This window comes from Mustelus asterias, chromosome 26, assembly GCF_964213995.1.
Source record: "Mustelus asterias chromosome 26, sMusAst1.hap1.1, whole genome shotgun sequence".
NCBI classification, from domain to species: Eukaryota; Metazoa; Chordata; class Chondrichthyes; order Carcharhiniformes; family Triakidae; genus Mustelus; species Mustelus asterias.
The window spans coordinates 27,598,659-27,720,554 of NC_135826.1; the positions used below are offsets into that span (position 1 = coordinate 27,598,659).

At 45.0% G+C, this 121,896-nt stretch overlaps 1 protein-coding gene and 1 pseudogene across 1 annotated transcript; both read left to right on the forward strand.

Moving 5' to 3' along the window:
• Nucleotides 1–27,650: 27,650 nt before the first annotated feature.
• On the forward strand, nt 27,651–119,455 carry LOC144479736 (nuclear receptor ROR-beta-like). The gene is made up of 10 exons (XM_078198767.1): nt 27,651–27,829; nt 86,764–86,849; nt 94,506–94,647; nt 97,585–97,998; nt 100,951–101,072; nt 103,176–103,308; nt 107,674–107,781; nt 108,558–108,668; nt 112,367–112,479; nt 119,188–119,455. Exons 1-10 carry the CDS (start codon nt 27,823–27,825, stop codon nt 119,347–119,349), a joined length of 1,398 nt encoding a protein of 465 aa, XP_078054893.1. The 5' UTR covers nt 27,651–27,822; the 3' UTR covers nt 119,350–119,455.
• Nucleotides 81,951–82,355, forward strand: LOC144479735 (large ribosomal subunit protein eL28 pseudogene; annotated as a pseudogene).
• Nucleotides 119,456–121,896: the final 2,441 nt, after the last annotated feature.

Genomic DNA, 121,896 nt, shown 5'->3' on the forward strand with positions numbered 1-121,896 from the left:
CCCCTAAAGACATGAATGACTCCCTGTGGGCTCCACAAACCAAATTCAAAGAGAGTTATACAAAGGCCATCTACATTTCAGAACCCAGGCTGATCAACAGCATTCTGACCAACTGCTGAGACAAAGGGTCCCATAACCAACCCTTCAATTCTTAATGGTTGAAACATTTAACAATCTCAGGGACCCAGACAAGGGATAGAATCATTTGTCAAAGACAGTGTGAAGAAGTGGGTATCACGTGGGCATCATGTGACATGTGTCTCTGGCTTTTGGAACCAGTAATAATGCCTTGCTGAACTGCAAAGTCTCAGTCTGCTTTTTTAATCACAGCGCCAGGGACCCGGGTTCAATTTCCGGCTTGGGTCACTGTCTGTGCGGAGTCTGCACGTTCTCCCCGTGTCTGCGTGGGTTTTCTTCAGGTACTCCGATTTCCTCCCAAAGTCTGAAAGACATGCTGGTTAGATGCTGGCCATGCTAAATTCTCCCTCAGTGTAGCCCAACAGGCTCCGGAGTGTGGTGATGAGGGGATTTTCACAGTAACTTCATTGCAGTGTTAATGTAAGCCTTACTTGTGACACTAATAAATAAACAGACATGTTACAGTGGGAATTGTCCCTGAACTACGGGTAGCAGAATTGATTTCCTCCTTGGAAATGATTTGGCTGGCAACAATATATGCCATGTTTGTGAACAGAATTCCCACTCACCTGAGGAAGGAGCTTAAGGCTCCGAAAGCTTGTGTGGCTTTTGCTACCAAATAAACCTGTTGGACTTTAACCTGGTGTTGTTAAACTTCTTACTGTGTTTACCCCAGTCCAACGCCGGCATCTCCACATCATAACAAAGCGTGAGCCAGCAAAAGAAAAGAGGCCAACATCAGAAATCTGCAGGAGAACAGGAGGCTGAGGAAGGTCCAGAGGCCCAAAAGGGTGAAAGGGCACCCCTAAATGCTGAGTGAGGGCAGCTCACAGGTAGCAAGGCCAAAGCCAGGCCAGGCAAGTTAAAAGAGGGCACAGTCTTCCAGAATATCCCCCAATTAAACAGGGGCTTGAGGACTCCTGGAGCAGGGAATGAGACAGTGAGGGAGTTGCCCCATGTAGTTGAAGAGACTGGAGGAAGGCGCATTGTTAGACCAATAAAGACAAATGTTAAGGAATTGCCGGATGTATGGCTGGCAGAAACGTTCTTTCTGATATTAAATAGGAACAAAGGGAGTTCCCAAACCAATGAGCAGATGCTTCCCCCAGTCAAAAAGCCAGAAGGAAGTGTAGTTGGACCAGCACCTCTACTTGAGGCAGATGGTGTTCCAGGGGAGGCGGCACAAGTTAGGAGAGCACTCCCTCCAATCCAAAGGCACCAGCTGAGATGCCATCGTTTGGTCTGGCCAATAGCTTCATGGCAAATTTAAATGGCGACCAGGAAGGTGGTCTAAAAAGCGCGAGGGTAATGCCAGACTGAGTTGAAAAACCACCAGGAGGTACAGCGAAACTGAGTATCCGCCAGGGGGCAGTAGAGAGTTTCCATTCATATTGGACCCCGTACGCAGCCACCTTAAAGCAGAATTGGGCAGCAACCTGGCAGGGGCTGCCCACACTTGAATGAACTGTAACAAGCCACCAAGCTGCAGCACTGTAGCCCCAGATGGTAGGGATACAAGAGAGGTCCATTCCAAAGTGCAATCTTCCTTTCATCCGGGCCCAGGCCGGCTGGCCCAAGTTCCAGAACAGACTGCTTGCCTGTTGCCGTGCCAGTCTAAAGCACCTAGCAACAGGAACAGGAACACCCCAGTTGTGGGCTACTGCCCAAACCGGTCACTGAATCAGAATTCCCTGAAGAAGCCAAAGTCCCATTAAAACACCTCAATCTCCTGAAAATCAGACTGACCAAAGTCCCTGGGTTTGAAGCTGAAGCCACAGGTTACCAGGGGGAAGAGAGAGGAGCCTAGCTGGGCAAGAGCAGCTGAGCCCAATGGTCAAAGGTCCTGGCACTCAGTGAGTGAGATGCCCAGCCTCCCCCTACAGATAGCCCACGAACAGTTTGACCATTACTCACCCGCTGTGTGCTACCCACCCTGCAAAACTCCCAGACCCTTCAGAAGATATTTAATCACGAATTGGACAGGCAGAGTTCTGAAACCAGTGCCTTTTTTCCTGCTTCATTCCCGACAGAGTAAAATACAGAAATCTACCCCCGAGTCGACATACCCATAAGAGCAGATCTGAACGTTCCCGTGTCAGCGTGCACACTCCACACCCCAGGAAAGGACCAAAGCCAGAATCCCACGGCTGTTCACACCGGTGGGATTTTCCCACCCCGCTGCAGTGAATGGGGATTTGGCTGGATGGCAAATGCTCCCACCTCATTGCAGTGGGAGCGTGGTGTAAGATCACACCCCATGCCTTTATTGATGCACTAATAAAGATTTAAATCTCCAAACACAATGCAGCAGGGAACCACCTTCGCTCCGGCTAGCTGTATGTCTGACGGGCCATTATGAATGAGAGAATTAATGCAAACTTCTTTACTTCCTATTCTTCCTTCATAAGACCAGATATATACAAGAAACTGAAAGATAATTCATTTTTCCTCGAGACTGCAAGGACTATGGGGCTGAAGACCTCACCCTGCATCTTTCTTTTATAAATATATAGAGATATGCTCATTGCTATCTCTAAAAACTTCAAAACTAGACAAAGACCTAAAGTGGCTGAATCTATATCTATCTGTGACTCTGAACAAAATAAACTACTTGGCAGAATCAAGGATTGTTATCCTTGAAGAGCCACTAATGACTCCCTGTGGGCTCCACAGACCAAACTCAAAGAGAGCTATACAAAGGCCATCTGCATGTCATAACCCAGGCTGGCCAACAGGAGTCTGCCCATCTGCTAAGGCAAACCATCCTTTCAATTCTTAATGGTTGAAACATTTAACAATCTCGGGGATCCAGACAAGGGATACAATCCTTTGTCAAAGGCAGTGTGGGGAAGTGGGAGACATGGGACATGGGCCTCTGGCTTTGGAACCAGTCATATTGCCTTGCTGAACTGCAAAGTCTCAGTCTGCTTTTTTACCATCTAAGTAGCCACCTGACAGACAAGGAGCTCCGGCCCAGGTTGGACACCTGGTCCCATTTACACTGCCTCTGTTAGAAATTCTGTCCCCTCGCCAAGAAGACTGGCCCATCTCATTGTGTGAAGTTAACACCAGCAGTTAAGTGAATTATCCAGCATTGGTTTTCAGCTCACTGACCTCCAGAAATTCGACTTTTGATCCTGGCCTCTGGAACCTACGTGAAACAATGGGGGTGATTCTCCCATTGGTGGGAAAACTGTTCTAGATCACGACTGTTTTTTCAGTGCAACTTCAGATCCGCATCTCCGCACTCCGTGCAATGCAGAGGTCACAATCGGGAATCTCATTAAATGCTGTTCGCGCCAAAGAGCCTGAAATCGGCGGGGTGAGCAGGAACCCGCACATGCGCACATCACTGGGAGATCGCTGAAAAGACCTCCCAGCATTCACATCACTGCCCACAACCCCCCACAGAAACCACTGGCCTCATCGCTGTCACCCCCCCCCCTCCCACGGCACCCCCCCTCTCCCCCCACACAGATATCGCCGGCCTCATTGCTGCCACCCCCATATAGACATCACTGCCCTCCCATAGAGACATTGTGTGCCCCCCATAGAGACATCGCTGCTCCCCCCCATAGAGACATCACTACCCCCCCCATACAGACATCGCTGCCCCCCCCCCCCCCCCGCCCCCAATAGAGACATCACTGGGCACTCCCCCTCCCCCACACATCCCGAAACTGCCAGCACAATGCCCGAGACACAGGCACGCATTGCACACCATGCACTTCAATATATTAATGCTTGCATCCACCTTATGTTCCCACAGGAGAAAAACATACAGAACATGCGGGAAACTGCGCAGACTGGCGGGTGTGTGCCTGACCTGCGGCAGCTAACCAGCATGCCATGGAGCTATGGAGCTGGCAAGGGGTGATGGGGCATCCAGAATGGTCACCGACAGCCACGTCGGCGTCCAGCATGCAAGTGAGCAGAAGCGTATCCTCAACCTAGGTCCTCCTCGAAGTAAGTGCGATGTTGCGTAGAATGTTTTGCCTCCTTCCCCCTCGTGTGCTCTTTATTGCAGCTTTGGACCCAGAGGAACCCGGTCCTTCAGGTGTTGGCGCCCCCTCTGCTGCTCTGGAGCAAACTGCCCACGACCCTCCGGATGACACCTCGGAGGGAGACACTGAGGAATCCTCCGAGGGCAGCACCACTGAAGTGGCACCATCATGTACCACACAACCCACCAACACAGAGACGATCACCACGGTGGGCACCTTTAGTGTTGAGGTCTCTGAGTCGCTAACTGGTGAGCACATCACGGACACTGATGCACATCGGGTGGAGGTGGGCACATCCGAGGGCTCGGGCACACGGAGGTCTGCCGGAGGCCAGGGTTCAGCTGTCCCCAAGCCAGCTGCTGGGCCTCGGGGTTCATTCATCCCAAAGCTGGTGGAGATGCATCAGGAAACCCGGGGAGTTGTGGAAGGGTTGTCAGCAACCAGGCTGCAACTGCAAGGCTGTTTCGGGGAGTCCAGCAGAGTGCTGTCGCAGGAGGTGGTGCCGACACAGCGTGAGACCCAGGCCAACACTGCAAGGGTGACGACCGCAGTGGAAAGTCTGGCTCAGGGGTCTGTCCTCACGGGTGACAGGGTCCAGGCCATCCTGAAGACACAACGGGCCACGGGCGAGTGTGTTTCCGGCATCCAGGAGGCACAGCGTTCGATGGCCATGGATATCGGGGGCATGTGGGAGACACAGTAGGACGCGGCTGGGACTCTCGCTGGCATTCTGGAGACACAGCAGGCCGTGGCTGTGAGCCTCGACAACTTAGCTCAGGCTCAGAGGGCTACTGCTGAGGGGCTCCAGAACCTGACTGACTCACAGAATGCTGTAGCAGACGGATGCCAGAGCTTGGCTGAGTTTCAGAGGGCTAGGGCTGAGGGATCACAGATCATGGGGCAGATGCATCCAGGCCTCCAGGACTGGCAGAGCCAGGTCATGCCAGAGCTTCTGGAGCTCAGTCCAGCTACCTTGGCATCCCATGGAGTGCCCCCGGGGCCTCTGGGCACCCCAAGGTTGGAGGAAGGGCTTGAGCCCATGCCAGGGTCTTTCACCCAGGAGATCCCGGACATCCAGAGACCTTCCGATTCCTCTCTTCCTCACACCGGGGCATCTCAGGGCCAGCCGCAAGTCAGCCGAGGCCCTCCAGGTCCCGGCCACCCAGGGAACATCTGCCAAAGGCATCACAGGCAACGGGACGTGCATCACAGCTGGACACCTCCACCTCTGATGTGCATCTTGGGGTAGCACCTAGAAGAAGCAGTACACTGCACAAAGTTAGAAAGCTGTAGTTCACTGAGAGGGCACGGGTGAAGGTCACCAGTAGTCACGGATTATTCACCATTAATGTTAAGAACACAATAAACTTTTAATTGCACCTCACAGCTGTGAACAATGGGTCCCTGATTCCACTCTCCCTCTCCCCCCCCAACCCCCCACAGAGCTGAGTGGTCTCCATTTCCATGCGTAGAGGTGCTGTCTGTTGTGCATTGCGAGACTCAGGCACATGTTACAGAATGCTTGCCCTACCTTCCCCAACATCCACCAGACCCGTGGTGTAAGTGCACCCCCACCCCCAGCCCCACCCCGCCCCCGATTGGCCAAAAAACATGTGTCCCCAATCCTTACAGCTATGTGGGCCAGGGTGGCAGTGTGCATTCGGAGTAGAGGTAGGTGTCAAACTTGAGTGGCACCAGGGGCAGGATGCCAGTGTGCACAACAGCGAGTCATCATCATCCACCAGCCTTCAAACAAGACTCGCAACCATTGCCAGCCCAGGCACATTAATAGGGTCAGGTGTTTCTGGGGGATATGATGGTGGGATGACAGGAGCTGGGGAAGGGTGATGTGGTGCTTTGAGGGCCCAGGTCGGTTTGGAGGGGGTATAGAGGCTGCACTTGCTCCTGGGGTGTGGTGGATGTGTGGTGATTACAGCCCCCGCTCTGCACAGCACCAGCTGGGTGAAGTGGGCTGCAATCAAGGCGTCGCTCGCTGCTCTTCCCTGCCGGACACCTGCCATCGCTGCCCGCCCTCTTTCCTCCAGCTCTTCATGTGGTGGGGTGCCCACCTCGCCCTCTCGCCGCTCCTCTTCCTCCTCCTCCTGCTCCAGCTGGTCTCCCCGCTGCTGGGCGATGTTATGAAGAGCACAGCGAACGACGATGATGCGTGAAGCACAGGGTCATACTGGAGGGCCCCCCCCCAGAGCGGTCCAGGCAGCAGAACTGCATCTTCACCAGGCCGATGCACCGCTCTATGATGGACCGAGCAGCTGCATGGACCACGTTATAGCGGGTCTCCGCCTCGGTCTGGGGCCTCCGCACAAGCGTCATCAACCATGACCTTAGCGGGTATCCTTTGTCACCCAGTAGCCATCCCGGGAGCCTGGGCTGGTCTTCAAAGAGGCCAGAGATGTCTGACTGCCTGAGCACAAAGCTGTCATGGACACTCCCTGGATGGCGCACATCGATCTGCATGATCTTCATTAGATGGTCACAGACAATTTGAACGTTCAGGGAGTGGAACGCCTTCCTGTTCACAAATTGCTGCGGCCCTGCATGTGGGACCCGCAAGGCGATGTGCGTCCCGTCCACTGCTCCCTCAACATTGGGCATCCCAGCAATGGCAGCGAAGCCTAGAACCCAGGCCTCCTGCTATGCACGGCCCACATCAAAGTTTATGTAGTGCCCTGCCCGGGCATATAGGACATCTGTGACCTGCCGCACACACCTGTGCACGGAGACCTGGGAGATCTCACTGAGGTCGCCACTGGGTGCCTGAAATGATCCAGATGCAAAAACGTTCAGCCAGCCGTCACTTTCACATCAACAGGGAGCAGGTGCCAGCTGTGCGAGCACCTCACAAAGGTGCCGTACCGTGTTGTTGGAGTGCCGCAACCGGCGACGGCACATCCCCTCCGAGAGGGCCTCGGGTGAATGGCGGGGCCTGTACCTCCTTGCCCTCAGCACCCTCTGCCTTCTGTACCCCCTCTCGGGAGGCTGCTCATCCACCTCCTGGCCCTCAGCGGCAGCCCCTTGCCCTCCTTCCTGGGATCTGGTAGCGGCTGTTCCTGCGGTGGTCTCTCCATGCCCACCACCTCCTGAGCCGCCGCCGCCTCCTCCTCCTCTGCCTTTACCATAATGGCCAGCTCCAGATCGAGCAAACCGAGACCCATCTGCACAGTGGGGTTTGGAAGGAGAATAGAATGATGGATTATTATCATTGGCTGCATAGACCCAGCACCACCCCAATCCCTCACTTGGGCCAGAATCCCCATTTGTGGGAGTTGGCAACCCCACACAATCCATGATGCTTTGTGTGACCCAATTAGGTTGTGTGAGATTCCCATCATGACAAATGCTGGCTCAGATTATGCAGGTTGGAGTGCAGATGTGAGCAATGCGCACCCTTGAGCCATTGCTATGTGCGCAACTGCAGCATCTGTTACAGGCATGTGTTGCTGGTCCATGTCACAGGGCAGGGACAGACCGCAAATCAGCACCAGATGTGTGCCCAGTGACAGCAGATTCCATGCAGTCCATGTCTGAACCTCTGCACCCCGACCTGGAGCAGCAGCTGCTTCATCTGGTTAGGCCTCAGTCAGCACATGGTGCACTCCTCCCCCACCGCAGAACACCAGCACTTAGTTGAGTCCCTGACCACAGACAATGCCACTGCACAGTGCCCTCGAGGGGAAGGCTGAGCAGGATTCCTTGAGGGTGCCTCCCACACTGAGCTACAGCGCTGCCCTGGAGGGGAGGGCTGAGCAGGATTCCTTCATGGAACCTCACCCAGAGAACTCTGAGAAAACAGAAGCCCCCCTCCCCCCTCCACCCCAGATATCACTGATCCACGGGCCAGCACCTGAAGACAGTAGGAGGAAGCAGACCTGCCAGCAACATCCTCCGCGCTCCGCTAACAGCACTTACCTCCTCACGCCAGTTCAAGGCTGCCACGCCAGGTTGAGACTTTTATATACCTACCCTGAAAGTGACATCACGCCAAAGAAGTGGGAGACGCAAACGTGGACGAGATTGCTATGTTGATCCCGATAATGGCATGCTAAAGTATGGTAAATAATGCAAATCAGTGGCACGCCGGTTTTCAGCATGGTTCCAGTTGGGAGTAACGCGCAGGTCATAGATGCTCATGGGCAACCCACAAAATGGCCGACATGAGCATCTCCTGACCCGACCCACCAGAAAATGTGCGTGTCGCGATGGGAGAATCGCCCCCAATATTTCTTTTCTCTGTGGTTTCTGTACTGGAAATCTTTCTCTTCTATATCCCTTTCCTTACTGTTGGACTCTGAAGGCAACATTGCAACCCTCCTCCTGCATTTTGAGTGTGTGAACTTAAACCAACCCTTTAAGTTCATCCTATCTCGAGTTTACTGTGGGGTTATTGACAGAAAACTGGATCGCACCAAAACCAAGGTTTGGGAAATTCACCACCACTTGTAAAAGGGAAAACAAATCAAAACACTTTCATGTTTACAGGTAGACGATGAGAGGCGAAAGTAGGGTTGTTTAAGTTAACTCCCCTGCTCCTCCCTCCTGTCCGTAACATCATCCTGACTTGGCACTATGTCACTGTCACTGTGTCAAAAGTCTGGAACCCGCCTGGAACCTAACAGCTCTGTGAGTATACCTGCAACCGATGGATCTCAGTGGATCAAGAGTGTAGATCACCACTACCTTCTCAAGGACAATTACCACCTTCACAAGGACAAAGCGGCATGGTGGCACGGTGGTTAGCACTGCTGCCTCACAGCAGTTCAACTCCTGGCTTGGGTTTGATTCCTACTTTGGATCGCTGTCTGTGCGGAGTCTGCACATTCTCCTCGTGTCTGTGTGGGTTTCCTCCGGGTACTCCAGTTTCCTCCCACAGTCCGAAAGATGTGCTGGTTAGATGCATCGGCCGTGCTAAATTCCCCCTCAGTGTACCCGAACAGGCGCTGGAGTCTGGCGACTAGGGGATTTTCACAGTAACTTCATTGCTGTGTTAATGTAAGCCTACTTGTGATGCTAATAAATAAACATTAAAACTCTAATTAGCAGTAATTAATAGCTTTGCCAGCAACACTCAAATCGCGTGGAAGAATTTTTAAAAATCAATCTTGAAGTACAAATTAGCATATTATCTAACAAAATCAATTCACACATTCAAAAAAAAACTGATCGCTAATACTGAGAAAATCAAAATTTGTTCTAAAAGCATATCACAATAAACTCATTTTAAGATATTTATTTGAGCAGCCAGGTTACAGAATTAGGCAATGCACCCATACCTTTCAGTGACTGGGAAAAGGCCGCTGGAAAAATATAAAGGATAGAATTTTCCAGCCATTCACTCTGGCGGGATTTTCAGGTCCCGCTGCAGTGAACGGAGATTTGGCCGGGCGCCAGATTCTCCATCCTCACTGGCAGCGGCAGCGGGGCGTGAGCGGCCGGTAAGATCGCACCCAAAATCTAGTGAGGAGTCACTGCGACGGTTTTCAAGCCTCTAATGAGATGTGATCAGGCCACAATGCAACTTCCACCGCAATCCCGAAAGTCTTCAAATTCTGGAACTATTTACCCCAGCGAATGGATTAATTCAGCCTCATGCAACCTCCCTGCTGGAAACAAAGTTGCAGCAGATTTATCCTTCTCCCTCATCTTCCACTAAAACACACTCTGAAGTTTCTTTTTTCAATTTTTTCATAGGATGTTGGGTAGGATTTGTTGTCCATCCCTAATTTCCCTTGAGAAGTCAGTGGTGAGCAGCCTTCTTGAACCGCTGCAGTCCATGTGGCGTAGGCACACCCACAGTGCTGAGTTCCAGCATTATGACCCAGTGGATGTGGTCAACAAGTCCCCTGGTGTTGGGACTCGGATCCTGAGCTTCTGGTCCAGAAGTAGGTCCACTACCACTGCGCCACAAGGCCTCCTCATTTAGCATATAGTGCCAGACAACACAATGGAGGATGTCCTCAATGTTAAGTGATGAAACTTCAACTTTAATCACATATAGTAATTGAATTGGAGCCTCATAAGGCCCAGAGGCTGTACTTGCAACCTGTTCTTTGTGCTGATTACCAGTTTACAATGATATTCGGTTTGAAAGGACATGGAGACCAATTAACATACGCACCAACTCTCCACCCAGTACAGCGAATTCTCTCAGCAATGGGAAATACTTGCTCAACTTGCTATTAGATGCCAAAAAGCATTCCTGAAAGATTATTCATATCAGCAATGGGTGTAGTTCATTGGTGACACAAGGCTTTTTAATCATGGAAAAATATGAATATTTTAAGAACGTCAATGCTCAGCTCCATTGTGTAGGGGTCTTAAATTGGAGTAATTGAGTAACTTCAGATATCACAGCAGGAGAGAATAAGACAGGCAAGTGGCACCCAGCATGGGGGGTGGCTTCTTATTATCTGTACCCAAAGAACAAAGAAAATTACAGCACAGGAACAGGCCCTTCAGCCCTCCAAGCCTGCACCAACCATGCTGCCTCACTGAACTAAAACCCCCTACCCTTCCGGGGATCATATCCCTCCATTCCCATCCTATTCATGTATTTGTCAAGACGCCCCTTAAAAGTCACTATCGTATCTGCTTCCACTACCTCCCCCGGCAGCGAGTTCCAGGCACCCACCACCCTCTGTCTAAAAACCTGCCTCGTACATCTCCTTTAAACTTTGCCCCTCGCACCTTAAACCTATGCTCCCTAGTAATTGACTCTTCCACCCTGGGAAAAAGCTTCTGACTATCCACTCTGTCCATGCCCCTCATAATCTTGTAGACTTCTATCAACCTCCATCGTTACAATGAGGACAAAGCAAGTTTCTCCAATCTCTCCTCATAGCTAATGCCCTCCATACCAGGCAACATCCTGGTACATCTTTTCTGTACCCTCTCCAAGGCCTCCTTCTGGTAGTGTGGCGACCAGAATTGAACACTATATTCCAAGCACGGCCTAACTAAGGTTCTATAAAGCTGCAACATGACTTGCCAATTTTTAAACTCAATGCCCCGGTCGATGAAGGCAAGCATGCCGTATGCCTTCTTGACTACCTTCTCCACCTGCATTGCCACTTTCAGTGACCTGTGTACCTGTACACCCAGATCCCTCTGCCTATCAATACTCTTAAAGGTTCTGCCATTTACTGTATATTTCCGATCTGTATTAGACCTTCCAAAATGCATTATCTCACATTTGTCCGGATTAAACGCCAGCTCTCCACCCAAGTCTCCAACTGATCTATACCCTTTAATGTTTAAAAAGCAATTGCACCTTTACCAATTTCAAAAACTTAAAGAAGTCATGTGTTTTTGTCCAGCTTCTCATTGCTATCCTAACTCTTGTCCTTTTCCTCTAGGCCTTGCTCAACATCAAGAATATTCTAAAGAAGGCAACTCAAAGGAGAGTAACCCTCCTGAAGAATCGGTGATAAGCATTCAATCCCTCCAAACAGCAGGGCAGGCGGGAGGGGGAAGCGTGGGGGTCAGGACCGGCACTCGGAAGGCCGGCATCAGGAGGCTGGCGATTGACAGTCAAATTGTGTCGAAAACAAGTTAGAGGAGAATTCAGTTCATAAAGCTCACAGCACGAATGAGCAGGAGGAGGGAGTGATGGCATAGACAACCCAAGAGTTTACTGGAGCACCAGTACCAGGGCATCCCCCGACCTGGTGGCATGGTGCACAGTGGTTAGCACTGCTGCCTCACAGCAAGGTGGGCTGTGTCCCTTGGGCAGTGTCTGCCTGGCACTGCCAGCCTGGCCCCCTGGCACTGCCAGCCTGGTACCTTGACACTGCCCTCTGAGTACCCTGGCACAGCCCACTGGGTATCCAGGCACTGCCAGCCTGGCACCCTAGCACTGCCCACTGGGCACTCTGACACTGTTCACCAGGCATCCTGGCACTGCCAGCCTGGTACCCTGGCACTGCCCAATGGGTACCCTGACACTGCCCACTAGGCACCCTGGCACTGTCAGCATGGCACACTGGCAGTGCCTGCCGGGCACCAGGCAGTGACAGGGGGTGGGGCCTGGCAATCGAGAGGCCAGTGGGTCGGGGAGGGGCGTGAGGGTCGGGACCAGCAATTGGGAGGCTGGCAATTGGGGGAGGGGGGGGCATGTCAACCGAACTCCCAATGGCCCTGAGCACTCTGCTGCCGGCCTCTCCAACGGGATTCAACCCCCCTCCCCCCCCACCCCCCTCACCAGTGTAGCTCTCCTGACAGCCTCTGTATTGCATAGATTGCCATAAATTATCAAACGTCAGTTCGTCCAAAAAACGGGGAGTGGGGAAAACTTCCCGTTTTCTCGCCCATTGAGCATTTGGATTTATTTTGGGAGAATCGCGCCCTCAGTCTGATCCTGGAGAAAGGCACTCGTAATAAGCTTTGACTGCCTTTTCAGGATGAATGAGGGAAAGAGTGCATCAGAAACCAGCAATATCTAACGTTAAACAAGAAGCTCTCTCTTATATAGGTGCCAATAATCTGAGTACCTGCAGCTGAATGCTTACTGATATACTGCACCCTGCCAGCTGAGGAGCCAACCCACCAAATGTCATCCTGCGTTTTAGGCAATGGGTGAGAGATCTGCTTGTAGTTGTTATTATTGAGTTTGGCTCCTAATCCCATTATAGAATCCAATCCACTCATGAGGGTGTCACCTACCTTTGGTGAGGATTGTTGCTGACTAGTAGTTCAGTAGACAAAATGGTGGAAGAAAATAAATGGCGACTAGGCAGCTAGTACGTCAATGTAATTTTTACTGCCTCACAGCCCCTCCATGTCCAACTATGGGTGGGGGAGGTGTTAAGATCCCCTTGGCAAAGGAATTAAACACAAAACTTATTTTTAATAGCTATTCTATTTGTCTTTCTAGTCCCTGGCTGACTCTTCATTAACTGTCCTACAAAAGTCCAATGTCAGTTGCTTGCAACCCAATCCCAATTTTTCATTGTAACCAATCATCATATACCTGGGGTTTAGCATTCATTTTAAAATTAGACACCTCCTTACCAAAAGCATATCATAGAATCATAGTGCTGAAAGAGGCCATTCGGCCCATTGAGCTGCACCAACAACAATCCCACACAAGCCCTATCCCCGCAACCGTACATATTTACAATGTTAGTCCCCCTGACACTAAGGGGCAATTTAGCATGGCCAATCAACCTAGCCTTCACATCTTTGGCCTGTGGAAGGAAACCGGAGCACCCGGAGGAAACCCACGCAGACACGGGGAGAACGTGCAAACTCCAAACAGAGAGTCACCCAAGGTCGGAATTGAACCTGAGTCCCTGGCGCTGTGAGGCAGCAGTGCTAACCACTGTGCTGCCACCACCTCCTTAACATAAGCATATCATATCATTTTTCTCAAAATCATTCAGGTAAAATATTTAACATGTAAAATAATAATTAGATGGCTTCAAAAATGTTTTAATCACAAAGAGATAGAGAATGGGAAATAGATTTGTTTAAAATAACTTGGTGCATTATTTTAGTATTGTCACAAATTGTAAGTTAAACTGGAGAGGAGTTATATCCCCATGTGCTTATATTTCAAAGCCTTTAAAGAGTCAGGGAAAAATATATTGGCAAAGCCATTTCCATTAGGTCTATTCACTGAGATTGTCAATTCTCACTTGCTTCAAATAGGATTCACATATTTTGGTTTTAAGCTGTGACGTTAAAGTGAAGTGATGGAAGGGATCATCTACAGTGCCACTTGCTTAGCAATAAACTGCTCACTGACACCCTGTTTGGGTCCCACCAGGGTCACTCAGCTCCTGGACTCATTACAACCTTGGTTCAAATGTGGACAAAAAAATCTGAAGTCCAGAAGTGAGGTGAGGGTGACTGCCCTTGGCATCAAGGGAGCATTTGATAGAGTGTGGCATGAAGAAACCCAAGCAAAGCTGGAGTCAATGGGAATCAGGGTAAATATTCTCAACTTTTTGGAGTCATACCTAGCAAAAAGGAAGATGGTTGTGGTTGTTGGAGGTCAATCATCTCAATTCCAGGACATCACTGTAAGAGTTGCTCAGGGTCGTATCCTGGGCCTAACCGTCTTCAGCTGCTTCATCAATGACCTTCTGTCCATCATAAGGTCAGAAGAGGGGATGTTCGCTGGTGACTGCACAATGTTCAGAACTATTTGTGACTCCTCAGATACTGAAGCAGTCGTTGCCCACATGCAGAAAGACCTAGATAATATTCAGGCTTGGGCTGATAAGTAGCAAATAACACTCATAACACACGAGAGAGAAAACAATCATTTTCCCTTGACATTCAAATGGCATTATCATCGCTAAATCTTCCACTTTCAATTCCCCGGGGGTTACCACTGACCAGAAACTGAACTGGGCCAGTCATATAACTACTGTGACCACAAGAGCTGATCAGAAGCTGGAATCCTGCAGTGAGCAACTCACCTCCTGACTCTCCAAGGCTTGATCACAATCTACAAGACATGAATCAGGAATGTGATGGAAAACGCTCCACCTGTCTGGATGGGTGCAGTTCTACTAATGCTCAAGAAGGTTTTCACCATCCAGGACAAAGCACCCCACTTGATTCGCACCCCATCCACAAACATTCACTCCCTCTACCATCAATGAACCATGGCAACAGTGTGTACCATCTGCAACTGTAGCAACTCATCGAGGCTCCTTTAACAGCACCTTCCAAACCCGCCACCTCCACCACCCCAAGGGCAACAGATGTATGGAAATACCTCCAGCTGCAAGTTTCCTACAAGCCACACACCACCCTGATATGGAAATATATCACTGTACCTTCACCGATGCTGGGTCAAAATCCTGGAAGTTCCTCCCCTAACAGCGCTGTTGTGTCTCTAACACGACATGGACTGAAACAGCCCTAACATTGATCTCTGCTTCGAGATGAGTGCAGCTCACAACCACGGCTGTTCGGGAAGGGCAATAAATGCGGACCTAGAAAATGATAACCACATCCCCGAAAAGAAGTTTAAAAATTGGGTATTTGCACAAATCTCTTATAGGCTAATAAATCTTAATCAATTTACAATTTGGCTCTTTTTCATATCATAAATATTACCCTCAACATTTCTTTGATGTTATCAACTCTGTCTGACAAGAATCTTGTCATAACCAACACCCTGTTCTGCCAATGAGTCAAACACAAGAACGAGAGAGCAAAGGTTTAAGGTAATCAGCAAAAGAAGCAATGGGGACACGAGGAGAGATTTTTTTTCACACAGCGAGTGTTTAGAATCTGGAATGCACAGTCTGAGGATGTGGTGGAGGCAGGTTTAATCAAGGGGGAATTGAATTATTATCTGAAAAGGAAGAATATACAGGGTTACAAGGTCAAGGCAAGAGAATGGCACTAGGTGAATCGCTCGTTTGTAGAACTGGCACAGGCACGATGGGCTGAATGACCTCTTTCTGTGCTGTGATTCAGAAAATAATCCGCGCCTGCTTCTACCTGCTCACCCATTGTTCCACCAATCAATTGTTGGTTCCTTCCTCCATCACAGTACACAGGCTTCAATATGCTTATTTACATTATCAACATATGATATGTTTTGCATGCTCTGCCCAAAGACAGGTCCTTGGCACATTGTTTGCTGATGCTCCATCCTAAGTCATTTTCTTGGCAGGTTTTGTCAGTGGTGTTTTGCCGTTTCCCTCCATCCTCAGGGGTAGCGACAGGAGGCAGGTTCCAAGCCCACCTCAGCTGGAATGAGAATCAAACCCGCAATGTTGACATTACTCTTAGCCATGCACTTGCAATCCAGTCAACTGAGCTAACCAGTCCCATATATATATGTATAAATTTATATATATAAATGAATATATTAAAGGTTGTACACTGTGGTATCATGCAGTGGCAAATATTTTTAAAATCATTAAATCTTTGGGGGATTACATATTAATAAAATAACAGCGAATAGTGGCAATTTATTAACATACACATCTCCAGGCATACTTTTCATCTATTCCTGTCTCGCTCACATGATTTGTATTTCTAAGATGTATAATTGTGCCAAAAGAGTTTTAGTATCAAGCGCTATGTTTCAATTTATTTTGTGTCACCCAAAATATTTATCCACATTTGCATGCTGAGTAGGAGGGTATTACATGACAATTTACTTGAGCAGTGTTGATGCAATTCAAAATGTTAATTGGAGTGATTTCAGAAAGCCAGTGAACTACTTTGGAAGTGTAGATACATTTGTGCTGTAGGAAACATCACGTTATGTCTTAGATCTGAGAGAAATCAGTCTCTGTCTCTTCACTGACATTGATTTGATTTGATTTATTATTGTCACATGTATTAGTATACAGTATTGTTTCTTGCGCGCTATACAGACAAAGCATACCATTCATAGAGAAGGAAACAAGAGAGTGCAGAATGCAGTGTTATAGTCATAGCTAGGGTGTAGAGAAAGGTCAACTTAATTTTTTATTTTATTTTATTTAGTAGTTAGTGTCACAAGTAGGCTTACATTAACACCGCAATGAAGTTACTGTGAAAATCCCTAGTCGCCACACTCCGGCGCCTGTTCGGTACTCTGAGGGAGAATTTAGCATGGCCAATGCCATGGCCACAGTCTTTTGGACTGTGGGAGGAAACTGGAACACCCGGAGAAAACCCATGCAGACACGGGGAGAACATGCAGACTCCGCACAGACAGTGACCCAAGCTGGGAAGCGAACCCGGGTCCCTGGCACTGTGAGGCAGCAATGCTAACCACTGTGCCACCCTAATGCCCTACCATAATGCAAGATAGGTCCATTCAAAAGTCTGACAGCAGCAGAGAAGAAGCTGTTCTTGAGTCGGTTGGTATGTAACCTCAGACTTTTGTATCTTTTTCCTGAAGGAAAAGGTGGAAGAGAGAATGTGCGTGGGGTCCTTAATTATGCTGGCTGCTTTGCCGAGGCAGCGGGAAGTGTAGACAGAGTCAATGGATGGGAGGCTGGTTTGCGTGATGGATTGGGCTACATTCACGACCTTTTGTAGTTCCTTGCGGTCTTGGGCAGAGCAGGAGCCATACCAAGCTGTGATACAACAAGAATACTTTCTGTAGTGCAGCTGTAAATGTTGGCGAGAGTCGTAGCTGACATGCCAAATTTCCTTAGTCTTCTAAGAAAGTAGAGGCATTGATGGGCTTTCTTAACTACATGGGGGGACCAGGATAGGCTGTTGGTGATCTGGACACTTAAAAACTTGAAGCCCTCGACCCTTTCTACTTCATCCCCGTTGATGTAGACAGGGGCATGTTCTCCTTTATGCTTCCTGAAGTCGATGACAATCTCCTTCATTTTGTTGACATTGAAGGAGAGATTATTGTTGCTGCACCAGTTCACCAGTTTCTTTATCTCATTCCTGTACCCTGTCTCGTCATTGTTTGAGATCTATCCCACTATGGTAGTGTCGTCAACAAAATCGAATTGGAGGGGAATTTGACCACACAATCATAAGTATATAAGGATATAATTTTTCTCTTTCCTTCAATACTAGACTGGTTTAGAATAATACAGTGGACTTTTGTCCAGTTTTAAGCCAGGACAGTTCAGTTTTCAGCTAGTCTGTCCCTTCTCTGGTCCCTTCATGTCTGGTATTTTTACTTTGAAACCTTTCATTTTCCGTTTTCTGTCTATTCCCTATTCTAGGTGCACCCAGCACCAAAACACACCTTTACCCAAGGACACACGGGTCAGGCAGGTTCATTATCTACTGTTGTCAAGGTTTGATAGAGGTGTTTGAAGTCATGAGTGGGCTGGACAGAGTAGATAGGGAGAAATTGTTCCCGCTCGTAAAAGGATCAAGAACGAGAGAGCACAGATTTTAAGTGATTTGCGAAAGAAGCGAATGTGATGTGAGAAAAAAAAAGTCTTTTTCACACGGCGAGTGGTTCGGGTCTGGGAATGCACTGCCTGGAAGTGCGATGGAGGCAAGTCCCATTGAGGCATCTAAGAGGACATTAGAGATTATTTGAATACAAGCAATGTGCAGGGGTACGGGCAAAAGGCAGGAGAGTGGCACTAACATAGAACATAGAACATTACAGCGCAGTACAGGCCCTTTGGCCCTCGATGTTGCGCCGACCAGTGAAACCAATCTAAAGCCCATCTAACCTACACTATTCCAATATCATCCATATGCTTATCCAATGACCATTTAAATGCCCTTAATGTTGGTGAGTCCACTACTGCTGCAGGCAGGGCATTCCATGCCCTTACCATTCTCTGAGTGAAGAACCTACCTCTGACATCTGTCCTATATCTATCATCCCTCAATTTAAAGCTATGTCCCCTCATGCTAGCCATCACCATCCGAGGAAAAAGGCTCCCACTATCCACCCTATCTAATCCTCTGATCATCTTGTATGCCTCTATTAAGTCACCTCTTAACCTTCTTCTCTCTAACGAAAACAACCTTAAGTCCCTCAGCCTTTCCTCAGAAGACCTTCCCACCATACCAGGCAACATCCTAGTAAATCTCCTCTGCACCCTTTCCAATGCATCCACATCCTTCCTATAATGCGGTATACTAAGTCATTTGGGGAGCTGGTACAGACACACGATGAGTCAAATGTCAATCTGAGTTGGTGCTGGTGACTCAATCCTCAGTCCAGGGAGCGGCCTGGCCTTCCAGCAGGGTGGAGATGAGTTCACTGCGTTGCGGGACTCGTTCCAGACACAGGATTTGCCTGCCACCTTCCAGCCGCCAGGCAGATTGACGTTTATTGTCAGGTAGTCATCTCAATGTGGAAAAGTCTTAAGTGATGAGCAACCCATGTCTGTGTAAAATTGCAGCTACAGTCCTCAAATGGAGAGTCGGTGTGTTTGCCCTGCTGTCGGGGGAACTTGTGGGGAGCGGACATAGTTTTCTCATCTCGAAGCAGAGATTAACGTTAGGTCTGTCTAATGGTGCCTGTCTCTGAGAGAGAGTCTGAAGCATAGTGTCCAGCATTCTCGAGCTCCCTATACAGCTTTGGAATTTTTCTGACATGGTGCGGCAGCTAATTTATGCGAGTGGGCATCTGGAAGCATCCAAATCAACTCCAATATAGGAAGATGTCATCGGCTGTGATCACAAGATGGTTGAAATTTGGATGAAATCAGACTTCAGTGTAACGTCACAATTCATGCACTAAAATGGCCATCTAGTTTCACATTTCTCCATCAGCGCCCCCGTTTTATGATTTCACAATAGATTAGGGGTTATTTTGGTAAAAGGGTGAAAATTTGCAAAGATGTGAGGGTTAGGTGGATTGGCCATGTTAAACTGACCCTAGTGTCAGGGGGATTAGCAGGGTAAATACATGGGGTTATGGGAATAGGGCCTGGGTGGGATTGTGGTCGGCGCAGACTTGATGGGCCAAATGGCCTCCTTCTAGGAGATTTGCACAGTAACTTCGTTGCAGTGTGAATATAAGCCTACTTGTGACTAATAAATAAACTTTACTTTTTCTGCACAGTCGGGATTCCATGTGCTGAATGCCTGCTGCGCCATTAAGTCACAAATGGTTCCAAGTTTTGTTTTAGCACACAATTTTCATTCTAAATAATGATTACCATAACTTGACCTTGCCTAGAGGTGGTAAAACAATCAAAATCAACACACTAGCACTGATAAGACATATTTTTCATGAGGCAATATATGTGGCTTCCATTCAACCACCTTCACTGAAGATGTGGAGATGCCAGCGTTGGTCTGGGGTGACCATGAGGTAGAGATATCTGGTGTTGTGAGACTTCTTACTGTACCTCATTGAAAGTGTAGTGTCCTGACCTGATCAATATGTTTTGGCATGGCCCAGAGACTGAGTGAGAGGGCGCACAGGCTCTCCGAAATGGTCCCAGTGAAGGAGGTTCAGAGGAGGAAAGACATTCCAACCTGCAGGGTCGGGGTGGGGGAAGGCGGGCAGTGGAAGGAGTCCATCTCACCCACCTGTCCTTCTCTTCCGCAGCAGCTGTTGCTGCTTTGCCTGGCCTTGTGTCCTTCTTCCATTCCTCCTGGAGGCTAAGTGGATCCTGAGAAAAATGTCCATGATCAGGCATTCCTTTTTCCAGGTGAATCTTACACCAATTCCAATACGGGGAAGAAGCACGACACTGCTCTTGTCTCAGGTGAGTTCCCAGAATAAAAGACTTGTCAGAGTGTCCCAGAAACTGATGTATTTCAGGAATCCTCTTCAGTTTTTTCATAGAAAGAAATCTTCTCTCTAACGAAGTTTTCCAGCAGCAAGTGAACTGTAAAAGGTGATAAACCTTTCATAGCACTAAGAATTCTCAGCAATGATTTGGTTATTCTCAATCCGCTAATCGCTGTTAGGAGAGCACATGAGGTCAAGCACTATCCGCCACAAATGCCATTCAGCCTCTTTAATGAGTGCTAACAGGCAATTTAAGTGTCAATCGTCCCTTTAACAATCCTCTGGATGACTGCTTTGAGCACAACCCCTTTGCCAAGATGGTGTCTTGCACGAAATGCAGGCGAAATCAGTCGTTCAGCCAAGACCCCCATCTTGCCCACCTTGGAGAGTCTTTGATACCAAAAGTATCCGGGTTAATTGTGCCAATGAACTTCGAAACAACTTTCGGCAAGTTGATGTAAGGAGCAAAAATGTAACAGTGGCTTGGATATAGATGTACCTCTTTATTCTCTTGAGACCATAACACCATAAGACATAGGAGCAGAATTAGGCCACTCGGCCCATTGAGTCCGCTCCGCCATTCAATCATGGCTGATATTTTTCTCATCCCCATTCTCCTGCCTTTTCCCCATAACCCCGGATCCCCTTATTAATCAAGAACCTATCTATCTCTGTCTTAAAGACACTCAATGACCTGGCCTCCATAACCTTCTGCGGCAAAGAGCTCCACAGATTCACTACTCTCGGGCTGAAGAAATTCCTCCTCATCTCTGTTTTAAAGGAACGTCCTTTTAGCCTGAGGTTGTGCCCTCTGGTTCTAGTGGTTGGACTCTTGGCAGAGTACAACCACTAGGCTATTGGTAAATCCAAGCTTTAATCTAATGACATTTTTGCAAGTCAAGTAATTTCACTGCTGGGGCAAAAAAACCAGTGTCAGCATTAAACACTCCCACTCAAGTCCAGTGCTGGTTAGAGATTAGGTAGGGTTAATTCCCTTCATCATCATGCTAATCATGTGCCCCTACTCACGTCTCAATGGAATATGATCCGAGTAATGTGATACAAATAACACAACCTCTATTTATATAGCACCTTCAATGACACATCCCAAGGTACTTCACAAGACCATTATCAAACAGAATTTGACACCAAGCCACTCACATAAAGTGATTTTAGGGCAAAAGCACAGCCATTGTTGTAGGTCTTAAGGAGCGTCTTAAAGGAGGAATGAGAGGTAGAGGTGCAATGTTTCGGAAGAGAACTCCAAAACTTAAAGCCTTGGCAGCTGAAGAGAAGACTGGAAATGATGAAGTGATCAAAATCAGGGATGCTCAAGAGGCCTGAACTGGAAGAGCACGGATCTCAAAGCGCTGTAGGAATGGAAGAGATTGCTGAGTTAGGGAAGAGCAAGGCCATGGAGGGATTTACAAACAAGATTTCTTAAAATAAAGCTGTTGCTTAACTGAGAGCCAGCCAGGGAGATTCTCTGGCCTCCCTGCGCGTGCTTCTCTGTGGCGGGAGGCGGCGTGCCTTTGGCTGACACTGGGATCTTCTAGTCCCACTGCCATCAATTGGATTTCCCATTGAGTCCACCCAACGCCACTGGGAAACCCACGGCAGGCCTGCGTCGTTGTCAGGACCAGAAGATCCTGCCAGTGTGAAGAGCCTGAAGATTTCACCCAACATCTTTCTACTCCTCACACCAATCATCCTAGCGGCAGGTGTAAATGACACCAAGCCACCCTGACAGCACAGTGGATGTACCTACACTTCAGAGACTGCAGCGGTTAAAGGAGGCAGCTCACCACCACCTTCTCAAGGGCAACAAAGGATGGACCATAAATGCTGGCCTAGCCAGCGACACCCATGTCCTATGAATGCATTAAAAAATTTGGTTTCATATTACTGAATCATTTGCAATTTTGCAGTGTGGGCTTGAACCCAATGGGAGTTATAAATATGCTACCTAAATCTTCTTAGGATCCCTCCTGTCCATCCAAACTTACAAAGTGAGAAGGTTCATATCCCAGGAATTTGAGCTGGATTCAAATCCAATTTCAATGAGATGAGAGGTCAGCCTTCATGGGATATAATTTTAAAATGGCTATCAAATTTTCATTTCTGGTAAACAGAGTCATCTAATGGGAATACACATTGGAAATTGGCACATGGAGGTTAATGGGTGGAAGGTGCTCGAAGGTTACTGACCACTTGGTAAATTTCCAAATGTGTTCCCAGCACTCAAACCGCTGGAGAAATTCATTCTCCAGATAATCATAGAATCATAGAACCCTACAGTGCAGAAAGAGGCCATTCGGCCCATCGAGTCTGCACCGACCTAGTGCGAGAATAGTGCTATCTCAGATAGAGCGTCAACTTAGATTCCTGGTTAGGTGTGTTTGCTATGCTTAATTCTGGGGATATTTAACAGGTGTCTGTTTGTTTGAGAAGGCTGTTCACCATTAATTTCACCTTCACTACACTAATCTTGAACTGTGTAAAACATTTCCAAACTCATTGCACACAAGACGTGAGGTAAGGCAGAATTATATTCCTCATTTACGATAGGTTTTGGAAACAACTGACACTCAGGAGAAGTTTAACTGTCATCTGTGTTGAAGCTTTCTTTTTCCTTCAACATAGTCATTGCATCTCAGAAGTGATTAGCGAAGAAGCCTGCCAAGATACTTCAATAATGTCATAAGGCACCATATAAATGTGACACTGCCCTGGTAGACATGGCATTAACTTTTGAATGCTTCCAAATGTAAACTTTTGTTTATAGTCATTCGGTAGAACAGAACTTGACAATTGCTGAAGAAAGAGACATGCTATCAAAGTTTTTTATCATGCACTCATCAGGACAGTCACAAGAAATTACCAACAGTAAAGGGGAACAACAATTTACAGTTCATGAGAAGACCTACTGATTGGTTGCCAAGTGGAGTCTGATTGGTGGAGGCATTGGCAGAGAGCACTCAGCACAGAACAGTTAACTGCCCAGCTTTGCTCAAATTCAAACCGAGCAGCTCCAATTTGATTGGTCAGGGCTTTGCTGTAGGGAATGAACCTGGGAATGTCTGTTCCCCAAACTTTTGTTCAGTTGAAAAGGACGCAAAGGCCATCTGGCTTCTAGCATGCATAAGTGAGCCATACCGCAAGCCCAACTGATACGCTTAAATTGGCTTTCAGTGTAATTCTTAGCTCAATCAGGATTGGTTAGCAAGTGCTGTCCAATCACGTTATCACATCTAGCGTTGGACACCAGGGGTGGGATTTTCCAGCCGTGCTTGCCCCAAGACCGTAAAATCCCGGTGAGGTCAATGGATCTTTGCATGGTCTGTGTCCCGCCTACTATGATTCCCATGGCAGGCGGGGCAGGAAGGTTTCGCCCATATTTTGGGTTTTGCAAGCACAGGCTGGTTGGGTACAGTCAGTACCTTCCTGTTGTGAACAGTTGAAGGGGCGTGATTTTTTGTCTGAATTTGAATAAAGCTGGTCGGTTAATTGTTCCATGCTGCATTCCTCATTCTCATACACCCTTTACTGTTAGCTGTCCTGATGATTACAAGATGAAAAGCTTTTCTCGCATGTCCCTTTTTTCAACAGCAAATGCTTATTTCTACATTTATAATACTTTAACCCTCAGGGCAGAAGTAAATACCAAATATGAATGCTATACTGATCATAATTTCTGGTGATCATTGCTGATTGCTACATGATCAAGAGCAGTGATCAAAAATCATTATTGTGTGCTTTGCATGTTGTCCTGCAGTTAGTGGCTCCTCATTCACTGACAATCAGCATTCACTGGGATGGGAATCAGAATCTACTGTTTAAATAAGCTCTATCTCAGCAAATTCACATTGCTGCACAGATAAAAAGCTGTGCTACCCAAAAGTGAATGTATATCACCTGTGTTTGCCTGATGGTTATAAATCAAACCTTGTAGTCGATAGCATTATCTAAAACTCTCTATGGGAGTACATTGTAATCACTGCTGTGCACTAGTAATTCGCTTACCTTTGATCTCTGTATTGGGAAACAATGGGCATATGCTCTCAGTGCTGCCAAAAAAATTTAGGCACTGGTTCATCTTTAACAGTATGATTGTCAAAGACCTCGGCTTCAGCTTCAGACTTGCTGTTTAACTATCACTGGCGAAATATGAATGTGCATTACACAAAGAAATGACTGGAGGAAAAGATGTTGTGACACCTGGTTTGCGCTCACTTTATACTGTGCCAGATGGCTAAGTGATTGTGCAGTTTTGTTTTATTTTCTCCAATGTATTACTTGTGGGCGGCATTGTGGCACAGTGATCAGCACTGCTGCTTCACAGCGCCAGGGACCCGGGTTCGATTCCCGTTTTGGGTCACTGTCTGTGCGGAGTCTGCACGTTCTCCCCGTGTCTGCGTGGGTTTCCCTCTGGGTGCTCCGGTTTCCTCCCACAGTCCGAAAGGCGTGCTGGTTAGGTGCAGTGGCCATGCTAAATTCTCCCTCAGTGTACCCGAACAGGCGCCAAAGTGTGGCAACTAGGGGATTTTCACAGTAGCTTCATTGCAGTGTTAATGTAAGCTGACTTGTGACACTAATAAATAAACTTTAACTTTTGTTAAATCTCAAAAGGTGAATTCCTGTTGGGCCAATTAGAAGAGTGTGCTCTCTTCACCTCCAGTTCCAGTTTTGGTCGCAATGTTATTGAAAGTAAAGCCTCGATATAAATATTCACGTGATTTAAAAAAGCTTCTCCCAAATCGCCTTTCAGAATGGAAATCACACAACTTGCAATGACTCTAAACAATAAAACTCGCTTTGATTACTGCCTTTGAGGTAAATATTGTATTAAGTCTTCTACAATACAAAAATAAGTGCAACCGTCACTTACCTTAGGTCCTTGTGAAAAGGAAATTACATGTATTTCACACGTAACATTTTAGATCCCAGCTTGCATCAAAAAAGTTGCTACTATGGTAACAAGTTTTTTTTTATATAAAATATTTTTTTCCGAGTGTATTTTCCCTAAACTTCTTGTCTAGAAATAATTGAACACACAACAGCGTTAATACTGAAGACAGAGAGAGAGGGGAGGAGGACAAAAGGAGAGAGCGAGGACAAGAGGGGGAGGGAAAGAAGGGTAGTGAGGGCAGGAGCAGGAGGGCAAGAGCGGGAGGAAGGACAGGAGGGGGAGCAAGGGCAAAAGAGGGAGGGAAGGTAAGAGAAGGTGAGAGAGGGCAGGAAGGGAGAGAGAGCAAGAGGGAGAGCAAGGACAGGAGGGGGAGGTGAGTGGGGGGAATGAATCATAAGAGGAAGAAGGAAGCAAGAGTGCAGAGTGGGGTGGGGGGCAGATGGGGAGTGAAGGTTTGGGATGCAAGGTTGCGGGGGGGGGGGAAGGAGGGCAGGAATGGGGGGGGGAAGAGCAAGCAGGGAGAGTGGATGAGGGGGAGGGAGGACACAGGAAAGGACACAGGGCAAGAGAGGAGCAGGGGGAGGGGGATTGAGGGCAAGGCAGGGGTAGAGAGAGAGGGGGTGGGCAGCGAGGGCAGGGGAGTTGGAGTCAGGGTGAGGGAGGGAGAGTGAGGGTAAGGGAGAGGGAGTGAGGGAAAGGGAGAGGGAGTGAGGGAAAGGGGGGGTTGAGAGAGGCAAGTGAAGGGGAGCAAGGGCAAGGGAGGGGAGCAAGGGTGTGGGAAGGGGAGTGAGGGCAAGAGAGGGGGAGGACGAGCAAGGGAGGAGTGAGAGCAAAGGAAAATAAATGGTGATGAGGACTTGAGCTCAGAAAAGGAAAGATAGGTTAAATGAGTGTGCAAAAATCTGGCAAATAGAGCATCACATGGGCAATGTGAAATTGTCCATTCTGGCAGGAAGAATAAAAAAGATACTATTTAAATGGTGAGTAATTACAGAGCTCTGAGTTGCAGAGGGATGTAGGTGTTCTGATGCATGCATCACAAGTATAGCAAGTAATAAGAAAATAAATAGCACTTCACTGTTTGTTGTAACAAGAATTGATTATGCCTCAGTTGTACAGGGCATTGGTGAGACCACATCTAGTGTATTGTGTACAGTGTTGGTCTCCGTGCTTAAGGAAAGGTGTAAATATATTGGAAGCAATTCAGAGAAAATTTAGAATCATAGTCACAAGGGGTGGTCTTACCTAAGTGCTGAATGAGCGTAAAAACGGGAGAGAATTACACCCATTTTTTGGGCAAACTCTTAAACAGTATCTTATGCCACTTAGTGCAATAAAAGAGACAAAGTGTGATTCACACCAGGAGGGGGAGTGGACAGAGTCTATTCTCGCCAGGAAGCCGGCTGCTGACTGCAAGGGGCGCTATTGCGCATGTCTTTTGATCTCTCGGTCTTCTGTTGTACAAATGTGCACAGAACACTGAGAGATCTGTCACCCCCCACCCCCCTCAGACATTGCCCTCCCCTGATTGCTGGCCTGCCTGGCTAATCGATGACTGCCCCTATAAACCCCCCCCCCCCCCCCCCGCCCCATGCCCGTCCCTGTCTCAATCACCCAGGGGACCTCCAGTCCCACCAGCGAGGCCATCACGACAGGCCCCCGCTGCTGGGATTATATGTAATCCTCACTGGTGAGGACCTCCACTCGTATGATGGGCCGGCAGGAGGAAAGAAGGGAGGGATTTGGGAAGGTGAAGAAATGGGAGGAAGGGAGAAAAGTGAAGGTGAAGATACAGTGGCCACCGGCCTGAATGTGGAGGGAGGACGGGAGGGTGGAGAGGGTGTAGAGGGAGGGAGCGAGAGGAAGGGAGGGGAGGAGTGGAGAGAGCGAGGGTACGGAGGGAGGGACGGTGAGGGTGTTGAGGGAGAGAGTGTAGAGAGAGTGAGAATGTAGAGGGAGGGAGAGGGTGCAGAGGAAGGAGAGGGTGCAGAGGGAGGGAGAGGTGTGGAGAGGAAAGGGTGTGGAGGGAGCGAGTGAGGAAAGGGAGTGGAGAGAGGGAAGGAGGAAAGGTGGTGCTGAGGGAGAGAGTGAGGAGAGGGAGTGCAGAGAGGGGAGGGAGGGAGTGGAGAGAGGGAAGGAGGGAAGGAGGAAGGGAGGTGCTGAGGGAGGGAGGGAGGAGAGGGAGTGGAGAGAGTGAGGAGAGGGAGTGCAGAGAGGGGAGGGAGGGAGTGGAGAGAGGGAAGGAGGAAGGGAGGTACTGAGAGAGGGGGGGGACAGTGTGGAGGGAGTGCCTTAATTGGGCGGTGATTGGTCAATGGGAGAGGAGTGGGCGGGGCTGCTGGCGGAGAAGGCGGGGCCAGTGCAGAGGGAGCAACCAATCAGGCGGAGGCTGCACTTTCCCCCCGCCGCCGCTGAAAAGTGGCGAGAATTTGTGTTTGGATTTGGAGAGGAGCGGGAGCGAGAGACAGAGTGGCAGCCCCGCGGTACCCAGCCCCGCTCAGAGCCCAGCCTCACTCAGCACAGCCCCGGCAACTCCAGCCGCGCCGCGACACTGGCTCAGCTCCGAGTGATTATTGCTCTCGATACAAGAGACCAGCCTGTAAATAAACTCCAGGATGAGGGGTAAGTCAGTGACTGCGGGGCGAGGAAATGAGGGCGGTTTAAATCAATAGAAACTTTTTCCATTCTGTGTGTTGGAGGCGAGTTTGTGGTTTATTATTGCTCTTCCCAAAGTGCAGAGAATGTTTCAAACCTTTGGGTGGAATCCTGTAATCTCGGTGATAAATAATGAGGATTAAGTTTGAAGTCCCGACCTTTAGTCCACGGCTCCTCCGCTCTGAGTGAGGCTGAATTTGTTGAAATGTTCTCACTCTCAGTCTGGGTTCTGGAATGAGCTGTGTGCTGTCAGCCTTTGATCTCTTAGCTAAATTGCCCCTTTTCTAACCCGTTTGTATTTCAGTCAGTCCTGATCCAGTCTCATTTCTTCCCCATGTGTATATAATCCGAATCCAGTCTATATATTCCATTTCCATGTGTATATAATCCGGATCCAGTCTATACATTCCATTTGTATGTGTATATAACCCTGATCCAGTCTATATATTCCATTTGTATGTGTATATAATCCTGATCCAGTCTATATATTCCATTTGTATGTGTATATAATCCTGATCCAGCCTATATATGTATTTCCATCTGTATATAATCCTGATCCAGTCTATATATTTATTTCCATGTGTATATAATCCTGATCCAGTCTATATATTCCATTTCCATGTGTATATAATCTGAATCCAGTCTATACATTCCATTTGTATGTGTATATAACCCTGATCCAGTCTATATATTCCATTTGTATGTGTATATCATCCGGATCCAGTCTATATATTCCATTTCCATGTGTATATAATCCTGATCCAGTCTATACATTCCATTTGTATGTGTATATAACCCTGATCCAGTCTATATATTTATTTCCATGTGTATAGGGTCCTGATCCAGTCTATACATTCCATTTGCATGTGTATATAATCCGGATCCAGTCTATATATTTATTTCCATGTGTATAGGGTCCTGATCCAGTCTATATATTTATTTCCATGTGTATAGGGTCCTGATCCAGTCTATATATTTATTTCCATGTGTATAGGGTCCTGATCCAGTCTACATATTCCATTTGTTAATGTGTGTATAATCCTTCTGTTACTCTTCGCATTAAAGTGGTTCTTGCTGATTTAATATTGCATTGCCTTGCATCCTGCACCCCAGTTTGTTGAGCGCTGATTTCCAGCGTTGCTCCTATTTGAACGGCGTGGGCTACAAACTTGGTGTGTAACATTGTATGTAAAACCTGCTGGTTACAACTTTGCCTCCTCTGCAAGCACATTGCTATTTACCGATCTGCTTTTGATCTGGAACTTTTGTTTATGTGCCTGTAGGTGTGTGCTCATCCCGCGCAGCTCTCTTATTGTGTGTGTGTAAATCCGATGTTGCTCTGATCTCTGCGCACTTTGTGCAATGGTGTACTTTTTGATCGGGTTTATTTAAAATGATTATTTCAGCGTGTGCACTGCATCGAGGCATGCGGTGTGCTGATCAGCTGCCAGACTGCCAGAGCGTCCCAGTGACCTAGATCTGTCAGAGGGGATCAGTCCGAGCGAGGGTGGGGGATGAGGGGCTGGGGGTCGCTAAGTGCTTCTGTGCCTCTCAGTCCTTGTGTACATCATTGTTCAGTACACAATCAGGGCACAGACAAAGAAAAACATGCACTTGCACACTGCAAGTAATGTGTGTACTGCAGCTTTTAATACAGAGTGGAGCAAATGTCGACTTTTTTTGTAAGAAATCAAAGTTCAAGGAGATTCCACCCTCCATTCCCCCGGCTGGATATTCAAAATAATATTGATTAGCGCTGAACTTTAATAAGTAAACTACTGGTTTGAGGGGAGTCCAGTAAATTCAATCACCATACGTCGGATTCGAGTGTACAGTCGAACTTCATTTTTTGTTCATACCCAGGGAAGGTCGTTCACAAATATCATTTATTTATGTTTTATATGTATTGTACTTCTCAAAAAAGGTAGAGATTTAACCAGGCTTGATATCTCCTTGTTACAGTGTAAGAAATTAATTTTAAAACAAAACCAGAGTTTGACTTTTAGAAATAACAATCAGAATATATATATAAAAAAGAAAGCTTTACTGGATCCTGGGACATTACCTTGGTTCCTATTCTAGGAATCTTGGTCTCCTATTCTAGGTACAGACTGACCTGCCCTGTGTTTTCTTTCCTTAATGATGGTAAATGTTCAATGTAATTTATGTGGACACTTTTTTTTTGGGGGAGAAATAAGAATTTTGGGGAAATTCCTCACTTAATGTATTGTGCTATTTGTACTGTAGCTACGAGCTTTAAGCTCACAAGCGTCCACTATAAAATGGAGGGTAGGAAGAATGAAGGAGGCAGAGGACTTTGTAGGTATTGGTACACTGCCTGGGCACCTTGTGAATTTTCCCATCAGCCAGGCGGTTCTAATTATTGTCTTGACTATAGCAGTAGCATCAGGATATTGGGACGGTGTAAAATACAGGGTGCTGCCTGGTTGGCGATTTAAGCGAGTGGCTGTTATAATCCTCTGTTGGGGAGGCAGATGGAGCCCTGTTGGTTTTGACTCCATCTGACGTGCAATAGGTGTGAATAAAATTGAAATGTTAGCGAAGGAAAGGCTCTAATTAGATTTCCGGGAGTGAAAGCATTAAGCCACTTAGATAGCCATGTTATTTCAATGCTGGATTTAGTGCATTTTGATTTTTTCCATTCGATGTTTCACTCAGGGTAACAAATGATAAGCACTTTCAAAAGTGAACTGCACGTTCAAAATGTACATGTTCCATTTTATACTAGCTTCGAGACGTAGGTAAGATGGTGCAGGAGCAGAATCCTAGATTGCTGAAATTTTTATACTAGGATTTTTATCCCCTTATCCCCACCGCCCCTCCTTTACTAGTCTTTTTCTACCCGTCAGATCTTGTTCGATTGGGGAATGAATGAATCTGCTTTAGACTTCTCCACGTTAACCCTCCCCTTCCCCAAATATAAATATTACATCATTTGCAAAGTCCTTCACCTCCTGGCCTGAAAGACACCTGGCAGCGCGAAACTTATAACTTCATCAATGCCATTACCATCTCTGCCATCCCTTTGTGGTCACTAAAATCTAAATATGCCACACAATGTTGAAATTTCCCTTCCCACCTGAACAGACATGAGGAAAAAAAACTTGTATTACATTAATTGAAAAATTAATTGACCTCAAAAAAGAAATGTCTTCACATCTGATTTGAAGTGCCTCATTAAACTGAAGCCTCTTCAGTAGTATATAGCTACTCGCCTGTACAAAGTAGCACAATAGATGTCAGAATGCAGCAGTCATGTTTTTAAGATAAAATTCAAGTTGCAGAATTTGATGATTTGCGCATCAGATTTGAGGACAAATTGTCTTGATCAGAATGTCATTCCTTTCTCGACTAACATTTTCTAAAAATCTCAATGCCAGGGTTTAATCACACACAGTATTTGCTCTTCAAGTCTGTTCCATTGTGAAACTGTTCCGATTTCAAAGTTCATTGCATCAAATGCAACTGATTGACAGCTTGTAGAACCAAACATATTAAAACAAAACATCAGCGCCTTCTATAGAACCGGTCAGTACATAGCCAGGGTGGAGTCAGATTCTGTGTGAGCACCAGAATTGCACAGATGGTTAAGAGAAAAATGGAGCATTGCCATTTCATTGGTTATATAACCATACAGTCAGAATCCAGCCAAGGTTGGTCTGTTACTGATAAATTTATTGTGGAGATATTTAGCATTACACAGATGATTCCATTGGGATGATGCACTGTATTTTTCCAGTTTTCCTTTAACGGTCGGTCTACTTACAGCTTGAACCTTTTAAAAAAAAAAATCCCAACTTCTTCTGTTTTCTCGTGCTAATTAATTTCACTTTTGAATATTGAATTTAACTTGTTGACCGCGTCAGGATAAAAATAATTACCTTTTCAACGAAGGTATCAATTGCTAATGTACACTGTACCAGTGCTAACACTCAGCCTTTGGAGTTTATTTTTCTTAATTGACTATTTTTACCATAGTACAAGAACGAATACTAACTCTTGGTCCTCTGAACAAAATTTTACACCATGATAGGCTTGCTAGTGACATTGGGAGATTGTGTAGATGGACACATTATGGTAGCTTGTATTACTAAGGACTGGGAACAAGATCTGTTCCCTGACTAAAGTGAACCCTTCACTTAGTTGGGGCCCCTCTTTGACCATAACTTAGAAAAATAGCTCACTCCTGCCACAGCTGCAGCCACGAAACTAGGGTTTGGGATTTTGTCAAGATTGTTGGAAAGATATTCTTTGGAGCATGGTCAATTATCAAAAACAATGGATGCAGAGAGCTCAGCAATTGTGCTTTTTCTTGTTAAAGAGGGTTGTAAATTTGGCGGCACGGTAGCACAGTGGTTAGCACTGCTGCCTCAGAGCACTAGGGACCAGGGTTCAATTCCGGACCTGGGTGACTGACTGTCTGTCTGTGTGGAGTTTGCACGTTCTCCCGGTGTCTGCATGGGTTTCCTCTGGGTGCTCCGGTTTCCTCCCACAGTCCAAAGATGTGCGGGTTAGGTAGGTTGGCCATGTGACATTGACCGTAGTGCGTGAGGGAATTAGCAGGGTAAATATGTGGGGTTATGGGGATAGGGGTTGGGTGGGATTGTGGTCGGTGCAGACTCGATGGACCGAATGGCCTCCTTCTGCACTGTAGGATTCTATGATTCTAAATGGATGCTCGATAAGCTGAGGGGAAAATTACAGAAGCAGGTCTTTGTGATGGAACTTTGATTTGTTTGCTTATGAAATGAATCAAACTGAAGACAGTTTGACCCTCTCATAAAGCACTCAGTATGGCAGAAGAGAAAGAATGTTCTCCGTGAAAAAAGACATTTGCAAAAGTACTGTACCAAGAGTAGTAGCATTGGCCGTGAGGAGTTATTTCTTTTGGGATATTTTCCCATCAATGTTTCGGTTCCGTACAAGCTGCAAGACATCTTGCGCAGGAATGAGTGATATCAATACCAGGATGAATTCTTCAGATGCAGCTGGCTTTGTTCTATTGCATTTGATATTCATATTAGTGTAATACCCATTTAATAAGCTTTAGGTCAGGGAAGATTGTTTTGAACAGAAATTTCTGATGTCAGATGATAAAAAGATAAGTAAACGTAGGGATCAAACATTCTTAACAGCATTTGGAAGGCCCGTGAAGGAGCTAGCACAGCATAAAAGAGATACTCTTGCATTGATGAGAAGCAAGCATCTGTCTTTGTGAATGGGAACCAAAATCTAATCTGTTCTGGCATGGACTTGCAATGTTTTTGCCGGCGATGGGAACTGTCACTCACCACTCATCCAGCCGATTCGGTAGATCATTAGCACACGAGTCATTCACGAATGGCTGACGACCCAAATCAATCTCTGGAAGGTGTTTACTAATTTATATATATTCAAAAACATGTTTTGACAGACTTGTTTATTCCAGCATCACCCTATTGAGAATGAAATCTAGATGCGGTCTGTTTTTAAATGTATTTTGAAATCTTTCTAATATTTGAGTTCAGTGCTTTTTTAAAAAAAAATCAAAACACGGCACATTGCTCAATGAATTTGCATTGGTGATTCGCGTAAGAATGAAGCCAAGCAATAATTGTGATTTACATTCCTCAAGCAGGTCTAGTTTCAGTTCTTTATATTGTGACTTCCTGTTTACAAATTATTAATTTGCATATATTAGAACTGAAATCCATTCCAGGAGTATTTTGTTGAGTATGTGTCGGTCAACATTGAAAAAGAACTGATTTATTTTGAACGTTTCTTGGGGCTTTTTCTCCTCTAACTCAGTGGGCGGAATTTGACAGTCTCGCTCATCCCGAAACCATGAAATCCTGCCAGGGGTCAACAGACCTTCCCATTGTCCGCCCCTCGCCCGCTCCCATTCCCGCGGGGCGGTAAAATTCCAGCCAGTATGTCATTCGACGCTCAGCTAATTTTAATTCTATAGGTCTAATCGCTTTAGCGGCATTAATCTCTCGCACTTGTACTGAAAAGATCAACACAAAATGTTTTAAATTTAATAAACAGCGTGCCACGAAATTCAATAAATTCTGCTCCTTTTATCATCAAAGTGTATATTTTGTATTACCAAAACGTTTTGGGTAATTCATTGTAATCAGAATGTATAGTTCTCACCGTAAAGTTACCATGTGTTTAATAGCTGGTGCCTAATTAGCAAAATAAATGGTTTTTCTGGAAAGACGTCTTATTTGGAAGGTACAGTTCCTGCATTCTGCATGAAAGCAAGTAATAAAGAAGTTATTTGTAATAGCACATGGGATTCAATTACAGGGTACAGAATATAAAACTGGATAGTTGAAAGAAAGACTTGGATTTATTTAGCATTCAACATAACCTCAGGACATCCCAAAGCGCTTTACAACTAATTAAGTACTTTAAAAGCTTAGTCATTGTTGCCATGTATTCAGTAAAAGATGTTAAATGTTAGCGCTTTTTAAAAAAAAATACACTATCCTGATGGGAGGCGTTTTACCTCAGTTTATTCCATGAAAGAGTTGGGGCCTGAAATTTGAACCCCCCCCCCCCGTCCAAACCCATCTATGTGTGGGAGGGAATCAGTGAGATTAAAAGTGGGAGCGTGTGTGTGTCCCCCCCCCCCCCCCCCGTCCAACCTGCCAAAAGAAACGTTGGCTCTTGTATGTATGCTAAAGCCAGTGGGTTTACAAGATGTTGCTACAATGTCTTCACTGCCCTTTGTAGAAACTTCCATTAGAGCTACTACCAGAATCTACCAGATCTTTCTGTCAGAAAAGCAGCCAGCTGAATTAAAGACAGCTGAACCGTAAAGAAACTAAAGAAACAATTGTGAAGAAGAGCCATACGGACTCGAAACGTCCACTCTATTTCTCGCTCCACAGACGCTGCCAGGCCTGCTGAGTTTCTCCAGCACTCTCTCTGTTTTTAGTTCATAAAGGATCTGCTTTGCTTTTCACAGAATAAGCGAATCTCGGCTTAATTATTTTTTTAACACAGATTTGAGACATATATTTCTAAATTTGATAAGAAAACGGCACTGTGGGCACTAATGATTGTTTCACTGCAAATCCTCTGGGGCTGAAATAAATTGTCTCATCCTGAACTGCACAATGGCCTGTTCATTTGCCAGCGAAACCAAACTGTTTTGCTGCACCTTTTTGATATTACGGCAAAATGTCTCGTTTAGTTGCTGTGTCATGTGGATTTTGGAGTCATACTTTGGATTGCCAAAGATGCGGTCAAACTCCCCAAGCTTCTCATTGAGGCTGGGTTACAGGTAAACCACCAGTTTGCCCTATGCCCGCCTGTCAGTTCCGAAAAGACATACAAATTGTGAACGTCAGCCCTGTCTTCATCTTAGAGACTTACCGTCATCACCATGACCTTATTTTCAAAAAGCACATAGGGCTGGATTTTACAGGCCCCCGCCTGGCATGTTTTTGCCAGGTGAGCAGTGGGCATGTAAAATAGGGTGAGCGCCAACCCCATCACCTGCCCACTCACCCCCAAATAATCAAGGGTCCATTGAGCTTGTTGATAAGCCAATTGACTCTCATGATATGCTGCCCACGCCACACCATGGTTGGCAGGAGCAGTCGGGCGGGAATGGTCTTTTTAAACAAGAAACTTTTTGGATGGCCTGGAATGCGCTGCCTGGGAGGGTGGGTAGAAGCGGGTTGCCTCACATCCTTTTAAAAAGTACCTGGATGAGCACTTGGCACATCATAACATTCAGGGCTATGGGCCAACTGCTGACCGATGGGATTAGGTGGGAGTTCAGGTGTTTCTAATGTTTTAGTGCAGACTCGATGGGCTGAAGGGCCTCTTCTGTGCTCTATGATTCTATGAAGGAGAGTGCACATTTGTGCACAGGAGGGTCAGGGGGGTAGCCACCCCCCCCCCCCACGATAGTACCCGTCCTCCCTGTCTGCCCTATAAAACAGACCACCCCACCCTAGGACCCAGACTTCCCTGACTCTGGGATCCCTGGGCTACCTTCCTGGGCCTGCTCTCCATCCTGGCAGCATCCACGAATGTACACTGGGATTGCTAGAACTGCCAAGTGGCCAGGAGCTCCCGAGGGCAGGACTTCCTCCCTAGTGAGGGACGCAAGTCCCCCAGGCAGCCAATTTAGCCTACCCCACAGTGAATGCGGGGCAACTGACCTGGAGCAATTTGGCTCCACACCAAGTTTGCTTCCTGGAGTGGAGGGTGAAACCTCCCCCTCCCATTAGTATAATGCCACCCGTTGTCCTTTTATAAGGGAAAATTATGGAACAGATGCAAGCCAATTGATCATAGAATCCCTACAGTGCAGAAAGAGGCCATTCGGTCCATTGAGTCTACACCAACAACAATCCCACCCAGGCCCTATCCCCGTAACCCCACCTATTTACCCTGCTAATCCCCCTGACACTAAGGGGCAAATTAGCATGGCCAAACCACCTAATCCGCACATCTTTGGACTGTGGGAGGAAACTGGAGCACCCAGAGGAAACCCACGCAGACACTGGGAGAACGTGGCAACTCTACACAGACAGACAGTCACCCAAGACCAGAATTGAACCCTGGTCCCTGGCGCTGTGAGGCAGCAGTGCTAACCACTGTGTCACCGTGCCATACAGATGCAAATGTTTTAAGTTGTTGAGTGATGATACGTGCAAGTAGTGACCTATTGACACTTACGCAGATAATTTGTTGATGGGACTAAGAACATAATAAAATGTCAGGCAGGAAATAACTTGACCATGATCATGATATCTATCAGGAGCCATAGCAACTGCTGGGAGGGGTGAAAAAGTAGATAAAAATCCAAGGGCAGTTTTGGTGAAGTGAGTGAATGGATGGGGGGGAAGATGGAAATTTTATTTCCTCTCCAACCCTATCCCTGGCAATCAAAATAAGTCCCAACAGATCACATTTATTGCAAGTTAGATTAGTTGGCACTTGCCTCTTGTATCACAAGGCCTTTGCCTCAACCTCAGACTAGTTTTCTCCAGAACGGAAACTGTGCTTGATCCAAAAGTCAGTGATTCTCTAAGAAGAGAATAACCACCTATCTGACCTAGTTCTGCCCTTGTAACCTGTCCAATCTGTCTCATTGAAATGATTTTGTCATTTATGGATGCAATCTAGTCCCTTCATTATTTTATAGACCTCAATCATACAGCCTTTGAGGAAATGCTGCCCTAAAGACCAAGCTATCTGGGTTAATAATATGTTTTAAAGTAGGAATCAATCTTATGGCCCTCTTCTGAAACGTTTCCAAAACCTGAATATCCTCCAGTATGTGCGGGTTAGGTGGTTTGGCCATACTAAATTGCCCCTTAATGTCAGGGGGATTAGCAGGGTAAATAGGTGGGGTTACAGGGGTAGGGCTTGGGTGGGATTGTTGTTGTTGGTGCAGGCTCGATGGGCCGAAAGGCCTCTCTCTGCACTGTAGGGATTCTATGATCAATTGGTTTGCATTTGTTCCATAATTGTCCCTTATAAAGGACAATGGACGGCATAATACCCATGGGAGATGGATGTTTCATCCTCTACTCCTGGAAGCAAACACACTCCAGTATGCATGTGGATGCAAAGGGTTAGAACTTCATCTTGGGCAGTATTGTATTGCAAAAGGGGAAATGTCACATCAGGTACCTGTTACATTTCTCTCCGCTCTTCTGAGTGTCAGAAAGAGGACCCCTCCTCTCCACACCCCTGGGAACCTATAAGCAACCCAGCAGGAGTTTGCTTGATGTGCTCCCCACACAGCCAGCCCCTGCCTGCTTCTGGTTTAATGGCAGTGGTGACAAGTTGAGGCTCCTCAGTGGACATTAATTACCCACTTAAGGGCCTCAGTTGGCAGCAGGGTGGGAAACCAGTCCATGGGCCTTCCCGTCACGGACCTAAGGGAGGCGGGAAGGTGGCAGGGCACCCACACGCCAACCTCCTGGCTGATTAAATGCCTCCCACCATCAAACTCACTATGGGGCAGGGAGCGAGATTCCAGCTACTGTGTCAACCTCTTTATATGTGCTCAAGTAACCATCCAATCAGTGCCTTCCATTTGCCTAACTCAACCTCAATTGATAGTTAGATTTTGCAACAAGATACTACGTGCGCCTTACTGCACATGCAGCACTCAACACAAGTGTAGATAAATCTGTTAATCAGAAATGGAATATACTGTGGTGCAATGTAACTTCTTTTAAATATTCATACCCAACAATGGCATTTACAGAACGTCTCGTCCCCCCCACCCCCAACCCCCACAACCCCAAGTAGTGAATTTCAGAACTTCCCCTGCGTTTCCCAAAAGAAACACTGAGGTGATTTGCAATTTCTGAAACTGTTGCGAAAGGTCTGAACTGCTGCCTATTGTCAGTTTACTGGAAATGAGTTGTCTCTGTTTTTAACTCCATACCAGAACTGGAAACGATGAATAGCTTTTTTTTTTAAAAAAAAGTGTTTTGTAAAAGGTGAGGCGGCAGATGAAGGTGTAAGCATTGTCGAACAAAGTAATCCACCAGAGCTCTTCGGCCTGAATGATAATGCGATCCAATTGTTATCTGCAAGAAGATCATATCGATGGTTTCTGGTCTTCTCCTATGCATTACCCGAATCCAAAATGTGCCTTCTTTCCTTTTTGGAATAGCGACTTGGCTTGACTGTACCAGGCCAGGCATCAGTTGCACTGGATGTTCCATGGTCATGTAGATTAAAGAGGTCGCGGACAGTGGGGTGAAACCTTTGAGGATGTCACTTTGCAGAATTCTGTAGTGATTCCACATCTTGCTCACATTTCCAAACTAAAGATCCACGACTCAAGACTTCTTTACTAGTCCAGTCCCGACTGGAGACCACAACTGTTTTAAAAAGTAGATTACCAACACTGACTTGTTGCTTTAACTCCTGAACCTTTGTACCTCTACTGATCTCGCCTGTGATTGTTACTTTTTTTAACAAAAGGACAAAACACATTTAACCATTTAATACCCATGGGGACTAAATTGGATACCTCCTGAAAATAGGCACAGGGATCATGAGGCAAGATTAGCCCAGGCTGATTGATGCTGTGCATTAACCTTGTGCAGTCCAATTATTTGAATGATCTCTGCGTGCGGCCAGGGCGAGCACAGGCCACCTAGCATCCCAGCGCTGCAGTGGATGTTTAGATTGCTGTCACACAGGGTCAGCTTGCTGCCATGTGAGGTCAGACTGCTGCTTCCCCTGGCTGTTTTTTACAATGTGCATGGGGTTTTCAGGGTATCCAGGCACCCCAGCAATTTGTCCTGCAGCGGGTTCCTTGGATTGTTGAGGTGTCACCCCCCCCCCCCTTCATGGAGCAGAAACCTGTTATCCCGCTGTCGAGGAATACAACATTCATCATTCCGCGCTGCCAGTGAGTGCCTTTGCTGTTGCCTGAAAGCCAGCCAGCCTATATTGTTGCTGCCCATGTGAGCACTCTGGGTCTGTACTCGACGGAGGTTAGAAGGATGAGGGGGGATATCATTGAAACTTACAGAATGCTGAAAGCCCTAGATAGCGTGGACATGGGGAAGATGTTTTTCCATTAGTAGGAGAGGCTAGGATCCGAGGGCACGGCCTCAGAACAAAGGGACGAAGCTTTAGAACCGAGATGAGGAGGAATTTCTTCAACCAGAGGGTGGTGAATCTATAGAATTCAGTAGCACAGAAGGCTGCGGAGGCCAAGTCATTGAGTGTATTTAAGACCGAGATAGGTAGGTTCTTGATTGGTAAAGGAATCAAAGGTTACGGGGAAAAGGTGGGAGAATGGGTTTGAGAAACATATCAGCCATGAACGAATGGCAGAGCAGATTCGATGGGCTGAATGGCCTAATTCTGCTTCTATATCGTATGGTCTTATGGGAATAGTGCAGTTTGAAGCTGAACTTTGCTGCTTGAGGTTGTGCTCCAAAGCCAACTAGTATTCCCCACTGAAAGTCAGCAGTTCTCTACCAGTCATGTTGCAGCCACTGGACTAGTAGTGTGTAGGAGCACGAGGACAGGCCAGGGCAATGAGAAAGACAACAAGACAATGCACAGTGGTGTTTAGTTGACTTTTATTTGCAATATAGCAGAATTTCAGTTATAAATTTAGTTTGGAATATTTTATTTTGTGGCTTCTTTCCTTTAGTATTGTGGCCAGTGGACACTATGATGGTCAGTGAGGGCAGACAAGGTGCAGGACTGTTGGTCACTGGAGAATTTGGATTGCATTTACTTGTTTCATACTCTTCCCATACAATACAGGTAGAAAGGTTGCCTCCCCTCTTCCTTCTTTCCTCTTTCGCACTTCTGCATCTCAAGATGAAGCATGTAGCAGGCCATCACAAATCTTCTCATCTGCATTGAGTGTCCAGAGCAGTCTCAGATGGGAGTAGCAGGCTGGCTTTCATTGTGTGTGTGTATGCTGCACACCCAGAACAAGTATTTGTACAGCCAATAGCACCCTGCATTGTGGGAAAGCCGACAATTATAAAGCTCGGTCTTCCTACTTCTGTTCAGCAAGGGAGCTGCGTTCTATTCGAGGGCCTCATTTGACCTCCCTTAAGCACCAGTAGGTGGCACACAGAATGATGTTGCATCAATCTCCAGCTCCAGCCTGGAAGGATCTAGACAAATGAACACCTTCACAGCCACTGGCAGTGTCGCCTTTGCCATACTCTGTGGTTGCTGCAGGTGGCAGATTTCAGTGGGGATGCCCTTTAATGAAATGCAGATGTCGTGCACATTGTTTCTTGCTGAGCTTCAGGTAGGAGAATTGCTCCCAGAACACCCTGGCAGCAATGGCGTCCTCTTCCTGCTCCTCCTCACTCTTCCGGCAGCTTGCCCTGCTCTGAACAGCCTCTGTTGTTGTATGCAGTATTCCAAAGGGAATGCCTGGGAATGCCAGGAAGAAACTGGTTACATTGTGCCTTGAAGTCAGCAACAAGTTCTTACACATGTTGCACCACTCCCTAAAGAGTTTTACAACTTGTAGCAACTATAGGAAGTGTCAAACACTTGTAGCAACAACCAAACGAAATCAATTAGCCACTAACCTGTAGAGTAATTATTTTTTATTCATTCTTGGGACATGGGCGTCGCAGACTGGCCAGCATTTGTTGCCCATCCCTAGTTGCCCTTGCAGGGCAGTTCAGAGTCAATCACATTGCTGTGGCTCTGGAGTCACATAGAATCATAGAAACCCTACAGTGCAGAAGGAGGCCATTTGGCCCATCGAGTCTGCACCGAGCACAATCCCACCCAGGCCCTATCCCCATATCCCCACACATTTTACCCGCTAATCTCTCTAACCTACGCATCCCGGGACACTAAGGGGCAACTCAGCATGGCCAATTAACCTAACCCGCACATCTTTGGACTGTGAGAGGAAACCGGAGCACCCGGAGGAAACCCGCGCAGACACAGGAAGAATGTGCAAACTCCACACAGACAGTGACCCAAGCCGGGAATCGAACCCAGGTCCCTGGAGCTGTGAAGCAGCGGTGCTAACCACTGTACTACCGTGCCACTCCAAATGTAGGCCAGACCACGTAAGGACGGCAGATTTCCTTCTCTAAAGGACATTAATGAATCAGATGGGTTTTTCCGACAATTGACAATGGTTTCATAGTCATCAGTAGATTCTTAATTCCAGATTTTTTTAAATTGAATTCAAATTCAAATGGCGGGATTCGAACCCGGGTCCCCAGCACATTAGCTGAGTTTCTGGATTAATAGTCTAGCGACAATACCACTAGGCCACGGTCTCCTCTTAATCTCTTTTAAACAGTACTGATGGCAGGAGGGGTGTTTCTTTCACCTGCGGAAGATGTGTTCGGCTGTGGGAGTTAAGAGAGGGTTTGTTTGGAATAGTGGGCTCCAAAAACAGAGCAGCGGCATCAAATCAGTGCTGCCTGCTGATTACCGAGCAGGCAAATCGTAATGTCATCAGCAGATGTACACTTTGCACCGTCTAAAACTGCGCCAGTGTGGGGCCCAACGCAGATTGCCCCACCATCTGCAAAGACGCCGCATACACAATTGTGGAACTCTTAAGGTCACTTGGAATGCCCAACAGAACACTTTTGAGCCCAACGTACTAATGTTTCCGGAGGGACGGGAGTACTTTGGAAGGTTATAGAATCCCTACAATGCAGAAGGAGGCCATTCTATTGAGGACACTATTGAGTCTGCACCGACTCCCTGATAGAGTATCTTACCCAGGCCCTCTTTCCCCCCCACCCTATCCCTGTAACCCCACATACTTACCACAGCTAGTCCCCCTAACCTACACATCTTGGGTCACCAAGGGGCAATTTAGCATGGCCAATCTCCCTAACCTACATATGTTGGGACAGTAAGGGGCAACTTAACATGGCCAATCCACCTAACACGCACATCTTTGGATTTAATCTTTAATTTGTGGGAATTCAAGATGGCATGTTAATGGGATCAACTCCTGCACAAGTGACATATTCTGCTCCATTTTAACAGTGCATATTATCAATCAGTCAAAGGATGATAGTCAGTTGGTAGCCTGTGGACCTGCATGTTTGCAAATTCTTGTACGCATTTCTAATGATGAATGTCAAGCTACCTTTAAAGAAATTCTTTCAGCTCCAGTGCCTTCCTCTCCAGTCTTTCGGAACACTTCCTCGCTGCTGCTATGCTTTCAGTACGTTGCCCTTCATGCTTTGCTCCTCTCCATATGTCTTTCCAGTGTTGAACTTAAGACCTAGAACACATTCCTGTCTCCATTCCCACATGCACATTAACTTGGGATGAAATGTTACAGGATTTTCTATTCATTTTTTGGTAGCTGTGCTGGTTATGTGCATTGGCCGTGCTAAATTCTCCCTCAGTGTTACCCGAACAGGAGTGTTGCCACTAGGGGATTTTCACAGTAACTTCATTGCAGTGTTAATGTAAGCCTACTTGTGACACTAATAAATAAACTTAAACTTATTAAATAAATTTTATTTGTTATTAGACTGCGGGGAAGGGAAAGTAGCCAAGGATGCAGGACTTTTTAACAAATGTGGGTGCATCAGGGCCAGATTTCCTCAAGCAAACCTTAGTTTACTTTCCTCCTGTACATTTGTGATCAATTTTATATCTAATGTCCACTTATTTTGTTTACTGTTTTCAATCCATTTCTGAGCTAGATCACTTTTCCATCCTTCCCCACAGTAGCCATAATGTTTGGACATAGAGATTTCTTAACTTGAACTTAGAACCTTCTATCGATTGCCAATATGCAGCGCTTCCTATCCTCTGTGAGAAGGGTAACAGTGAGTATGGATTGTATGCATTGCCATAACCTTGTTTATTGCAATTTTCCACATGACCAGAATTGGTATTTATCACCATCTAGTGTGCAATACTTAAATTGCACTCCCATGTTATTAATACACAACATTTGTCTCTTGCGGAAATGTCTTAAAAGTTCTGGAAAATACAGGTAGTCTACTTGAGGAGGTTTCTTCAAATGTTGCACATAATCCTTTGAGAATGTCATGGCTGTTTTATCCACCCAAACAATTATGAGCGGACATTTTTTCCCAGTTAATTCAATGCCAGGATTAAAATTTTGTCTCTTAAATATCCTCTACCTGAAGCTCAAACTCCATTCCTGTCCAATGATGTTTCGTAAAACCATTTTGCTGTCACTTGTACAAGTAGAAATCATTTTGGAGACAGGACAGGAGTCAACCATTCAGTCCTTTTAAGCCTTTGATTTGATTTGATTTATTGTTGCCACATGTATTGGGATACAGTGAAAAGTATTCTTTCTTGCGCGCTATACGGACAAAGCATACTGTTCATAGAGAAGAAAAGGAGAAGGTGCAGAATGTAGTGTTACAGTCATAGCTAGGGTGTAGAGAAATATCAGCTTAACATATGGTAGGTCCATTTAAAAGTCTGGCAGCAGGGAAGAAGCTGCTCTTGAGTCAGTTGGTACATGATCTCAGACTTTTGTATCTTTCTCCCGACAGAAGGTGGAAGAGAGTATATCCGGGGTGCGTGGGATCCTTGATTATGCTGGCTGCTTTTCCGAGGCAGTAGGAAGTGTAGACAGAGTCAATGGATGGGAAGTTGGTTTGCGTGATGGACGGGCTATGTTCACAACCCTTTGTAGCTTCTTATGGTCTTGGTCGGAGCAGAAGCCATACCAAGTGGTGATACATCCAGAAAGGATGCTTTCTATGGTGCATCTGTAAAAATTGGTGAGAGTCGTAGCGGACATGTCGAATTTCCTTAGCCTCCTGAGAAAGTAGAGGCATTGGTGGGCTTTCTTAACTATAGCTTCGGCGTGGAGGGACCAGGACAGGTTTTGGTGATCTAGACACCTGGAAGCATGAAGCTTTCGACTATTTCCACTTCATCACCATTGATGTAGACAGGGCATGTCCTCCATTACGCTTCCCATAGTCAATGACTATTTGCTTCGTTTTACTGACATTGAGGGAGAGATTGTCATCACACCAGTTCACCAGATTCTCAATCTCTTTCCTGCACTCTGTCTTGTCATTGTTTGAGAGCCTGCTCCGCCATTTAGTTAGATCATGGCTGACATAACTCTCACCCAGTCCTTTTGTCCGTAACCTTTAATTCCTCTACTGATTAAAGACCTATAGATCTCAGCCTTGAAAATGTTCAAGGATTCGACCTCCACAATTTCCTGGGGTAAAGAGTTCCAAAGATTCACCATTCTGTGAGAAGAAATTCTTCCTCAAATCCATTTTAAATGAGCACCCGCTTATTCTGCGACTATTCCCTCTGGTCCTACACTCTCCCATGGGTAGAAACATCCTCCCAACATTTACCCTGTCTAACCCCCTAAGAATTTTATATGTTTCAATCTTACCACCTCTCATTCTCTTGAACCCCAAAGAGTACAGACCCAACTTGTCTTTCCTCATACGGCAGTCCCTCTTAGCTGGGATCATTCTTTACTGCCTCCAGTGATATACCTTTCCTTAAATAAAGGGGCCAAAACTGTGCTCATCAATCCTTGTTCTCTGAAACAGGCTGTTATTACTACAAGCATTTTGACTGTGATTTTACTCAGTCGTACAGATGTTAGTTTGGTTAATATCCATTCGGAGAACACCAATCAAATGTAACTTTGTGGATCAAGGATGAAGGAAAGTAGCACAAGTGCTTCATTTGGTGTGATGCTGCAACACGGGGTTGGTGTGCCGCACAATATTAATTTTCCAGACAAGATTGAGAACCAACAGAAGTCCTTGACTTCCTTTTGTTTTCGAAAGTGCTTTTTTTTCCCCTTTGGTGCTATAATCCTGTTGGGGGTGAATTCTGGCAATCTAGCCCGCGCAGCCCAGGCAATTCAGTTCTCTTTGCACTTATTACTAATCCACCGGTTTGTCCTGTTTGAATTTCATAGCCCTAGAGGTTTGGAAAAGGACGTTTTTAGCTCACACAATAAATGCTCGGGCACTCCTGTCTAAACTGACTAAGGGGTGACCTAGTTGAAGATTCCTGCCAGTGCCACTTCTGAGTTGTATCTGCGGATGTTATCTTGCCTCGTATGATTTGTTTTCTCACTCCTCCGCTACACAAACCCCCCCCCCCCCCCCCCCCCCCCGCCCCCCCCCTCACCCTGCCGCCCGCAACGCCACCAGCCGCTGAGGCCTCTTGGCCTTCAAACTGTCCACCCTAGAATGAGAATTCACCAATTAGGGGGAGCTATCATGCCCAGTGCTTTGCAAACCAGTACAAAATGAGTGTTAAGGCTTTCGAAGTGTCAAGCTACAGAACGGTGTGGTGAAAGTAAATCGGTTTTAATGAGTTTGTGCAGTTGGATAGCCGCAGTCATGAAGCAATTGGTTTATCAACGCACAATTTGTCCAGTTTTCTTTTCCAAGCTGTGGTGTCGCTTTACCGTCATTTTAACTAGATAAAAATACAATTTTTGTGAAGTAAATTTACTGCTCTTGTCACCTTTTTTGTTTCTCTGACCGCCCCTTACTTTTGGATTTTATTCCATGCAATTTTAAAGTATTTTTACGTTTTGGACCACGCTGAGACATCCCTTTTTCTACAATGCCACTCTGACTGAGCTGGATCTTCAAGGTAGCATCCAGTGCACCAAAATGTTGCCTCAAAAGAGTAAGCAGTTTTCGAGAAAAAGAACAGCACAAAGGATTAAGGTGTAACTATCTTCGCGAGGCAATTATCTATCCTACCGAAGTTGAAAGGCGGGCTGCAGGAACCAAGTACTCTTGTGGCCATACTCTTAAGAAGCAAAACAGCCGAGTTGACATTTTAAAAAGCTATTTACTTCCTTTGCCACTCAGTTTTGAAAAGACTGTCTGTGGTTTCTGTGCACGCCAAGTAATTCACATCTTTCTCTTTGCCAGTCGGCCACTTATCTCTTTGGTTTGTGGGTGCTGCCTATGACAGTTTCAAGTTGCTGTTCTCAGCATTGACGTGGAAAATAGTTGAAGTTCGAGGGTTTATACCTAAATTAGAACAAAGGCCCCCTTGAATTTGCGATAACTGATTCACTTTCAGAAGAGGCAGGGAAGGAGAAAGACCTGAACCACAATCTCAGGCTGAGCTGGAGATGCAGTTTCAGAGTTGACTGCCGTCTTTGTTTTCAGATCCCCGTTTTTTTTAATGTTTGGATAGATTTTCCTCCTCAGAGCTGGTTATACAATCCAGTGCTCAGATGGTGATACGATATCGACTTGTTTGTGGTCATTGCCTCAGAGGCTTTGTGGCCAGTTTTCAGAAAGCTCGGTTGAAACAGAGCATAGGTAGAGTTCATCCCTTCACCCAAGAAAATCTTTGCAGCCTAGATTCTAACTATTCAACCAACTGAGGGACGTAACCCTAAGCTATTGCTAAGGCGCTGCCAACAATAGAGCTGTCTGCCTAGCCTTTCTCAAACCAGACAGCTGGCCAACATCCTGAAAAATTACGCCTTTATCATAGAAACATAGAAAAACTACAGCACAAACAGGCCCTTCGTCCCACAAGTTGTGCCGAACACATCCCTACCTTCTAGACCTACCTATAACTCTCCATCCTATTAAGCTCCATGTAGTCATCCAGGAGTCTCTTAAAAGACCCTATTGAGTTCGCCTCCATCACCCCTGATGGCAGCCGATTCCACTCGCCCACCACCCTCTGTGTGAAAAACTTACCCCTAACATCTCCCCTGTACCTACCCCCCAGCACCTTAAACCTGTGTCCTCTCGTAGCAGACATTTCCACCCTGGGAAAAAGCCTCAGAGTCCATGTTTTAAAATTTTGGACAATTTCATACCCAGCAGAATTAGAAAAGCTCTCGCCTGTTGAAAAAGATTTCAGAAGAATTAAAAACTGAAGGAGTGCTACCAACGTCATTTGACATCTAAAATACACTTCCATAGATGAAGGCAGAACTTACCTGAAGCGCTACAACAATGGTTTCGCACTCATGGTACCTCTCACCAACCCCATTGGGGATATGTCTAATGAAATCCCATCCTCGCGGTGCTCCTTTTTGGCTAGTATGGTGGCACAGTGGTTAGCACTGCTGCCTCACAGCGCCAAGGATCCGGGTTCAATTCCCAGCTTGAGTCACTGTCTGTGTGGAGTTTGCACATTTTCCCCGTGTCTGCGTGGGTTTCCTCCAGGTGCTCCGGTTTCCTCCCACAATTCAAAGGTGTGCGGGTTAGGTGGATTGGCCATGCTAAATTGCTCCTTCGTGTCAAGGGACTAGCTAGGGTAAATGCATGGGATTTTGGAGATAGGGCCTGGGTGAGATTGTGGTCGGTGCTGACTCGATGGGCTGAATGGCCTCCTTCTGCACTGTAGGATTCTATGAAAGAAACTGAGAGGTTCTTGAGAGAGCTTGAATACTGACGTGATGACCCAGCTACACAATCATGTATTTATATAAATGAAATACTAAAAACCATCTCTTACTATGGTTGCTGAATTTTTTTGACAATTTCAATCTTGATGAAAGATTCTGAATAGTAGCAGCTTAAAGACAAATGCTGGAGATGCAGAAATCTCAACAATTAAGAGATTCATCTACTTGATCTATCAATGCACATGGCAGGATAAGCACAGCACAGCTCAAACCTACATCACAATATTAGAGTGTTTTGGTTTCCACAGTTGAGGCGATACAGTCAGCAGGATGTAAATTTGATACAGTTGAGAGGCTATGACACAATGCAAATTCTCTGGGGAAATGCATCAAATGCCATGTTTCACAATACAAGGTGGAAAATTAGTCAACAGCTGATAAGATGTGAATGAAAGACATCAGCCGATCTACTGGCATTGGGGGTTCTAGTCATTACAACAAGACGTTGTATTTATTAACATCTGAAGGTGCTTCACCGGAGAATTGTGAAGCAAAATGTGATACAGCCACATTGAGATATTAGAGCAGATGACCAAAAGCGTCATCAGTGAAGTAGGTATTAAGGAGGATCTGAAAGAGAGGTGTAGAGGTCTTGGGAGAGAATTCCAGAGCTTAGGGTCTTGGTAGCTGAAGTCGCAGCCACCAATGATGGTGTAGTTAAAATCAGGGAAGCCCAAGAAGCAAAAAGCACAGATCTCTCGGGAAGTTGTGGGTCTGTTGGAGATGACAAGAGAAAGGAAGTGGCAGGGCGCTGGAAAGATTTGAAAACCAGGATGAGGATTTTGACTTCAACTTGGGTTGCCATCTCCCGCAAGCTGCCTTGTGACATAATTTGAGATCACTATCTAAAGCTGATTTTCTAAACTGATGTACTGGTGAATGCATTGGCTTTTTGTAAAAAGAAAGCTAATTTTTTCAAGCATGTGTCAGTTTAGTCGATGTATTTGTTAGTGAACACTAACCGCGAGAGGCATGCGGTGTAAACAAAACCAAGCAAGATCATTCAACAGTTACCGATGCAGTCTTTCTGTGCTCAACGCAAAGCTGCTACAGATACCCAGTAAAGATGATTAATCTGATCTAAAATCGTGCAGAAGAACATTGAGCCGCACAGTGGTCATGAATCCAATAAAAAGAGATCGCGCGCATATGTTTCCAATAATATCTCGTGCGAATGTATACCTTGGACTACACTGTTTCCTAAATGCCTCACAATAATTAAACACCCACTAGATAAATCAAAAATGTTGAAGTTCCAAGCACAATGATAAAATTGTAAAACAGACAATCTATAGTAATCTACAGACAATCTAAGTGATTATTCTAGTGCTCAGAACTTTGAGATTGTTTTACTATCTGCTATTGGAAATGTCTTGTGAAAAGAAGCTAAAAGTCTGCAGCAATACAATTAATATGTTAATTTAACATCCACTTTACAATTTTGCTGTCAATAGTTCTTTTCACATCTTGACACACTTCTCTTAGCAAGTAATGTGAAGCTATGGATGGATTTGCAGGCTGCGTAACCCGTCTGGCAGGCAGCAATGTTAGCAGTCTTTTTTTTTTGCCATAACCAATCTTCACCATCCGATAAGTCTGTTAGTTCCATATGGCCATGATGTGGAGATGCCGGCGTTGGACTGGGGTAAACACAGTAAGAAGTCTCACAACACCAGGTTAAAGTCCAACAGGTTTATTTGGTATCACAAGCTTTCGGAGCGCTGCTCCTTCATCAGGTGAGTGGAGAGTTGGGTTCACAAACAGGGCATATATAGACACCGGCTCAATTACAAGATAATGGTTGGAATGCGAGTGTTTACAGGTAATCAAGTCTTTATAAGGTACAGACAATGCGAGTGGAGAGAGGGATAATCACAGGTTAAAGAGGTGGGAGTTTTTCTCAAGCCAGGACAGTTAGTAAGATTTTGCAAGCCCAGGCCAAATGGTGAGGGTTACAGATAGTGTGACATGAACCCAAGATCCCGGTTGAGGCCGTCCTCATGCGTGCGGAACTTGGCTATCAGTTTCTGCGCTATCGTGTGTCTTGAAGACCACCTTAGAGAACGCTTACCCGAAGATTGGAGGCTGAATGCCCTTCACTGCTGAAGCGTTCCCCGACATGAAGAGAACACTCTTGCCTGGTGATTGTCACGTGGTGTCCGTTCATCTATTGTCGTAGTGTCTGCATGGTCTCACCGATGTACCATGCCTCGGGACATCCTTTCCTGCAGCGTATCAGGTAGACAACGTTGGCCGAGTCGCATGAGCATGTACCGTGTACCTGGTGGATGGTGTTCTCACGCGTGATGATGGCATCCGTGTCGATGATCCGGCACGTCTTGCAGAGGTTGCTGTGGCAGGGTTGTGTGGTGTCATGGTGGCTGTTCTCCTGAAGACTGGGTAGTTTTCTGCGAACAATGATCTGTTATGCTCTATACAGTGGGAAGGTTTCCTGGGTTCTAAGAATCTATCATCTGGAAGTTCCCCTCAAAGCTACTCACCACCCTTATTTGAAACAATTTCACCTGCTCCTTCATTGTTGCTGGGTTAAAATCCAGGAATCAGCTAGATAGTCAACAACTTTCCCCAAAGGTAGGGGAGTCTAAAACTAGAGGGCATGGGTTTGAGGTGAGAGGAGAGAGATACAAAAGGGTCCAAAGGGGCAATTTTTTCACAGAAGGTGGTGAGTGGCTGGAACAAGCTGTCAGAGGTAGTAGTAGAGGCGCGTACAATTTTGTCTTTTAAAAAACTTTTAGACAATTACATGGGTTAGATGGGTATAGAGGGATATGGGCCAAATGTGGGCAATTGGGACTAGCTTAGTGGTTAAAATAAAGGGCAGCATGGACAAGTTGGGCCGAAGGGCCTGTTTCCATGCTGTAATCCTCTATGACTCTATCTCTCTCTAATGGCACAATGGGTGTACCTACACCACATGGACTGCAGCACTTCAAAAAGGCAGCTCAATCCATCTTCTCCAGGGCAATTGGGGATGGCCTCGCCCATGTCGCTTGAATGAATGAAAAAAAAATCCCTATTGGACACGAATAGCCTGCTGGTTGTCAGCCCAGAATTCAGAGTCAGCTCTCTGGTCTCCGCTTATCAAGACTGACGGGAGCAACATTCAAATCTGGGTCTTCCGAGTCAAAGGCTGGCATATTACCATTAAACCAAGGCTATTAGTTAACCTCAAAACTGCAGGAATCTTGGAATGACTAGTTATACTGGGGATTGGGGGAATGTAGATGGGCTGGCCAGAAGTAGTGTTAGGATCGCCACTGACTTGGATTCAGAATCTCAAAGCCGCTATTGGTCAAATCTGAAGAAAATACCGTAGCAGATAGAGCAATAGGACTTGAGGAAGCAGTTCAGATGTCACCAATCATTTGGATTCAATCTGTAGCTGGGCAATGGCAGATGTAAAGTACTGCCGGTAGGAAGAGAAAATGGGTGACATAGCCCATATATCTTGTTGAACTAAGAGTTAAGATATGGAACCTGAAGAGCATTCATTCTCCTACCCAGCAAGCCAATATATGGACAAAACAGCAGAGTACAAACACAAAGTCACACAGTCCTTTGGACACAACACACCTTGAACAGCAATTTGAATCTCACGGGGCCGATGGGGGACCTGTCCACCATCAGAAAACCTGTGGGGAACCCCCCTTCACTTCAGTGAGGGAGGCCCAGTGGAACCAAGTGGCCATTATCAAGCCTCCCACATAACAGCGGTCCACAACAGTGGAGGTTTTGCCCACCAAGAACTCCTAGCCAGTCAGAGGCAGAGTACCAACAAGAGGATTGGCTGTAGGCGTCACTTTACCTTCCAGAGGCCCAGCAATATTGTGGGATCCTAGACCAAAAGTTGACGGGAAAGGGTGGCATTCGGCCCCCTCCCCTCCCCGCCACTTCACAAGCCTTTGGCAATGAGGGATGGCCCTTGGGAGGCTACTGGCAAATGCGGCATGATTTGTTGGGCACTGTGCCGCTGTTAAATCTTTGAGGTGCCACTAAATAGCGGTGGCCTCAGGGATCATGTGTATCAATCGACTCACTCCTGAGCCTCATTGACAGCTCTGGGGCAGCAGCTGGGAATTCCATGCCCCTCCTTCAGGGGAAGTGTTCCCGCAATTAGCAGACTGACCCAGGGCCTCTCATGCACGGGCCTAGATGCCATGGTGCCCGCCGCAATGGGTTGCATTAGATCCAACCCATCGTGTCCAAATCCGTTTACAGAGATTCCAAGGCAACATTCAGATTCTTTTTTTGTACTGTTACCAATCAGGACCCTGGTCTTCTGTGTCAGTAGTTTTGAGTTGAAGAGCAACTGTGGAGACTTATGCTTTTCAACCTTGAAAGGGAATGCTGAAGAGGTGATCTTTCAGAGGTACATGGGGTAGTTAAATGTGTGAAAAAGATGAATCCCTGGAAGTACTTGAAGCTGAATTGTGAGACTAGAGGAAGAGAACAAGGGGAATCAGGGGTTCTGGGGAAAAGGCAGGGGAAAAGGCAGGGGAATGGGGATGAGAAAAATATTCACCATGATTGAATGGCAGAGCAGACTCGATCGGCCGAGTGGCCTAATTCTGCTCCTATGTCTTATGGTATGCCTTTTTGCTTCCGGAATGGGGCGTGTCTAGCGCATCCCCACGTGTCAAATTCAGCACTAAGACCGGGATTTCAATCCTTGAGTCTGGGAAGATTCCCAGCTCAGCCTGCCTGCATCAGGGCTGGGTGGCGAGGATGGAGACGGGTGAACTGGCTGGAGTTACGCTCCACACACTCCCCCCTCACCCTCCAGACACTCTTCCCTCACCCTCCAGGCTCCATTCATGCCCCCATACCAAGCCAATACATTTGCATACCCATTCACCCACTATGCACTGTATAGGACCAAGGAACCCTATAATGATGGTAGGTTGTGTAAAAAAAATAGTAATTCACAATAATAGTATCAATCATCCTGACCCTTTGAAATTTCAGTAACTGAAACTGTTAGCCCTTGAAACCTCTTTTTTTTATCCTGTGTAAATAAATTGGAGTTGACAGCATAAGTAAGAGAGCCAGAGCTGTCAATTGGGCAGTCTTTTCTCTGGGGCTCAGGTGTTTCAACAGGCTAATGGATTTCTTGTCTCTCAGCCAAGGCTCATTATGTATTCTTGGCTGAGAGGCGAGACATTAGAGTGCTAGAACACCTGAGCCCCAGAGAAAACATTGACACTTTTGTCAGGCTGTAGTAAATAGGATTTTTAAAAAAGAAAATGCAAAGTTATCAACTAGCAGTATTTAGGGATGGGCTTTAAATGCTAGCAAGGCAATAATTCCATGATTAAAAATAAAGTCATTGACATTGACCCGTTTTGAACTGAAGTAACACGTTTGTGCCCGCCCCCTCCATCCAACACTCAATACAATGCCACAGGAAATGAAATAGTATCTATACATATATTCTGTTTTCTGGGCCATGCATCGCAAAATTCCAAACTCTTCCCGACAATTCAGAAGTTAATTGTGAATAAAACAGTTACAATCAATTGGAGTTAGACACAGAAATTGCTAACTCACCAGGCTCTTTCTGTAGGTGTTGCAACATTTTGTCACATGTATGTAGTTTTTACTCTGCTTCAAGGTGTAACATGTTGGCAGTGGGAGAAGATTCCCCTTTGAATGAGAAGCCCACCCCCGTGCCCCACTCCGTTCCCCTGGGCTTCATTAAGAATAAAGAAACAGACTTGACTCAGCAGCACAAATTGTACATTTTGCAATTTTACAGCTACACCATGCACGTCAATGTATGAGGCGTACATTTGCAAATTGAGTACTACTTTTGTGGTCTATTTGAAGTCTTTTCGCATTGAACTTGGATCATCAGGTACTCAATGTACTCTTTATCTTGCCACCCTATTTTTCATGTGAAAAGTAAGTGATAAGCTTGACCACACTGAGATTGGAAAGTATCAAATTGCATATGCTTAAACTCAGTTTAATTCCATCCTACATATAGACTATTGAACTGCAGTTGTGTTGAAGTGGATTGTTGGGTTAAATTATTTTGCCCCTTGTTTTAAATGGCTGAAGATAAAAACATGAGATATCGGAGCTGGAGTAGACCATCAGTCTCCCTGGGCCCTATGTTACCATTTTGATTCTAAGTGCTGGACAGACTTGGAGCTGGGAGTGTTTCAGATCCGATTTTTAGACCCGTTCTAAGGCGCCCCCATACGCACTCTGCCTGAAAAAATATTAGCAATTCTGAATCATGCTATAGAAGCCTGCGGGTGGGGCTTGAAGTGCCCGAAACCCTGCAGTTCCGATCGGCACCTCCAACTGCGCATGCGCAGCCAAAAAAAATGATAGAATGCGACTCCCCTGCCACCTCCCTCCCGGGCCGGATAATGCCTCCCTCTGGCCCCCACAGATATTGCCCCACCTCCATTACAGTACTGACCCCCTTATCCCCCCACCGACCCGCCACTCAGACCAATCGTGGCCCCCTCTTCCCATTTCCCCTCTGATCACAGGCAGAGTGGCAGCAGACCCACCTTTCCCCCCCCCCCCCCCTTCCCACCCCACAGATCTCAAGCAGAGAGCCGCCGGACGCTCGGCACTTACCTCTTCACTTGCTGGAGTGTTCGAATCGGACTTTTGTAGAGCATGTCTGTTTTGTGCCGATTCTGGGTGGGTGAACCCGGTGGTAAAGGGGGAAGTGCCAGTAAAGATGGGCGTGCAGCCCATTAAGTCAATTTAAATGCATGCAAATGCATTTATGGTCGTCGTGCCTGTTTCGGGCGTGGTCCCGATCGCGGCCATTTTCGGGCCGTGGTAAAGGGGGAACCGGCGCAGGCATAGATCGCGCTACTCGCCTCACGCCTGACTTTGCCAAGTTTTCACACCCGAAAACGGGCGCAATGTGATGGCAAAATCGGACCCCAAGTCTGCTCTGTCTTTCAGTATGTTCTTGGCTGATCTCCTGCCAGAACTCCACTTTCCCATATCCCACTCCCCATATCCTTTGATTAACTGGGATCGGCCTAACCCAGCCTTGAACATACTCCGTGATAGAGCATCACAACCCTCTGTAGCAGAGAGTTCCAAAGGCTTCAAATCCCTTTGGGGGAAGAAATATCTCTTAATCGCTGTCCTAAGTAATCAACCCCATATCTTGAGGCTATACCGCTGTATTCTAGATTCCCCAGCTAGGAGAAAGCAGTCTCGGTGTCTTTTATCAGTTGTGCCCCTTCAGAATCTTGCATGTTTCAATGAGATAAGAATATATATATATGGCAGAAGGCCATTCAACCCATTTAGTCTACTCCCCCATTCAAGATCATTGCTGATCTGATGTCCCCTTGGCTCCTTCATTGATCAATCATTATTCTTACTTGCCTTGACTATATTCAATGACCTAACCTCCACTGCTCTGTGGAAGACAATTCCAAACATTACTTTTGTTTATTTTGGTTTTTCCCCGGGGGTTTCAGAGCAGGGGTTTGATTAGGTTGATTGACAGAGGCAGAGTCCTGTGAATGGGCAGGGCTAAGCTTGCAGGGAAAACGCACAGTTCTCTTTTATTCAAAAACAGTCGGTTTCTGCCTGGTCCTGAAAGAAATAAGAGATGCCTTTCTGTCTCTCTCTCTCCCTGGAGGCTGCTGTTTGGGGCTATCAGAAGCCTGGTCTCTCTCTCTCCCTTTCTCTTCAGAAGTGTTCAAAGGCTCTAAGACTGTTAACAAGTACAAGCACATAAGCCTGGGGGTTTGTTAAGTGATTTTGAAGAGTGGTTTAAGTCTATAAGAGGAATATTGCTTGAATTGGTACTATTAGAGATAGGTTAGCAGTTATGAATTGTGGCTTCTCATGTTTAAGTGTTTCATGGTGAAAGTTAAGCTAATTCATTTGTTACAGTTAAACTGTATTGTTAAATAAAGTTTGTTTTGATAGAAACTTCCTGGTGTGTCAGTAGAATCACACCTGGAGTGAAACACCTTACCCTCACACCAATGCCAAAATAGAAAAACTGTTGGGGTCTAGTCGGGCTTCAGAACATACTTTGGGGTTTCTGCTCTGATACCGTAACAGAAGAAATTACTCCTTATCTATTTGAGAGAGTATAGGCAAATATTCAGCCTTTCAACATTCAACAGCCTTCTCATCCAAAGAACATATCCAGTGAATGTTCTGCTGTACAGGTTCCAATGCAAGAAATAGTTGTATCATAGATAGAACATAGAACAGTACAGCACAGAACAGTCCCTTCGGCCCATGATGTTGTGCCGAGCTTTACCTGAAACCAAGATCAAGCTATCCCACTCCCTATCATCCTGGTGTGCTCCATGTGCCTATCCAATAACCGCTTAAATGTTCCTAAAGTGTCTGACTCCACTATCACTGCAGGCAGTCCATTCCACACCCCAACCACTCTCCGAGTAAAGAACCTACTTCGGACATCCTTCCTATATCTCCCACCATGAACCCTATAGTTATGCCCCCTTGTAATAGCTCCATCCACCCGAGGAAATAGTCTTTGAACGTTCACTCGATCTATCCCCTTCATCATTTTATAAACCTCTATTAAATCTCCCCTCAGCCTCCTCTGCTCCAGAGAGAACAGCCCTAGCTCCCTCAACCTTTCCTCATAAGACCTACCCTCCAAACCAGGCAGCATCCTGGTAAATCTCCTCTGCACTCTTTCCAGCGCTTCCACATCCTTCTTATAGTGAGGTGACCAGAACTGCACACAATATTCCAAATGTGGTCTCACCAAGGTCCTGTACAGTTGCAGCATAACCCCACGGCTCTTAAACTCCAACCCCATCTCTATCATCTCCACTGCAAGTAGATCCTTTCTTAAATATGGCGACCAGAACTGCAAACTGAATTCCAGGTGCGGTCACACCAAAGCCCTCTCCAATTGTAGCAATCCTTCCTTGCTTTTGTACTCCAGTCCCCTTGCAGTACATGCCATTTGCCTTCCTAATTGCCTGCTGGACCTGCCATGCTGGCTTCTTGTGTTCCTGGTACAAGAACGTGTAAGTCTCTCTGAACACCAACATTTAAAAGTTTCACGCTTTATAAAATAATATTCAACCTTTTTGTTCTTGCACCCAAAGTGAACAACCTCACACCTGCCCACATTATACTCCATCTTTACCACCTTGCTGCCCACTCACTTTACCTGTCTTTACCCTCACAGCTTACACTTCCACCGAGCTTTGTGTCATCGGCAAACTTGGATGCATTAGCCTTAGTCTGTCTAAGTTATAGATTGGGGCACCCACATTGCTCCTTGTGGCACTCCATTGTTGCAGTCTGCCATCTTGAAAATGCCCAAATTATCACTAATTTCTGGTTTCTGTTTGTTAACCAATCCTCCATCCATGCTAATACATCTCTTGCAAATTAACCTTTTATTTGGCAGCAATTGGAAATCCAAGTCTGCTGGTGTCTCCCTTTTATCTATCCTACTAGTTACATCCTCTATTACATTTGTCACACATGATTTCCCTTGTGCAAAACTCTATGAAGTGCATTGTCAAGACTTCCTTAAAATTAGATTCCCAGCACTCTCCTGATGACTGATGTCAGACTAACTGACCTTTTAATTCCCTATGACTTTTTTCTCTCCTTTTTCTGATACTATTGTTGGATTTTCTAACTTCCAATCTGCTGAAGCCATTTGGATTGTAGGAAACTTTGGAAAATCTTTCTCTACAACTTACCTCTTTTCGATCTATAGGTGTAGCGATCAGGTCCCTGAAGTTTCTCGAATAGTCACTCTGATCAGCTCCTTGGTTACCCTCTATTTCTGGTATATAATTCAAGACTTCTACTGTGGTTAGCACTGCTGCCGCACAGTGTCAGTTCATAGAACTTCATAGAATCCCTACAGTGCAGAAGGAGGCCATTCAGCCCATCGAGTCTGCACTGACAACAATCCCACCCCAGGCCCTATCCCCTTAACCCCGCACATTTATCCTGCTAATCCTGACACTAAGGGGCAATTTAGCATGGCCAATCAACCTAACCTGCACATTTTTGGACTGTGGGAGGAAACCAGAGCACCCGGAGGAAACCCACGCAGACACGGGGAGAACGTGCAAACTCCACACAGACAGTGACCCGAGTCGGGAATCGAACCCAGGTCCCTGGAGCTGTGAGGCAGCAGTGCTAACCACTGTGCCACCGTGCCACACCGTGTCAGGAACTCGGGTTCAATCCTGGCCTCAGCTCACTGTCCATGTGGAGTTTGCACATTCCCCGTCTGCGTGGGTTTCCTCCGGGTGCTCCAGTTTCCACTCACGTTCCAAAAATGTGCAGGTTGGGTTGATTGGCTGTGCTAAATTGCCCCTTAGTGTCAGGAGGACTAGCAAGAATAATACCTGGGGTTACGGGGATAGGCCTGGTTGTCGGTGCAGGATCGATGGGCCAAATGACCTCCTTCGCCACTGTAGGGATTCTATGATACTGTGAAAACAGGGATAAAATATTTGTTCAATGTCTGCCAATTCCTCAATTCCCAAGATAACTTCTCCTGTCTCTGAGGGGCGAAGGTTTAATTTAGCAACTCTCCTACTTATATACTTGTAAAAGGCCAAATTCCATTAATCCATTATATACGTGGAAAAGTTCCGACAATCCATCTTTATATTCTTTGCTAGTTTACTGTCATGGAATTTCCCCCATTTTACAACTTTTTGATCACCCTTTGCTGGTTTCTAAAACTCTTTCAATCCTCCACTTTACTGCTCCACTTTTATAACATTATAAGCCACTTTCTTCAATCTAATTCCTGTTCCTAACTTCCCTCGCATGTCGCGAATGGATATTACTGAGTTTATGTTTTTGAATGTATTTTTGTTAAAAACTTGAAATCTTTTTAATGTTTCCTACTTTTACTGACCTTTGTAACTTTCGGTCTATTTACCCAATCAATCTTCCCTCAGACCTGTGAAATTAGCTTTGCTTAAGTTTTCAGATTCTTGGTTTGGACACGAATATGTCTCTCTCGTATTTTAAATAGAATTCAGTTACTTTTTATCCAGAGGACCTTTGAATATGCGACTACTAATTAACCCTGCTTCATTATACAATACGCGATCTAAAATAGATTTGTCCCCAGCTGGTTCGGCAGTCTTTTGTTCTCGGATAAATTCACAGAAGTATTCTGCAATCTAATTTTCCAGAAAACCTTTGCCAATTTGATTCAGTCTTTATGAAAATTAAAATTCCTCTGCAATTATTACATTGCTTTTTGTTTAAAGCTCCATTATTTTTTGCTTAATACTCTACTCAATGGTATAACTATTGTTAAGGATCTTTATTTTACACCCACCCGTGTTACCCCATCTGATTCCTAATCAATCAACACTTATACTAATTCTACTTTCTGATTTGAGTTAAGATTCTCTGTTACTGTTGTCCTGATTTAGTATCAGGGCTACTCCTCCTTTTCCATTCTAACATTTTAAAATGTTGTGTACTTGGAATATTTATTTGCAAACCTTGGCCACCTTGCATCCAATGATGGGATTTTCTGCACCTCCCCCCATGGCCTGTTTCCCAGTAATGGTGGCAACTCACCATTGGCTGCTGGCAGGAACTTCCAGTCCCACCGGTGTCTAATGAATTTTGTATGACTCGCACCCTCCGTGAAGTGAAGTGAAGTTTATTTATTAGTCACAAGTAGGCTCACACTAACACTGCAATGAAGTTACTGTGAAAATCCCCTAGTCGCCACACTCCAGTGCCTGTTTGGGTACACTGAGGGAGAATTTAGCATGGCCGATGCATCTAACCAGCACGTCTTTCGGACTGTGAGAGGAAACCGGAGCACCTGAAGAAAACCCATGCAGACACGGGGAGAAAGTGCAAACTCCACACAGACAGTGACCCAAGCCAGGACTCGAACCCGGGTCCCTGTCGTTGTGTGTTGCCGAGGAAGCTGTGGCGATGTGTCGCCATTGGCGGGACTGGAAGATCCCCTGGTGGAAGGGCCGGAAAATTCAACCCCATGGCGATTTATATCAAATCATTTACCTCTGAGTATAGGGCTAACGGGAGGACTTTGAATAGTGTGGAGGAGCAGAGGGATCTAGGTGTATGTGTGCATAGATCCCTGAAAGTTGGGAATCAAGTAGATAAGGTTGTTAAGAAGGCATATGGTGTCTTGGCGTTTATTGGTAGGGGGATTGAATTTAGGAGTCGTAGCGTTATGTTGCAACTGTACACAACTCTGGTGCGGCCGCACTTGGAGTACTGTGTGCAGTTCTGGTCCCCACATTACAGGAAGGATGTGGAGGCTTTGGAGAGGGTGCAGAGGAGGTTTACCAGGATGTTGCCTGGTATGGAGGGGAGATCCTATGAGGAGAGGCTGAGGGATTTGGGATTGTTTTCGCTGGAAAGGCGGCGGCTAAGAGGGGATCTTATTGAAACATATAAGATGATTAGAGGTTTAGATAGGGTGGATAGTGATAGCCTTTTTCCTCTGATGGAGAAATCCAGCACGAGGGGGCATGGCTTTAAATTGAGGGGGGGTAGTTATAGAACCGATGTCAGGGGTAGGTTCTTTACCCAGAGGGTGGTGAGGGATTGGAATGCCCTGCCAGCATCAGTTGTAAATGCGCCTAGTTTGGGGGCGTTTAAGAGATCCGTAGATAGGTTCATGGACGAAAAGAAATTGGTTTAGGTTGGAGGGTCACAGTTTTTTTTTTAACTGGTCGGTGCAACATCGTGGGCCGAAGGGCCTGTTCTGCGCTGTAATGTTCTATGTTCTATGTTCTATTTGTGTAGCTAGGTTGTCTATCCTGGTGGAATTGTTTCATGCATTCAGATTCTTCTTCTGAGTTCTCTGCTAAAAGGCAGGTCCAACACACACAGCTGAGATCTCCACACCGGTAGGGCAAAGATATAGGCTCTGAATCCATCCCAGCTGGAACGGGGATTGAACCCCATGCTGTTGACATCAACCTGATCCACGCCAGCCATCCAGTCAACTGAGCCAACTGCCCCCGCCTCCCTGCCCCCTAAAATAGTGTGTGTTGCTGTGGCAACATGCATTTTTACATGTATGTTGTTGTCTGGAACTATAGATGGTTAAGACTCCAATTTCTTTCCATCACTTGGCTGACAGGAATGTCTCCCACTTATAGCACCTGCTATTGGAAGGATTTGCCCATTGATCATCAGCTATTTGGCCACATCATGAACCTTCCTTGACCAACAAATCTTGAAGTGGGGACCTAAACCCTGAGCTACGGCTCAGGGAGAAGGATAAGACCCACTGCCACAAGACCCCCTCACCTGATAAAGAGCCTTTCAACAGATAAAGAGCCTTTTAATTTAATTTTTTCCTCAATGCTATATATGAGCCTTATTCATTGGTGCATTGTGTAAATTGCTGCACTGCCCATTGCCTTGACTTATCGTTTTAGATTTCTAAACCATCCTTACGCTGACCCTTCCTGACCTCCTTTTGATTTGTTTTATTAGTTAATTACTTACAAATTAAGTAATAGCAAGTTATAATTTCCCATCTGAAGCCCACCCAGCTAGCTAAGCTATAAGTATTGGCAACCTATGGACAATACTCCATTGATGTTTGCTCTAAGGGACACCAAAATCAATTCTGTTCCCACCGCTGCCTGCTTGTCTGCTCTTCATCACTAAGTTCTATTTAGATTGTGTCTTTAATGCAGTAAATTGCCCGAGTGGTTAACGGAGGCATATTCAAAAAAGATCCTCAGCACTGATTAGGAAACAAATCTAAGACGATGATGGCTGTAGTGGCTGCACAGTGGTACAGTAGTTAACACAGCTGCCCTCATAGTGCCAGGGACCCTGGTTGAGTCTGCACAGTCTCCCCATGTCTGCGTGGGTTTCCTCCGGGTGCTCCAGTTTCCTCCCACAGTCTGAAAGACGTGCTGGTTAGGTGCATTGGCCATGCTAAATTCTCCCTCAGTGTACCCAAACAGCCCCTGGAGTGTGGCGACTAGGGGATTTTCACAGTAACTTCAATGCAGTGTTAATGTAAACCTACTAATGACCCTAATGAATAGACTTTAACTTTTTATAAGGCTACATTATCTACATAAATTATACTTTCTTTCCACCAAGTGATTAGGAAGCTGTGATGCTTTTCGCCCTTTTTTATTTGTATTTTATAATATATTTTCTCTCCTCCATTCTCCTAAATGGAGAGGGCAGAGAGATTATCTGTTCCAAGCTATCTGTACTGAAGCCAGAACCAGTTGTCAGAAAGTGGGCAAGACTCCCCATACCTTGCTTCTGTCCTAATTCACAATCTTCTGGCGCCTCAGGTAGCGTAGCAGTACCACAAATGTTGGACACTCATTTATGTAAAGAATTGCAAAGGCAGATCCTTTCCTACCATTTAGTATGCTGCAGAGCGATGGAGTGATAGGTGTCCATCACAGCACTTGTCTGAATGCTTAATCTCAATGCTTCCTGAACTCCACTTTATACAGGTATAGCACAATAAAGATCTGCATTTTCCACTGAGTTGTTAAAGATATTTATTGACCTTTAGAATCATTGTGTAACTCTCATCCACCTACAGACCACTGATTGTTCGTCACCTTACAGCAGTGATTATACATCAAAAAATAATTACTTGGTTGTGAAGCACATTTGGCACGTCCTGACATTGCGGAAGGCCCCACATAAATGCAAATCTTTCTTTCTGGCCAAGATCCCTGGAAGAAGTCTTCTATTCTTTTTGACATTGCCTGAGATGGCAATAAGAGCCATGCTTTACCGGTCTTGGGTCACTGTCTGTGCGGAGTCTGCACGTTCTCCCCGTATTTGTGCGGGTTTCCTCCGGATGCTCCGGTTTCCTCCCAGAATCCAAAGATGTGCAGGTTAGATGGCTTGGCCATGCTAAATTGCCCCCTTAGTGTCCCAAGATGTGTGGGTTAGATGGATTAGATATGGTAAATGTGTGGGATTACAGGGATAGGGCAGGGTAGAGGGCCTGGGTAACGTAATTTGTCAGAGATTCGGTGCGTACTCAATGGACTGAATGGCCTCTTCTGCACTGGAGGGATTCTACTATGAACGTCTCATCTGAAAGGTGGCACCCCCTACACTCCAGCAGTCCCTCAATTGCACTGGCATGTCAACTGTGTTTCTGGAGTGAGACTTGAATGCGCAGTCTACTGACTCAGAGGCACAGGCGAGCCAAGGTTGGCATCAAGGGAATTTCCAAATATGTAAATCATAGAAATAATGTATCTTTTGTAAGCAAAGGAAGTAAATATCTTGCCTAGGAATTTACGAAGCACGTTGAATCAATTGGGTCAGTGGGCTGACGAATGGCAGAGGGAGTTTAATTTGGACAAATGCGAGGTAATGCATTTTGGTAGATTGAACCAGGGCAGGACTTACTCAGTTAATGGTAGGGCGTTGAGGAGAGTTACAGAACAAAGAGGTCTAGGGGTACGTGTTCATAGCTCCTTAAAAGTGGAGTCACAGGTGGACAGAGTGGTGAAGAAGGCATTTGGCATGCTTGGTTTCATCAGTCAGAACATTGAATACAGGAGTTGGGACGTCTTGTTGAAGTTGTACAAGACATTGGTAAGGCCACAATTGTGTGCAATTCTGGTCACCCTATTATAGAAAGGATATTATTAAACTAGAAAGAGTGCAGAAAAGATTTACTAGGATGCTACCGGGACTTGATGGATTGAGTTACAAGGAGAGGCTGAATAGACTGGGACTTTTTCTCTGGAGTGTAGGAGGCTGAGGGGTGACCTTTCTAGAGGTCTATAAAATAATGAGGGGCATAGACAAGGTCGATAGTCAATATCTTTTCCCAAAGGTAGGGGAGTCTAAAACTAGAGGGCGTGGGTTTAAGGTGAGAGGGGAGAGATACAGAAGTGTCCAGAGGGGCAGTTTTTTCACACAGAGGGTGGTGAGTGTCTGGAACAAGCTGCCAGAGGTAGTAGTAGAATCGGATACAATTTTTATCTTTTGAAAAGCATTTAGATAGTTACATGGATATAGAGGGATATGGGCCAAATGTGGGCAATTGGGATTAGCTTAGGGGTTTTAAAAAATAAATAAGGGCGGCATGGACAAGTTGGGCCGAAGGGCCTGTTTCCATGCCGTAAACCTCTATGGCTTCTATGAATCAGGAAATAAGGTTTGGGAGCCACGTCAACTTCATACAATAAATTCAGTTTCATTCCCTACAGGATCAAAAACCAATTTAAAATGAAGTTATTAATACATCCTGCAAATTTTAACATTCCAAGATAGTTCACAAGCATATTGGGCCTTAAAGCTTGACACTGGTTAATGCTGTGTGAAATACTGATTATCATTTCATAGGATATGTTACAGCTATTGAAACGGGTACGTTGGGATTGGAAAAGCTGCACAGAATGGCTGAGAAAGTTACATTCTAATTTTTGTTAGAAAATAGCAAATTAAATTACTCACACTGACGGGATTTGAAGTCATTTAATAGTTAGGAACCTGGCCATAAATAGGGAACTCATGCAGAGCATTTTCACACAGCTTACTAGATTCCCAGAATAATTTCCCCACTGTAATAAATAACATAAATAGGGTTGAGAGACATATATATTGTGAAGGAAGAGCAGACTGAAGTTGAACTTCCGGGACAACAGGATTGAAATCTGTAAATGAGCATCGAGGGCTGAATGGTCTCCTCCTGCTTACCCCAGTTTCAGTCTGTCGCTAATCCCATTCGGAATCCATATGGAACCGTTCGCACCGTCAAAAGGGGAACAGCTTTTCTTTTGTGACCAACATCTGACCATAGCCTTACCTTGTTAAAACTCTCACATCTGAGTCAGTTGCTGGGGGTTCAAGACCTACTCCAGCGTGTAATTCTGACTGGCAGGGTAGTGCGGTGCTGACAGAATACTGTAGTGTTGATGGCACCATTTTTCAAACAGTGTCCAACTCAGAGGCATTGGTTGACATGAGGGATCCCGCGGCACTGTTTGAAATTGTGCTGGGGAATATCTCCCAAAATCTCCAGTATTATTTCCTCAACCAATTATTCAGGCATGTATCCCAAGTGGGATTTTCCCGCCGCAAATCCGCCCGCCATTGGCTGACAGCAGGATCTTCTGCTCCCGTTATTTTCAACAGGATTTCCTGTCCCAGCGGCGACGGGTGCACCATTGGCGGGTCTGGAAGATCTTGCCGGCGTGACTGACCAGAAAATTCCAGCCCTCATTGCTGTTTGTTGCTCCTAGCTATTAAAGTTAAAGTTTATTTTATTAGTATCACAAGTAGGCTTATATTAATTATATTGTTATTAATTATAACTGCAATGAAGTTGCTGTGAAAATCCCCTGTTACACAGTCGCTACACTTCAGAAATATTTAATTGGTTGTAAAGCACTTTGAGATGCCCTGTGAAGGGTGCTTTATAAATGCAAGTCTGTTTCCTTCCTTTCTGTTTTCTAAATATGTTTAAGTCGTGATCTGCGAACAGTAAATAAGTTATTTGAATTTTCTGCAATAATTGAGTGAATTTCTGAAATTGGGGGCTATCAGAACTAGTGTACTTACTTAATCATGATCCCTTCATTACATAGCCAGCTGCAAAGTAAAACCTCACTTCCTACATTAGTGGCCCCCATGTCCTTGTTGAGTAAGATAGCAAAAGTGTGGTGAATTTAGGGCATTTGCTGTTTAATTCACCAGTCACTAGATTCTGGGTTGATACTGTCCACTATTTCTCAACCAACAGACAATGATGATTATCATTGCATCGCTGGGATTGGATTCAAACAAAGCAATAATGTGCAAGTCCAGAACTGTTCAAATTGTATAATAAATGATGGTAAAATGGCTTCAGATAGTTGTGTAAGAAATCCAGCACACCACACAACTGGTTCATCAACACAGCCTGTAAATAAATATGCATAAACTAACTGCTGCTTATTGTTAAATTAAAGGAAGTGCTTACCACAGTACACTTTTTTGTAACTACACTGTGGTTCTACACATCAAGGAAGGTGATCAAATTAAATAAGTAGGAAGCACTCAAAACCTTGATGTTGCAACACTTGGGCAATATAAGATGTCCTCGTGTAAGTCTACTTTTGTGTATTAATTTGTAGTCTGCCTTCTTGTGTGTTTATTGCTTAAGTTTTCAAAGTAAAAGTGTGCGAAGTTGTAAAAATTGGGCACAGTTTGCTGGATCTGTAGATCAAAAAGGGCGATGAGACTGAAAAACTGTACATTTTAATCTTCGGAAAATTAGTAATGATCTGGTGTGATACAAGTTTACTCCTTAGAAGTGTGTGGCGTCAGACTATGTGGTGAACATAAAGACTGAATTGGAAAAGGCACCTTTATGTATCTGTGTCATTTTGATTTCTTAGTCTTGCAGCAGACTATGAGATGGACAGAAAATTTGCTTGACTTGTGTGTACGTTTAAAAAGTGAAAACATTTCTGTAACTTGTTTTCTTTCAAGGTCTAAGTTTCTTTGGTTGGGTCTGCTGTTTGTGAAGCTTTTAGCGATGTTTTGTGGTTTGCTGTTTCACCTGCCACTGTGAATTTTGCTGATGCTCAGCACAGCCAAGGACTTGCAACAAATGTTTGTGTTTTGGAGGTGCTTCTTATCGCTTCTGTTGCATCTTTTCTCCATGTGCTATTTTCTGAAATCACTAAAGATTATTTTAAGCTTGAGTTCAGAGGAGGACGAATGGATAAATTTAGCAGTTTATTCAACAGTGAAAGTTTCTCCCAACACTTGTAGATTGTACCACAATGACAGAAAATTTGAAATAACCAAGCTTGTCATGCCATTTATCTCTTAAGGGAATCGTTTCTTCAATGTACGCATCCTTCCGCCAACACCCTCCCTCCCCTCCCTCCCATTCTCTTTCTCCTAAAGTATTTGTCCAAGATTACCATCTTATTTTTGGGGTTTTGCCCAATTCCTACTCCTAATTTGTTCCTAATTTGAATAATCATTATGTATCAGATTATCCAATTGTAGAGAAACTCAATCCTTACTGCACCTGATACTCCCACACATCCAAAAGGGATGATTGGACAAGCTGGAACTCCCAACTGTTTGTTTTGCTCCCTAGTTTGGGGACACTAAAGCCAACTGGAAAATCCTCACTGTCTCTTGCTTTAGGATTGGCTAAATCAACACGGATTGAGCATACAACTATTTCAGTCCTGATCTGTGCACCTCAGTGACACATCATGTGGCATATGAAGTGTCACTGAGTCATTGGGGAGTTCCAAAGGAATTAAATACTGGTTTGTGGTGTTACACTTGTTTGCGGTCCATTCCTTACTTAGCCCGCCATTGGGATTTGTCCACTGAAGCCACTCGTTTTGTTGCTTAGCTTTATAATGGCAAATGCTTTGCTGATACAGCCACAATGGACACAGCCAACAGAAGTTAGAACAAGATTTCTCCTGCATGGAATTTAGCTAAAGCTGGGTTTTTATTTGGCCTATTTATAGCTAACCATTTGTCATATTGCACAGTCGATAAAATGTCACCTCTTGTGATTGGCATCCATAAGGCATACGCACTTCATTAATAACTTGATGACTTTTAAAATTTGGTCATGTAAACAAAAACAAGTTGGTTAATCATAGTGCTGCCTGGATACATTGTTCGTGCATCGGTTTATTCTGATCAAATCTTATTGTTGGTGTGCCAAATTTATGCCGAGTCAGAGAAATCCTTTTAATTCAAATGTTTTGGCGAACATTTTTGCACATCAGTGTGACCAATATCTATAAATTGTGTGATTTTTATACCCTCTGGTAGTGTCAGATATTTCCAAGTCAGCTGTGGTATGGTTTATTTGCAAGGCGCACATTCTGTGCTGAGCTAACCAAAATCTCCTGAAGATTGGCACCTATTCATTAAGCTGTGATACTTCACATTATCTACAGCAGCCATCTATCTGCACTCTGAAACTGCGATACGTGAGGAGCTTTGTGCAATGGAACCACACGTTCTATAAGAACTGATTCGAGATTCAGCAAACTGATCTAATGTCGAACCCATGAAACATAGAAAATTGGGGCAGAAATAGGCCACTTGGCCCGTCGAGCCTGCTCCACCATTCATTATGATCATGGCTAATCCTCTATCTCAACACCGCACTCTCGTGCTCTCCCCATAGCCTATGACACCTTTTAGAGTCAAGAAATCATTCAGTGACTTGGCTTGAAGGTGGCAGAAAGAATATTTGCCTTCCATCAGTTCATTTTTGCTTGTGTTCCAGAGATGAAAGGACATTGTACCACAGCACTAGCTGATCTAGACACCATGCTCTGTTCTTGGTTTGATGTGTTGTCACTGTTCTAGGGAATGATGTGATGCTACCAATTAGAATAGGAATTATAAAGGATATTGAAGATAAATCAAGCTCAATAACCAATTCTAGGCGCTTTGTCTAAGCAGAAACTGGTTAGTTATATGGCAATGATGTGGAGATGCCGGCGTTGGACTGGGATAAGCACAGTAAGAAGTCTCACAACACCAGGTTAAAGTCCAATACGTTTATTTGGTAGCACAAGCCACAAGCTTTCGGAGCGCTGCTCCTTCATCAGGTGAGTGGGAGTCATGTTCATAAACAGGGCATATAAAGACACAAACTCAATTTACAAGATAACGGTTGGAATGCAAGTCTTTACAGGTAATCAAGTCTTAAAGGTACAGACAGTGTGAGTGGAGAGAGGGTTAAGCACAGGTTAAAGAGATATGTATTGTCTCCAGCCAGGACAGATAGTGAGATTTTGCAAGTTGTGGGGGTTACAGATAGTGTGACATGAACTCAAGATCCCAGGTGAGGCCATCCTCATGTGTGCGGAATTTGACTATTAGTTATATGGCAATGCAGACCTATTCCTTCTTTAAATGTTAAAAGATTTTATTAAGCATTTTAGAGTACACATCCAAGTTCATATTTCGTGAAGTGATTGTGCATTGAGTGCAGCATACTTGGAGGAAAATCCGCCACAAGGAAAATGCAGCATACTTGTGTGTCTTCAACAACTGTGACCATCGGTTTGGTAACAAACTCAGTGGTTCAGGGGGTGGAATTCTCCCATTTTGAGACTAAGTCCCATGGTGAGCGTGGGAACATGGAGCGTTTCCCACTGTGGAGGCTGACAGGGAAGCACGGCAAATCTTCCAGCCCCGGCCTCATTAGTGATGCACCGAGGCGTTTTGCGCCATATTCAGTGGCAGGGTAGGCCTGGAGGGCGAGTCGTCTGCCATCGTGTCCAGGGACCTTATTGAAAAGGTGCCCAACGTCACTGACCCACTGTTGGAGAAAGAAGGTGGATATGCTTACAATGCAGATGGATCTCCACTAACATTCTGAGCCTCGTAGATGGACCCCCCTCCAGGACACTAAATCCGGAAGGTCATTTGCAGATGGACCCCCGACCCACTGCTGTGGTGTTCCAGAGTGCAGGGTTGTGGGCTGCTCCCATCCTGAATTCCAGAGCCAGCCCCAGGTATTGTTCAGGTGAGTCCTGACATCTGCACGCCATGTTGTTCCAAATGCGTTTCACGCCAGCGTGTTCTCCTGCTGACATCACAGAGAACCTGGGGAGGGGGGGTTCAGGCCTTCATCTGCATCCGATTAACGGGATGGAAATGAGGTTCACGCTGCCCTCTGTTGGCACCAGCGGCGGGGATCCCACTGTAAATTTACACTAGTGTTAAATCGATTCCTGGGCCTTTCACCATATTCTCCCTTCATGTCTCTGGAATTCTCTGCCCACTGAAGTGGTGGAGGCTACCTCGTTGAATATGTTTAAATCACGGATAAATGGATTCCTGATCGGTAAGGGAATTAGGGGTTATAGGGATCAGGCGGGTAAGTGGAACTGATCCACTTCAGATCAGCCATGATCTTATTGAATGGCGGGGCAGGCTCGAGGGGCTAGATGGCCTACTCCTGCTCCTATTTCTTATGTTCTTATGTCCACCATCAAACACTAAGGCAGGAACTTGGGAGAATTCTGCTCAAGGAATCCTGCCGAACTGGAGGTCCAGTTAGTTGGAATCGGTGCCCTTGCCTGACTTTGGAAGGGTTGAATGCTTTGTTAATTGCTAGGACATCGATGTAACATCACAGACCATATAATGAGTTTGACTCCTTAAAATAGTAACTTCAAAGGAGCTCACAAATGTATTCAGCATATTAGTTTGTGGAACAAGACGTTACCTTTACATCAGCACTAAACCTGTTCTTGCTAATGCTAAATTAAGACAATAAATAATCTGACACTGGGGGACACTATTAAGTTTGGAAAATTGTCTTTAGAATTTTGTGGGAGGCTTGCCCTCAGTGATAGTTTATTTTTATAAATGGTAATTATTTATGGTAATGGAAGCAGTCTCATTTAATTCCATTCTAGTGGTGTCATTAACTTGGCTTTTTTTCCCACAAAACTGGTACAAGGTGGGCCATGCTGAACAATATAAAGTTTCTTCGACTGAAGTGTTTTATGAGCTGGGAAGATTCAATGGAAGCTCTTTCACAGGGTTCACTGGCTTCAAATGGCCAGAATTGTCATTCAATCACTAATTGGTAATGGGTTGAAGGGTTATGGGGAGAAGGCAGGAAAATGGGGACGAGGAGCATATCAGCCATGATCGAATGGCGGAGCAGACTCGATGGGCTGAATGGTCTAATTCTGCTCCTATGAACTTATAAGATGTACATCTCACCGAGCAGTGTTTAATGGCAATAATGAGGGGAGGGGGGGCGGCGGGGGGGGGGGGGGCTGTCCTCTCGCCCATGGGCTGGAGAGCTGATGAGAGTCCTGCATGTTCCTCTTTGAGAAGATCCTCTAAATGCCAATCAGTTATTAATTGGACATCAGTGGGCCTTCCCGTGATAGGTGGGCGGGGGGGGGGGGGGGGATCCGTAGCTACTGCTGAGATTTCCTCCTGAATGCTTAGATTCCACCCTGGAAAGGGGCTTAAATTCCACCACCGCTCGAGAGCACTTATTTTTAAATGATATATGAATGGTAATGGGGAAAAATCTTTATTCTCCTGATGTTCATAGAGAATTGGCCCCTTTCTGCGCTGTTGGGATTCTGTGGTTCTAATTTAGTAAGTGGCTTTATTCGGTTTAATTGCAACTTGAGTTATTTTCAGGCCCCAAAAATGTGCAAGCATTCAAGCTGACCTTCAGTGTGTCTACCACAGGGAGTCTACTGGAACCCAGATATATTTGTCTAAGTTTCTGGAATGGCCCTCACAGGTCTGGAGTCTCTTACAAGGTCAGAATGGACAGGGGTCAGGAGTAGGGACTTCTGTGTTTGAATTCTAATGAGCTGCACTCACCTTTGGGGCTCTGGGTAGAGTCAGCCTAGGCAGTGGGGCCTTGGGCCACCATGACAACATGAGAACCTCCAACATGTATTTTGTGTGGGTGGTGGGAGGGAACAGGGGCGGGGGGGGGGTGGTGCTAGGGTGGGGGGACTGCCTGGAGGCTCTTGAGCCACATTTTCTGGCCCTCATGGGGGAAGGGGCGGAGTGCCCCTCACCTGATGAGACATGACAGGATCTCTCCCTCTATTTGTAAGCTCTGAGATGGTCACTGGTAACGATGGGCGCACTTAGACCAAATTGTATAGATTATCGGGGCCAAACATTTTTAAAAACTAAGCGTTGCAGTCATTTTAAATAATTTGTAGGAATTGGACAATCCTAGGTAGATATTATATCCTGTATGTAATAGTGCAGTTTCATTTATACAAAAATCTTAGAAGCTTCAGCCAGAATTCTCTGACTTATCCGTGGCTGGGATTTGCCAATCCCACTGCGGTGAATAGAGTTTAGACTGAGCGCCAAATTCTCCATTCCCACTGGCAGTGGTGGTGAGGAGAATCCCAGCCATCCTTCCATTAGGCGACAGCTAACTGGGATGTTAGCACTGATGAAATGAAGACATTTTGGCCGGGATTTTCTGGCCGCGCTCGCCCCAAAACCGGAAAATCCCACTCGAGGTCAATGGACTTTTCCATGGTCCGCCCCTCGCCCGCTATGATTCCCGTGGCGAGCGGAACGGGAAAATTCCCCCCTTTTTGAGTGTAATCTGTAATGACAAGTTTCCTCGTTGTTTCACATTTTAGATTAGTGTCTAATTCAAACCTTGCAGTAGCAGAAAAGACTGCAGTCTTCAGAGTAGCATGTCTCCAGTGGAATAAATGCTTTTAAAACTACATAAAGATGCATGGTGACCAAAGTAGTGCATCTTTTAACTGGAGACTTTGGCTTCCATTGATCTGTCTGCCAAATTAGAGGAATAATGAGCGAAAAGTTATCTACCATTAGGTCAGCAGTAAATTAATTGGCATTTCAGATCTTCACACTCCATTTATGATTCATTATGAAGAGGCACTGTTACGTGTTGAGAAAGAAAATGTCGAAACAACCCAAGCATAGTATACTTTACAGTACACAGGGCGACACAGTGATACAGTGGTTGGTCACGGGTTTGATTCCGGCTTGGCTTACTGTCTGTGTGGAGTTTGCACGTTCTCCCTGTGTCTGCGTGGGTTTCCTCCGGGTGCTCCGGTTTCCTTGGAAGAAGGCGTAACTGGTGTTATCAGCAAGTTTGCGGATGACACGAAGATGGCTGGACTTGCGGATAACGATGAACATTGTCGGGCAATACAGCAGGATATAGATAGGCTGGAAAATTGGGCGGAGAGGTGGCAGATGGAATTTAATCTGGATAAATGCGAAGTGATGCATTTTGGAAGAAATAATGTAGGGAGGAGTTATACAATAAATGGCAGAGTCATCAAGAGTATAAAAACACAGAGGGACCTAGGTGTGCAAGTCCACAAATCCTTGAAGGTGGCAACACAGGTGGAGAAGGTGGTGAAGAAGGCATATGGTATGCTTGCCTTTTATAGGACGGGGTATAGAGTATAAAAGCTGGAGTCTGATGATGCAGCTGTATAGAATGCTGGTTAGGCCACATTTGGAATACTGCATCCAGTTCTGGTCACCGCACTACCAGAAGGACGTGGAGGCATTAGAGAGAGTGCAGAGAAGGTTTATCAGGATGTTGCCTGGTATGGAGGGTCTTAGCTATGAGGAGAGATTGGGTAAACTGGGGTTGTTCTCCCTGGAAAGACAGAGAATAAGGGGAGATCTAATAGAGATGTACAAGATTATGAAGGGGATAGATAGGGTGAACGGTGGGAAGCTTTTTCCCAGATCAGAAGTGACGATCACAAGGGGTCACAGGCTCAAGGTGAGAGGGGCAAAGTATAACTCCGATATTAGAGGGATGTTTTTTACACAGAGGGTGGTGGGGGCCTGGAATACGCTGCCAAGTAGGGTGATGGAGGCAGACACGCTGACATCGTTTGAGACTTACCTGGATAGTCACATGAGCAGCCTGGGAATGGAGGGATACAAACGATTGGTCTAGTTGGACCAAGGAGCGGCACAGGCTTGGAGGGCCGAAGGGCCTGTTTCCTGTGCTGTACTGTTCTTTGTTCTTTGTTCCTCCCACAGTCCAAAGATGTGCAGGTTAGGTGGATTGACCATACTAAATTGCGCCTTAGTGTCAGAGGGGGGTTGGTAGGGTAAATGCATGGGGTTATGGGGATAGGGCCTGGGTGGGATTGTGGTCAATGCAGGCGTGATGGGCCAACTGGCCTCCTTCTGCATTGTAGGGATTCTATGATCCAAATTACTTTAATATATTTCTGGGGGAAAATAAGGTTTTCCACACAGATGAGGTTTTGAAAAGCTGCGTTTTAAAATGTTCTCTTATCCTATGCTCAGCTTCTATACGAACTAACAGTGATTCGGTCAGCTAGAATAGGCTCAAAGGCCTTAACATTGCTATCATTTGATGATGATGTGGAGATGTCGGCGTTGGAGTGGAGTGGGCACAGCAAGAAGTCTCTCACCATCAGGTCATTTGATCACTATTGTAGCATTTTGCTTCTTCATTTGGAGATTGAAAGTATTTCTTCCATATGTCTTGAGAATTGATTTTTTTTTTTCATTAAATTTTTCCTTGGCAAGTAACCACTTCTAGTTGAGAGTTAGTTGCGTTACTGCCAGGCTAAATGATTCAGCTTTTCAGAGCTCTTTCATTGTCGCTCGATTTCAATAACTGGACCAGGAGTAGAAAATTACCTTCCGAATCAGGTTGCAGAGCAAGTGGCTAGAAAGACTGTGTAAGATAGAAGGAAGCGATTGCAAGTGCATTTTCTTTCACAACGTGCCTCTAGGGTCTGACCGAAACAAGACGGTGCTGTTGAGTTTGGTTGGGGGACTATCATTAGATCTGTTGTGCAATTGAAAGCTGAGTGATGCAGTTTGAAAGAAGCTGAATAGAGCTTTCCATGCTAAATCCTATTAGCATAAGCACTGCTTTGCTCTGTGCGGAGGGAAGGAGAGGGTGGCAGGTCCTGCCCGCGAATGGCTAGATAGTAATTGTTTCAACAAAGCATCGCATGCAATTTTGAAATGAAGAATCCATCCCACTGTAAGTATCAACTTGTTGAAGTGACCAATATAGGGGAGGAGGGTAAACTTTGATCATTTGTTTCTGCAGTAGATTTTTGTGCTCAGTCTTTAACGGATATTTCTGCGCAAACCGATCAGGCCAGCACTGCTTCAGTGTTGAATTTGTTCATCTGAGGGCGTTGCTTCCTATCTTGAGAAAAAGCTGGAATAATTTCTTATGACGTGTAGAAAATGGTGGCATATATGTTTGCAGATTTATCCAAATGTCAGCTGCCGATAAACACATTTGGGTGTAACCCCCTTTTTTTCCTCCAATTCTTGAATCCTAATTAGTTACATTAAAATAGTTGTAGGCACTATACTGAGAAAGGAGGAATAATGACTCATCAGTAGTAAAGGTTTTGTTTTTAGCAGTGTTACTGCTTTGGAGGAAAGGTCATCGTCCTGAAATGTTGGGCAGGATTTTCTGGCCATGTTCGCCCGTAAAACAAGAAAATCCCACCCGAAGCCAGCGGACCTTTGCATGGTCTGCATCTCCCCCTGCCCGCTTTGGCGGGCGGGACAGGAAAATTCCCCTCCTTATCTTTGGCCCAGACATTATTGCTCCTCCAGCAGGATATTATGGTCCCGCTGAGGTAAACGGCGATTTAACTGGCCCACCGTATCCGCTGGGAGGAGAAGTGGAGACACGCCGTGGTGGGACTGCAAAATTCTGGCCTATGTTTCTTTCTCCGCAAGTACTGCCTGACCGCTCCGACATTCTCTGTTTCTATATAGTTTTCCAGCACCCGCAGTATTTTGTCTCACCTTGCCGTATTGAGATTTAATTGCTCGTTCTCGTGCTAGAATATGAATACCTTATCCAAATCACAAAGAAACGTCTCTGTACGAAATAATCTCGGCAAAGCTAGCTTAGCACTTTCCAATAATGCCATTAAAGCTCATTAGATCCTGCAGTAACATTTTCCTGGGCGGCACAGTGACACAGTGGTTAGCACTGCTGCCTCACAGCACAGTAAGAAGTCTCACAACACCAGGTTAAAGTCCAACAGGTTTATTTGGTAGCACAAGCTTTCGGAGTGTCGCTCCTTCTTCTTCGATTCCCAGCTTGGGTCACTGTGCAGAGTCTGCATGTTCTCCCCGTGACTGTGTGGGTCTCCTCCGGGTGCTTCAGTTTCCTCCCACAGTCTGAAAAACGTGCTGGTTAGATGCATTGGCCACGCTAAATTCTACCTCAGTGTACCCGAACAGGCAACTTGGGGATTTTCACAGTAACTTCATTGCAGTGTTAATGTAAGCCTACTTGTGACACTAATAATTAAACTTTAAAACTTTCCAAAGAGCAAAGCGATTCAGCAGCAGGCAAAATTTTATAGATGCAATAAGCTCTGGAGAGATCCTGCACACTCGGACCCACGTTGTACAGTGCTAGATGTAACTCCGACATGGCTAATGCGTTCATGCTTAGTAAGCTTTTGTTCAAATTTTAAAAATATAATGAAAGAAACCTTGTTGCCACATTTTGATTTGATTTATTATTGTCATGTGTATTAGTATACAGTGCGAAGTATTGTTTCTTGCTTGCTATACAGACAAAGCATACTGTACATAGAGAAGGAAACAAGAGAGTGCAGAATGTAGTGTTACAGTCATAGCTAGGGTGTAGAGAAAGATCAGTTTAATACGAGGTAGGTTCGTTCAAAAGTTTGATGGCCGCAGTGAAGAAGCTGTTTTTGAGTCAGTTGGTACTTTTTAAACGTATCCGCTGATACAAATCCATCGACAATACGTTCTTTGTTAGCTTTCAATTTTCTTACTATAATAGAGTTGGTTATCTATAAAATCTGCAATATGTATCGTCGTGGTCTCAATTTCAGCAAATCCACTCAAAATAATGTAAAAAGTTTCGAACCACATTGGGGAAAATTGAGACATTCTGGAAACAGTTGGCTACCTGATCACAAGCTCTTGCAGGAGCGTTCCTTCTGCATTTTCAGCAAAATAAGTCGAGTTTAGAAAACACATCGAATACTAAACAGGAAATATTTTTGTTTCCTTTGTAGTTTCCTGTTATTTTTATTTACCTGCTCATCTTTGCTCTGAACTTTCTTTTCTTCAACAAAACAATATTGTTGTTTCTTCATCAAACATTCTTTTCGACTTGTATCGCGGTCCTTTCCTCGTAACGTCAATCCTGGCCAAAATGTTGAATAAAATTATACAAGATGCTTGTCTCAAGACTAGAGGACCCGAGGGAGTTGTGGATTTAGAAAGAATAATTCTGTGAGAAGGTAACCATAAAGATTAGGTAAGCACAATCCAGAAGATGTAGCATGCATTTTGAAGAAGAAACATTTGATAAAGTTTTATATTTGTGAGACTCTTCTCAAGAAAAGGCTAAGGCATCCTATTTGTGACCATAAGCCAAGCTTCTGACACTCTCCAGTCCATTAGCAAAATTGCCTATTTGGACCTCCATAATATAGAATCATAGAATCCTACATTGCAGAATGAGACCATTCAGCCCATCAAGTCTGCACAATCCGACCCAGCCCTATCCCCATAACCCCATGCATTTACCCTAGCTAGTCGCCCTGACTCTAAGGGGCATGGCCAATCCACCTAACCCGCACATCTTTGGACTGTGGGAAGAAACCGGAGCACCCGGAGAAAATCCACACAGACACGGGGAGAACACGCAAACTCCACACAGACAGTGACCCAAGCGAAGAATCGAACCCGGGTCCCTGGCACTGTGAGGCAGCAGTACTAACCACTGTGCCACCGTGCCACACCTGTCTGTATTGTCAGTCTCCACCCATTTGTAGCTGGAACCTCATCCATACTTTTCTTACCCTCAAGCTCCTCTATTCTAATGGGTTCCCAGCTGACCTCTCCATCTTCCATATTCTATAAACCCAAGGTCATCCAAACTCTAATACTGCATCCTAATTTGCAGTGACCACCCTTGACATCAAGGCAACATTTTAACTGAGTGTGGTTTCAAGGAGCCCTAGTAAAACTGGAATCAGGGAAAACTCTCTGCTAGTTGCAGCCACATAAAGGAAGATGTTTGTGGTTGTTGGAAGTCAATCATCTCAGCTCCAGGACATCACTGCGGGAGTTCCCCAGGGTAGTGTTCTAGGCCCAACCATCTTCAACTGCTTCATCAATGACCTCTCTTCCATCATAAGGTCAGAAGTAGAGATGTTCGCTGGTGATTGCACAATGTTAGCACCATTCATGTCTCCTAGATGTTCATAGAAATCATAGAAACCCTACAGTACAGAAAGAGGCCATTCGGCCCATCGAGTCTGCACCGACCACAATCCCACCCAGGCCCTACCCCCATATCCCTATATATTTTACCCGCTAATCCCTCTAATCTACGCATCCCAGGACACTAAGGGGCAATTTTAGCATGGCCAATCAACCTAACCCGCACATCTTTGGACGGTGGGAGGAAACCAGAGCACCCGGAGGAAACCCACGCAGACACGGGGAGAATGTGCAAACTCCATACAGACAGTGACCCAAGCCGAGAATCGAACCCAGGTCCCTGGAGCTGTGAAGCAGCAGTGCTAACCACTGTGCTACCGTGCCGCCCATGTTGAAGAATGCATGTACAAATACAACAAGCCCTGGACAATATCCAGGCCTCGGCTGTCAAGTGGCAAATAACATTCATGCCACACAAATGCCAGGCAATGACCATCTCCAATAAGGGAGGATCTAAGATCACCACATGACATTCAGTGGGTTTACCATTGCTGAATCTCCCACACTTGAATGCCTGGGGGTTACCATTGACCAGAAACTGAACTGGACTAGCCATGAATTTACTGTGACTACAGAATCAGGCCAAAGGTTAGGAGTTCTGCAGCGTGTAACTCACTTTCTGACTCCCCCAAAGCCTGTCCACCATTTACAAGGCTCAAGTCAGGAGTGTGATGGAATACTCCTCCCTTGCCAGAATGAGTGCGGCTGAATGCTCAACACCATCTCAGATAAAGCAACCTGTTTGATTGCTATTCCTTCCACAAAAATTCAATTCCTCTGTCACCAACTAAAAGTGGCAACAGTGTGTACCATCTACAAGATGCACTGCAGCAACTCACCAAGGTTCCTTAGGCAGCATCTTCCAAACCCACAACCATCTAGAAGGACAGGTGCAGCAGCTACCTGGGGACACCACCACTTAGAAGTTCTGCTCCAATAAATCATCATCCTGACTCGGAAATGTATCACCATTCCTTCAGCGTTGTTGAAAATCCTGGAACTCCCCAAAAAATCCTGGCTCCCCCCCCCCCCCCAACAGCACTGTGGATATACCTATACCACATAGGCTGCAGTGGTTCACCTGTAGGGGTGGAGGGAGGGGGGGGGGGGGGTTAAACTTGTGTTAAACGAATTAACTAATTGTTTCTAATAATTTTAGTTAACTGAAAGTATGCCGTTGCTTAGGGCAGTATCTTCTTAGTAACTTGTATCCCAGATACTGGGATCATTACAGTTACCAGGAAATCTTTGAGTTTACCACTGGCATCTCTTTGTTCCCTCTTAATATGACCTTATGTAAATATATCCCAGTCTAATGAGTCAAAGACTACTTTAAGCAGGAAGCATGAATTTGACTACAAAAACTAGTGTTATGTACAAGCCCCAAGAGCTGACAAGAATGTTCTATCTTTAACCTTAATTGAAGCATAACAATTAAACTAATACATTTCGGAACTTTAGGATAGTTTGAGATTTTCTTGAAATCTGATTGAGGACATTTGCTGTTCGCTCAATTTTAAGTAACTGCTGGGATTGCCCAGAAGCTGTTCATGGATAGTTTCAGGCCCTACGGCATGGTATTGAGTAACCTAGGCCCCTTCCCAGCCACGGCGGGTTTTCCAGCAGGGCAGGTGGGTCGCCATTGATCTCTGGTGGGATCTTCCAGTCCTGCTGGTGTCAATGACCATTTATGTTGCTTGCCAGACATGTTGCTGGGGGGGGCTGGCCTTCGGAAGGACAGGAAAACCCCACTGGCAGGAAAGGCCAGAAACTCCCGGCCCTGGTCTGTCCCTTTTTTTAAGAGTAGTGCTCAATATATTCCCTGGAAAAGTCTTTGAATATAAATCACAATGATTATTGGTGGCTGGCAAGTACGAAAGTTAGTTGGAGCAGGGCAATTGTAACAACACACACAAACTAGTCGGGCTCAGCAGGAAATTATTTCCCAACTTTAAGAGGCTTTGCAGCTGTAGCAAGTTGTTATAAGTCTGGATAATATTAAACATTGAATCATAAAATCACAGAAACCCTGCAGTGCAGAAGGAGGCCATTCGGCCCATCGAGTCTGCACCGACAACAATCCCACCCCAGACCCTATCCCCGTAACCCCATGTATTTACCTGCATGTACTATGTCTTCATGTTGTATTTCAGCAGCCTGCTAGGATTGCTCATGGATTATCTTCGTACTGCTGACCAAGATATTCCAAAATTGAGACAGAAAACTCATGCAAACAATAAAACATTAGTGCCAAGAGCAAAATACTGGAAATCTAAAAGAAAGACAGGAAATGCTCAGCAGGTAAGGCAGCATCTGTGGAGGAAGAAAGCGAGTTAATCATAGAATCCCTACAGTACAGAAGGAGGCCATTCAGCCCGTTGTGTCTGTACCGACCACAATCCCACCCAGGCCCTATTCCTGTAACCCTCATTTACCCTGCTAATCCCCCTGACATTAGGGTCAATTTAGCATGGCCAATCAACCTCACCCTTTGCACATTTTTGGACTGTGGGAGGAAAGTGGAGCACTCGGAGGAAACCCACTCAGACACGAGAAGAAAGTGCAAACTCCACACAGACAGTGACCCAAGGCTGGAATTGAACCCGGGTCCCTGGAGCTGTAAGGCAGCAGTGCTAACCATTGTGCCACCGTGCCGCAGATCAATTCTGATGAAAGGTTAATTCTTATTTCTGACTCTCCAAAACGACTGCCTGACATGCTGGTCGGAATTTTCCAGCTGTTCGTGTCCCGCCACCGCTGCAAGCAAAGGCGGGGAATTTGGCGCTCAGCCAAATATCTATTTACTGCAGCGGGATCAGTGAATCCCGCGGGTGTGAACGGCCGGGAAATTCCGGCGGCTGTGTTTTTCCAGCACTTTGACTTCATTATGCAATGAAGCACCTTTGATTTTACAGTGAGGTGTGGTCTTTTTAGCAACGCAAGTGCAGATGGACAATGCTTCCTGTTTTCTACTTGATAATCACTCACTACGGTGTTTTGACTATGATACAGGTCTTCACAGCACAGAGGTCATGAGTTCAAATCCCCCAATGACAAATTGTGTGTAGTTGAATTAAATAAATCTGATAATTTGTGGGCAGGCTCTGGAACAATATGGTTGCGTTAAATGGATCCACCCTAGCCCAGTCTGATCTATGCATGCCTCCAGTTGGAATTAACACTTAATGGGCTGAATCTTTGTTCTGGGGTTGAGACGCTGATGTCAAGTGTATTTCTGGCTCCTGACCTTGAGTTTGAGACAGATGGTATAGGCAGTTTTTGATGTGCAGGGTCACTAGGCGATGGCCTAGTGGTATTATCACTAGACTATTAATCAGAAACTCAGCTAATGTTCTGGGGACCCGGGTTCGAATCCCGCCATGGCAGATGGTGGAATTTGAATTCAACAAAAAAAAATCTGGAATTAAGAATCTACTGTTGACCATAAAACCATCTGGTTCACTAATGTCCTTTCGGGAAGGAAATCTGCCATCCTTACCTGGTCTGGCCTACATGTGACTCCAGACCCACAGCAATGTGGTTGACTCTCAACTGCCCTCGGGCAACTAGAGATGGGCAATAAATGCTGGACAGCGAGCAACACCCATGTCCCACGAACGAATTTTTTAAAAATTACCCAGGATGCATGCTGACCAGCCAATAAAGGACGGTATGGTGGCACAATGGTTAGTACTGCTGCCTCACAACGCCAGGGACCCGGGTTCAATTCCCGGCTTGGGTGACTGTGTGGAGTTTGCATGTTCTCCCCATGTTTGCGTGGGTTTCCTCCGGGTGCTCTGGTTTCCTCCCCCAGTCCAGTTAGGTTGATTACAATGGAAACAAGAACTAGGGGACATAGCCTCAAAATACGGGGGAGTCAACTTAGAACAGAGTTGAGGAGGAACGTCTTCTCCCAGAGGGTAGTGAATCTTTGGAATTCTCTGCCCAATGAAGCAGTAGAAGTTACCTCGTTAAATATGTTTAAGTCACAGATAGATAGATTTTTAACCATTAAGGGAATTAAGGGTTATGGGAGCGGGTGGGTAAGTGGAACTGAACCCACTATCAGATCAGCCATGATCTTATTGAATGACGGAGCAGGCTTGAGGGGCTAGATGGCCTACTCCTGCTCCTATTTCTTATGTTCTTATTGGCCATGCTGAATTACTCCTTAGTGTCAGGGGGATTAGTCGGGTAAATATGTGGGGTTACGGGTATAGGGCCTGGGTGGGATTGTTGTCGGTGCAGGCTCGATGGGCCGAATGGCCTCCTTCTGCACTGTCGGAATTCTATGATTCTAGGTTGGGCTTCTGAGGCTGGAGGGCCAATAGAATGAAGATGGGAGCTATCAATGTTGTGGTGAAAGACAAGATTTACAGCAGGCGGAACGGGCGATTAACAATGTCAGCTCATCTCCAATGGATAACTGTCCCAAACTGCTCCAGCTCCTTAACTGAAAGGAACAAGCAGGTCTATGGCACTGAGTCCAACACTCTGAAGTCCAGAAACACTTTCCATTACAATGGATTTATTCACCACAAAACTGTAGGTGTAGAGCCAGCAGCTGACCGAAAAGGCGTGGTGGTCCTCCTCAAGAAGCAAGCCGGTCAACACAAACCAGTAACACCCTATGGAAAGATCAAGAATGGTTGTGCTACCCTGAACAGGTTACAACACATGATCCGTAAGAACAACTACCGAAAGGATCTTGGCATGGCTGCACTTTGGCATGCCAGTGCTATTCTGAAGAGTCAGAAAGCAGTTGTGGACAAGAGGAAGCACATTTGTGCTAACGAGAGTGCATAAACTTGGAAAAGATTTGACATAATCCAAAATAAAGGAGAGTTTTAAGTAAAAACGGAAGAGGCCACAGCGCCATGGTGGGGGTTAGAGACGCTAAGTGAAGCTCTGCCCCCTCCCCAGTTTGTCACTGGGAGATTGTCTTCAATCGAGCCGGGATTTGGTCTCAACGCTGGTGAGTGGGGCGAGCTGACTGGAAAATTCCTGATGGCCTTATTAGACCCACTAAGGGGGTTAATTTGCTACCCATCGCCTACAGACCTGTAACCATCACCCTGGCAAAACGGTATGTTTATAAAAGGTCTGGAAGTGGAAGCAGGCTAGAAGACTGGCATAGTGGCAGGAAATTGGAGGCAGGCCAGCTCTGGACCCACCTCACCTCCACAGCGGTTTCCACATTTGGCTCACTGTCTTTTGGTTCAACTAGGTAAGGGTGGTGGTCCTCCTCAAGAAGCAAGCGGTTCAACACAAACCAGTAACATCCTATGGAAAGATCAAGAATGGTTGTGCTACCCTGAACAGGTTACAACACATGAACCATAAGAGCAACTACCCAAAAGGATCTTGGCGTGGCTGCACTTTGGCATGCCAGTGCTATTCTGAAGAGTCAGAAAGCAGTTGTGGACAATGTTGTCCTGTAAATGTAGCTGACATCCTGCAGAAAATTTCATACTGGAGACAGTATAAAGACTGAAGATATATTCGGATATCAAAGGAATCGGGGGAATAGAGTAGGAAGATGGAGTTAAATTAGAAAATCACTAAGAATCTTATTGCGTCAGGAGAGATGCGTGAAACAATTGAATCGGATATATTGGCTGGAATTTTACCACCCCGCCCACCATGGGAGTCGGAGTGGGTGAAGGGTGGACAATGGGAAGCTCTGTTGACCTTGGGCGGGATTTTATGGTTTTGGGATGAGCGAGGCCATAAACTCCCACCCACGATGTTACATATCATCCACTTGTACTGAGCCTTTGATTGCAAATTAAAATTATTTAAAAATACATTTTATTTTTCAACATCTGAACTGGAGTAATTTCTCAAAGGCTATTTTATATTTATTATTCCAAAACTGGAAGATTAATGAGGTATCACACTAGCATGATGCTAGTCTGAAATTACCTTTAGATTGCTGCTTCTGAAAACAAATAACCGTTCTTTCCATGAGATTTTACCTTCCAAGCTGCTGTTGGATATTTGCCACCCAATATGCTAACACGGAAGGTTGTTCTTTTCCAAATCCAGAGTTCATCTGAAGGCTTTCGCAATGATCGTTCAATCCGGGGGGGAATGAGACCAATCTAATCTACCTGCTGGGACAAACGGCAAGGTAGCTGTCTTTGTCCCAACAGGTATATTTTGAGGCCGGTGTTGTGAAAGGTTAAAAAGAATAGAGAGGAGTTTGGCAGCAGGGTAAATGTTATTGTGTCGAAACTCTTGCTTTGCAGTTACTTAAAAACAACCTTTTTAGGATAGAAAGTGAAACTGAAAAAGTGATCCTCTGCCTCCACTGGCGGTAACCAAGTACCACCCCCCACCCCTTGCAGGAAAGGAAATGGAAGGGAAAGTCACCACTAGGTACATCTTGCCCACAGTACCCACCTCCAGCTCCCTTGACACCATTCTCACTAAATTGTTGCTCATTCCAGCTGCCTTGTATTGGGCTCCATGGCTGGCTGACATTATAAATCGTTCTCTCCCATCCCTTTCTTTCAGAATCATTTTCACACAGCTGATTGGCTGGGGAGTAGAAGCAATGCAATCTTTTTTTCTTGAACATTTATTTTTCCTTCCCAATCTAAGACACTGAGACCAATTGAAGTCTCCCTAGAGCTGCTGTCACTAAGACTGGCACAGTGGTTAGCACTGCTGCCTCACAGCGCCAGGGACCCGGGTTCGATTCCTGGCTTGGATCACTGTCTGTGCAGAATCTGCATGTTCTCCCCGTATCTGCGTGGGTTTCCTCCGGGTGCTCCAGTTTCCTCCCAAAGTCCGAAAGACATGCTGCTTAGCTGCATTAGCCATGCTAAATTCTCCCTCAGTGTACCCGAACAGGTGCTGGAGTGTGGCAACTAGGGGATTTTCACAGTAACTTAATTGCAGTGTTAATGTAAGCCTACTTGTGACACCAATAAATAAACTTTAAACCAACTGATTGGGAACAAACTTGAATATGTGTAGCTGAGCGATCCATTGGGGTAAAAGGGAGATTGTGCATTTGAATTACATCTTGTCATGTCTACAGGACACTCCAATAATGGGTAACAACTGGTGGATTACTTTGGAGTGAAATCATTGTTATTATATAGAGAATGCAGATAGAAAAAGTATCAATAATATATCCTACTGCAACTGATCCAATTTCTTCTTTAATATCTGCTGGTGAGTAGACATCGAGTTTCATTTAGGAACACCGATGTTTGAGGAAGGGCTTGCAACATTCACTGCTGATTTTCTGTGGCTGCTTCCTGAGCTGAGTGATTTCAGCTTTTTTCCACTTTTGTTGATGGATCTCTGGCATTTGGAATGTTTAACTTTGTATTGTTAGAATCTCTCGACTGTCTTTACAACCAGTCACCTTACTCCTACTTTCACCTCACTCTGTGCAAGTCTAATCTCAGTACAATGTTGCACCTATTTTTGAATTCTTTGTTATGGGATGTGGGCACTGCTGGCTGGACCAGCATTTATTGCCCCCATCCCTGAGAACATTGCTGTGGCTCTGGAGTCACATGTAGGCCAGACCAGCAAGGACGGCAAATTGTCATAAAGACCCACGTGGTTCACTAATGTCCTTTACGGAAGGAAAGGACATTAGTGAACCACGTGGGCCTTTACGACAATCGATAATGGTTTCATGGTCATCACCAGATTTTTAATTCCAGATTTTTATTGAATTCAAATTTCACCATTTGCAGTGGTGGGATTCGAGCCCGGGTCCCCTGAGCATCACCCTGTATCTCGGGATTACTAGTCCAGCGACAATACCACTACGCCACTGCCTCCCCAAAGTCACTGGACTAATATTGTTATTAACATCCATAATCCCCCATCCTCAGCTGCTCATGAAATCATAGCTTCAGTCTATACTTTTTGTTTACCAGTATAGTTAAAAACATATTTCCTATTTTTGATCATGTGGACAATTGTGAAATCTCTGACGTATTTTAGAACTTAAATTGTTAGAATTTCACTAAATAGAATATGTAAAAAAAGATCAATGTCAGGAGTAACTAAAGTAAAGGCATATGACTTGGTATCATGCATTGCTTTACTAATTGCACAAGGGATATTTGTACTCTGGAACAAAACTGTCTTAGTTGAAAATATGTTTGCTGTGGAAATATTGAACTATTTCTAACAAGAAGCTATCGTCTCAAATTTGCTCTCAAGCCTGTAACGTCGAAGAACAAACAACCATGTTCGTCATATCCGAGACTTACAGTCTTTCCAAATCTAAAGGATTAAAAGCGTGGTGACTTTCTTAATGTCATGTTCTAGTTTTATAACTCAAAATTTATCTGCATAATGACAGTGTACCCCTTAAAATCGACCCAAGCTAAAGGTGTGTGGTATTGCATTATTACCGCGCTATTGCTCTTGTTGCCTTCTGCTTGTGGCAAAGGCGCAAATAATATTTCCATATAATTATGAAGTCTGCAGGCAGAGGAGGGAAGTTTTCATAGACTCTGGGCTTGGACTTTAAAGTTCACTGTAAAATGGATTCCGGTGCACGCACCAGAGTGTACATATTTCCTTGTAAATATGATGTTAAAGCTTGTTTATTATTGTCACAAGTAGCCTTACATTAACACTGCAATGAAGTTACTGTGAAAATCCCCTAGTCGCCACACTTAGGTGCCTGTTCGGGCACACTGAGGGAGAATTTAGCATGGCCAATGCACCTAACCAGCATGTTTTTCAAACTGTGGGAGGAAACCAGCGCACCTGGGGGAAACCCACGTAGATATGGGGAGAACGTGTCAGACAATGACCCAAGCCAGGAATTGAACCTGAGACCCTGGTGCTGTGAGGCAGCAGTGCTAACTACTGTGCCACCCCAGTAGATGGGTCCACAAGCTATGGTCATTCCGAGGCAGTAGGTTGTATATTTTTCCTCACTTATGGCATCTATATTGCATGGGACCTGCGGCTTGAATTCGGCGGCTAAATAATTCATAGCTGTTTATTTCAGATCTATGGAAAATTAGGATATTACCAGTTTGTGACCTCCTGAATAAAGGGCAAGGAGTGACTCAGTGTAATTTCCCTGGGAGCATTCGGAGATGCAGAAAAAATAATTCCCTTTTTGAAAATGTTTGCTTGATTTGTTGCTAGGTTTAATTCATTCATAAGTGTCTAAGAAATCTCTACATAATTGACTTCTTTTTCTTTTGTGTTCTCGTTTCAGCCCAAATAGAAGTGATACCATGTAAAATCTGTGGAGATAAATCTTCAGGAATCCACTATGGAGTCATCACTTGTGAAGGATGTAAAGTAAGTGATACCAAAGTGTACATTTAATTCCTTCTAATTTATTAGTGTCCCTTCCTCACCACTTCTCTGTTCAGTTCTTTTAGTCAGGAGGGAGGATGCAAACCAGGCGGAGCCTTAAAATGAGAGTTGCAGTGGGTGACAATTGTACCTGTTCCTTTTGGGAAAAGTCATCTGATTAGATCCATTCCCCTGCCCTTTCCCCATATCTTTTCAGATTGTTTCCCATTTGCCATTTAAAAGCCAAGATGGTTTCTGATCCCACCACTATGCACCTTCCACGCACTCCCATTGCAAAGAAATTCACTTCAAAATCTCCTTGAATGCTATGTGGCAGCTTTCCCTTCATACTGTCTAGTTTGGGAACACAAGAATAATATTTAATCAGCTTTATCTTAGCAAAGTGTCTCGTAATTTTAAGCATCTCTGAGAGAAGATCTAATATTCTACGTTCTAATGCAAAGATTCCATTCTTTTGTCTTTTCTCATTTCTGATATTATAGTGAATCCTTTCCGGGCTGTACATGGCGTAAGCATCCTTTCTAAAGTAACATCATCAATCGGCTACAATATTAAAGCTGTGCCAAGACTAATGACGAGTATAGAGTTCGTATTATTTTGTTTGTATGCTATGTCCCTGTTTATGAAATCTAGGATTCCATATCAGCTTATTAACCTGTCCTCCCACTGTAAAGTCTCTGTGTTCCTCTTACATATCAGGACATTGACTTTTTTTTTCGTTCATTCACTAGATGAAGGCGTCGCTGGCTGGGCATACATTTATTGCCCATCCCTAATTGCCCTTGAGAAGGTGGTAGCGAGCTGCCTTCTTGAACCGCTGCAGTCCCTGTGGCATAGGTACACCCACAATGCTGCTGGGGAGAGAGTTCTAGGACTTTGACCCAGTGATAATGAGGGAACGGTGATATATTTCCAAGTCAGGATGGTGAGTGGCTTGGAGGGAACTTGCAGCTGCTGGTGTTCCCAGGTATCTGATGCCCTTGTCCTTCTAGATGATAGCGGTCATGGGCCAGTAACAGTTTGCCATTTAAATGTGGAAACAGAAGGGATACAAACATTACAAACAAGGAGTAGGCCATTCAGCCCCTCGAGCCTGCTCTGCCATTTAATAAGATCATGGCTGCTCTGATAACAGCCTCAAATCTGCATCCCGCTTACCCCCAATTTAAAAAGATAACTTAACCGTAGCAATGGTGTGCATCAGCTTGCAATCTTCTGATGTTGCTGCACCTCCTGACCACTTTATAAACTTCTTTCTTATTCTTGCTGCTTTTATGATTTTGTGAGTGATGTGAGATTTGTGTCATTCAAGAGGAAAGAAACTATTTGGTGTTCAGAACAGACCATTATTTTCTCCCATTCAGTCTTGAATTTCTCTCTGGAACAAAAGTAATGGAGGTTTGCTGCAATGTATTGCACAGTCTCGAGACTGAAGATAACAATCTGTATTGACTTTTAGCTTAGGGAAGCCCCTCAGTCTCCGTGACCAGTCGTGCTTATGACTGTGTATTAGGGTGAAATTGCTCAATGAATGCCAAGTTACAGGTAGTGTGTGATGTGGAGTCGTTGCTGCTGGGAAGTAGCGACTGCCGTAACCAATAGCTTTCATCCTTTTTCTCAATGCAATACAAAATATGAAAGTCGATTCTGCAGTCTAACCACAAACCGAGACGGGTACAGTTTACTTACCTGTAGTTAGTATAGATGGAATTTGCCAAAAAGAATCTTCCGATCTGTTTTATGCGATTCACTCTGATTTAAGTTGCTGAACCACAGCCGGATGACGGATAATTTGTACCATCCATACGTATTGGGTAGCACAGTGGTTAAGACTGCTGCCTCACAGCGCCAGGGACCCGGGTTCAATTCCCGGCTTGGGTTACTTTGGTTTCCTTCAGGTGCTCCGGTTCCCTCCCACAGTCCGAAAGACATGCTGGTGAGGTGCATTGGCCATGCTAAGTTCTCCCTCAGTGTACCTGAACAGGCACCAGATGCTGGCGACCAGAGGATTGTCACAGTAATTTCATTACAGTGTTAATGTAAGCCTACTTGTGACACTAACCTAAAACTGGATTGTGTGAGGACCCAAAATGAATAGGGTTGCTTCCCCATTACAACGTGCATTGAGCTTCTGGTGGTTTGGGCCACTTAATAAGATCATGGCTGTTCTGCTAACAACCTCAGATCTGCATCCCGCTTACCCCCAGTTTAAAAAGGTAACTTAACCTTTACAATTGTGTGCATCAGCCTGCAATCTTCTGATGTTGCTATACCTCCTGACCACTTTATAAATATCTTTCGTATTCTTGCTGCTTTTATGATTTTGTGAGTGATGTGAGATTTGTGTCATTTGAAAGGAGAGAAACTATTTGGCATTACGGAACAGACCATTATTTTCTCCCATTCAGTCTTGAATTTTTTTCTGGAACAAAACTAATGGAGGTTTGCTGCAATGTATTGTACACTTTCGAAACTGTGGGCTTGAAGATTCTCAGACCTTGTGTAGTTCTATACAGTAGTTAAGATTCTGAGTTGTCAGACATTATTTAATCTTGACTTTTACTTCCGTTTATTCTGAATCATGGGAAAATAATTGATAAATATCTACAATGACATGTCTTGTAAAGTTTAGTTGTGCACATGGTTTCAGACAGAGAATCTGTCAGGAGACAAAAAAGGGACTTGCATTCACATAGCGCCTTTCATGATGATCGGCCATTGTAATGAAGTGCTTCACAGCCAATAAGGTGCTTTTGAAGTGTGCTCACTGTTGTGTGTTGAAAGCGCAGCAGCCAATTTGCGCACAGCAAGCCCCCACTCAAGGCAAAGTGGTAATAGCCAGTATTGGTGATGTTGTTTGAGGGATATATATATATATGTCAAGACACCTGTTCTTCTTCGAATTAGTGTCTTGGGATCTTTCTGTCCACCAGAAAGGACAGGTGGAGCCTCGGTTTAGTATCTCACCTGAAAGTCAGCACCTCTGACAATGCAGCGCTCCCTCAGTACTGCAGTGGACTACCATCCTTGATTCTGTTTTGTCTGGTCCCAGAGCAAGGCTTGAACCCACAACCATCTACAAGGCTGAGAGTGCCACCAACTGCACCACAGCTGACACACAACAGGCCACAGTTGTTGGCAGAAATTCTGCCCAGCCACTCCACGTTCATTGTATTCTGCTAAAATTTCATCACTGTACCACAAAATTTATAATTTATGTTTAGCATGGAACAAGCTACAACCTTCTTCACCATACCCGAACGTAGTCTGGAACACCAACCGCAATAACCAATGCTGGCTCTCATCATTATGACAAGTGTTATTTATTTTAAGTTGACACTATTCATTCTTACAGCCAGCACTACTAAATTCCTTGGTTGTGAAGTACAGCTTCTTTAGTGGCTTACATTAGCCAGAACTGTATTTCATTTTGATGTTTATTACTGATATTCCAAAGCTGCTGGGCTGGCCTCCCATTTACATCCCTTGTAAACTTAAGCATATCCAAAACCCTACTGCCTCTAACTCATAGAGTCATAGAGGCTTACAGCATGGAAACAAGACCTTTGGCCCAACTTGTCCATGCCACCCAGTTTTTACCACTGAGCTAGTCCCAATTGCCCGCATTTGGCTCATATCCCTTGAAACCCACCTTAACCATGTAACTGTCTAATGCTTGAAAAAGACAAAATTGTACCCACCTCTACTACTTCCTCTGGCAGCTCATTCCACACACTCACCACCCTCTGTGTGAAAGAATTGCCCCCCTGGACTCTTTTTTTTGTATCACTCCCCTCTCACCTTAAACCTGTGCCCTCTAGTTTTAGATTCCCCTACCTTTGGGAAAAGATGTTGACTATCTACCTTATCTATGCCCCTCATTATTTTATAGACATCTATAAGGTCACCCCTAATCCTTCTATGCTCCAGGGAAAAAAGTCCCAGTCTATCCCACCTATCCTTATAACTCAAACCATCAAGTCCCGGTAGCATCCTAGTAAATCTTTTCTGCACTCTTTCTAGTTTAATAATATCCTTTCTATAATAGGATGACCAGAACTGTACACAGTATTCCAAGTGTGGCCTTACCAATATCTTGTACAACTTCAACAAGACGTCCCAACTCCTGTATTCAATGTTCTGACCAATGAAACCAAACGTGCGAATGCCTTCTTCACCATGCTGTCCACCTGTGACTCACTTTCAAGGAGATATGAACCTGTACTCCTAGATCACTTTGTTCTATAACTTTCCCCAATGCCCTACCATTGACTGAGTAAGCCCTGTGCCGATTCAATCGATCAAACTGCATCACCTCACATTTATCTAAATTAAACTCCACCTGCCATTCGTCAGCCCACTGGCCCAATTGATCAAGATCCCTTTGCAATCCTAGATAACCTTCTTCACTGTCCACGATGCCACCAATCTTGGTGTCATCTGCAAGCTTACTAACCATGCCTCCTATATTCTCATCCAAATCATTTATATAAATGATAAATAACAGTGGACCCAGCACCGATCCCTGAGGCACACTGTTGGTCACAGGCGTCCAGTTTGAAAAACAACCCTCTACAACCACCCTCTGGTTTGTGTCAAGAAGCCAATTTTGTATCCAGTTGGCTGCCTCACCCTGGATTCCTGTGAGATTTAACCTTATGGAACAATCTACCATGCAGTACCTTGTCAAAGGCCTTGCTAAAGTCCATAGGGACAACATCAACTGCACGGCCCTCATCAACCTTCTTGGTTACCCCTTCAAAAAACTCAATCAAATTTGTGAGACATGATTTTCCACTCACAAAGCCATGCTGACCGTCCCTAATCAGTCCTTGCCTCTCTAAATGCTGTAGATCCTGTCTCTCAGAATACCTTCCAACAACTTACCCACTACAGACATTAAGTTCATCGGTCTGTAGTTCCCAGGCTTTTCCCTGCAGCCCTTCTTAAACACAGCACAACATTTGCTGCCCTCCAACCTTCAGGCACCTCACCTGTGGCGGTTGACTAGCTCACAGCAAGTTCTTCTTCCTGGTGACCTAATTTGGTTCCCAATCTGGCAATGCCCTGATTTTTAAAGTTCTCTTTCCTGCTCTCGGAATTCTCTGTGGCCTTGTTTTTTCTTTTCTCTGTAACCTCCCGCTACCCTCTGAGATCTCCGGTTAAGAATAGCCACATCAAAGCCTCTCACAGTGACAAATAATGCACGGAAGCAGGAGTTCACAAGAAGAGGAATGAGTGAAAATATCGTAAAGAAAAAGATCATTCTTGCAAAAATACCGCATTATAAAGAGAACGTGACAATAATGTAGCGCCTATAATATCCTCAAGATGTTCCAAAATGAACTGTCAGAACATCAAGGATGTCTATATTTACCCGACCTAAGAAGCAACATCTTCAGGGAAGGTGACGTAGAGATTGACATCTGTGCAAGAATTGGCAAAGTAGCATTTGTCTTCCAGGGCTCTGTATAGTCAGGGCATCCAACACCATCAATGCAACTGTTGGGTCCTTTCCATTCCTTTGAACAGACGAGGGGACAGCACTGATACGGGGTTTTTAAAAAAATTTTTTTTTATTAAACTGAATTTAAGAAAATTAACATGACAAAGCCAGCATTGTTAGCACAGTGGTTAGCACTGCTGCTTCACAGCGCCAGGGACTCATGTTCGATTCCTGGCTTGGGTCACTGCCTGTGTGGAGTTTGCATGTTCTCCCCTTGCCTGCGTGGGTTTCCTCCGGATGCTCCGGTTTCCTCCCACATTCTGAAAGACGTGCTGGTTAGGTGCATTGACCCGAACAGGCACCGGACTGTGGCGACTAGGGGAGTTTCACAGTAACTTAATTTCAGTGTTAATGTAGGCCTTACTTGTAACTAATAAATAAACTTCACTTTAAAAAAAAATGAAAAGAAAAAGAAAAGCAAACTTGGGTCTGGTGTTTACTGCCAGCTCCGTACTGAGACTTGAACAGGATCTCGGAAAATAAACTGAAAACTGAACACACAGTTCCAAATTATACTTACTATACTTCAATTCTTATCATGTTATTGGAAATGTTTTTTGCAGTCTATCTCTATCTAGAGAAAACAATTCTTGCAGCTGCTGTTGTTTGCCTGAATTGTGTACTCTTCAGGAATGCAGTTAATTTTCAGCTAATCTTTAGCCTTCTGAGTTTTAAAATGTAGTCAAGTTAGCAGTCAATTTTTTAACTTTAGCAGAGTTAGTTACTTAGGCAGAAATATCTTAAAATGAAGTCTTTGCATAGACTGAAGCAAACAGGGCTAAGCACACACAGGGTCCCTCAGCAGGCATGAAGCTGTGACTACATTTTCAAAGTAGCACCACCTGCAGTTTATGCCAGACGTGGAAATGAACAGGAAGAATGTCAGATAAGTTGGATGTCTTTCATTATTGCTGCCAACATTGGATCGTGGGCTTTGTATGGAGAGACAACATCACCTACGAGAAGCGCGACAGAGAACTGGGCATAAGCACCACTGGGACACTGTAACCAAGGTAACACCAAGACTGGCAGGACATGATCTTTGCTTTTTGGACGCATGCCCTCAGCAGATTGGCAGTAGAATGAACACCGCCATTTGGGAAAAGAAGACTGGGCTGGCCAAAGAGGACCTAGCAAGATACATTTCAGGAGGACCTTCAAGAGCTGGATATCACCTGAGCTGGAGCGATAATGCGTTAGTAGAACCATAGAACCATAGAAAATTACAGCTCAGAAACAGGCCTTTTGGCCCTTCTTGTCTGTGCCGAACCATTTTATGCCTAGTCCCACTGACCTGCACTTGGACCATATCCCTCCACACCCCTCTCATCCATGAACCCGTCCAAGTTTTTCTTAAATGTTAAAAGTGACCCCGCATTTACCACTTTATCCGGCAGCTCATTCCACACTCCCACCACTCTCTGCGTGAAGAAGCCCCCCCTAATATTCCCTTTAAACTTTTCTCCTTTCACCCTTAACCCATGCCCTCTGGTTTTTTTCTCCCCTAGCCTCAGCGGAAAAAGCCTGCTTGCATTCACTCTATCTATACCCATCAAAATCTTATACACCTCTATCAAGTCTCCCCTCAATCTTCTACGCTCCAGGGAATAAAGTCCCAACCTATTCAATCTCTCTCTGTAACTCAGCTTCTCAAGCCCCGGCAACATCCTTGTGAACCTTCTCTGCACTCTTTCAATCTTATTTACATCCTTCCTGTAACTAGGTGACCAAAACTGTACACAATACTCCAAATTCGGCCTCACCAATGCCTTATATAACCTTACCATAACACTCCAACTTTTATACTCGATAGTCTTGTTCATTGTCCCACACTGGACCACAGGATCAAAGTCTAAGATCCCATTGCCTAAGCTGTCCATGATTTGCAAGTTTAATTTTACATTTGAACTTCACTTCACTGTAAAGTAGGTATTTAATCAATAAATGGGAAAAGGCATGCGTAGTTTATCAATCAGTGTCAACTGCTTGTTCCGAGCTGTGGGATACCTGCTATTTCTTGGCAGGTCTAATGCTGCAAGGCAATGGAAATGCTGCAATGCTTTCACAAATTGACACTCTTAGTCACAGCCGTGTCAGGTTTTTTTTTAAAAAAAACTTGTTTTCTGAACCAGGGTTTCTTCAGGCGAAGCCAACAGAATAACGCTGCGTACTCGTGCCCACGCCAGAGGAATTGCTTGATTGATCGGACAAATCGCAATCGGTGCCAGCACTGCCGATTGCAGAAGTGTCTTACTCTTGGAATGTCACGTGATGGTAAGAGAAAACTGGAACTGGCTTAGCCGGTCTGTCTTTTTCGCAAATCACCTCCTGCTCAATGTTGTTACTTCACCTTTCTGTGTTATGCATTGTGTGTGCGCTTTACAAATTATCCACATCTAGGAAACTAAATTGGCCTTGCTTCAAGTAGTTTGTTGATTTTGGACCAAGAACAGACCCCAGGTCCAACAAGCTGTTCAACTGATTCACGTTGGGAAACATTCACTGGCAGCACTTCAGTGAGAAGCTGGCTCCGTTCTGGCATTCGTATTGGCTCAGGGTGTCCTGTGAGACAGACAGTCAAATTTCAAATTACATCACATTGGGTTTGTACGTGTCCCGATCTGCTAGTATAAATTCCACGCATTAAACCCAAATAAACATATTGCTGGCCAAACTATAAATTTTATGTATTTATTCAGGGGGAGGCGATGGCCTTGTGATATTATTGCAAGAGTATTAATCCAGAAACTCAACTAATGCTCTGGGGACCCGGGTTCGAATCCCACCATGACAGCTGGTGGAATTTGAATTCAATAAAAAATATCTGGAATTAAGAATATACTGATGATCATGAAACCATTGTTGATTGTCGGAAAAACCCATCTGGTTCACTAATGTCCTTCAGGGAAGGAAATCTGCCATCCATACCTGGTCTGGCCTACATGTGACTCCAGAGCCACAGCAATGTGGTTGACTCTCAACTGCCCTCCAAGGGCAACTAGGGATGGGCAATAAATGCTGGCCAGACCGCAACCACCAGATTTTTTTTTAATTAAAAAATTTTTTTTTAAATTCCAAGGCACAAAGCCAATCGTCCCAGTTTCCGGTTCATCCTCCTAGATCCAGGCTTTAATGTGTTGCCCAATTATCTTTATTTTTAATAAATGACACTTGAAGCCTATCCCTCCATCATCAATTTCACCTCCAGGCACCAGCACGTTTTAGAAGTTTCTCCAATTTGACTTTTCTTTACTGCTTCCGTTGAGCGAGCGATTGACTGGACTGTAGTCCCAAAGACATCCAAATTGGTTATTTTTATCTCCAGTTTACAGAAACCCCGAGCATCATCATTATACAAGCAGTCCTTTTCTTGGTAGGGGTGGGTAATGTATTTAAAAGGGTTTGACTATTGACAGCCTGCTGATGGAATGTTGCTGTGGAACTGGGAAATGGAATGCACTTTAGTAAAAGGCAGCATTCTCCTCAATTTCATGTTGCTGCATTTTATTAAGATGTAAGTCGATAAATCATTGGTTGATTTTTAAATTCGCCGCTTCCCATTCTGTATCGCTGTTCGTCTGCTTTTTTTACACTGGAAGACGGTTCACTTTTAACGCTCTTTTTAAAAAACAAATCGTATTGCCTGCACTCACGTTTTGGCGGTTTTAAACATTATTGTCCACAGTCGGATTTTTAAGTATATTTCCACAGATTATATGAAGGCAAAGCCCCTGAGATGAAAGGAGGTTAATAAGCGACCAAAAGGTCAAGACAAAAAAGCAGTTTCTTGGCTTATCTTGGTGATCAGAAAATATCTTGCAGCTGATTTTTACTATCAGTCAGAAGAGGATCCGTGATCCGTTTTCTGCCCTGCCAGCTCTTGTTCATTTTAAACTTGGTATTCAGACATAATATCGGAGCACTACTCTGTGCGTAGCTCACAGCCACCTGAGCAGCAGTGCCTGGGAATGCCAGAAAGCACAAAGAGTTTTGCCCTCGCCTAGAGGAGCGGGAGACATTTTATTGTAATGTTTTCTGCACCCTCTCCTTTCCTTCTCCCCTATGTACTCTATGAATGGTATGTTTTGTCTGTATAGTGCGCAAGAAACAATACTTTTCACTGCATTCCAATACATGATTCGATAATAAACCAAATTCATGTTTCTCGGCAAATAAAGAGCAGGAGAAACAGAGTTTTCAAAATAAAGGCAGAAATGGAAGGGTGGCATGGTGGCGCAGTGGTTAGCACTGCTGCCTCATAGCGCCAGGGACCCAGGTTTGATTCCCGGCTTGGGTCACTGTCTGTGTGGAGTTTGCACTTTCTCTCCACGTCTGCGTGGATTTCCTCCGAGTGCTCCGGTTTCCTCCCACACTCTGAAAGACGTGCTGGTTGGGTGCATTGGCTATGCTAAATTCTCTCTGTGTACCTGAACAGGCACCAGAGTTTGGCAACTAAGGGATTTTCACAGAAACTTCATTGCAGTGTTAAATGTAAGCCTACTTGTGACACTAATAAATAAACATTTTCTCTAGCTCCCAGGGCTAAAGGGATCAAGGGATATGGGGGAAAGGGGGGATCAGGATATTGAATTTGATGATCAGCCATGATCAAAATGAATGGTGGAGCAGGCTCGAAGGGCTGAATGGCCTACTCCTGCTTCTAGTTTCTATCAAATTTACAACAAAGTTGGCTGATTTCTGAAGAGAATACTTTTCCTTTTTAAAGAAAGACATTTCTCTCATTTAAGGACCTATAACAATTGGATGAGTAATGGCGTGATTATACAATTAATAATAAGGGGATTTGATGGCCAGACAATTGCTAATAAGATTGCTAATAATTGCAGACAATTGGCGGCACGGTAGCACAGTGGTTAGCACTGCTGCTTCACAGCTCCAGGGTCCCAGGTTCGATTCCCGGCTCGGGTCACTGTCTGTGTGGAGTTTGCACATTCTCCTCGTGTCTGCGTGGGTTTCCTCCGGGTGCTCCGGTTTCCTCCCACAGTCCAAAGATGTGCGGGTTAGGTTGATTGGCCAGGTTAAAAATTGCCCCTTAGTGTCCTGGGATGCGTAGGTTAGAGGGATTAGTGGGTAAAATATGTGGGGTGGGATTGTGGTCGGTGCAGACTCGATGGGCCGAATGGCCTCCTTCTGCACTGTAGGGTTTCTATGATTTCTATGAATAAGGACTTTTCCCTTACTTTCCTGTAGCTGTGAAGTTTGGCCGCATGTCCAAAAAGCAACGTGACAGCCTCTACGCAGAGGTACAAAAGCACCAACAGCACCAAGAGCAGCTGGCAGCAAAGGAAGATTCCGAGGGACTTGCACGAGTCTACACAAACAGCGTCAGTAGTGGACTGGGGGATCTGGATGACATCAGCAGCACATTCTCAGACGGCCTCCTGTTTGACTTTCCACTGACCCCTGATGGCGGGAGCAGTTTTTATAACTTTGATCTTTCAACCTCTGCCGAACCATCTCCCGATCAGTCTGCTATAGACGTGAATGACATTAAACATATCAAGCAGGAATCCATATATGAAATCATGCTGGAGCCCAGCTTGTTCTCGTATCCCTCACCAGAGAATGGTCAGCTAGCCACAGGAATTTCAATGGCGGAGATAGGTATGTATCGTCACTGTTCCTTATTAAGTCAATATCTAGATGCGTGCTAGAAATGTGTGCTGACATTCACTTATTCGGCTCATGAGATTACAAAATAATTGATGGCCACAAAACCCCATTTAGTCCAATCTAATTCCTCCATCCAGCCAGATCCTAATTTTTTTCCTCATTACCCGCTGTACTGCGAAATGAATGTTTCTCTCTGAAATGATTAAGAACACACTGTGGTATGTTTACATTCCCCTGCCAGGTGGCACGGTAGCACAGTGGTTAGCACAGCGCCAGGGTCCCAAGTTCAATCCTGGCCTGAGGTCACTGTCTGTGTGGAGTTTGCACGTTCTCCCCGTGTCTGCGTGGATTTCCTCTAGGTGCTCCGGTTTCCTCCCACAGTCCAAAGATGTTCGGATTAGGTGGATTGGCCATGCTAAATTGACCCGAGTGTCAGGGGATAAGCAGGGTAAATGCATGGGGTTACAGGAATTGGGCCTGGGTGGGATTGTGGTTGGTGCATACGTGACGGGCCAAATGGCCTCTTTCTGGAGGGATTCTATGATTCTATACTGTGGTGATTTTATCCAAATATTTGTGTATCCCACTAATAACTTGAAACTGAGCCTTACAATAAGGTATGGAGTTGAACTTCAATATTGGGCCAACGTTTGCTATCGAGGTAACGAAGAGCTTATAGCGTTCTCTGCTTCTGCATGAAATGGGACAGCTGCTTTGAGGGTGAGGAGCAGGTGCATGGCTAAATAACAGTCACGAAGAGTTGCTGTCTGTCACTCTGCCAATATCTTTACAAAAACAGCTAGATTTTACTGTAGCTCAGCATCCTGCGGCATGTGCTGTTAGTTTGACTTGTTCCAGCTCATTGAGATGTTACCACTTTCAGAGATTCGACAGGTAAAGGCGCAGGGAGGGAAGCAAGGGAATCTGGGACCCCCGAGTGGAAGCAATTGGGGATGGAGGGGTTGGGGGGAGGGCTGGAGTTTACATGCCCCTGCCAGGTGTGTTTGCAGAGGGCACCTAAATAAGGTGGGTGCCAATGCCACCACCTTACTGCTGACCCCCATAATACGGACCGGGGGGGGGGGGGGACGGACACCAAGTTCAGCAGCTAGCCTGCCAGATTTAAATAAATAATGAAGGGTCAATGCAACTTGTTGACAACCCAGTTGACTCTGATGATGAGCTGTCCACACCTTAATACGGGTGGCATGGTCAGTCAGTGTTGGGGGGGGAGGGAGGCTGGCTTTTTAAAGGAGTGCAAAAGGAGGCGGGGGGGGGTCCCCATCTTCAGAGGGTGGCCTTTGCGCATTGGAGAACCGCTCCATAAGAGAGTATCCTCCCCACCCCTCCTTTCTACCCTCCTGCTTTAAAGCTCACACCAAACCAAAGCTCTTCTCTAAACTGCCCAGAGCCATCCTACCCAATACCCCGGACTGTCTCGCTCCAAGATCCATGGGCTGCCTTTTTGGGTCTGCTTGCAGTCCTGGCTGCGTCCACGAGTGTGCTCGTGGTGCTGCTGGGGCTGCTGGAGTTACAAGGCAGTCGAGTGGCTGGCAGCTCCCCGGTGAAAGGGTGCGTTAGGGCTGCGGTGTGAGCTGGTGTGCAACGAGTCGGCAACGAGTCGGCTCCACACTGACTTTGCTTCTGGGAGGGTGTGGTAGGGGTTGAGCTGTTTGCAAACCCCCTGTATTTCATTTGTGTCTGCCTTGAAGTACGGTGGCACAGTGGTTAACACTGCTGCCTCACAGCGCCAGGGACCCAGGTTCGATTCCTGGCTTGTGGAGTTTGCACATTCTCCCCATGGGTTTCATCCGGGTGCTCTGGTTTTCTCCCACATGCAAAGGTGTGCGGGTTAGGTGGATTGGCCGTGCTATATTGCCCCTTAGTGTCAGGGGAACTAGCTAGGGTAAATGCGTGGGGTTATGGGGATAGGGACTGGGTGGGATTGAGGTCGGTACAGACTCGATGGGCCGAATGGCCTCCTTCTGCTCTGTAGGATTCTATGAACAGTTTCACAATTGGAGAATCATTGGCGAATCAACAGCAAAATGTCATTTTGATAAAGCTAACAAAAAGAATGGCGTAAATTGGACAGCGACATTCGGAGTTTTACGTTTGGAGCTTTACGATTGTTCCTTGCCTTGTATAAATAGTGGTGGGTGCCATTTGCCTCACCATTATTTTGAGAGCACATTGTGGATCATGGTGTCATTTTATTTGCATGTTTTCTCTTCCTTAATCCAATGTTTCATAGCATCATAGAATCCTACAGTGCAGGGGGAGGCCATTCAGCCCATTGTGTTGCACCGACAACAATCCCACCCAGGCCTTATCCCCACAACCCCATATATTTACCCTGCTAACCCCCCTGACAATTTAGCACGGCCAATCAACCTAAGCCGCACATCTTTGGGCTGTGTGGGAGGAAACCGGAGCACCCGGAGGAAACCCACGCAGACACGGGGAGAACGTGAAAACTCTGCAGACAGTGATCCAAGCCAGGAATCGAACCCCAGGTCCCTGGTGCTGTGAGGCAGCAGTGCTAACCCCCACCGTGCCGTCCACATTTCTTTCCTTCTCTTTTCTTAATATCTCTATCTGTACCAGATTTGACGTTGAATTTTCAATGCTGGAGATTTCTGTTGGTTGCCCAACTCTCTCTACCCTATTTCTGCCGCTGTGCCAGTCAGTATCAGCTGGCATTTCCAACTTTGTAGGCAAAATCCTTCTAAAGCTGAAGTGTTTAATGGCAAATAGCTTTGCTACGACATTAAGTCCGGACCCAATAGGAGAGCAATCAATGCAAGTGCCTAGAAATGCAACTTTCTTTGAGAGAAGAGGGGGCATTATAAATAGGATCCATTGGACTAAATTCATAAATGTTTCTGATTCTGAGCTGAGTATTTTGTGTTGTCACTTTAAAACCTGCGTCCTCTTCTCCAGATCGGGTAGCACAGAACGTGGTGGAATCACACTCGGAGACTTGCCAGTACACAGTTGAAGAGTTAAAGCAATTTGCTTGGCAGCCCTACACACAGGAGGAAATCAGCAACTTTCAAAACAAGGTATTGATCAAACCTGCTTGAAGCAACCTTCACCAATTGTGACACAGCGTGCAAATCTTCACAGGTTAAAAACACAAAGGCTAGTTTGAAATAATACACTCTCATTCACTCCAAGTTCACATCGTGGGGAAGAAGATATTTTCTACTGAAATGAGAAGCTGTTTGTAGAGACAATGCAGAGTACAAATTCCACTGAGGTTATTTTTTTATTTACCCTCCATAACCATCCTCAGTAGTGAGAGTCACGTACCAACCGACTCAAGAACAGCTTCTTCCCTGCTGCTGTCAGACTTTTGAATGGACCTACCTTGCATTAAGCTGATCTTTCTCTACACCCTAGCTATGACTGTAACACTACATTCTGCACCCTCTTCTTTCCTTCTCTATGAACAGTATGCTTTGTCTGTATAGCACGCAAGAAACAATATTTTTCACTGTATGTTAATACATGTGACAATAATAAATCAAATCAAAGTGTATCCTTCTGCCTGTCTAGTCTTGACAATCCCAGTGCACTCCTGGCTGGTCTCCCACATTCTACCTTTCCTTAACTTGAGGACATCCAAACTCTGCTGCCCGTTTCTTATCTCGCACCAAGTCCCATTCCCCACTCACTCCTACATTTTCCAGCCGTTCATGCCGGTGGGATCTTCCTGTCCTGCCAATGGCGCAACCCCACCGCTGGTTTGACGGCGGTGAGGGATGCATTCAGTGGGAAACTCCATTAACAATGGCGGGACTGGAAGATCCTGCCACTGGCCAGCGGCAGGCTACCTCCACCAGCGGATTGCGTGGAATATCCCACCCAAGCTCTCAATCAGACAGCATCTTGATTTTAAAATTCTCATCCTTGTTTTTAAATTCCTCCCCCGAGCCTCTGCCTATCTCTGCAATCTCCTGCAGCCCTCCGAGATATCTACACTCCTCAGATTCCGCCTCTTGTGTATAGTATAATGTAATCTTCCATCATTGCCCCAAAGCTATGAAATACCATCGCTATACCCCTTGGCTTTTCTATCTTACTTTCCACCTTTAAGGTGCTCCTTTATAACCTACCTCTTTTGCCAGGTTTTCGCTCACTGATCTATTATGTCCTTATGTGGCCAGGTGTCATGTTTGATGATGCTCCTGTAAAGAACCTTGGGATGTTTAACTATGTTAAAGGTGCTGTATAAATATAAGCGTTTATTGTTGCTTTCTCATTCAATTAATGGGAAACTTTGCCTCAGTCGCTGCACTCAAACAGTTGGGATTGCTTAAGAGTTTGTTAGATGTTGTCCCATTACAGCACAGGCTTTAAGCTCCATAACTGTAATCACTAAAGCCAGCAGCATGTTTTGCAGGGTGACATGGTGGCACAGTTGTGAGCACTGCTGCCTCACAGTGCCAGGGACTCGGGTTTGATTCTGGCCTCGGGTGACTGTCTGTGTGGAGTGGGCCTGAGTAAGATGCTCTATTGGAGGGTCTGTGCAGACTTGATGAGCCACATAGCCTCCTTCTGCATTGTAGGGATTCTATCACATAAGTAAAAGGAGAATTGGGCTGGGCTGCACTGCACCTAGCAATAAACCAGAGCTTTGTCATATTTTCCAAGAATTATATATTTATTTATTAGTGTCACAAGTAGGCTTACATTAACACTGCAGTGAAGTTAGTGTGAAAATCCCCTAGTCGCCACACTCCAGTGCCTGTTCAGGTACACGGAGGGAGAATTGAGCATGGCCAGTGAACCTAACCAGCACGTGTTTTGGACTGTGGGAGCAAACCGGAGCACCTGGAGGGAACCCACGCAAACACGGGGAGAATGTGCAGACTCCGCACAGACAGTGACCCAAGTCAGGAATCAAACCCAGGTCCCTGGCGCTGTGAGGCAGCAGTGCTAACCACTGTGCCGCCGTGCTGCAAGTATCTCATTTCTAACCACAAAAGTTTGATTTGCAACAATTGTATACTAAGTTATAAGAATTACCCAATTATAAAAAAGCATAGATAAAGGAACATATTGATCACTCAGTCACTATTACTTGTTGGGTATAATCTACAGTATAAAACCTGGTGATGGCTTTTGTACAATATATTTTCTTTGATTCTGTGTTTGAACAGTCCTGTGAGGTCATGTGGCAGCAGTGTGCAATCCAAGTGACAAATGCAATCCAGTACGTGGTCGAATTTGCCAAGCGGATCAGTGGATTCATGGAGCTATGTCAGAATGATCAGATCATACTTCTTAAAGCAGGTACCTAGCACATTTCACTCTGACAAAAAGGTGCTGATGGGCACCAGACATTGTTTTTAGGAAATATGGACATTGGGACTTAACGGGAATGTTTCAGGAATGACAAATGAAAATCCACAGTGGAAAATAATAGAACCAAAAGCAGGAGTAAAGCTGAGGGCCTGAGTGGAACTAAGAATTCTAACCCTATATTGTTAACTTCAGGGTGGCACGGTGGCACAGTAGTTAGCACTGCTGCCTCACAGCGCCAGGGGCCCGGGTTCAATTCCCGGCTAGGATGACTGTCCGTGTGGAGACTGCAAGTTCTCCATGCTGTCCACGTGGGTTTCTTCCGAGTGTTCCGGTTTCCTCCCACAGACTAAAGACATGCTGGTTGGGTGCATTGGCCATGCTAAATTCTCCCTCAGTGTACCCGAACAGGCGCCGGAGTGTGGCGACTAGGGGATTTTCACAGTAACTTCATTGCAGTGTGAATGTAAGCCTACTTGTGACTCATAAATAAACTTTTTTAACTTTACTTTCAGGGCCTGTGTTGAATCCAAGTGAGTTGACAGACTCTCTATTAGATATCATTCAAGAGCCTGTAATGAAGGGACAGCACAGATTGCACATTGAGTCAGCAGCATCAAATATAATGCTTTCCAATTTATTTTTTACCTTATCCTTGCAATTCATAGTCACCGTTATGAAAATGTTATTTCTGGAGCATTCGCTGCCCTGGGTTGATGTAAATGTGCTTCCCCTAAAGTTTTCATCAGTCGTAGGCAAGTTATCCTGCTTTCAGAAGATTGCAAATAGAACAGATTCTATAGCGAAGATAATTAAGTACAGGATACATGCCCAAAGCAGGTAAAACTACTGGGCCTCATTGGGAGGGAACAAATACCTATAAAAAGCCAACTTCACTTCTCGAGGCCTTTCAGCTTCTAAAATGTCCCAAGGCTCTTTAAAGGGGCTCAGCGAATGTGAACAAGAAGGACAGAAGTTGAAGAGGTGATTGAAAGGTTTAAGGAAGCTCATGAAGGTGGGAAGAGAGCAAGATAGACGAAGTTCAGGAACAAAACTCTTAAGAGGAGGGACATGGTTGCTAAAGACCCTACTACTGATGTTGAAGCAGAGAGAAAGGGATATGTCCATTAGACCAAAGTTGCAAGAATGGATGATCCATTCTGGTATCTGGGAACAAGGTAATCCAACAATGCTCCAAAGTCAAATGTACCTTGGATCGATTAATTCTATCAAATTCACAAAAGTTATACATTTCAAGATTTATGTGGTTCAGAAACTGGACTGAAATATTGATATTTGAGTTGCTATACACATATCTCAGATGTTCCTTACACTCCTTAAGTTTGCCCTGTGGATAGGTAGATGTTTTTAATTGCCGTTTTCATTGATTATGGGCGGAATTTTACCGGCACGTTCACCCGAGGTTCGTACAATCCCGCCCGAGGCCAATGGAGAATGCCGTTCTCCGAGCCTCACCCGGCCCCGGAATCGGGGCGGACATGTCGGTAAAATTCTGGCCTATGTGTTTTTCTTAAGCTATCCCTTAGAGACTGCACTCAAAACAACCATTAGTGATCACTGCCGTGTAATAAATTTCCTTCATGTCTGTGGCAAGTTGTAAGTTGGTAGCCCGCATGAACGCTCCAGAACGTAGGAATATAACCAACACGGCAGCTGTATTACTGGGTGGGACTTTCTACCTCCCTGTTCTGCAGGAGGTGGCTCACCATTGGCGAGCGGTGGGATCTTCCAGCCCGCCGCTGTCAATGGGCTTTCCCATTGTTCGCACCCTCCACCACCAGTGAACGTGCAGTAGTGGGAGGAGGGGGAAGATCCCACTGGTGGGAATGGCTGGAAAATCCTGCCCGCTTATTTTGGAAAATCGACTGGACATCCTTCAGTGCATCTTCATAAAAACTGATAAGACTCCACATAATAATGTTCAATTTTAAAATGGAGGATACAGCATTAGAGTGAGTCAGAGCTAAGCTACTGAAGCTTTTCAGAGGTAAAGTTAATTTTGTTACAAAATAAATCACACACGTGAATATAACTGCCTGGATTTAATACCTGGCTTTGAAAATGGTCGACTTTTTTTATTCATTTGTGGGACATGGGCGTCGCTGGCTGGCCAGCATTTATTGCCCATCCCTAATTTTCTATTACTTAGAATTTCAGCACACTTGTTTGTGTTTGTTGTGCCTATTTATTCAAACACCATTTCCCACTTCATTCCATGGGTTTTTTTACATTCTTCCTTTCCAAATGGTTAATCCAATTCCATTTTCAAAAGTAGTCAGCACCTGGCTCAATATAGCTTCTGGAAAAATTTCTGAACTTTTATCTTAGTCCTTCGGGAAAAACATCTGATTCTGAGCCCTCTTGTTGATTTACTCTTTTCTACTTTTCTGTTGCAGTTTTCTCTGAAGCTTTATTTATTTATTATTTATTAGTGTCACAAGTAGGCTTACATTAACATCGCAACGAAGTTACAGTGAAAATCCCCTAGCCGCCACACTCCGGCGCCTGTTCGGGTACACTGAGGGAGAATTTAGCATGGCCAGTGCACCTAACCAGCACGTCTTTTGGACTGTGAGAGGAAACCGGAGCACCCGGAGGAAACCCACGCAGACACGGGGAGAGCATGCAGACTCGGCACAGACGGGGCCCCAAGTTGGGAATTGAACCCGGGTCCCTGGCACTATGAGGCAGCAGCGCATGCCACTGTGCCCCCGTGCCACAACCATCCCAGTTGTGGATGTTTAACATCTCCTTCATTTGGTCACACATTCACCTTTGTCTGTGAAAACAGGCAAAGTGGGTGATTTTTGCCATCAGGAAGCTCATGAGATTGGGAGGAACCAGGGTCTCTCCCTCCCTGCCCCCCACCCCTTGTCCCGAACCCCCAAATGCTAGTCTATACTTTCAATGGAGAGTGAAATCAGGCTGGATGTAAATCCAGCATTTCAGTTAATTGGACAGATTGAGTTAAACTTACCCTCAAAGTAAGACCATTAGATATAGGAGCAGAATTAGGCCATTCGGCCCATCAAATCTGCTCCGCCATTCAATCATTGCTGATATAATTCTCATCCCCATTCTCCTGCCTTCTCCCCGTAACCCTTGGTCCTCTTCTTGATCAAGAGCCTATCTCTGTCTTAAAGACACTTAATGACCTGGCCTCCACAGCCCTCTGTGGCAATGAGTTCCACAGATTCACCACCCTCTAGCTGAAGAAATTCCTCCTCATCTCAGTTTTAAGTACAAAGTATTCGGTAATCAAACAGGCCTTTTGGCCCAACTTGTCCATGGCGCCCTTTTTTTAAACCACTAAGTTCACCCTAACTGCCCACATTTGGCCCATATCCCTCTATATCCATCTTATCTAAGTAACTAAATGCTTTTTAAAAGACAAAATTGTAGCCTCATGAGCATCTACTACTACCTCTGACAGCTCGTTCCAGACACTCACCGCCCTCTGTGTGAAAACATTGCCCCTCTGGACCCTTTCGTAAGTCTCTCCTTGCACCTTAAACCTGTGCCCTCTAGTTTTAGACTCCCCTACCTTTGGAAAAAGATGTTGACTATCTAGCTGATCTATGCCCCTCATTATTTTATAGACCTCTACAAGATCACCTCTAAGTCTCCCACGCTGCAGGGAAAAAAGTCCCAGTCTATCCAGACTCTCCTTATAACTCAAACCATCAAGTCCCGGTAGCATCCTAGTAAATCTTTTTTGCACTCTTTTTAGTTTAATAATATCCTTTCTATAATAGGGTGACCAGAACTATGCACAGTATTCCAAGTGTGGCTTTACCAATGTCTTATACAACTTCAACAAGACGTCCCAATTCCTGTATTCAATGTTCTGAACAATGAAACCAAGCATGCCGAATCCTTTCTTCACCACCCTGTCCACCTGTGACTCCACTTTCAAGGAGCAATAAACCTGTACCCCTAGATCGCTTTGTTCTATAAACTCTCCCCAACGCCCTACTATTAACTGAGTAAATCCTGCCCTGGTTCGATCTACCAAAATGCATCACCTCGCATTTCTCTAAGTTAAACTCCATCTGCCATTCATCTGCCCAGTGGCCCAATTGATCAAGATCCCATTGCAATCGGAGATAACCTTTAACTCCAGATATACACATAAATAGCTTCTTGCCCTTTTTGGTTGAAGCGAGCAAGCTTTTTAATTCAATGTTGTCCTCTAATTTTCAAGATTCCTTTTGGAATGTCAATTTTAGTGCTGCTGTGAGACTAATTCTAGCCTCGCAATGAAGATTCTGTTCCAAATTAAAAAGTGTTGACTTTGTGAGTTCAGAGAGTGAACTTTCTGTCTCTCTGTTCTAGGTTGCCTTGAGGTCTTGTTGGTTCGAATGTGCCGGGCGTATAACCCTTTGAACAACACACTGTTTTTTGAGGGAAAGTATGGAGGCACACAGATCTTCAAATCATTGGGTAAGATTTGATTAGCACAGAAATAAGTTGGTGTCACAGGTAAACGCAGCCAGCCTAGAAATTTGATGGTGCCAGATTGGCACCTAAGCTTCCGATATGGAAGTGCAGAAGTGCAAACTTATTACAAGCCAGGAGTCCGCCACCCGCCACGTTGGTACAGACGCAAAAATAAGGTTCAACCTTGCATTTAAATTTCCATTTTAGTCTTGCAGTAAGATGAATTGTAACAAGGTGAGTTTCCCGTGAAAGCATTGGAAGATTTTGAGACCAATGCATAATGTGGAGCGTGAGACCCCAAACTTGTCCTAAAAGCTTGCAATTGAGGAGATTCTCAAATATTGCTTTGTCATTCATTCAGATTTAGGAATCTATAGAAATAATTTATTATTGATCATCGGTGGCACAGTGGTTAGCGCTGGTACCTCACAGCGCCAGGGAGCCCGGGTTCAATTCCGACCTCGGGTGACTGTGTGGAGTTCTCCACGTGTCTGACTTTCCTCCAGGTGCTCCGGTTTCCTCCCACAGTCCAAAGATGTGTGGGTTAGATTGATTGGCCATGTTAAATTGCCCCTTAGTGTCAGGGAAAATAGGAGGGTAAATATGTGGGGCTAAGGGGATAGAGCCTAGCTAGGATTGTTGTCGGTGCAGACGTGATGGACCGAATGGCCTCCTTCTGCACTGTAGGATTCTATGATCGTCATTACCCATAATTTATTTTGCACAAGTTCCTGTAGCTGGACTTACAAGGCTAATGTTTCCTCTTTTAAACCTCCCAGGTTGTGATGATTTGATCAATGTTATCTTTGACTTGGCAAAAAGCTTGTGCTGCCTGCATTTGACGGAGGAAGAGATTGCATTGTTCACAGCTGGTATCTTATTGTCACCAGGTATGTAAAACATGGATATTGATCAAGCTGGAAAATCCAATAACTGTCCACCATACCCTGACTTTAAAAGTGTTTCATTGGATATGGTCTAGTGGTACTGTCCGTTGGTTCAGTAATATTGAACAAAATAATGGGTTATTTACCATGATTCCTCGTTTGAACAGCTCCATCTAGCCAGTGGAGCCAAAGTGCTTCTTGAAAGGGAGGTGAGTGTGGCACTGAAGGGGGAAGGAAGATGGGAAGATGTGACTTGGCTTATTTTGTGCGCCTCCTCATTTCCATTTCGCATGTGAGCAGGTAGTTCAACCAATGGGTGGCCGAACCCCAAGATTAACATCTTGAATTTCAAACACTGCAGAATTCACTTGTAGGGTTTCTATGATTTCTATGATTAAAATATTCGAGCCCAGACAAGACTTCTTGGCTTTGATATCCAAGTCTTAAACTAGCTGATCAGCAGGAGAGGGGAAATAAAGTTATTGAATGAAATTCAAGTGGTTCATTGGATATGGTCTAGTGGTACTGTCCGTTGGTTCAGTAATATTGAACAAAATAATGGGTTATTTACCATGATTCCTCGCTTGAACAGCTCCATCTAGCCAGTGGAGCCAAAGTGCTTCTTGAAAGGGAGGTGGGTGTGGGTGAAATTCAAGATGTTAATTCACATTGTTTTGAAGTCGGGGAGGCGGTGGCGCAGTGGGGTATTGTCACTGGACCAGTAATCCAGAGACCCAGCGTAACGCTCTGGAGACCCGGGTTCAAATCCCACCATGGCAGATGGTGACATTTGAAGTCAATAAATATCAGGAATTAAAAGTCAAATGATGATCATGAAACCATTCTCGCTTGTCAGAAAAACCCATCTGGTTCACTAATGTCCTTCAGGAAAGGAAATCTGCTGTCCCTACCTGGTCTGGCCTACATGTGACTTCAGACCCACAGCAATGTGGGTTGACTCTTAAAAATGCCCCCAGGGATAGGCAATGAATGCCGGCCCAGCCAGCGATGCCCATATCCCATGAATGAATACATTTTTTAAAAAGTGATTAATGAGTACCACGTCTTGGAATGTGAGAAGGAAACGGGAGAAATGCTTGTCGTGTTATTGAATCTCTTAATTGTTAGATATGCCATCAGTCAAGATCTCAATTTTCGTTCCAAGAATGTTGGCCCTCCATACATATTGAGGGTGATTCTCCCAGCCCACTACGTTGAATATTCTGCCCAGTGTTTTATCAAAAAGATAATTTGCTGATCTGATCCAGCACTGATAAAAATTCGGACAGGAGTTTCCGCTCGAGACTGCTCCAAATTTAACTGTTTCGTGCTGCTTAATGTAACTGAACAATAGGTGCATGAGGGTCTGTCATCAGTAGAGGAATATTCTTCTTTAAGTGTAAAATAAGAGAATGTCTGCCCATTTTTCCCCATAAAAGCAACCTGAGCTGCTTGGCAGAATTTCTGGAAGATGCAGCTTGAAACATGCAATTTCTGGAAAATTTGTTGGAGCCCGAATTATAATTTTTTAAAAATGGGTGTTCTTTGATTTTCATTCAATAACTTTATTTCCCCTCTCCTGCTGATCAGCTAGTTTAAGACTTGGATATCAAAGCCAAGAAGTCTTGTCTGGGCTCGAATATTTTAATCATAGAAATCATAGAAACCCTACAGTGCAGAAACAGGCCATTCGGCCCATCGAGTCTGCACCGACCACAGTCCCACCCAGGCCCTACCCCCATATCCCTACATATTTACCCGCTATTCCCTCTAACCTACACATTTCAGGACACTAAGGGGCAATTTTAGCATGGCCAATCAACCTAACCCGCACATCTTTGGACTGTGGGGGGAAAACCGGAGCACTCGGAGGAAACCCACGCAGACACGAGGAGAATGTGCAAACTCCACACAGACAGTGACCCAAGCCGGGAATCGAACCCAGGTCCCTGGAGCTGTGAAGCAGCAGTGCTAACCACTGTGCTACCATGCCACCAATTTAATCTGAGAATGGAGGAACCTTCTTAAACCATTGCAAGATTTGGACTAGTTTCCTGTCCCATTGAGGTGGCTGATTTCAGTGACTAGTCACCTTCATTATCTGATCTGATAGCCCTTGGACCACCACATGAACATTTATCAGAATAATTTGTGGACAGTTATCACCTCACCATCCTGTTCCAGTGCCCCAGATAGCATCGATGAAGCAAAACAATTTCATTACAAACCAGTGCAGCACGGTGGCACAGTGGTTAACACAGCTGCCTCACAGCGCCAAGGACCCGGGTTCGATTCCGACCTCGGGTCTCTGTCTGTGCCGAGTCTGCACATTCTCCTCGTGTCTGCGTGGGTTTCCTCCCACAGTCTGAAAGACGTGCTGGTTCGATGCATTGGCCATGCTGAATTCTCCCTCAGTGTACCCGAACAGGCACCAGAGTGTGGTGACTCGGGGATTTTCATCGTAACTTTATTGCAGTGTTAATGTAAACCTACTTGTGACACTAATAAATAAACTTTAAAACATGTATATCTTTACTTTCCATAAATCATAATGGCTAACACATATTCTGCATTTATAAAATAAATAAAATATATAATTGTTATTTAATTTCAGCATCTTAAGTTATAGCAATCATGTAAAAAGGTGGGTTTTCTTACTTGCACTATAAAGATAAATAAGAATAAAATGCTTTGTCAATTTCTAAGTTGAATGTTAGCCCTTCCCAAGATATTGCTTCTTTCCCACCCTGTAACCACCTCAATAACTGAGCAACCCTACTGATGTGCGGGTTAGTGGATTGGCCATGCTAAATTGCCCCTTAGTGTCAGGGGCACTAGCTAGGGTAAATGCATGGGGTTATGGGGATAGGGCCTAGGTGGGATTGTGGTCGGTGCAGACTTGATGGGCCGAATGGCCTCCTTCTGCACTGTCGGGATTCTATGATTCTAAGAATGAAGATGGTAATATTGACTGAAATTGTAGGTCAAGGCCTTAAGTTGATGCTACAACTTTAAAGGAAGAATTTCAGTTTATAAGGTGGCTTCTCACACTCCCAGGACGTTCACAAGGCATTCTTTGTTCAATTTCTCTTTGTGACTTGCAGTGGTGGTTGTAATGTAGACACACCTGGCATCTGTTTTACAAACAGGGAAGTTCCCACAAATGGCAAGTGATTTTGAAAAGGCAGTTAATCTTTCCCGGAGGTGCTGACTGAAGGAGGAAAGTTGGTGGGACACCAAACTTTCAAAAAGGGATCTTTTTCAAAGACAGACGGGGGCTTTGTTGAATGTCGGAGCTGAAAGGTGACTGTTTCTTCAACATTAGTACGGAGTTGTGAGCCACCAAAGGAAATAAAGGAATGCAGAATGATGGCTTTTTTATTTCAAGAGAGCTCCACGTGTTGTACATGCATTGGACGAGAAATCATTTAACATGCCATACAAGAAACCAGGGCTTCATAAACAGTCATTCTGTTGCATTTAAATTTTTCTGGGGCAATGGCACACAAAGGGTGGTATCAGATTGGTCACCTGTTACGTGTGGCACGTGACGTTTCATTCCATTGACTGCTATGGAACTAGTAACGCATTGTGTACAATGGGCAGCCAATCTGATACCACCAGTTGTGCGCCATCGGCACAATCTTTGCAAGCAGTTCCTTTAATACGTGTGGAATAACATCTCTGCCTCTTTCTTTTAGATCGACCATGGTTGACAGAAGCTAGAAAAGTCAAGAAGCTACAGGACAAGATTTTTGAGGCATTGCAACATGCCATTCACAAAAATCACCTGGATGATGACAAGTTATCAAAGGTATATTGATTTGTTTCATAAATGCAACAATTAGTACAATCCAAGCAAGATGAACAAAGACCAACATGCATCTGTATAACACTTCAATGCAAAGGATTGCTCCAAGGTGCACCACAGAATCATACAATCCCTACAGTGCAGAAGGAGGCCATTCAGGCAATTGCACCGACAATAATCCCACCCAGGCCCTATTCCCGTAACCCCATGCATTTACCCTGCTAATCCCCCTGACACTAAGGGTCAATTTAGCATGGCCAAACAACCTAACCCGCACAACTTTGGAGTGTGGGAGGGAACCAGAGGAAACCCACGCAGGGAGAATGTGCAAACTCCACACATTCACCCAGAATTGAACCCGGGTCCCTGGCGCCGTGAGACAGCAGTGCTAACCACCGTGTGCCACCGTGCCAGCCAAGCATCAGGGAGAAAGTATAGAAAGCAAGACAAAAAGATGTCAGGAGCTTGGTCAAGGAGATGGATTTTAAGGGAATGGGGAAAGGTGCCAATGGTGGAGTGAAGGGCAGAATCCACAAGGCTGCAGTGGGGAGTTCAGGGAATAGTTACAGTGCTAGAAGACGGTTATGACAATGGAAGGGCTTAAACGCAAAGGTAAGAATTTTAAACCTGAGGCACTGGGAAATTTGGAGCCAATTTAACCCAGTGAGGACAGGTTGACAAGTAGGACTTGGTGCAGGATGGGACACAGGGAACTAAAGTTTTGATTACCTGAAACTTACAGAGGGAGAAGTATGAAAGACTGACCGGGAGAGTATTGGAATTGGCTGGCCTGAGGTCACAAAGGCATGAGGTCATTGCAGAGCAATGTTACAGAGGAAGTAGATGGTTTTTGTGATGGGGATAGAGATAGAGATAGAGCAGGAAAATCTGCTCGGGATATAATGGCGTGTCAAAGTTGTTCCTGGTTTGGTTTACTTTGGGAGAGTAAGGAAAATGTGGGCTGGTGGGAGAGTTTTAACACAGGCAAGTATCTTTGGTAAGGGTACAGGTTTTAAGCAAGAGCTGGAAATAATGGTTTCGGACTTGCTTGTATTTAGCTGAATGCCATTGCAGTTTATCCAGGACTGTGTTTCATAGAAGCAGCTAACAAGACCTTTAACAAGACTGGACTTCTCCTACGTGGCTTGCATTTTATTTTGGTGAATACTGAATGAATGGTTAATAGAGCGCTTAGGGATAGATGTTTCATCTGGCTATTTTTATTTCCACTCTGGTAATCCTAATCCCAACTATAATCTTTATCTGACAGAGCAGCTCTGCATATTTCTGGATTCAAGAACGTTTTTTTTCTTTGGTGCACTTTGTTTCTGTTGCATTATGTTGGCAAAATGTCAGTAAATTTCTAAATCCTAATGTGAGTTCTTGAATTAGAGTACGGTATGCTCCTTTTATAAAGGGCAGTTGTTTGTGAGTATTGACCAGAATCTTATGGCCCTTCACACCAGTGGGATTTTCTGGTCCCACTGTAGTGAACGGAGATGTGGCCAGGTGGCAAATTCTCCACGCCGCTGCAGTGGCAGGGGGGTGTGGTAAAATCACGCCCTTTAACTTTTAAATTATTGATTAGACTAACTGGACTTGCATAACTTGCAAACATGGTGAGTGAGGCAGGAAGAGAATGGGGGATGGTGGGATTTGGGAATGAGAAATCCAGAAGTATGTGTTTGCCTGAAGTCCCGCTACTTTACCCATCTTAAACTTTTTTTCAGATTAACAGGGCAGAAAAGCGTCTTGGAAGCAATTGGAATCTTCAGAATTTAGATTGGGGGGTTGCTCAGGATCTTTGGTGTTTAAATTGCAGAGAGATCAGGGTCTCTGGGGTTTGGGTCAGGGAGAGAAGAGAGTTTGCTTTTGGTGGGACATAGAAGATGGGGGTGTGGGTGGGGACGAAAGAGTGAGTTTTCAGGATTTGATCATTCGGGTACCATCATGGCTGGAAGACAGGTGGGTGCGAGGTTTCCATCACGGGTGAGGAGTCGGTGTAAGCAGGGAAGCTTTGTTGTGTCAACCTCCTGTTCATCCTACCTCAGAAACAGTGCCGTTCATCTGCCCCAATACCCTATCTGTGCCTTGGTGTCACGTTTTGTTTGATATCACTCTCGTGAAGCACCTTAGACACTTTGCATCACTCAAGGTGCTATGTAAATGCAAGCTCTTATAGTGGTGCTGGTGATAATATTTGGACAATCTCTTTTCATTTGGTGCGCTTCAAGACCTGGGAAAGCTGGACGGCAAGCGTACAAAGTAAAAGTTAAAGCGGCACACAGCCTCCTGAAAGAAAATATTTTAGTGACTGACCCACTTCCTGAGAGTGTTTGGTGGCCCACTCTTCAATCCACCGCCATTCAAACAGCTTTGGGGCATTAAAATCCTCCCCGATGTCTCTCACGTCCACAAATTCCTCGATCATCTTTTCCTCCAAGTACTTGAAAATTTATCTTCATTCATGCTGCTTGTTGCCACATTCACTTTGCACCAACTAACTGACATCACAAACCTAACCAGCAACCGAAATATTCCAGCATGTCTAATCCCACACTAAATAATCGGCTTTCCTTTTACTAAAGTACTTCCATTTATCAACATTAGAAAATTATTTCACTCCTGATGAAGAACAGCTTGCAAACATTCGCCCAGTTAATAAAAGTACATCACCAAAATGGTCCATTGAAGGCGGCAATGGTCTAGTGGTATTACCGCTAGATTATTAATCTAGAAACTCATCCAGTGTTCTGGGGACCCGGGTTCAAATCCCGCCATGGCAGATGGTGGATATGAATTCAATAAAAAATATCTGGAATTGAGAATCTACTGTTAACCATGAAACCATTGTCGATTGTCAGGAAAAACCCATCTGGTTCACTAATGTCCTTTAGGGAAGGAAATCTGCCATGCTTGCCTGGTCTGGCCTCGATGTGACTCTAGGCCCACAGCAATGTGGTTGACTCTCAACTGCCCTCCAGGGGCAACTAGAGATGGGCAATAAATGCTGGCCAGCCAGTGACGCCCATGTCCCACGAATAAATTTTTAAAAAATAATGACCACAGTAACAATAAAATCATAGCAGTTTTCAATTTTAGTTAAGAAATTGGACGCAATTCACACTTAACCTTAGTTTCCAGAGCACGTTCTCCATTACGTTCTATTTCTAAAATGTCAATATCCACAAAACATGACATCCTGAATATTTACTGACTTTAATAAGTAAGGTCGAGTGAATATCTCTGACAAAGAATCATACATGAAAACATTGAACAGGACTGCAAGATATCCAAGCTGTTGAAATATATGAGTTGGTTTACAGCGAACTGGTGCAAGTTGATCTGATTTCACGTTGTAAATCCCATGGACAGGGATTTTCTGATCATGCCCACCCAGAGACCAGAAATCATAAAATCCCTACAGTGCAGAAGGAGGCCATTTGACCCATTGAATCTGCACCAACTGTCTGACAGAGCATCTTACCCAGGCCCTATCCACATAACCCCACATATTTACCCTGCAAATTCCCCTAACCTATACATCTTGGGAAACTAATGGGCAATTTAGCATGGCCAATCCACCTAACTTGCACCTCTTTGGCCTGTGGGAGAAAGCCGGAGCACCCGGAGGAAACCCATGCAGACATGGGGAGAACGTGCAAACTTCACACATAGTGTGAATTGAACCTGGATCCCTCGCGCTGTGAGGCAGCAGTGGTAACCACTGTGACACCATGCCGCCCAAAATCTTCATCCGAGGTCAACGGACCTCTAAGCAGTCCATCAAATTGTCTGTCCCACCTGCGGAAATTCCTGCTGTGGGTGGGACTGGAAAATATTTTGACATGTTTCAAATGCAATTTGTTCCAATTCCCTTAAATATTGAATAATTGGTTCTAACATTCATCAGTTAACACTTAGTGAGAAATTATGCATGAATATGTTGGCAATATAGGGGGATTTTGAGGCTTCCAGTCTGGCAGAAGCAAGTTGGTGGTCTCCTGATAACAGTCTGGTATGACTTGCTGCCCCTTCCCTACCAGAGACAAGTCCACACCAGCCTGGCCGTCTGACGTTGCGGAAGGCCGAAGTGTCCCAGGACATTTACTTTCCACCCACAGTCCCAGCAACCCTATGTCAATGAGACCAAGTCTTCAAAACAGCCCCAGTATTGGACGTATCAGGTGGTCAGTCAGCCTGCTGCACTGACCTGTTGCCTGTACACTGCTTGCGTTTAAAATTTATGACATATGAGCTAATTTTAACCTAACCCACCCATTTTGGAAGCTGACAGATTCTGGTGTAATTCTGATTTGGTATCCTGTCTGATTTTGAAGTCAGTGTAAAGTAATATTGGATGGGGTATGAAACCAATGTTAGAATCTCATAGAATCCCTACAGTGCAAAAGGAGGCCATTCGGCCCATCGAGTCTGCAGCTATCCCCGTAACCCCACATATTTACCCCACTAATCCCTCTAACCTACGCATCCCGGGACATTTAGCATGGCCAATGCACCTAACCCGCATGTCTTTGGACTGTGGGAGGAAACCGGAGCACCCGGAGGAAACCCACGCAGACACGGGGAGAATGTGGAAACTTGACACAGAAAGTGACCCAAGCTGGGAATCGAACCCAGGTCCCTGGAGCTGTGAGGCGGCAGTGCTAACCACCTTGCCGCCCTCTAACGTTCCATCCAATGCTGTGGGTTTCCCTCTGGGGAATTAAGTTAAATTGACCCCATTGAAACTACAAAAAGGCAAATAGACTGTGCTCTAAAATACCAAATATTAACTCTTCAGTTACCGCCACAGTTTGCTCTCATAAGACCATAAGACACAAGAGCAGAATTAGGCCACTCAGCCCATCGAGTCTGCTCCGCCATTCAATCATGGCTGATATTTTTCTCATCCCCATTCTCCTGCCTTTTCCTCATAACCCCTGATCCCCTTATTAATCAAGAACCTATTTATCTCTGTCTTAAAGACACTCAATGCCTGGCCTCCACAGCCTTCTGCGGCAAAGAGTTCCACAGATTCACCACTCTCTGGCTGAAGAAATTCCTCCTCATCTCTGTTTTAAAGGATCGTCCATTTAGCCTGAGGTTGTGCCCTCTGGTTCTAGTTTTTCCTACTAGTGGAAACATCCTCTCTATGTCTGCTCTATCCAGGTCTCGCAGTATCCTGTAAGTTTCAATAAGATCCACCCTCATCCTTCTAAACTCCAATGAGTACAGACCCAGAGTTCTCAACCGTTCCTCATACAATAAACTCTTCATTCCAGGGATCATTCTTGGGAGCCTCCTCTGGATCCTTTCCAAGGCCAGCACATCCTTCCTTAGATATGGGGCCCAAAACTGCTCACAATACTGCAAAATTTACATCTTGTAAAATTACACTTAGCACATCAGATGTACAAGTTTCAAGTACCGTTTCAAACTAAGGTATCCCAATGTAGTCTACTTTATACAATGTATTTACAAGTACTCATCACAGTGGATGACTTACTCCACTGTGGGGTATACAGCCTTAGAAGTACATCCCAACTCTTGTATTCTAGCCCTCTCAACATGAATGCTAACATTGCATTTGCCTTGCTAACTGCCGACTGAACCTGCACGTTGACCTTAAGAGAATCTAGAACGATGACTCCCAAGTCCCTTTGTGTTTCTGATTTCCTCTCCTCCAATATATACCGTTAGGCTCAGTTTAAACCGTATTTGTGCCTGAAGCAACATGAATTCAATACCATTTTAGACTAACTTGTCCAATTTTATTCGACAGACTTTACATTTCAATGTGACACCTGAGCCCAAAAGTTTTATATCATATTTTTCTGCCCACTATTTTAATGAGGGTGTTCAGATCACTTTTAAAACAGTGGAATAATAGAATATAATAGAAATGTTCTAGAAAGAATCAATAATTCATATGTTAATCTCCCAAGCAGTATTTCTGCAGGGAGGTGGTGATGCAGTGGTATTGACGCTGGGCTAATAATTGAGGAACCCGGGTAATGCTCTGGGGATCTGGGTTCGAATCCTGCCACGGGACTATTGAATTCGATAAAAATCTGGAATTAAAAGTCGAATTATGTCATTAAAATCATTATTGATTGTTATAATAGCCCACTTGGTTCTTAAGAGAAGGAAAACTGGTCTGGCCTACATGTGAAATCATAGAAACCCTACAGGACAGAAAGAGGCCATTCGGCCCATCGAGTGCACCGACCACAATCTCACCCAGGCCCCACTCCCATATCCCTACATATTTCACCCACTAATCCCTCTAACCTACACATCTCAGGACACTAAGGGGCAATTTAAGCATGGCCAATCAACCTAACCCGCACATCTTTGGAATGTGGGAGGAAACCGGAGCACCCGGAGGAAACCCACCCAGACACGAGGAGAATGTGCAAACTCCACACAGACAGTGACCTAAGCCGGGAATCGAACCCAGGTCCCTAGAGCTGTGAAGCGGCAGTGCTAACCACTGTGCTACCGTGCCGCCCGTGACTCCAGACTCTTAATGGAAATGGCCTAGTAAGCCACTCAGTTCAAGGACAATTAGGGATGGATAACATCTGATCAATAATAAATGTAAAAACTTGTAGAAAAAATAAAATTTCTATTGTTTTATGATTGCATCAAGAAGCACTTTCTGTTTTGTTGCAACTCAATGCAGCCTTTTCTCTTCCTCCTCAACAGCTGATCTCCAAATTATCGATGGTGAAGTCCGTCTGTAACCTTCATGTGGATAAGCTACAGCTGTTCAAACTGCTCCACCCACAAACAGTACACAGCTTTCCCCCGCTCTACAAGGAAGTATTCAGCACAGAGATGCAGTATCCAGACTCCGCCAACAGCTAAGCCGATCAGTCCAATGCGACACAGCATTCCCAAAGTGAAAAAAATGAATGGATTTAAATTCCTCAATCACCAATTGCAATAGCACTAGGATGAATGTACTGCACTTCATACGGTTACACCGCAACAGTCAAAAGAATGTAAATACTTGGGATACTATAAATAGTGGAAAGACCCTTGTGCATGACGTTTAAAAGATGTTCCATTGTGTTCATGGACCAGAATTAATTCAAAATCGCAAGACTGACCTTCCAATGCTCTAAAATCTGTTTCTGCTGGTAAACACAGTAAGAAGTTTAACAACACCAGGTTAAAGTCCAACAGGTTTATTTGGTAGCAAAAGCCACACGTGTGGCTTTTGCTACCAAATAAACCTGTTGGACTTTAACCTGGTGTTGTTAAACTTCTTACTGTGTTTACCCCAGTCCAACGCCGGCATCTCCACATCACATCTGCTGGTAAAAAGCAGAGGGAATTAAAGGAGTATAGATAGTATTTTATCTGTATTGCAAACCTATATATTTTATGAAGAGTGTTTCTTTTTACTCTTGAGTTTTCGGCGATTTCAGAGTTGTTCTTGGTGGTTCACCATTGATGTTAGACTTCTCCTCCAGGCAGTTGTTTGTTTTCTTTAGCATACTGCCTGGTGGAGATTTGAAGGAGAGCATCGCAATTCCTTGAACTTAAATTACAACAATGCTGAAGCCAGCAATTGAAAACTCTGGAATCTATCCATGTAAATGTGTATGTGTTTATATTATTAATATATATCTTTAGAAAATGGTCAAAATGACACCTGCATGTAATAATAATTAAAAGGTTATGGTGTCCATTAGCACTTAGACCATCTTAGTGGACAATAGTCATAGCTTTGCAACGTATTTTATTTTATCCTTAGACTAAAATCCAGTGTTTCCCACAGTGGCCATAAAATGGCCGCTTGAGCTGACTACTGGTTTAGTATATTAGATGCCTAAGCATTAGGGTTTCTATACTTTGTTAATAGGGAGCCAGATTATTCCGGGCTGTGGGGAACCTGAAGGACCCTGAAAATAAAAAGATGAAAAAATACAGTCACGGTCGCTGGAAAGGTTTCCCCATGTAGTCTGCTGTAAGGAAGCTGAGACCTTCATCAAGTAACATCCGTAAGCCAGCAGGGCGCAACAATGAAGTGACATTTGGCCTCCGTCTTTGCAGGCACCCAGAAAACTAAATTAATATAGGTAAACTACTGCTTTAAAAAATAAAATTAATGTTAACTACCGACCTACACTGCAAACTCGCATATTACACCCTCACTCTGCCCAGTATATCCCAGATCAAGAATGGTTTCCAAGTATTATTTACAGCCTTTGCTAAACTTTCAGGGAATTTATTATCCATTGTATGATTTTTGTTTTCCTCACATGTATGGCACACTCCTGCAAAGTTCCAAGAAACCCATTCCTTCATAATGAAAGCGGTTGAACATTCTTGCAATGTTTGGAAGAAATGGCTTTTCTGAGTATCACACTTGTTTTAGTGTATTTTGTATTCTATTTTTTCTCCATTACTGATATTCTATAAGGGAATAATATGTAACAACGTACAAGCAAAATTGTTTAAGTTAATTATTTATTGGTTGGATTATAGTGTGTCGCTTTACATACAGTGATGGATTTTCAGCACAAATGGGGAGGAGGGGGGTGAGGGGGGGTGCGGCAAAGAACAACAATCCATTCGAGCAGGTAGGAGGTTGTCGACAAGTATGCAGTTTGATAGCAATGAAGAAGATCCATAGAAAGTGACTTGTGTATGGGAAGTGGCTTCAACAGAGAGATGAAATAGGTGACAAATCTGATGCCACAAAACTGATTGTTACGCTGCAATCTGTCACATTATATAAGGATTTTTAACATATGTAATACATACAAGGGAACATTTCCAAGTTTTTGGTGTGCTCTGTAAGTAACTGCACTGACTGAGGTGATATTCAGCCCATGCCAGCCCAGATTCAATGACCATATGTAGGTCAATTTCCAGCAAGGTAGAAACGAGACTCATTACGATCAAAATCAATGCCCTGGACCAAGGGGGAGAAACATCAACAAGTCAGCTGTCATTCCTTATTGTTCTTGGTTAATTGACTTCTGGAAAATGGACGTGCGTAGACAGTTCTAAAGGCCCATTGGGATTCTCAGTCTGGGTTCAAACGTGGTCACTTCAGCCAAGTGCCAGAAAGCTATCAGTGCCCACAGAACAATAGTGTAGAAGACGACCAAGTGCAGAGCATTGAAAAAGGGCAGTGTCGTGTTTTACTGAATGGGGCTTCTGGAATAGTGCAGGGTTTTTAACACCATTCCCAAACCTGTCCTCCCACACCCGGTGCAGCGTCTAATCTGGAGACTACAACACCACATTGGCGCTGGATGCCCTGAAGGCCAGCATTGCCTTTTAAGTAGGTGCATTCAGAAAACTGCTGAAACAGCAATGTAGAAGGTATTATTTTTCCTATGTTGAGTACAGTTGAGATGTTTGAACATGTGTAAGCTAAGGATCTGCTTGCTGGAT

Excerpts from the sequence above, each read along its gene's own strand:
- LOC144479736 (XM_078198767.1), top strand. Across the intron at positions 86,850-94,505 it reads TCACTTGTGAAGGATGTAAA|GGTTTCTTCAGGCGAAGCCA; the intron begins GTAAGTGATACC and ends TTTCTGAACCAG. Across the intron at positions 97,999-100,950 it reads AATTTCAATGGCGGAGATAG|ATCGGGTAGCACAGAACGTG; the intron begins GTATGTATCGTC and ends CCTCTTCTCCAG.